The sequence below is a fragment of the Salvia splendens genome, chromosome 3 (genome assembly GCF_004379255.2).
Source record: "Salvia splendens isolate huo1 chromosome 3, SspV2, whole genome shotgun sequence".
Classification (NCBI taxonomy): domain Eukaryota; kingdom Viridiplantae; phylum Streptophyta; class Magnoliopsida; order Lamiales; family Lamiaceae; genus Salvia; species Salvia splendens.
The window spans coordinates 4,307,111-4,426,740 of NC_056034.1; the positions used below are offsets into that span (position 1 = coordinate 4,307,111).

At 36.8% G+C, this 119,630-nt stretch overlaps 13 protein-coding genes, 1 non-coding gene and 1 pseudogene across 19 annotated transcripts in view; 7 read left to right on the forward strand and 8 right to left on the reverse strand.

The window, feature by feature from the left end:
• Window positions 1-316, forward strand: part of LOC121793779 (O-methyltransferase 1, chloroplastic-like) — a 2,553-nt gene extending 2,237 nt beyond the window's left edge. For both annotated transcript variants that reach the window (XM_042191812.1, XM_042191813.1), the window contains exon 7: window positions 1-316. This exon is cut by the window's left edge and continues 37 nt beyond it. In XM_042191812.1, coding sequence (XP_042047746.1) covers window positions 1-35 — 35 coding nt within the window. In that variant the 3' untranslated portion in view covers window positions 36-316.
• Window positions 317-9,656: 9,340 nt separating this feature from the next.
• Window positions 9,657-10,462, forward strand: LOC121797348 (protein SENESCENCE-ASSOCIATED GENE 21, mitochondrial-like). Its single transcript, XM_042196104.1, has 2 exons — window positions 9,657-9,822; window positions 9,952-10,462. Exons 1-2 carry the CDS (start codon window positions 9,761-9,763, stop codon window positions 10,172-10,174), a joined length of 285 nt encoding a protein of 94 aa, XP_042052038.1. The 5' UTR covers window positions 9,657-9,760; the 3' UTR covers window positions 10,175-10,462.
• Window positions 10,463-14,253: 3,791 nt separating this feature from the next.
• On the reverse strand, window positions 14,254-15,089 carry LOC121793658. Its single transcript, XM_042191698.1, has one exon. It carries the CDS (start codon window positions 14,967-14,969, stop codon window positions 14,472-14,474), a length of 498 nt encoding a protein of 165 aa, XP_042047632.1. The 5' UTR covers window positions 14,970-15,089; the 3' UTR covers window positions 14,254-14,471.
• Window positions 15,090-17,104: 2,015 nt separating this feature from the next.
• LOC121794458 lies at window positions 17,105-22,741 on the reverse strand (annotated as a pseudogene).
• A 1,641-nt stretch (window positions 22,742-24,382) lies between these two features.
• LOC121797400 (60S ribosomal protein L18-2) lies at window positions 24,383-26,476 on the forward strand. The gene is made up of 5 exons (XM_042196154.1): window positions 24,383-24,497; window positions 24,575-24,664; window positions 24,736-24,864; window positions 25,398-25,580; window positions 26,180-26,476. Exons 1-5 carry the CDS (start codon window positions 24,495-24,497, stop codon window positions 26,336-26,338), a joined length of 564 nt encoding a protein of 187 aa, XP_042052088.1. The 5' UTR covers window positions 24,383-24,494; the 3' UTR covers window positions 26,339-26,476.
• A 3,187-nt stretch (window positions 26,477-29,663) lies between these two features.
• Window positions 29,664-31,761, forward strand: LOC121794459 (60S ribosomal protein L18-2-like). The gene is made up of 5 exons (XM_042192628.1): window positions 29,664-29,750; window positions 29,837-29,926; window positions 30,064-30,192; window positions 30,662-30,844; window positions 31,431-31,761. The coding sequence occupies exons 1-5, from the start codon at window positions 29,748-29,750 to the stop codon at window positions 31,587-31,589; spliced, it is 564 nt and encodes a 187-aa protein (XP_042048562.1). The 5' UTR covers window positions 29,664-29,747; the 3' UTR covers window positions 31,590-31,761.
• A 6,285-nt stretch (window positions 31,762-38,046) lies between these two features.
• Window positions 38,047-40,745, forward strand: LOC121794460 (endoglucanase 17-like). Its single transcript, XM_042192629.1, has 8 exons — window positions 38,047-38,400; window positions 38,779-38,985; window positions 39,055-39,255; window positions 39,348-39,440; window positions 39,521-39,682; window positions 39,751-39,862; window positions 39,936-40,099; window positions 40,198-40,745. The coding sequence occupies exons 1-8, from the start codon at window positions 38,158-38,160 to the stop codon at window positions 40,528-40,530; spliced, it is 1,515 nt and encodes a 504-aa protein (XP_042048563.1). The 5' UTR covers window positions 38,047-38,157; the 3' UTR covers window positions 40,531-40,745.
• Window positions 40,746-43,721: 2,976 nt separating this feature from the next.
• On the reverse strand, window positions 43,722-45,638 carry LOC121794037 (exopolygalacturonase clone GBGE184-like). Its single transcript, XM_042192046.1, has 4 exons — window positions 45,225-45,638; window positions 44,821-45,110; window positions 44,318-44,537; window positions 43,722-44,195 (listed from the first exon to the last, which is right to left on the reverse strand). The coding sequence occupies exons 1-4, from the start codon at window positions 45,453-45,455 to the stop codon at window positions 43,959-43,961; spliced, it is 978 nt and encodes a 325-aa protein (XP_042047980.1). The 5' UTR covers window positions 45,456-45,638; the 3' UTR covers window positions 43,722-43,958.
• A 968-nt stretch (window positions 45,639-46,606) lies between these two features.
• Window positions 46,607-46,693, reverse strand: TRNAM-CAU. Its single transcript is given in 2 exon segments — window positions 46,607-46,642; window positions 46,656-46,693. It is a non-coding gene; the product is annotated as a tRNA-Met (tRNA).
• A 5,385-nt stretch (window positions 46,694-52,078) lies between these two features.
• On the forward strand, window positions 52,079-60,658 carry LOC121794461 (putative GTP diphosphokinase RSH1, chloroplastic). Of its 4 annotated transcripts, none has more exons than XM_042192630.1 (24): window positions 52,079-52,417; window positions 52,717-52,895; window positions 53,284-53,454; window positions 54,054-54,119; window positions 54,266-54,358; window positions 54,489-54,620; window positions 54,800-54,901; window positions 54,981-55,058; window positions 55,137-55,208; window positions 56,887-56,994; window positions 57,092-57,189; window positions 57,407-57,467; window positions 57,549-57,611; window positions 57,683-57,739; window positions 57,821-57,922; window positions 58,079-58,237; window positions 58,348-58,479; window positions 58,553-58,639; window positions 58,734-58,805; window positions 59,119-59,211; window positions 59,370-59,829; window positions 59,989-60,050; window positions 60,140-60,208; window positions 60,295-60,658. In XM_042192630.1, exons 1-24 carry the CDS (start codon window positions 52,393-52,395, stop codon window positions 60,397-60,399), a joined length of 2,646 nt encoding a protein of 881 aa, XP_042048564.1. In that variant the 5' UTR covers window positions 52,079-52,392; the 3' UTR covers window positions 60,400-60,658. The 4 variants fall into 4 exon arrangements, with proteins under 4 accessions (XP_042048564.1, XP_042048565.1, XP_042048566.1 ...); XM_042192631.1 differs by having other exon boundaries at window positions 59,373-59,829; XM_042192632.1 differs by having other exon boundaries at window positions 59,125-59,211.
• A 2,285-nt stretch (window positions 60,659-62,943) lies between these two features.
• Window positions 62,944-65,099, forward strand: LOC121797236 (60S ribosomal protein L19-1-like). Its single transcript, XM_042195991.1, has 5 exons — window positions 62,944-63,159; window positions 63,840-63,962; window positions 64,258-64,571; window positions 64,710-64,777; window positions 64,866-65,099. Exons 1-5 carry the CDS (start codon window positions 63,048-63,050, stop codon window positions 64,888-64,890), a joined length of 642 nt encoding a protein of 213 aa, XP_042051925.1. The 5' UTR covers window positions 62,944-63,047; the 3' UTR covers window positions 64,891-65,099.
• Window positions 65,100-66,033: 934 nt separating this feature from the next.
• Window positions 66,034-71,751, reverse strand: LOC121794462 (kinesin-like protein KIN-14I). Of its 2 annotated transcripts, none has more exons than XM_042192635.1 (19): window positions 71,322-71,751; window positions 70,696-70,862; window positions 70,478-70,621; window positions 70,146-70,382; window positions 69,984-70,052; window positions 69,678-69,746; window positions 69,481-69,558; window positions 69,270-69,401; window positions 69,108-69,189; window positions 68,913-69,008; window positions 68,656-68,829; window positions 68,450-68,556; window positions 68,193-68,371; window positions 67,940-68,101; window positions 67,613-67,866; window positions 67,372-67,535; window positions 67,132-67,281; window positions 66,554-67,041; window positions 66,034-66,414 (listed from the first exon to the last, which is right to left on the reverse strand). In XM_042192635.1, the coding sequence occupies exons 1-19, from the start codon at window positions 71,440-71,442 to the stop codon at window positions 66,282-66,284; spliced, it is 3,006 nt and encodes a 1,001-aa protein (XP_042048569.1). In that variant the 5' UTR covers window positions 71,443-71,751; the 3' UTR covers window positions 66,034-66,281. The 2 variants fall into 2 exon arrangements, with proteins under 2 accessions (XP_042048569.1, XP_042048568.1); XM_042192634.1 differs by having other exon boundaries at window positions 69,270-69,404.
• An 11,317-nt stretch (window positions 71,752-83,068) lies between these two features.
• LOC121797133 (nicotinamide adenine dinucleotide transporter 1, chloroplastic-like) lies at window positions 83,069-86,795 on the reverse strand. Its single transcript, XM_042195866.1, has 9 exons — window positions 86,361-86,795; window positions 86,050-86,145; window positions 85,727-85,833; window positions 85,567-85,615; window positions 85,355-85,464; window positions 84,516-84,610; window positions 84,321-84,409; window positions 84,112-84,206; window positions 83,069-83,637 (listed from the first exon to the last, which is right to left on the reverse strand). Exons 1-9 carry the CDS (start codon window positions 86,428-86,430, stop codon window positions 83,398-83,400), a joined length of 951 nt encoding a protein of 316 aa, XP_042051800.1. The 5' UTR covers window positions 86,431-86,795; the 3' UTR covers window positions 83,069-83,397.
• A 2,746-nt stretch (window positions 86,796-89,541) lies between these two features.
• LOC121794465 (protein DEHYDRATION-INDUCED 19 homolog 7-like) lies at window positions 89,542-91,865 on the reverse strand. The gene is made up of 5 exons (XM_042192637.1): window positions 91,624-91,865; window positions 91,337-91,512; window positions 91,055-91,132; window positions 90,661-90,914; window positions 89,542-90,064 (listed from the first exon to the last, which is right to left on the reverse strand). The coding sequence occupies exons 1-5, from the start codon at window positions 91,685-91,687 to the stop codon at window positions 89,965-89,967; spliced, it is 672 nt and encodes a 223-aa protein (XP_042048571.1). The 5' UTR covers window positions 91,688-91,865; the 3' UTR covers window positions 89,542-89,964.
• Window positions 91,866-98,323: 6,458 nt separating this feature from the next.
• LOC121794464 (probable galacturonosyltransferase-like 7) lies at window positions 98,324-100,103 on the reverse strand. Its single transcript, XM_042192636.1, has one exon. The coding sequence runs from the start codon at window positions 99,614-99,616 to the stop codon at window positions 98,525-98,527; it is 1,092 nt and encodes a 363-aa protein (XP_042048570.1). The 5' UTR covers window positions 99,617-100,103; the 3' UTR covers window positions 98,324-98,524.
• Window positions 100,104-119,630: the final 19,527 nt, after the last annotated feature.

A 119,630-nucleotide genomic window follows, 5' to 3' on the forward strand; every position in this document is an offset into this window, starting at 1 on the left:
AAGAAGGCGATGAAGATGGTTTTGAAGAGCTTTAAATGGACACCATGTTTTACATATCGAGTCTAGACTCTATAGTGCTATTGTATTTTTCTCATCTTTTGTTTGCATTGGGCCGTAGACCTTGGGCCTAAACCCAGTTCCAGCTCCAACTGCACGGTGTGGCCCAATATATGAATCTAATTTTCCAATATTGTTAGGGAAGTCATGTACTTTTATTGATATATAAAAACAGAAATTTAGAAAAAAGAGAGGATATTTATATCCCAAAAATATATAGGGGTCACTTGAAACACTTAATAAAAATACGATTCGAATCTTTTTTATTCAAAATTAATTTTTATTAAATTTCAATAAAATTTTCTTCATTAACTATCTATTAAATTGTACTATTAACAATTAAAATGATCATAAAAAAATAATCAGAAAACATGAATTTTGTAACTTGAGACTGAAACTATCAAGTTTCAACCATTCTGAGTCCTAAATTTATATTTTCCTCTATCTAACTATGGATTGATGAACTACTCCATATGTCCCGTTATATCATAAGCGAGATGTTTTGTTTGAATACAATATTTAAGAAAATGATGTTTAAACAATTAAGTTGATATAGGATAAAGTAGAGAAGTAATTAAGAAAAAATAATTGCATTATAAAAACTAAGAGCATCCACAATAGCGGATGTCCGACCGGCGAACGGCTCGTCCGTCGGGGACGTCCACTATTGGGGCGGACGAGCGGCTGACGGACATCCGGGATGGACGAGAGGTTGTCCGTGGTCATGCGCGGACGTCCGTCCTCTCATCCGCTATTGTGCTCAGGCGACGGATGAGAGCATTTTTCGATTTTTAAATTTTTTTTCAAAACTCTATATATACAACTCGTTGCACTTCATTTCATTTGTACCACGGACGAGCGACCGGCTAACGCATGTATTATCATGCACAACATGATCGTCGAAAATGAAGACCTAAAGCAAAAACACAGCGAGACCCCTGTTCGGCTAGCGGCAAACTATATAGATTTAAGGCATACTAACATGTACTTATCATTTTTTAATTGTACTACGTTAATTTTTTTTATTTAATGAAATTATTATTGTACTTTCTCCGCCCGTATTCGTGTCGAATTTTTAATTCCGTATTTGTGAATTTGTTTTATTGTTTATTATTGTGCTAGGCTATTGGGATGTCCTAGTGCTAATCCGCTATTATGCAGTGGGATGTCAGTGATGTAACCAAAGGTGTTTTTAGAATGTCCTAGTACTAGGCTATTGGGATGTTCTCTAAGTTTATGTGGGACGTCCCAGAATAGGAACCGAAAGTGAGGAAAGTGACAGTAGCAATATATCTTTCGATTTAAATTGCAAATTGCTAGTTTTCGTTTTTCCAATTCTGAATCTTGAGCGAGTAAGTTATTTTTTGGTTATGCTATTTCCACGAAATCCCAAAGATTATTGACTTGTCCAAGTGGGAGGTTTGTAGTCAAAAGTTGCAATTTCTCAATTGCAAATGACTATTTGATTAACTGATTTGATTGAATCAAAATATATAGATTTGCCTAGCATCTATGTTGTTCAATAATGATTGAGTAGACAAAGTCAATTCGAAGATTAAGAGAACTTTTATTAAATATAGCATGATACATTATGGTTCATGGGCCCACAACAAAATTATTCAATTCCATGTCCCTTTGTAGATAAGAAGGACAAACTTCTCTCCAATTTTGTTACAATTTCTAATCGAATAGATTCATGTATCTATCTTATTATAAGTTCATGAATCTTTTATACTCTATCATGATGTATGTCACATCATATAATATAGTTAGGCTTTCAGACTCTGAATTTTAGCCTCATGGATGGTAATTTTCGTTTAAAATATCCGTAATAAGAACAAACAATTCTTCACCATATTTAGCATTTAATTTTGAATCCTTTTCATCCACAAGTGGGATGATCATGATTCATGAAGAGCCACAAAAGTATTAAAATCTTTGCAACTAGTGATGGTTATAAATAATACTACCCTATTTAGTATTTTCTTCACATTCTTAGTTTGGCATTTTTGGCCTAATTTCATCCACATGGAACATGTCTTTTGGTAGTCTATAAAGCCAAACCACAAAAGGGCTTCTCCATATTCCTTGAGGCCTTGCACTTGAATTTTTTTTGGGTTCACAAATTTTCTATTATTATTTTTACTTAAATCTGAGATAAAAACAGTGTGGAGTATCTATGAAAACCACACTGACAATCAATCGAATTTTATTTTATTGTTATTTTTCCTTAAAAAACTGTGATTAAACAAAAAATCAAAACTTAGGAAATTCTCCATGAAACTAAATAAACACAGTTCTCTTGTAGTAATTGGGAGTAATTTAATGATCAGCACAGTCACAGTTTTTCAAGCATATATGAAAAATAAAATAATTACGGATCAAACGTCAATGTGAAGAAAAGTAAGCTATTTTGTCAACATTAATTATGTAAGTCTATAACTTAGCCACTTGCTAAGTCGAACTTATCCCCTCCACTTTCGTAAAAGGCAAATTAAGAATTTACTTTCATGGAATAAAAAACTCATTTTATTTGCCTTCGTTCATCTTTAGTTTTTTTTTTTGTGTTTTAAGTTTTAACATTCCTCACTAACTACTAAAAAGTGTTTGCCTTCCGCTAAAGAAGAGGTTTTATAATTTAAAAAGATTTACCGGCTCATATTCATTTTCTCATTGAATTTTCATTTAATCTACTCCATAACATTGCTATTTTATCACATCATGTAACATTGCAATGTTACAACTAAAATGCATCATATTGCTCTTTGTTTATATTCCTTCCCTCTCCTAAAATAAAGATTTTGGGTACATAATTTTAATGCCAAATTGATAAGTGTGGGAGATATAAAAATATTATATTTAGAATATTATTAGTGGATAACAAACCTAAATAATGTAATATATGGTTAGAACTCTAAAAAAAAGGAAATAAATTTTGTGAGATGAATCAAAATGATAAAAGTGAACTATATTTTTATTGCAAATAGTAGAATATTATTCATCCATCTTGCAACGAGAATCTGGAGTTCAATTATTGGTATTGTTTCTTGAATTAAGAATTGCAATAACCTATGATAAGATAATGTGTTGTGTTTGTTCATTCCCAAACACGTTGCTGGCTGTTTGCTCACCATAGAGCTTATTAGAAAGATAATCTTATTAACTACTAATTGGACAAATGGACAAATCGGTATTCGGTGGTAACAAAGTGTTGGTTTGTTGCTGATGGAGTACGAACTAAACAAGCCCAATAGCGGGGACAGCTCGGCTAGCCCAAAGCCCAAGAAAGAGTTCAGTTCGGCCAAGAGTTCAGTTCGGCACAATCAAAGAGTTCGGCCCTAGCCTATAGCTCGGTAAAAGCCAACTAATCAAACTCTGCTCTCAGGTCGGCATCAAGCTCTACTCTCAGATCGGCAAAAGCTGCTCGGCAATAGTTCAGCAGTTCGGTCTCAGTATTTGACCGAACTGGGAGGTAGTCAACTCATGTCCGAACCTCCACGATCTCCACTACACCCACGATCTATTTAGTGGTGTCAAGCAGTCATTAACTCATGCAGGATAGTGGGCCCATGCAGGATCGCATGACCTCCACGACATCCACAACCATCATTAGTGGTGACGCAAGCCACGATCTTAGTTCATCATATAAATAGAACTTAGATCAGATAGATGGAGGCTCTCTCAGACTCTCTCGCTCTCTAGAGACAGAGATAAAATATAAAATAGCAAGTTTGTATTTGTAAGCTGTAGAAAAACAGATCAAGCAATACAATCTTGCCCTCTTTTCTCCCCGTGGACGTAGATTTACCTCAGTAAATCGAACCACGTAAATCCACCGTGTCGTGATCTGCTTTCTCTACCAGCATTTTACAAACACCAAAAATTCGCCGCTTCATCACTGGCGCCGTCTGTGGGAAACGAAGAACCAAATTTGTGATAAAGCGAGTTTTTGATCCTCCTCCACCAAAAAAATGCATTCCAGATCACGTAACACCCATAATTCTGTCCGTGACAACCGTGAGGAAGTAAGTCTAGCTCGCAGGTCTGAAAAACGGCCTCGGGAGACATCTACTTCCAGTTCTCACGAAGGAGCAAGCCACTCCAGGAGTCATCGCACAGAATCTTCCCAGCAGCCCGATTTAAATGAGGTTGTCAAGCTGTTTTTGGCCGAGAAGCAGGAGGAGTTCTTAGCCTTCCTGCAAAAAAGCCAGCAGCCGGAGAAGAAAACGGGGGATTCTCCCTCCTCCTTCAGACATGAAAGTCACTACCGCAGTAGTGACGTGTCCTCCAGGAGAGAGAATCCTCACCCCCGACATGTTCTTCCTCGCCGAACTCCTTTTGAAAGAATTCAGAGGGCACCGGTACGAAGTAGATTGGGACCACGTCTCAATCCTGAGACGCCACCCGCTCAGTTCGTACCATTGAACAAGTCAAGAGCGGAAATTTTCGAACTACATTCCGAAATGTTCAAAAAACCAAAACGGATGACGAAATCGGCCACACGCCGAAGTCTTGATGCATATTGCTCCTTCCATCAAACCCACGGTCACGATACCGAGGAGTGCCGAAATTTGGCTGCAGGTATTGATGTTCTTGTGAAAACAGGAACGTTAAAAAAATACCAAAGCAAGCAGCCGAAAAACAAAAAACAAAAAGCAGAGGGGTACGAGCTGCTTTCCTCAGAATCCGAAAAGGCAACAGGATCCCGAAGACGATGACGAGCAACAATATGATGGAGTAATCCTGACCATTGATGCTTTCCCTGCCGGGAAGACTAAATCGTCCCTGAAGCCGTAATTCCGGTTGAGATCGGCATACCCAGTTTCCGAACTCTAAACTTCTTCTCAGCAGATCTTGCCGAAGAAGAGAACTGGCCTGCATATAAACAGCCAAGTACAAGGAGCAAGTAGCCCGGTATTACAACCAAAGGGTGAAGAAGCTGCAACTTCAAGTGGGAGATCTCATCTTGAGAAACAACGAAGTTGGCCGAGCAGAAAAGCTGGGCAAACTCTAACCCACCATCAAAAATTTCCATATCGGGTGTCAGAAGTCCTCGGCAAAGGGTCTTATAAATTGACTCTCAAGTCAGGAGAATAAACGCCCCGAGCATGGCATATTTCCAACCTCAAAAAGTTCCATTTGTAAGAGACAGTTCAGTCAGTCTTATGTGTTTTCTTTGTTTTTTACTTGTTCTTGTCTCTACGTGCGTTGTGTCTGTCTATGTGAGTGTCGTCTCTTGCAAATATAACTGAGGTATCTCGTTCTTCAAAGGCTAATCCCCTTTTTAGAACATAACAAGCCAACGATTGTGCGTCAAAGCTTCTACAGAAGATACAAGACCACAATTCAGCTTAAACAAGCAGTTCGTCCGAAACGAGCTGCAACAAGCCAACGATTGTGCGTCAAAGCTTCTACAGAAGATACAAGACCACAATTCAGCTTAAACAAGCAGTTCGTCCGAAACGAGCTGCAACAAGCCAACGATTGTGCGTCAAAGCTTCTAAAGAGGATACAAGACCACAATTCAGCTTAAACAAGCAGTTCGTCCGAAACGAGCTGCAACAAGCCAACGATTGTGCGTCAAAGCTTCTAAAGAGGATACAAGACCACAATTCAGCTTAATCAAGCACTTCGTCCGAAACGAGCTGCAACAAGCCAAAGATTGTGTGTCAAAGCTTCTAAAGAGGATACAAGACCACAATTCAGCTTAATCAAGCACTTCGTCCGAAACGAGCTGCAACAAGCCAAAGATTGTGTGTCAAAGCTTCTAAAGAGGATACAAGACCACAATTCTGCTTAAAAATCAAGCACTTCGTCTGAAACGAACTGCAACAAAAGTCCGATTCTCGCGATAAAACTTGCCTGAATTAGGACAAGGGAAAGTCCAATCCATGCGATAAAACTCGCCGAATTAGGACGACCAAGTTCGGTCAAAGCAGTTTACCTCATAAGACCGAGGACGACCATGTCTAGTCAAAGAGGTTTACTGCATAAGACCACTTCGGTTAACTGGGAAAGTCCGATCCACGCGATAAAACTCGCCGAATTAGGGCAAGGGAAAGTTCGATCCCGGCGACAAAAATCGCCAAATTAGAACACAGACCAAAGACGAGTCCGGTCAAAGATGTTTATTTCATCAGACCAAAGACGAGTCCGGTCAAAGATGTTTATTTCATCAGACCAAAGACGAGTCCGGTCAAAGATGTTTATTTCATCAGACCAAAGACGAGTCCGGTCAAAGATGTTTATTTCATCAGACCAAAGACGAGTCCGGTCAAAGATGTTTATTTCATCAGACCAAAGACGAGTCCGGTCAAAGATGTTTATTTCATCAGACCAAAGACGAGTCCGATCAAAGATGTTTATTTCATCAGACCAAAGACGAGTCCGGTCAAAGATGTTTATTTCATCAGACCAAAGACGAGTCCGGTCAAAGATGTTTATTTCATCAGACCAAAGACGAGTCCGGTCAAAGATGTTTATTTCATCAGACCAAAGACGAGTCCGGTCAAAGATGTTTATTTCATCAGACCAAAGACGAGTCCGATCAAAGATGTTTATTTCATCCGACCAAAGACGAGTCCGGTCAAAGATGTTTATTTCATCAGACCAAAGACGAGTTCGGTCAAAGATGTTTATTTCATCAGACCAAGGACCTAGTCCGGTCAAAGAAGTTTACTTTAAAGGCCATTTTACATAAAGGAAGAAACCAAACTAAGAGAAAGGAGACGAAATCATACTTCGCCAGCTTCGTCTCCACCTTCTCGGTGAGGTTCAGCTTCCTTCTCCTTATCTGCTTCGGCTTCAGCCTCCCCCGTATCCTTATCCAGAATACCGAAGTGATTCACTTCGCTTTTTCGGGGGGGGTAGTGATGGAGTACGAACTAAACAAGCCCAATAGCGGGGACAGCTCGGCTAGCCCAAAGCCCAAGAAAGAGTTCAGTTCGGCCAAGAGTTCAGTTCGGCACAATCAAAGAGTTCGGCCCTAGCCTATAGCTCGGTAAAAGCCAACTAATCAAACTCTGCTCTCAGGTCGGCATCAAGCTCTACTCTCAGATCGGCAAAAGCTGCTCGGCAATAGTTCAGCAGTTCGGTCTCAGTATTTGACCGAACTGGGAGGTAGTCAACTCATGTCCGAACCTCCACGATCTCCACTACACCCACGATCTATTTAGTGGTGTCAAGCAGTCATTAACTCATGCAGGATAGTGGGCCCATGCAGGATCGCATGACCTCCACGACATCCACAACCATCATTAGTGGTGACGCAAGCCACGATCTTAGTTCATCATATAAATAGAACTTAGATCAGATAGATGGAGGCTCTCTCAGACTCTCTCGCTCTCTAGAGACAGAGATAAAATATAAAATAGCAAGTTTGTATTTGTAAGCTGTAGAAAAACAGATCAAGCAATACAATCTTGCCCTCTTTTCTCCCCGTGGACGTAGATTTACCTCAGTAAATCGAACCACGTAAATCCACCGTGTCGTGATCTGCTTTCTCTACCAGCATTTTACAAACACCAAAAATTCGCGGTCTCATCAGTTGCCAAATTTTAGTGAATCTTTCACCCACTTTTATCATGTCTCTATAATTTTGTGAAAGTTAATAATTTAAAGGATGCGTGTTAGGTCCATTTGCTCTTCAATTTAATGAAAATAGTAAAGTAATGAAAGTTAAAGTAAGATGTGAAATAAAGATTTAATTGAAAGCCATCACCATTAACCACTGTACATAGTCTAATCATTCACTGAATATTATGGCGTACGGAGTATTATAGTAACTCAATTGAGATTTTAGTCCGTCCCACAACAATATAAGAATATGCACTCTTTTCTTTTTAGTCCGTCCCATAAGAATATGCATTTTCTAATTTTGAGAAGTTTTTTTCTATAATGAGTTGGGTCATATTCTCCACTTACAATTCTTTAATTACTTTTTCTCTCTATCTCATTCTTACTTTACTAATTTTACATTAAAATTCATCCCGAACCCAAAGTGTATATTAGTTGGGGAAGGAGGAAATAAAATTTATTTGAATGGTTTTGATTGGAATGATGTAATAATAGAGATTAGAGACACGTGTCGTTCTGAATTCTGGCATCTCATCGATCACCATTAAATTTTCTTCCTCTGACATCAGCATTTTGCCACTCACGAGGAAAGTTCATTGACGCCGAAAAAAAAGTCTACTTTCATTTTCAAAGTCAAGGTTACCAATTCAACTTATAATTTCACATTTCACTTTCTATTTTATCATTAAAAATAATACTACTACTATAGATTTGCTAGCAGTTAAGTTATAGGCCTATGTATGCATGCATCAATTTTCAATCATAGCAATTCAAGGTAAATGAAATATATTTTCCGTGATTTTTAAAGCCTATCAATGCACAATTTATGAACTTGGCAAAATAAAGAGCTCAAAACGACTTTTGTTATAATCACTCAAAACGAATTTATGGTCAATCTTGAATCTCATTAGTAAATTAGTAGTAATAATTAATTTTTTATCCGTCATTTAAAAATAGACCATATTTGTCATTTTGAGATATCACTTAAAATAAACAATTCTATGTAAGGAAAATGTTTTCTCACTTTTTCTTTATCCATCTCTCTTACTTTACCAGCTGTGCATTAAAATCCTTGTCATTTCAAATATTGTCTATTTTTAGGAACGGATGTAGTATTAATAAATTTAATTAATGTCTTAAAAGTAATCATGGAAAAAACATAGCATTATAATCACTTTGATTAATTTAAAAAATATAAATTAAAATACTATACTAGAAGATAACTTTTGAAATAATTAATCCCAAATTTTAGTGAAGTTTGTTCAAATATATTCATAAGGTAGAAATACATAAAAAATGAGTTGAATAAAAACTTGAGTGAGTTGGTGTAATGATCAAGATTCCTCGAATAACTAAACATTTGTAGCTATATTTACTTATAAACATATAATCTCACATAATTTGTAGATTTTTTTTAGTACTACCATCAAAATATGATTTATATGGTGATAGTGTAGTATTTCACACTTTATATGATGATGATTGATATAATGAGACTATATTGAAAGAATAGATTGGTTATTAAATTAATAGTAATAGTAATATATAAATATTTATATGGTGATAGTGTAGTATTTCACACCTTATATGATGATGATTGATATAATGAGACTATATTGATAGAATAGATTGGTTATTAAATTAATAGTAATAGTACAGTAATATATAAATATACTCCCTCTATTTACTAAATATTGTTCAAATTTGACTTGACACGGGGTTTAAGAAATATGAAGAAAAGTGAGTGGAAAAAGTGGAATGTATGTTCCACATTTATATATTGTTTTTATAATAAAATGTGAATGTAATGAGTTAGTTGAAAGTTGGGTGCCTTTACTAGCAATGGAAAAAAAAAGCAAAATGGACGATATTTGACGTGTGATAATAAAGTTAGATAGTTACGAAATATGCCGACTTCAGCCAGCGGGCTCCTCGAAATATCCAGTTTTCAATATTCATCATGAAATTCCAATTCTACCCCAACTTTTTCCTCTATATATTAGCCGTCTCTCCCTCATCTAAACCTCATAAGCTAAACCCAGGAGAAAGAGAGAGCCGCTGCAGAAGATTTTTGAATACGAAAAATTTTCTGCAGCATTTATACCACATTAATTTCCCCCCAACAAAAATGGCTCGCTCTTTCTCCAACGCTAAGACTGTTTCTGCTCTACTCTCAAATATCATCTCCAGGTATTTATTTATAATCTCGTATTTTTATCTCATTTTTTAAATTACTAGTTGGTTAATTATCGTGGAACAAATATTAGTATGAGTGAAATACTATGAAATTTGTTATAAATGGGGAGCTACTTAATGCAGAAGGGGATTCGCACAAGCAGCTGCATCGCAGGGCGGAGTATCCGGCAGCTTGCGGGGCGGGGCTCCGAGCGTCATGCTGAAGAAAGGATCCGAAGAGTCCGGTAAAATCTCGTGGGTGCCCGACCCGAAAACCGGATACTACCGACCCGAAAACCACGCCAAGGAGATGGACGCAGCCGAGCTTCGGGAGATGCTCGTTAAGAACAAGACCCGTCGGAGCTAGATCCGATCCGATTGGATGATGCGGGTTCTTTCACAGAACCTCGGAGGAAATCGGAAAGCAGAGCTCAATCAATCCACTGCTGCTGATGATCTTCTCTGCTCTGTTTTCCTGAGAGACTGAAACGAGTATGTATTGAATTTTCCAAAACTGTGGACCTTATGTGTTTATGTTGAAATGAAATAAACGAAATAGTAGCTAGTGTTTCGTAGTTGTCGATTTTTTCTTGTGATTGGCTTCTTGTTCTATACGAAAAGGGATTTTAGATCCATGTGATTTCCTTACCTAAAACATGGTGCAGAACAATTAAATGAATTTATAATTATCATTTTCGTAAAAGCACTCGTAAATGCTAAAGTATAGAAACATTCCATACTAAATACGGAGTGTATTAAGATTCCATAATTTATTCAATCCATGAATTTCTCTTGATACTAGTACTAATCTTAATATTTACGTGTGGTTGATTACACGATTAGTCACTTCTCAGTTTGTAATAAAAAAAATTTATTGCGGTTTTGATTCTTAATTTTAAATAAATATATTTAATTAAAAGTAAGTAACTTACAGCTAATATTTTATTAAATATTAATATATGTATAGGTCACTTATCATATATAAGTGACGCTTGTATCTAAAATTCACAAACGAAAATTAATATTCTGTCACTTATGTCTAAAATTCACAGGCGAAAATTAATACTCTCTCTCTGTTCTTCCTAATGTGATTCTTTTATAAGACTGTCTCACTATAAATAATAGTAAAATATGTATAAAAAATACTATTATTCTATCTACTTTTACCCTCTCTTTTAATTTATTCATTCTACTCAACTTTTAAAATAACACTACAAAAAATCTCGCATCGAAAAAGAAATGTCTCACTTCTTAGGATGGGACAGAGGAAGTATATAGGCTATGTATATGATCGTTCGAAGTTCCTCCACTGATCGAACTTGTGTATTTCCTAGTAAAACAAATAAATCCCCAAAAAACAACTAGTATAATTCCACTCTTTGATCGAATTTGTAGCGCATTGTGATGTTATTGCCCATATACTATCTCGATCCACTTACTACTTTATCTGCGTGGTCCAAGTTGTATGAGTCAACCTATCTTGACTCACTCATTCACCATATCCTCGTTCAATTGATGCCATGTGTCTACCCTACTTGAATCGTGAGTCTTGATTGTCAATTGGAGTCACGTAAATGACCATTCTCACACACCAATCGTTCCATACACTCTAAGTGAGTTCAACGGTGAATATCCTAGCAAAGGTCATCCTTTGAATTTCCATGCAAGTGTCGACGCTAATTTGGTACTATGTGGTTTCGGTTGACATATCAAATGAGTTTCTGACGTCCCTTGAGTGAATCAAAGTGTACTGAGTATTCTGTAAGGATTTTCCATGGTGAAACCATTCGTGTGTTATGGGTTTACAGCTTTTTTATAGATAAATAAACATAAAATTTTGAACTCTTTCTCATGGTGGATTCAAATTTTAAAATTCTTGGTTTTCTTGTTTCTAAAATATGACAAATAAACAGTTCCTTCTTTTAGAAAATTTGGAGATGCTTTAAGAAAATGAAGAATCCTCAAAAGAAGAAAAATGAGAGGAAGATATAAAGAGAAAGTTGACGGCCCAAAAAGGAGTGAAAATAATTTTCACTCAGCTATGATGGGCCGGTTACTAGTTTTTTCAGTAATAAAAAATATATATGTGCGAGGGTCTGAATTTTATTCAAGATTTGGGCTAGGTTATATTTGCACCAATTAGAAGGTCCGATTTGGATACCTTTTTTTCACTCATAAACCAGGCCTAAAAAAGAGTGTTAATAGGCCCATCAAATCGGGTACCCTTGAATATCCGATCTGAAAATTTTGGGTACCCGATCCCAAATTTCCCAAAATCTAATACCCGATATCCGATCCGAAAATAATTTCGTGTACCCGGATACCCAACTCGGGTATCCATTCCCGAAAAACCGGGTATCTTGTCCCGATTTTGTATATTTATTTATTTTTTATTACTTTTTTAAGAAAATTAACTACAAACTTTTATAAAAAAAAACTTGTAGTTCGAATTTGATACAAATTTGAATTAGTTCGAACAAGAAAAAAAAACTTTTTTAAAATCCTAAAAATTAAAAATTACATAATTAAATTCATAAAATTAAAAAAAACCCACTACCCGTGGCCGAATTTCGCCCAAATGTGTTTGATTAGGTCTTCTTGTAGCTCAATGTGGGATCGGGTATCGCGCATTGTGTTCCTTGTTTCGATCCTCTCGCCCACTATCTTATGCACACCTCGGCGTGGGGGAGACCTCACGGTTGAGCTTCCGGCTTCACCCTCATCGTAAAAGCTAGTCGCCATTGGTCCTTCATCAGCTATAATCATGTTGTGCAAGATAAAACACGTGTACATGATGTCGGCGATATTTTTCACGTACCACAGCCGAGACGGGGCCTTCACAATGTTGAATCGGGCTTGAAGGACCCCAAAAGCTCTTTCGACGTCTTTCCGACGCTGCGCAAAAAGAACCCGTCTCGGGTCTTGCGGGTTGCTGAGCGTCTTCACGAAAGTCGACCACCTTGGGTAGATACCATCAGCGAGATAGTAACCCATGTGGTATGCATTTCCGTTGACGGTGAAGTCGATCGCCGGTGATACACTATTCAAAACATCATTGAAGAGTGGTGAAGAATAGACCACGTTCAAGTCGTTGTTGGATCCGGCAATACAAAAATATGCATGCCAAATCCATAGGCGGTAGTCGGCGACCGCTTCAAGGATAAGTGTTGCCCCCTCCAAGCAGTCGGGCAATTCTTCCACCTCCAATGCATGCAGTCAATGTTGCCAAGCATACCGGGAAAACAATGGACTGTTTCGTGAAGACGAAGCAACCGTTGACAATCATCGGTGGTGGGTGCCCGAAGGAATTCCTCACCAAAAGCTGAACGAACACCGTCGTAAAATTTTTTAAGGCAAAGGATTCCAGTCGACTCACCGACATACAAATACTCGTCGAAGAGGTCAACCGATTGCCCAGTAGCAAGTTGTCGGATGGCACACGTACACTTCCGCAACGCCGAGAGACTTTTCCGACCGGTTGCGTCTGTAATTGTTTGAAAGTATTAAAAACGGGCGGATAATGTGTTGACAATACGCATAAACAAGCGTTTTGACATGCGAAAACGGCGCCGAAAGTAATCTTCCGGAAACCGCAGTTGGTCGGAAAAATAGTCGGCAACTAGCCTTTCGTTGGCTCCCTCCCGGTCACAATGGATGTAGCGGCGAGTTGATCTAGTTGGTCGAGGAGGAGGGGCGGGGGTATTCGCGGTGACATAGGCTTCATGGGCGGCACAATATTGTTCATAGTATTCTTGTTCTTCGCGCTCCGCTTCCGCAATGAGATTGGTGAAATCCATTTGAGAGGGTTTGAGTGAGAGAGGAAGATGTAGATAAGTTGTATGAAAAAATATGAATGAGAGATGAATGGGAGATGATTTGATGTGAAAAATGGATGATAAATGTGTGTATTTATAGATGATTTTGGGAATAAAAAAATCAAAAAAATTCAAGAAAAACGGTAAAAAACGGCCATATTTTTGAGAATCTGAAAATATATATTTTTTAATTTTTGGTATTACTTTTGATTTAAAAAAAATAAAAAATGAATTTCCAACGGAAATGCCGTTGGCCAATCAGAACGTGCCACGTCAGCTGCTAGCTGGCACGGACGTGCTCGATGCACCGAGCAGCGCTGTGCCAGCGCCGAAAGCGCAGCAGCGGACAACGGGTGCCATGCCGCTGGCACGGACGGACGGACGCCGTCTTTCAACCGTTGCGGATGCTCTAAGTCTGGACTTGCTGTTTCTATCCACAAACATAGTAGTACTGTAATTCTCAAAGGTATAATTCCTAAAAGCTAACACCCTCATATTCTTAACCTTATCTGCTAGTCAACAGATTATCCTAAGTACTCCCTAAGAACTCTAACAACCTTACAACCATTCAATAGGTGAATATTTTGATGACTGTGTGCTAAATATCTAACACATTTATCCAAGACAAAACTTTAGAAAAAGATAACATGAATAACGCAAACCAAAACAAACAGTAAGATCAGTTGCATTGGGGCATTTTATAAGAGATACAAATCGTGAATCCTAAAGCGTCTGTTTAATTCTTTGGAATTCAAAAGTGGAAGTTAACATCACCAAGTAGCTAAATGCATCAACTACTCACCAAAAACAAATGAGCTGCTGATCGCCGGAGCTCCGAAATCGCCGCCGCTAATCATACTGAATGATCGGCAGAATCCTACTCAGCAAGCCAAATCCGGCGCCCCTCCTCCCGGAGTTCACACAGTCAAATCCACAGCCACACTGCGGGCACTCGAAGAAATTATCCACCGGGAAACTAGCCGACGCGATTCCGACGGACAGCTGCAATTCATCGCCGTTGCTCGTCACCTCGATTATGTTGATCCAGAAAAACAGAATTTTCACCTGGATCCCGTTCAAATCGGTGATCTTATTCTTCGCGATGGTGCCAGTAATGGTGCTCTTGTAGTTGAGATCATAACCGTTGACTGAGTAGCTGCAGCTGCCGCCTATGAACACCGAGAATTTGCCGGTGGCGGTGTCGAGGTCGTAGCTCGTGACGCCCTGGGGCAGGAGGCCGGCGGGGAATCCATAGGACTGGAGCAGGTCGTAGACAGAGGGGGGATCGGCGGCGGCGGCCGAGAGGAGAGAGAGGATTAAGAGGAGACGTGCAGCGGTGGTAGACATTGATTGCGGCGGCGGTTTGGGGGAGAGGAAATTGAATGGAGGTAAAATTGGGAATTTGATGGATAGGAATATGAAGTTGAATTTCGTTAGGTGCCAGGCGCCTTAGTAGTATAATACTTTGACTAGTAGTTGCATCCTTCATTTTCGCATCCGATAATATAATACTCATATCAATAAAGTTCGAAATCAACGTTTCTACATATGAAATTTAACTAATTATTCAATTTGACATTACATTTCTTCAAATCTGTCATTATAATGTAAATGTGAAATAGTGAAATACTGAAATTTAAAAAAAAATGAGATGTTAAATATCATAAGCACTCTTTGGTAAATCATGTTATAATAATGTGGCATGACCTAGACATTAACTTTATTTAGGAGCATCAGCAGATAATCTCTCCATATAATAATCTAGTTTATTTTATGTTTTATTATTTAGTTACAACACATATTATAAAAATGGGTTGAGTCTTTTATTATTATTAATAAAAATGAAGAATTAAATTCTTAATCTCACACTCTGCTATCTTTTCTCCCTCTTGTAGAAATAACCATTCTCTTCAACTCTCTCAACTCTCTCAAAATTAGGCTATTTCCCCCTTCTTTTATCTTTTTTTACAAGTAATTTTTCATATTTTATCAAATTGGTGCTTACATTAAGTTCTCATCTTCCAATTAATTTACTCTTCAACCACCATTTCTATTGTGCTGTCAAGCTCCCCTCTCACCACCATGTCTGTTGCGCTGTCAAGCTCCCATGTTTTCTGATGCCAATTTGACTAATAGGATTCGAGCTTCGATACTCGTGGAGCAATACGGATGTTGGATGGTAAAAAGGTATCCTCACAAAGAACAGGTGATCGACATCAGAGAACTCGTGATAGTCAAAATATGCTTCAATATCCAAAATTCATCCCACGGGATTAACACCAGAAAATCGAGCGGGAGAGGAGCTTGACACAACATACATGGTGGTTGAAGAGTAAATAAATTGGAGGTTGAGAACTTAATGAAAGCACCAATTTGATAAGATATTAATAAAGAATTAATACATATGTAACAAGAAAGAAAGTCTCTAGTTGAGGTACCATGAGGCATTTCAACGTGAAAGAGAATGAGATTAATTAATTTAATTCTTCATTCTGTTTAATCATAATTATGAAATACTCGATACATGTCACACCCAACCTTATCTGACGTAACTACTTATAATAAATAAATTCAAAGCTTTAAAATAAATAATTCACACGTCAAGTAAATGAAACCCACATATTATATAAGTTCAAAACCAACATTTATCAAGTACACATTTCAAAATATTCTGAAAAGTAGTGGAACCCTCTCACTACTCAATATACTATATATTTATCTACATGCAAAAGTGAGGAGGAGGAGGAGAAGGTTGCCAAAATGTGTCAGCCGCCGAACCTGATAACACGTGCAGTTCCTACGACCCACGTCAACCAAAAACTTCACTAATATCTTATTCCTGAAAAATAATGGTGGGTTATATGAGCCACAACTCAGTGTATATAAACCTTACCTTTAATTTCACACACAAAGATATAAAACACATTCTTTCTTCAAGATATATCACCAGAAGTAATAAACATCATAAACAATTTAATATTCATATGCATATGCCTCTCTGTTCTTTTTATTATTTTGTGACGGATCAAGCCTGGTATCTGCCCGGAATTTCCATTGTATACGACCCGAATGTCCCATTGGCTTTGTCCATATATATATGACCCGAATGTCCATTGCCATTGTATAATATGACTCGGAGGTCCCATTGCCATTATATACATATATATGACCCGAAGGTCCATTGTCATTGTATATATGATCCGTAGGTCCATTGCTATTGTATATGACCCGCAGGTCCAAATCAGATATAGTAATTCCAAATAATAATACTATATGATCGGTCGTTTGTTTTTAAATTTGGTGGAGAGTGTTGCGTGCGTAAAATGAGATTGTTGGTTTGCATGTCAATGAGATGTGTATGAGATGATAAAAGCATGTTTGGCTTAAGATAACTACGTAAGTATTGTCCAACTAAGTTGGAGGGGAAATGGCTTGTTTTATGGTGAACTCTTTTGAATGATACTTATGTAAATAAGTAGATGTTGGATGTGGAGTTTTTATTTCATTAATATATACTCATAAGAAGATCCTCAAATTTTCTTTTTTTCCTCATCTCACAAATGATGCAATATTCTTCTCATTTTACATCTGGGACTTTACCTGCTTGGCCTGCAAAACAAGGAAGTTGGTGGAATGTGAGCGATTCAAGAATCTTTTTGGCTTTTGTATCTTTTTTTATAATAACGTTAACTGAGTGAGAGTCATTACACATTCTAGTTTTATAAAAGCAGTGTTTACCCAAAACGAAACTATAGATATTTGGTTAGTGAGCATTTTAAGTCATTCTATGCTTACACATCATACACTGCCAAATAAAGCCAAGGTTGACAGCTGAATAAAAGTTCCTATTGTATATTGTTCCATGCAGATCACAGTCAGTTTGAAGGTTTGTATACTCACCACAGGTGTGCTCTTCCCAGCTCGCTCTGTTATGTAGTCACACGGCTCGAAAAAACCTCCATATGCCTCCGACCATTTCTTCAATTTTGAATATACATATCCGGAATCGATGTTATTGGCCCAGTAGTGGATGCCCCCCCTGGTTCAGACAATAGATACAGTTATTATATTCTTATTAAAGGAAATGAATAGAAAAAAGAATCCAGATGCATACCTATATGAGGGGAAGCCCATTGCCAATACAGAGGCTACATCAAGATCGGATGGCCTCATTACAACTCCCTCTGAGATTACACGGCATGCTTCATTATAAGCAGGAAAAAGGATCATCTCAGCTATCTCAGTATCAGACAGTTTTGTCAGTTGTTCCTGTCAACAGAAATATACTTACATGATCTATGTGGATTTATGGATAAAAAATATTTAAGCATTCTTTTAAATTGAAAGAGCACTGTAAAAAAACATCTGGAATACTAGCAGGCAGCAAAGATGAATACAACTGCACCAAAGCATATATGAATATGCACCTGCACTTGCATCAATATTCACTCTTGAGAGAGAGAAAGACATCAGAGTTATCAGTTAGATTCCTTACACTTGTAGCTTTTATTGTGTACTTCCTTAACTCCGGATCTGGGATAGCCTTGCCGCAGTCATCATATTTGTAGAAACCCTTACAAGTACTTTCACCTGATATAAACGAGAAAATAAATTAGTTGTTCCATTAGAAAATCTAAACTTCCATAAAACTTCACTACAAGTTACCAAGAAATACAGAAAAGGCTGAGAAGTTACCTTCACGGTTAGCATTCTGCAGAATTGGAATCAGTTTAGGTTTGTAGAACCTATCTGGAAGACGCTCAACAAGTGTCCAGATCTCCGTAAAAACTTTTAAGTCCAACCATGTCAATCATTCTGCGTTGTAAATTCAGAAGCAACACAAACATGTAAAAATATTGTGTGGGCGTAAAGAAGCAGAATTGTGCATATCCAGAATTACAACTAGGTATATAATTTATCTGATAAAGTAAAAGTTTTACAAACACAGCAAATTCTTCCATGTAGTTAACAACTTATTACTTCACTATGCTGTTTCTTACATGAAAAAAGAAGTTATATGGAGTATTTGCTTCTGCTCTCTTTTCTAAGATTTTGGAGATGATTTTGATCAACGACTTATTGACTAAAACACAAGTAAGTGGCAAAGTAGTACAAACCCAACATAGAGTATTCCAGCATACCTAAAGGGACCCAAGTCCATCCCAAAGCTTTTAAGAGCTTGATCAATCTGGCAAACATCCACACCTAATTCAGCAAGCAACATTGATGCGTGCAAATATGTAACAACCATGCTATTGACTCCTTGGCCATTGCAATCACTGACAACAATTGGAGTTGTCCTAAATTTTCTTGCAAAACCTAATACATCAGCCATTGCTTGAGATGACACCCTCTCAGTAAGAACTATTTCCATAAGTGGCATGACAGGGGAAAGGCTGCATCCAGATTGTGAGAAAGGTTTCAAAAACAACTCAGGCAGTCAAAGCAATTCACTAGCATAGTAACATTATACAGTACCAGAAAAAGTGAATCCCAACAATCCGATCTTGGCATTTGGTCCTCTCACCGACCAATCCCAAACTGAATGTTGAGCTAGTACTAGCAAAAATACAATTCGGGGGACAGTGCTTCTCAAGATCAGTAAAAATATCTTGTTTGGTTGATAAAGTCTCGCACTCAGCCTGCCAGAAGTTTAGGAAATGCAAGGAATCAGGGAAGTTTTATTTCCAATTTCACATATTTAGCCACTATTGTCAATATCACAACTTTGCTAGAATTTTATCATTTCCAATAATTTATGAGACAGATAGAAAAGGAGATCAACCTCGAAAGGGATTAGGATGGTCTCTTTCAAGCCAAATTTACTAGTCCAATTGCACACTGTCAACTGTGACCTACCAAAGTCTGACTATATCGTTTTTATTCTCTTCAAGGTTTTTGTCCATTGTATGACTCAGACATCATATACACATTATTTGATTAGAATACTAGACTTTAATGATCAACATTGCTCTTCAAGTAAATGAGTAACAGACCAGATATTGTGAAGTATATTTAAAGGTTACATATGCAGCATTTCATGTGATTTCCAATTAAAAATACAGGTAATTCACTTTTTTCAATCAGCTGTGCGTAGATACAAATCTAAAATGTGAACTGAAAGTTTCTTTAGTTCCAGGACACAAGCTTCTCCTATTTCATGCAGCTCTTGCATAGAGAAGTAGCAAGTGTTACAACAGGAACTTGGAGGTAATGCAGGTAAAAAAGTATTTAGGAAATGTGGTTTACCTCTATCACCAAATCAACATCTTCAACGCTGTCATAATCAAGAACGCCTTTCAATAGAGTCAAAGCCTTTTCAAGCCCCTGTTGAGTTGTCTTTCCATATTTGAAGTGGGTGTACAAATTATCTGCCACAAAAGAATAGCTTCTAAATATTGAGCTTTTTACGCTTTATAAACAGTGAAACTTCTGATTTTGTTCATATCTTCCAACAGATGCTCCCTGTTCTGCTCTTTCAAGATAACTTGGTAATTCTTAAGAAGAAGTAATGCTACAATCTCCGAGCTCATCAATCCACCACCAATAACAGCAACCTTGTCTATAATTTTTGGCAGCAAATTCATCTCATAAATCTGAAACCAGTAAGCATCAAGTAAGCAGGGAGGCAAGAGGGATGATAGAATTAGAGGGATCCTTAAGCACATTGAAAGAAAAACAATGCAGAGATGGACATTTAATGACTATGATCTGTTTATTATATAGATTTTTACCATATTGATAACTAAAAAAGTTCATATCTACCATTAACAAAAATATTAATATCTACATATTCAAAGTACTCTAGTCCTAACCATCTTGTCGTTCAGGCATCTTACGGGGGGACATAAATTTGACAGACTTCTACTATGAGAGGACCAGATTTCTCAACCAGATAGGTTTTTGTGATGTCATTATACTAGAACTTACTAACACAATTATTTAAATCAACATAGGGGAAACTTCCTGCAGAACCTTTGTGGTTTGGCGCTGAGCAAAGAAAAGTGGACTAGGCTCTTGCATGTACTAGATTGCCGAAGTTCATGGAGAGCTATTGTTTCCTGGAAGTAGAAGTCAAATCATCATAAAATTGCTAGTAAGTAGTGCAAAACAAGCAGAAAAACGTAAGGAGTATATTACCGTCCATAGTGCATCACGGGGATCCGAAACAACGCCCTGTTCGATCAAATCGATGCACACTAACGGGTGCTCTACATTTGGATTTTGTCTATGGACTTCCATCCTGGCAGAGTTAAGAATTGCTCTTGCTTCTTCCAGGGTTCCTAATTTGTCGGTTTTATAAAGACTAATCACCCATGGTTTAGTATGCTCCACTATGTCCAAAGCCCAGCGGCGAGCTACTTCAAGAAGTTTATCGGCTGGAGCAATGGCATCCACAAGGGACAAAATCCGAGCCTCCTTCCCATCTACTCGCTTTGACATCTGATACATACCAAAGAATTTAAACCATTTGCAGAGCACCAACTGAAATTCGGGAGGGGACGAGCACCAACTGAGAAGAGAAAAAAAATTCATACCAACATCATTTCCAAAGCCTTTGGAAGGCCCACAAGCCGTGGAAGCCTTTGTGTTCCTAGTATGAAATCACATTTTCAAAATAACACATTATCATGAACAAAGTGGCATATTCGTGAGAAGAAAAATGGTTCTATCATTCACAATTTATCTCCATGGCATGAATGGTTGAATTCCGTGAGAAATCCTAGTATTTCATAGTTCCAACATGAGAGGAACTTTGTTCCCAAATGAGGCATAGGGCAAGGAATCAAACAAAACATGAACTATTAAAACCTGCAGTACCTCAAGTCCTGGGACGACCCCATACTGAAGTTCAGTAAGGCCTAATATTGCAGAAGAAGTTGATATGCGGGTATGACATGCCTGAAAAAAGAAAAGTACTCTTAGCTCCATAATCAACTTTTAAATGGATCACTACATGCATCAATCAATGCTCTTAAATTGGTTCTGAAACTGTTCATCGCATAGCTTTACTGAAAGAAAAGTGGTCCCTTCTACAGAGTTACATACATTTAAACAAAATGCAAATTGCCACCAATTTTGGGAAAAGCCCATCAAAGACTAAACAACTAAGAAAAAACCAAAGAACACTATGTTATCAAAGTGGAGTTAACAACTCCTCATATTTAAATAGAACCATGAAAAAGCTATCAAAGCTTATCATGTTGCTACATACAAGAACGATCTCCATTGCACCGCCAAGAGCAAGGCCATCAATAGCAGCAACGATAGGTTTATTTGCAGCTACAGTGGAAGAAGAATCGGTTAAAAAGAATAGCCAACAGACCTTCCACCCGGTAAAGCAAAATTTGGTAAAAAAGACTACCTTCCAGAGTGTCAGTGATAAAATTGATCGACAGAAATCCAAGCTCCTCTTTTGCTGTTACAGCTTTACATATTAGAAGACATTACAAGAATAACGAAGTTTTAAACAGGAAAAGCACGAACAGAGTCAATCTTACTCTTCTTTTCTTGTTTACCACCAAAAACTGTCACATCAGATCCACCTGAAAACTTTCTGTTTGTGCCTGTTTCAGTTAACTATGGGCTATGGCATTATATTAACAAAAAAAGAAAAGAAAAACCAATTCTATTTGGACGTAACAAAAATCTGCAATTTTACCAGTAATAACAATGGCTTTGACGTCATCTCTCGACAGAACTCGTTCAATACTCTCTTTGATGCTAACCATCACTGTGAAACAACAAACATGTTATGGAGGTCACGTAGCATAGATATAGAATGAAGACAAAAATAATCACTAGTCATAAACGATCGAATTCATTCTCGAATTAACCGGGAAGCACCGGTTATGAACAGCTCATCTACTTAAGTGTAAATCGCAGTGATAGAATCAATCAATTACTGAACTGCAGAATTCGGAAACAAAGAGTAATAAAAGGTCCAAAAGAGTTAGAGATACCTTCGGCGGATAGCAAATTGAGAGGTGGATTGTTGATCGAGACGACGGCGACGCCGTCGGATCCGACCTCCACCAGCGTTTTAGCCAGCATTGTCGTCGCTCCGGCGATGAGTAGAAAAGTAGTAGAGTAATTGACTTGTGTCGTGAAAAGATTCCGAGTTTGGCGCATCCATCGCCTCCCTATTTATCTACAGACTCTAGACCATACACCAAACTCAAACTCAAACTCAAACTCATTTTTTATATTTTCTACAGATTTACACCAATACAGCACCAAATATAGTGCTACGGCAAAAATTTATGAGATACTACAAATCGGTCCATTATTATTAATTATGTGAATTAAAACAAGAAAAAAAATTACAATGATAAATAAAGATGCTCGATTTCAAAAGTATTTGACTTGATATGACGCAAAAGAAATGAAATGCTCCTCTAGACTTGCAATAGTTGATCAATCGTGGGAACAAACTCAAATTTTGAGTCTTGCATTTTTTCAATTTTATGTCCATATTGTGGTAAGTTGTTTTTTTTAATTGTGATATTTTTAAATATATTTTGATTTATGTTTTAATTTTATCATAGCACGTGAAGTGTATGTTAATTTTCAAGATGGTGTATTTTTTTAATATAAAGCATATTTAATACATAATAAGAAAATTTATTTTATTATTATATTTAATTTAACTTTTTTATATAATGTTGTGGGATTAATGTGTAATTTAAATAAGTATGTAGGTGTAATTGAAAAGGTATAAAAAGTAGGTGGATATTGAATATTCTTTTGAATTTAAATTTGGTGTAAACGATTGGAGTAAAATTACTTTTAGTATTAACATATATTAAAAATGAGTTTGAGTTTTGTCTAAATGGTTGGAAATGGCCTCAACACAACTGCATAGCCTTAGTAGAACCCCACCGTCTTCTTAGTTAAATATTCGTATGCACATTTACATTAGAGATGACGATTCAATCAAAATATATAAATTACTACTTCCTCGATAGTAATAGAGTCATTTTGTCATTTTAGTACGTTTCATAGTAGTAGTGAAGTCATTTTTCTTTTTTTTAGTAAGAGTTAATACACCTATTTTACTCTCTCTTACTTTATCCTCTCTTCATCTTTCTACCTTTTTCATTTTCTATTTTATTCCTCATTTACTTAACTCACTTAACACAATTTCTCTTAAATCACGTGACGATAAGAAACGCCATAATTACCGCGAAACGGAGGGAGTAGTATTTTTTTTCAAAAAACAATACTCCCTACTTTTGGTTTCGTATCATTGTTTAATAATAGAACATGTGTTAAATATTAAAACTATTTTATAAGTTTGCAAGCTAGTTCGTGCTTAGTGCTGTAAAATTATGATTACTTATTCAATCAAAAACTGTTTAAAACATTTTCAATGACTCACAAGTTAGTTGATTCGTACACTCAAACGGTGATTATGTTGAAAAATAAGTGTAGCACTCAGTTGAATGGATTAAAGTATATAGGAGTACAATATTAGTTGGGAGATTAGATGTATAATCCATCATATTATGATGAGGTGTGAGGTGAAGTTTGTGATTAGATTGGTGGTGCGTTTTTAATAAGCTGAGCTTAATCAACACAAATACGTGAATGAATTACTACTCCTACAAGATTTGATCAAATAAATGCTTTAGCAAAATTGTTGTTGATAACAGAAGTTGTTGATAATAACAAAAAAATCAAATTTCTTTGGGCCGTCTTTAAAATCTATCAATAAATGGGCCTATTACATTCAAAATTGTTGTTCGATTAAATCTTGACCCATATTCAATCCCAAATAAATACTGGACAATTGCTTCTACAAACCCTAGTTTTCGGTCTCCTCCATAATTATCCCCATTTCCAGCCGGTGTTGCCGAACTAGATCCAACCATGGTGAGTCGTGTTTTGAGCTTCATTCCGTGATTCCGCCTTACCAGCTTTCTCTAACTGTTTGATTGTGTTATGTCTAGGGTATAGATTTGGAAGCCGGAGGCAAGAACAAGAAGACCAAGCGCACCGCGCCTAAATCCAATGACATTTACCTCAAACTTCTCGTCAAGGTTTCTCTCTCTTCTTCTCACCAGATATTTTATGGTACGATGGATCTGATTGGTGAATTTTGGTGTGATAGTTGTACCGGTTTCTTGTGAGGAGGACCGCCAGCCGTTTCAATGCGGTGATATTGAAGCGTTTGATCATGAGCAGGGTCAACAAAGCTCCGCTCTCGCTCTCTCGGCTCGCACAGCTCATGAAGACCAAGGTAGTTGCCTTTTTATTATGTTTATGTCACTGATTAGCCTTTTAAGTTTTGATGTATTTTGTTATTTGTATTGGTGTTTTCAATTTTGGTTTAACATTTGGTACTACAATTAGGAAAAATTTTGGCAATCAATGGGAAATTTGTATTTTTATGCTGTAGTGCAACATGTATAACGGCATTGCCAAATATTTATACTTTATTGTCGATTGGTTGCTTAATCTTACCTTTTGAGTTAATTGTGTTTGTATTATTCAAATGAAACGTTATGCACATTAAAAGTTGAAAATGGGCGTTGCCCAATACTGGGAAATTGTGTTAAATATTTGAAATTCAATTCATTTATCTGTTGGCACATGGTTTGATTATTCTGTTGGTATGAGATGTATTATGTGGGATGATGTATTGGTACTACTCGTTATGTATATTTGGTAATCATAGTGTGATCATATTACGATTTCAATCACATTTGTTATCCTCACTAGTTATATAACAAATGCTAATTAATTTTTTTTCATATTTTTTGTCAATGGCAGGAAGACAAGATTGCTGTTCTTGTAGGACCTGTGACAGATGATATTCGGGTGCATGACATCCCTGCCATGAAGGTTGCTGCCCTAAGGTTTACAGAAAGAGCCAGAGCTAGGATTGAGAAGGCTGGAGGAGAATGCTTGACCTTTGACCAGCTCGCTCTCAGAGCTCCTCTTGGGCAAAATACGGTAATTTATTCTCCTCTTTTGACTCTTATGAATTGCTGGCATACCAATGTAACATGTTGAAAACAGTGTAGCATGTTAACGCATGTAATGTTTTCATTAAGTTGAGAAACTGTTGAATCAAAACTTTGATGTTAGTATCTTGTTGTCTTCTTTTTAAACTAGTTTTGTATGCCTAATTGAAAGAAAAATTTATAAATGTTTGAAAGCTATAGTGAGTTCTGCATGCATTTTGGAAGAATGGCATTTGACATCACATATTTTGCCTCTGAAATGGAAAGAAATGTCATTACCTTATCAGTAGTTCTACCCAAACTACTTTCTAGAAATATCGTTCCAGTGTATCTTTAACATCAAAATGAAAAGAATCTCTGTTATAGAAAGAATGGCATGATTTTTGAGATGAAATCCTAGTAGCAAAAGAAAATATTAATGGCAATGATGAAACAAATCCTAGATTGTACCATAGATATCTATAGTTTTCTTTCAGGGAAAAGGTAGGTCTTGTGTTCTTTATAGATTCATCCCTATTTATAACTTTCATATATATGATCTTTATATCAACTCTGGAATATCAGCTAAACCATGCTTCTGCAATACAGGTACTCCTTAGAGGTTCTCCTAAAGCTCGTGAAGCTGTGAAGCACTTTGGTCCGGCTCCTGGTGTTCCACACAGTCACACTAAGCCTTATGTGCGGGCTAAGGGAAGAAAGTTTGAAAGGGCAAGAGGAAAAAGAAACAGCAGGGGTTTCAGAGTTTGAGTTAATTATTTATGTTGGCAAAACCAAAAAGGGGATTTTGGCCTTCTCTCTTGAGTTCTGTTTTTTTCTTTCAATGTATTATGGATTCAATTATCATCGATTTTACTCTATTTTCTAGGAACATTTTATTGCTTTAAATTAGAGCAAGAAACTGTGTCTCAAAACTTGACCCTGCCCTAAGCAGAGTACAAAAGCTCAGTTTCACCCAGGGAGCATCCGAGGATGCCAAACAAGTAGAGCATGAATTTGTCTGCCCAGTGATAAAAATAAGTGAAACTTGCATTAGCCTATTTGATTGAAAATAATTACAACATTAAATATTAGACATATATCCACATCTTTCAAAACACAATCTAGTGAGTTAATATTTTGACTCGATGGCTGATGCAATGGCTTCATATGCTTTTGAACAGCTTTTGTTATCCACTAAAAACTGTATGGTTGAAAATCTTTTAACAAAGTAAAGAACTGAGCTATTGAAGTTTAGAGAAAAAAAGCATTTACTTAAATGTAATTTTTGAACGGAGTATAACAATTGTGAATAAATAAGAAGTAGCAATAAATGAAATGATAAACAATAAACTGGGAGAATACTCTTTAAGAACAAATTAAAATCTGTTTGCATTTGAAAAATGATAAACTCAAAGAAAAAAAAATTAAGAATTCAAAAGTAAATATGTTGGATTTTGTAAATAATAACTCTTGCAGTCAGAAATGAGTTAAAATAACTCCAAAATGCAACGAATTTTATTTTTTTAATTAATATCCATATTTTTCTAGTTCTGAATTCGTCCTTTGGATAATTCAATCGACGTTTCCCAATGGATATTTATATCATCATTGATATGGTCACTTAAAATATGAATAAGAATAACGGATATGAAAGATATCAATAAACAGAGTGTCGAACATAAAATCTGTCAAAATGCATCTTTATATAATGTTTAATTTCATAAACGGCTACCAAAATAAGGTACTAATATCAAACTGGTTATCAAAAAGTGCATAAATCTAAGCCCTTTGCAATGACAAATTATAATACTAATACCCATCTTGCAGATAAAGTCCATCGGAGAGAAACCGTCGTATCAAAATTCAGAAAATGAGTGTCTACCAAATCACAATGAGATAACTCCGACTATTGAAATACTCTAAGGCTTAGAGCACCCGCAACGCGTGCCGCTGGTGTTCCGCGTGCTGTTCCGCCGGAACGGTTTCGCCGCGGAACGCGTTGCGGCGCACCATTCCGCTCCCATTCCGTTCCCATTCCGTGCCGGGTGCCGACGGCACGTAACGCGGCACGGCTTGTGCCGCCACGCGCTGGGGCGACGTGGCGCTCCCCGCTTCGTGCGGGCTTCCCACTCGCCGGCCCGCGAGTGGGACACGTCAGCGATGACGCAATAATTAAATTTTTTTTTAAAAAATGATTTTAAAAAAAAATTTTAACGGTAATATTACCGTTTTTTAAACTTTTTTTAATTTTTTTTATTTTTATTTTCTTATTCTATAAATACACCTAATTTATTACATTTCACACACAACTACACATCTACTCTTCCTAAATCAACATCAATTCCTCTCCAATTTTCTATTTCAATCTCCTTCACAAAATGTCCGGCGACGGGAATTACGGCGGTGGCGGCTCCGGTGGGTGGGATCTCAACGCGTTCGGCGATTGGGAGACCATGTACAACACACTTGGTGGTTCCGGGTCGTCGACGCCGGGCACCCAGGGGTCGGCGACGCCGGGTGGGTACCAACCACCCACTTTCGATGTGGATGCCTACGCTCGACCACCCGGCTCGCGGCTTTCTCAGGGTTTGTCCCAGATTCGGGAGGATATCCCCGTTGAACCCACCCAGGGAGGAGGCTGAGGCGGTGGAAGCTCTAGGGCTGCGTCTGAGGCACCCGCGGAGGAGGAGGAGGAGGAACTGGAGGATCTGGGCCGGCATCCGTACAACAACGAAGAAACTAAGGCGGTGTACACCGCCTGGCTCACCATCTCGTACGATCCCATCGTCGGGAACCAACAAGCCGCCAAGTGCTTCTGGGAAAAGGTCCATGATGTCTACCACCAGACTAAGCCGAAAGGGGCCCGGAAGCGCAAATATACAATGCTCCGTGCTCACTTTGGCCGAGTCGACGTACAGGTCAAAAAATTTTGCGGCATCTACTCGGCCGAAGCGGCGAACTACCAAAGCGGAGCTTCGGGCGCTGACATTCTGAGGGCGGCTTTGCGCGTCTTCTACCAGGACACCGGTCTACAGTTCAAATATGTTGATATTTGGCAGCTCGTCAAGGACGAGGAAAGGTGGGCCGGCGGTGTCCGCTCGAGCTCGGGCTCAACCTCAAAGCGCACGAAGCACACGGCGGGCGACAACTACTCGTCTGGTGACACCGGTGAGGCCAGCGAGGGTGAACCGCAGGTGTTTGGGGGTACGGGGGATCCAACGCCCGACGAATACGGGGGATCCAGCCGTGGGCGCCGTTGGCCGCAAGGGACGAAGGCGGCGAAGGCGGCTAGAGCGAGGAAGGGCCGAGGCGAATCAAGCCAGTCGGCCTCGGGATCGGGCTCGCGGGGAGGCTCGGACACACTTATGGTGGCGTACATAACCGCCACAATGGCGGACACTTCCCGCTTCTCGTACGCCCAATTCACGGCCTGGTGGAACGGAATTGTGCATATGGCAGGACTACTTGGTCTTCCTCCTCCCCCTAAACCGCGACCGCCTCCGGAGGATGATTCGCCGGCGGAGTAGTTTTTTTATTTTCCCACATTTAATTGTGTGTTTTTTATTTTGTGTTTTTTATTTTTTTAGGATTTTAATTGTGTGCTTTTTTATTTTTTTTAAGTTTAAGTTGAATTTTTTTTAATGTTGTGTGTTTTTTAATAAAGTGTGTTTGTTTTTTATTAAAGTGTGTTTATTTAAATTGAATTGGGTTGGAAACAAAAAAAAAATTAAATTGAATGAATAGTAATTTAAGGAACGGTTAAGGAACGGAGGGTTGCAGGTTCCGTTCCTTAGTTAAGGAATTGAGTAAAAAAGTACAGTGGGGCCCTCAAATAGTGGTTTAAGGAACGGTATAGGAACAACGTTGTGGATGGCCTTAGTGTGACTGTTTTAAGTAATTTGATACAATTAACGATAATCGAAATTTATTACCTCACAAATCGGTTTACACTTGGACCCATAAACAAGTACCACCCCATCAAAATCAAACTACTCTTTCAAATTCACACCAAAAAGTTTGGGCCGTTTCACAAATCTATCAAAACTTGGGCCTACAAAATTTAAAATTGTAGTTCGATTAAATCCCGACCCATATTTAATCTCATATAAATACTGGACTATAAACCCTAGTTTTTTCTGCCTCTTCCATAGTTTATCCCCATTTCCAAGCTCCAGCCATGGTGTGCCGTCGATCTCCGTTTCAAGCCTCATTTACGTGATTACGCCTAACCAGTTTTCTCTAACTGTTTGTTTATGTTATGTCTAGGGTATTGATTTGGAAGCCGGGGGCAAGAACAAGAAGACCAAGCGCACCGCGCCTAAATCCAATGACATTTACCTCAAACTTCTCGTCAAGGTTTCTCTCTCTCTCTCTCTCTCTCTCTCTCTCTCTCTCTCTCTCTCTCTCTCTCTCTCTCTCTCTCTCTCTCTCTCTCTCCTCTTCAGAGTTTTTATTGTAAGATCGATCTGATTGGTGAATTTTGGATATGATAGTTGTACCGGTTTCTTGTGAGGAGGACCGCGAGCCGATTCAATGCGGTGATTTTGAAGCGTTTGATCATGAGCAGGGTCAACAAAGCTCCGCTTTCACTCTCTCGGCTCGCACAGCTCATGAAGACCAAGGTAGTCGCCTTTTTATTATGTTTATCTCACAGATTAGCCTTTTAAGTTTTGTTATTTTATTACTTTTGTTGGTGTTTTTAATTTGGTTTGATATTTACTACAGTTAGGAAAAAAGTGATCTTTGAGAATCAGTGGGGAATTTGTACTGTTGGAAAAATCTAATACTGCAAAGGAAGTGGCTCTGTAAAATATTACTACTCCACATTATAAGCTGAAAATGAATCGTTGCCCAATAGTGTGAAATAGTGTTATGGTCAATTTACTTATCTATTGGCACTAGGTTTCATTATTCTTTATATATGAGGTGTGGGATGATGTACTAGTACTATTCGTAATGTTTATTTGGTTATTGTAGTGTGATCATATTAAAGAATTCAAATGTATATTCGATTGATTATTCACACTTGTTTTCCTTAGTAGTTTTTATATAACTAATGTTAATTGATTTTTATATTTTTGTCTTTGGTAGGAAGGGAAGATTGCTGTTATTGTAGGGCCTGTGACAGATGATATTCGGGTCCATGACATCCCTGCCATCAAGGTTGCTGCACTGAGGTTTACCGAAAGAGCCCGGGCTAGGATTGAGAAGGCTGGAGGAGAATGCTTGACCTTTGACCAGCTCGCTCTTAGGGCTCCTCTTGGGCAAAATACGGTAATTTTTTTCTTCTTTTGACTCTTATGAATTGATGATGTACCAATGTAACATGTTTAAAACAGAGTAGCAAGTTAGCTCATGTGCTGTTTTTCATTAAGTTGAGAAGCTGATGAATCAAGAGGTTGATGTTACTAGCTTGTTGGCTTCTTTTCAAACTACTAGTTTTGTATGCCTAGTTGAATTAATAACTTATAAATGTTTGAAAGCTATAGTGAGTTCTGCATGCATTTTTGGAGTAATGGTTTTTAACATCACATAGTTTGTCTCTGAAATGCCAAAAAAAAGTACTTCTACTCTGTATCAACTTCTCAGTAGTTACAGTAGACAAGCTACTTTCTAGAATCTTTGTTCCATTGTATCTTTAACAAGCAGATGAAAAGAATCTCTGTTATAGGAGAGCAATATGATTTTTGAGATGAACACCTATTAGAAAAAGATTGTACCATAGATATCTAGAGTTTTGTTTTTGCAGGAAAAGCCAGGTGTTGTGTTCTTTGTAGGTTCATCCCTATTTATAACTTTGATATATATGATCTTCATCTCAACTCTGTAATATCAGCTAAACTATGCTTTTGCATTACAGGTACTCCTGAGAGGTTCTCCTAAAGCTCGTGAAGCTGTGAAGCACTTTGGTCCCGCTCCTGGTGTTCCCCACAGCCATACTAAGCCTTATGTTCGAGCTAAGGGAAGAAAGTTTGAAAGAGCAAGAGGAAAAAGAAACAGCAGGGGTTTCAGAGTTTGAGTTAATTATTTTTGTTGGCAAACTGAAAAGGGGGTTTTGGCCTTCAACGTACTATGGATTCTGTTCTCTCTAAGGCCCTGTTCTGTTTCCTTGTTATGAGTTGCACCTTTAAGACTCGAATCAATCTGCAGTTTGTCGCGTGTCTTTCCAACGAATTTCAGTTGAACACAAATTTCCATGGCTTTTTTTTGTTCGACTCCGCAGCAATGTGTTGTCAGTCTGTGGCTTGCCATCCCCGCTGCTGGTAAGCCGTTGACATCTGCGTTGGCTTCAACGTACCATTCTCATCAAATATCCTTAAATTAAATACGACACCCACTCTTAACCTATTATATATGTCACCAATTTTATACGCTCTGTGTTAAACCAGAATCTTACTATAGTATTTGAATTTAAGTGACAATGACGTCTGGTTTCATGAAGATGGATTGTCGTTTCATATACTATAAATTGACAAAGAACAATGGTTGTCACATTTTGCATCGTGATTATGGCAATAATTAAACAAATTTCTCAAAGTTCGAACTATATGAAACATAATTGAAAATTAAGGCTATAAACTAGATTAATTGAAAACTAGGCTAGAAACTAATCTTTGTTATGAATTTCGTGTTATAAACTATAATTAATTAACCCTTAACCAAATAAAATGGAATCAAGTAAGTTTTTAATTGGTGATGGTGAACAACTCAAAATAGACATGTGGTAGCCAAGCATAAATTTGGCTTTAAGCTGCAAACTCAATCACAATAACATGTTCAAGTTAATAAATTTGGTATGAAGTATTTCCTAATTGATAGTATATAAGTAAATAGTAATCCTCAAATCAGTTTATTTGTTCACGATACTCGTTACTCTCATGTTTAATAAAATCAAGTGTACATGTATCCGAATAAAAAAAACACATGAATTTAACTATTTAAGATAGGTGTCATCTCATAATCTATACAGTATAGATGGATAGTTATTTACTATCAATGCGCATGAAAGTTAGAAACCAACGCCAACTCTAAATTCAACAACCCAAAGTTTGTCCCACGTCGTTTCTTGCTAGAAAAAGAAGAGAAGAGAAGGAATATTAGTCTAAAAAATCAAGGCCTAACATTAGATGGTTCGTACCTTTCTCGACCTTATGGGTAAGATTAAGTGTACTATCTGTTCTTATCGGTTTAATACTCCATCCGTCGCATTTAAGATGACCCCTTTCTTTTTTGCACATATATTGGGTAAACGATAATAAATAGTTAAAATGAAGAGAAAGTAAAGTAAGAGAGAGAATAATATAGAGGAGAGTCTATTCTACGTTATTTTAATTTTTACTCATCTCTTATTTTAATTTTTCTTCACTTTAACTATTTATTGCTATTTTTCTAAAATAAGTGCAAAAAAAGGGGTCATCTTAACTGGAATAGAGGAAACATCTGATATATGGGTCATTGGCCCATACGATATTAAATTTATTTTTTAGGGGAAGGCTTACTAAGATAGCTTGGTCTTCTCGTGTACCGCCCTTTTGTGTTACACTACTGCATGGGCTTAACACCCTATCAATTTTAGTTTAAGAATTTTTCATTGATATTACTCTATTAAAATTTTATTTTTTTCATTGATAAAATCTAAATTTTCCATAATATTGATAGCTGATCTCCAAACAACATTATTTTCACTTTTTATTCTATGGCAGGCAAAACGTGGCTCTTATTGTGGATGGAGGAAAGTACTATGAATTTGGTTCAACTAATTAATTTTTAGGTGCTATTTAGATCTTGCCACAATTGTCTATACTTCCAAATTAAGATCACACTTATTTCTATCTTCTATTCCATTAAATATATTATATATATGAAAAAGTCTAAGAGAATATGACAACTAGGAAAAGATAATTCCAATAAGAGCTTCTTGGATAAAAGCTTCAATTATTAGTTTGTTATACACTGTCCACATGAATCCACGATTAATTGCCAATGAGTGTACACATTCATCTCTCCTTATATACACTAGTATTAGTTTTATTTATTTAACTGCAAATACTAAATTAATTAATTGAAAACTCTGGTGTTTCCCATAAACTATAAAGTTGGTATGGAAAATCATGAACTTTGCTTTTGTTTTTCTTCCACGGCTGGTAGGAAGTGGATCCGACTAGGTGACGTGACACATTTATCCTAGTTGTCATAGCTTGTCTTACTTGGCATCTGATGTGTATATATGTGTGAGGTTTTACAAAATTATTCCACAAATTGAGATTATCTAAAATACTACTGCTAATTTACATTTCACATATCTTGTGTCTCATAATAATGGTGAAGATTGATGAATTAAAATAGGAATTGTAACTTGATACTAGCATAAGTTAAAGTATAATGAATACTCATACTTTAGAATAATAGAATGTTGGAATCACCCTTTCTTTCTTATCTTTATACATGTGTCAATCAATTATAGTAGATGTGATCTTATTTCTGAGAAGAAGACTTCAAAATTCTGAGATGGAAATTGGTTGCAGTGTTGTCAGCCAATGAAGTCAAGAAAAAACACAATAATATAATAATAATAGTATTAATAATGGGATGCTTTATTGCATGTGAAAATAAATCAGAAGAGCACATGGAAAAGGCAGCCAGCAAAACATGCTTCTTCTAGCTCTCATTCATTCTATGGTCTTTGCCCAATCCAATCACACACACACACACACACATCAAAAAACAGTGTGACTTTTCGTATTATTTCACATTCTTCAATTGCACACTTTTCAAGGCACATGTTTTCCAAACTCGTTTCATACTACTACTATAAAATTGTGTATGGCTTATAGTTTTGTATGTGTGATGATGGATGCAAGCCTGCAATGGCAGTTGCAAGGATAGTGTAAGAGCTTTACACAATATGTAAACAGCACATGCCCAAGCTGAATATATGATTTAAATTTAAAAAAATCCATCTCTTTTTTTACCGTTAATTCAGTTGTTATGGAGTACGGAATAGTAGTAATATTTTTTTTTTGTATGATCACTTCTACCACAATCTATCTTGTGCATTTTCAGTGTGAAATGAAAATTAACAATTAAACATATACTCCTAGTGGTATGTAGTTGCAAAATGTGGTATGCCTTAAATGTAGGAAAATAAGGTTATACTTTCCGGTATCAAAACATCCACATTACCTTATTTCTGAGTATTTGACATTGCAGCATTTGATTATCGAACGAGAATAGTTTCACTTACACTAAGGTTGATTATGATTATGATTATGATTATGATTTATGATAAAGTTAAAGTACATAAATCACTGGTTGCTGCTTCCCCTTAAGTGCATATGTACTCTTTTTTCAAGCATAAAAACAGAATGGAAACATCAGATCCTTTGAAGAATATTTTCTGAAATGTAGTGCTACTTTACCTCTTTTGTAAAAATATCAAATTATAATTATCGTGCACTTGCATTCGTTTATACTACGTGACACTATTTTATTTGTGATTTTGTTATGATGAAGGAGAGATGAATGTAAGAGAAAAAAAATGGTGAAGTAAGTGATTGGAGAATGGGGGTTGTGATCCAAAATCCAAACAATCCACAAGTTTATTGATTAAAGTGATAGTGCACATAGATGCACATGGAAATGGGCTTCTTTTGATACTTTTTGACTAACTCACTGAACTCAAAGAATTAAACCACATGCATACAACCCCATACTCTCTCTCTCTCTCTCTCCATTCTCCTGAGAATTGGGATGGTTTTTTCTTAATTACTTCATTTTATAATACTAGTACTATGAAATATGAAATATTATACGTAAGTAGGTTTGTCAGTGTCTTGCCCATGTCGATTACCAATAAGAGATATTCGACATTATGATTTATTTCTGGGCTCAATAATACTCCCTCCGTCCCGCACTACTCGCACTTATTTCTTTTTTGGGCGTCCCAAGTTACTTGCACTCTTTCCATTTTTAGTAAAAAATTTCACCTACAGCCGTCATTTTTGACTTTCCTATACACTCATTCCTTAATCTCCGTGCCGAAAAGGAAAGGGGCGAGTAGCCCGGGACGGAGGGAGTAGTATCATGCATCCAAAATTGTGTTCTTCTATTAGAGATGGTCTCATCTAAATTGAATAATTGATTCATTTTCTTTTCTTAGCTAAAAAACAGCATACTATTCTTACACATCTCTAATTTAATCGGTCTATATTTAGTTAGCAAACATCATTACCAAATTCCAATTATTAAAAAGGGACAACAGAATGATTTACGCAATAGTTGCAATCCAATACAATTATAAGAGGTGATGCTTCTCGTGACGTGACCAGTCCTATTCATTCTTGCCGTTGATAATGTCAAATCACCCGCCCTATCCTTTACGGTCCATTCATATTAATTTCGTCACCCCCAATTTATTTGAACAAGATTCAGCCATCCAATTTTTGCAAACCACTTTTGTTTGTTTATCCTTTTTGTTATTTTTATATTTTTATTAACTTTGTATTTATTATTTTTCATTATATTGCACCAAGTTAGTATATATAATTATGTTTAAAAAATTAAAATATCACTTTTATAAGAGAAAAATCGATTTAGGAGTTGATAAATTTAAAAGGAAAGTACTCGATGTAGTAATTTTTTTCAAATAAATAGTACTCCATCATTTATGTCACGATACATTTTATTATTAGTACAAATTACTATGAAATTGGAACACTAAATCTCATTGGTTAGTAGTATTCGATTAATAAGTTAGTTACGTGACACCGTCTTATGAATCTTTTATTTGATTTTTGTTTGATTTTATGAATAGATGATGTTGAAGAGCAATGTTTCAAAAATTAGTTGATTCAGTGCATATGCTCGTAGTACTATTTTCTTTTTTTTTTATATTGGTTTTTTATTACTTCTGTTTATAAGTTGTTTGATTTGTCGATGATCTTCCTTTATGATTGAATTAGTAAATTTTTCACTAACTTTTCTCACTTACGTATCTAATTTGTAGTCGATTGTGTTTATAGTACTATGATGTATCCTTCGAAACTGTATTTTACATGTCGTCGATTTGATAATTTGATCTGGTTTGTAGAGATAGAAGTTAAAGGTTAGACTAAAAAATTGGACACTAGAATTAGAGATTATAGTGTTTAAAAAAGTATACTCCGAAATTGCGGTCAAAGACTCAAAATTATCATTCTATTCTATGTTCCAATTTGGGTAAGTAACATGATTATCAATCATATAAATTAACATTTAGCTAAATTTATCATTCCTATCAAATCCATTATCATCCATAAACAAGATGACATATCTGATTTATATCTTATCTCCAATTATATAAATTCCATGCTCGTAGTATCTTTTTCGTTTGAAAATTATACATACACTAAGTTTGAATACTAAGTCTTAAGCATTAGGCATAATGTGCACTAAGTTCGTCAATGTCGCAAAAAATGCTTTTGGTGGTAAAAGATAGGGACAATACATTATACATATAAAATATTTCATCAATATTTAAAATTAATATAAAATATTTTAAATTTATACAAATTATACAAGAAGTTTAATTAGTATTTCGAGTTACTAATACCTTATTATACAAAGAGTTAATGCAATAAATAAGAAGAAAATGTATTAACTTGAAAGACTATTGAAACTTTATGCATGATCAATATAGACTTAATTTTTTTGTACTCATAGTTTCAAATATTGGTGAAATATTTTATTTGGGATATTAGAAATAAAATGGTTTTCTAGAACTTCAAATTCAACTAGGAGTTCGAGAAGAGACGTCTTTTATGACGAATGAGAATTTGGATTAAAGGATGGTGCCCGGACTTCCCCTTTGCGCCAGGTCTGGTGATGGATAACTTGGATGATATTAGGAGCTGGATGAGTGCACAGAACACACGATAAAGTATGTTCGTGCGTTTACGGTGGCAGGTAGACCTTAGTTTTGGGTTAGTGTCTGTTTTTGGCTTTGAGAGCCTTGATGTCGCTGCTTGTGACCTTTCTTTTCTATTGTTAGCTTTGTTGGGACTATTTCTTGAGAAATGTGTCCCAATGCTCGCCCTTCGGATGGCTTAGAGCATTTTTCTGTTTATAAAAAAATGTACTATAACTATTTACCCTTAAAATTACCCTTGTTTTTTAGAAAAGGGGAGAAAATAAGAAATTTATCACATGGAAAAATACCTGTAATTATAAATGTGATACTTATAAGTTGTATGAACTCGCATTCTTTTTAAGGGAACTCACATTAGTAATGACTGCTTCTTTAATCAGATACTGACAAAATAAAACCAAAGGCAAGACGTGGGCTTTGAATCCCGCAAACCAAAACCAGTGTGCTTTGTTACAATTAAGAAACACAAGGTTGAAATAATCACAGCATTAAACAAAATCAGTAAGTAGAAAAAAAAAAAGATGCAGGCTTTGGCCCTTAGCTTTTTCTGTCTATAAATATCACAGAGAGAAAGAGAGTGAAGAGTGTGTCTGCTCTGCTTCTTCCCTTCCCCTGCGGCTTTGCCGATTAAGTTGCTTGCTTTTCTTGGGGCTTGTTTGGTGTTTGGTGCTTCCTTCCCAAAATGGCCTCTTTTCCCTCCCTTTTCCTTCTCCTCTCTCTAGCCTTTCTTCTCTCCTCTCACTGCAATGCCAAACGCAGCACCTCCACCCACCACCGCCACCCCCGCTCCGCCTCCCACAACTACAGAGACGCCCTCACCAAATCCCTCATCTTTTTCGAGGGCCAGAGATCGGGAAAGCTCCCTCCCAATCAAAGAATCACTTGGAGGAAAGATTCTGGCCTCTCAGATGGCGCTGCAATGCACGTATGTTTTTCTTTCTTGCCTCTCTCTCTGTTTTTTTATTTAAAAATACAGTCCTTGAACTGGATTTTGCTTGCCTTAGGCTCTGCTTATGGTGGAATGCGCCAAGTTTACATTTTTTTCTTGCATTATGTCTTAAATCGAAAGATTTGAAGTTTGATTTGAAAAGCAACATCTAGAAATTTGTTATTTCACTTGCCTGATTTCAAGTAACACACCGTGAGAGTGATTACATCGAAGGTTAAGAGGCTAAATGGGGCAATGTAGGTGGAAATTTTTGTAATAACATGTTTGGAATCTTGCATTTTTTCCTTATTTTGAGGTTTCTAGTAAGTAGTTAGGCTTTGATTCCCAAGTTGAAGGCTTGAAATGGCAATGCAGGTTGATTTGGTGGGAGGATACTACGATGCAGGGGACAATGTTAAGTTCGGATTTCCCATGGCTTTCACTACGACGATGCTGTCATGGAGTGTGATCGAGTTCGGAGGCCTAATGAAGGGGGAGCTGCAGCACGCCAAAGAGGCAATCAAATGGGCAACTGACTATCTCCTCAAAGCCACAGTTCATCCAGACACCATCTATGTGCAGGTCCAACTTTGTTGCCATCAGTGCTTGATTATGTGGAATGGGATTCTGATTTCTTGATTTTTTTCGCAGGTCGGAGATGCCGGAAAGGATCACGCTTGTTGGGAGAGGCCTGAGGATATGGACACACCAAGGAGTGTGATCAAGATTGACAAGAACACCCCTGGCACTGAAGTTGCTGCTGAGACAGCTGCTGCTCTTGCTGCTGCTTCATTGGTTTTCCGGAGGAGTGATCCTAATTACTCCAAGGTTCTTGCACGAAGGGCTATTCGGGTATATGTTAAAAACCATGTAGTAATGCTAAGCGGATTGAGTTTGATCATGAGGATCTTGCTAATGCTGATGCATTTGTGGTTTGTGTTTAGGTTTTTGAGTTTGCTGATAAGCACCGAGGCGCATATAGTAATGGTCTGAGGCATTACGTGTGTCCTTATTACTGCGATTTCTCCGGCTTTCAGGTAGAAAGAAACACTGGTTCTTGAAAGCTCCCTAGTTCTTGGAATCTGTATTTGAGGTTGTGTTTGTTGATTTGTTGAAGGATGAGCTGCTGTGGGGTGCTGCTTGGCTGCACAGAGCCACGAGAAACCCGACTTATCTCAGCTACATTAAGGCGAACGGACAGACGCTTGGGGCGGATGAAACTGACAACACATTTGGTTGGGACAATAAGCATGTTGGAGCTAGAATCCTTATCTCCAAGGTTGTTTTTAAGGTTTAAGTTTAACTTTTTTCCGAGATACAGAGCTTCTGATTGTTGTTTTTTCGCAGGCTTATCTCGTCCAAAATGTCCAGCCTCTCCATGACTACAAAAGCCATGCCGATAACTTCATATGCTCTCTGCTCCCGGGAACGCCCTACTCCTCTGCTCAATACACCCGTGGTTCGTTCCAAAATCCAGCAAAAACACAACGTGCTCGAATTTGTTAGTCTTATTAACCTTGGTTTTGAAACAGGTGGTCTGTTGTTCAAGATGAATGATAGCAATATGCAGTATGTGACATCCACTTCCTTCCTTCTCGTGACGTACGCGAAGTACTTGACCACGTCGCATAGGGTTGTGAACTGCGGTGGCGCCACCATCACTCCGAAGAGGCTCCGTTCATTCGCAAAGAAACAGGCATGAAATTAAATGATCTTTCCATCAGTTCCTCATATTTAGTCTATGCATGTGTTGTTCTAGTGTCTAAAGATGTTGCAATTTTTAAATTTGGGCAGGTGGACTACTTGCTAGGAGATAATCCGATGAAAATGTCGTTCATGGTGGGGTATGGTTCTAGATATCCTGTGCGCATCCACCATAGGGGTTCGTCCCTCCCTTCCGTTAGCGTTCATCCATCGAAGATCCAATGCTCCTCCGGCTTCTCGGTCATGAGCTCACAATCTCCGAACCCTAACATCCTAACTGGGGCAGTCGTTGGAGGGCCGGATCAGAATGATCGCTTCCCGGATCAACGCGACGATTACGAGCAATCGGAACCCGCCACCTACATCAATGCACCCCTAGTTGGAGCATTGGCTTATCTTGCTCACTCATTTGGCCAACTTTAGACAATGCCAAATTCACTAGTCTAAGACTCTTATCATTTTTTCTTTTCAATTTTAAGGTTTCATCTCAAATTAGTACTAACTGTGTAAGTTAAGGTTATAGTGGCCTGCAAGAAATGTTCTGCTATTTGTGCACGGTGGGGCCCATGTCTGAAGTTATTAATGTTTTTATTAAGAGTGTGAATTTAATACTAGCATGGAATGAAGGTTTTGATTAAGAGTGTGAATTAAATGCAAGCATGGAATGAATGTGAGTTTCGTGTCCTAGACGGCGAACTACTTTGATTGGTCAAGAATAGGAGGGATGGCATTGGTCATTGAGCTCTGCATTTTCTTTGGGTATGTTGTGCCTCATTAATTTTTTCTTTCCTTGGAACTGGAACTTTTAATTCGCCCAATAGTAATTTAACTAAATTATCACAAATTGTTGTGTCATGCATATTGTAATTTAAAGACATTACATCTCCCTACAATTCGCTTTGTGTAACAAATAAATTGTGTGAAATAAGATACTGATTTCTTGAGTTGAGTAAAATTCTCTTGAGATTTACTAGATGGACAAGAGGTTGTTTAACGAGAAGATAAAAACATATTTTAGCTCATAAAACGCTTCTTCGTTCACATCAATAAGCATAAGAGCATCCACAACGGTGGCGTCCGTCGCCACGGCGGTCCGCGCTGCTGGCACGGACGCCACCCGCCGTGCCAGCGAGCAGCTGACGTGGCGCGCCATCATTCGTCAACGGCATAGCCGTTGTGTTTAAATTATTTTTTAAAAAAAAATCGGTTTTTAATTAAAAAAACTGATAAAAAATAAAAAAAAATTCACTTCCCAAAAAAATTATATCCGTTTATAACCGTTTTTTCCCACTTTTTAATTTTTTTTAAATTTTTTTTACCCCAAAAATATACACTTTCATCTATAAATACCTCCAATTTCACTCCCAAAAATTCACATCAAACTACACAATTCTCATCATCATTCTCTCATCTCCATTCTCATCTTCAATCTCTCATATCCATTTTTAATTTTTAGTATTTTAATTATATAATTTTTAATTTTTAGGATTTTAATTATGTCTTTTTTATTTTATTTGTAATTTGTAATATTTATTGTGGGTTTTTAATGAATTTTAGTATTATGGGAATGTTTTTGTGTAATTGAATTTTAAATTAATTGTGATCGTCTTTGCGGAAGAGCACAGCTGTGGTTGTTGTGCTCTTGCCAGAGAGCAGACAGAAAAAGTGGGGTCGGGCCCACAACCGTGCCGCTGGCAAGAGCACGGTTGTGGATGCTCTAAGATTCAAATTATCGTGAGATTAATGAGAAACTATGATTACTTTTTTCAATTGAAAAAGAGTGAATTGTATAACGAATTAATTGTGTTCCCAAAGTTTAGCTAGGGTGATTTAATTTTATAAAAATAGTTCATAGTAAAAATAAATACTAGCTCGGAGTATTATCTTAAACTTCGAAGCTATTTTAAGTATATTATGTGTAGTGGACTAGTGGATATTTTATGCGTAAAAAATATTGAAAAAAGACTTATAATTATTTGTAATGGGGAATCTTGTACATATATTTTTTTGGTGAATTATGAAAAAGCCATCCCCATAATTACTACAGATCAAAGAATGAAAATTAGGCAACGATTCAGATTGTATCAAAATCATGAAATACTAGTACTATATCAGAAGTAATGATATGGAGTGTATATATAAACTATTCAACTGGCCCTTTACATACTACCACATTAACTAATTAAAAGTTTGTCCTATTTTTCCATTTTCATCCATCCTTCTCAAAGTTTGTCTCATTTCACTTTCTACCATTTTTTGTAGTTAACCATATATTCCACTAATTTATTCCTACTCACATTTTATTATAAAACTAATATATAAAAGTTGGACTCACAGTCCACTAACTTTTTCAACTCACTTTCCATTACGTTTTTAAAAACCCGTGTAAGGTCAAAGTGAGACAATATTTGGGAGACGGAGGTAGTACAATATTTAGGTTTTAGCAGTATTGCATCTCCTGAAAAAGAATACCCATTTCATCACAAATTCACAATAGCAGCGGTTTGTATTATTTGGCACCCAATTTCAGCACAAAACAGCAGTAGTAGTGTTATTTTAAAAAATTATTTAGGATTATAAAAATGATAATGCGACGATGAAGTTATTAATTTGAACACAATTTTGCGGCCCCACCTAAATTTGGAATGTAATTGTATTGTTACGAAAAAGAAAATAGTGGCGTAACATATTTAATCCTACCGTTAGGTTTATCGGGGCCCAATAATTTGACCGTTGAATAGCAAAAGCGGGAAGAAAATATTTGGCGGGTAAGTGTCACGTGATGTAGTGGGGTCCGCTTATTGATATGTCACATGGTCAAAAGCTGTAACCTTCTGCAATGTTGTCAGAAACTGCCCACATTTGATAAATTGGATACCAAGGTAACTGGGCATCCATTTTTGTTTAGTTAGTCGGGCTTTGGCCCAATATTCGGGCCCACGCTCGGTCTCCCCCATACCCAACCCGATGCACACATCTCTCCTATGTTACCAATGATCTTAGTTACATAATCTTAATTATTAGAATAAAATGATAAATTTGTAAGTAAATTATATTTTTGAGAGGAAATCAATTTTCTTGGGATAAAAATATCAATATTTAAATCATAACTACATCTCAAATAAAAATCTTTAACATTTACTCATTTATGCTTAAGTGTGAATAAAAATTTGACCAAACTTGATGAATGTTTCGACAATTTGCCATTACCTGAAACTTACACTGATATACTCTTCATGTTCCACCGAAAATGACCCACTTTCTATTTAGTATGTCCCAACTAAAATGACTCGTTACTAAAAATGAAAACATTTTTATCTTCACTTTATTCCGTCTCTTTTACTTTATTATATCCACCTAACACACAAAATAAAACTGTATAAAATCACATGTCTGATATTATATTAATTTGTATAGATAATTACGCTTTGTTTATATAGTTAGTTATATCATTTTATTCGAGAGGTGGAGCCAAGTCCCTGGCAATTTATTTACTCCGTACAATTTATTTCGTATATCGTTTCTTGTATACGTACATATGTATTTTTCAAATCCTAATGAATGTCCAATTCTAACAAAAATATGATCAAGTCACAATTTTATACGCACGAGTCTTTTTTTGGGGGAACTATACGGCTAATTTAATTTGAATATATAAATACAGTCATTTTGTCAAACCCATTACAAATTTAACAAACAATTTACAAATTATTTCTGAAACTATGTAAACTTGGGGCAAGGGCAAGTAGTGCACGCACATAGTACACAGTGCTTGTTTTCTTCATTTACAAAGAATCAGAATTAAACGAATATGAAATTAGTGTCGAGATAAAAAGGTATGGAGATGGCATTCAAGTGCATCGGTTAGGCATGGAAGGAATGATTTGGCCTTGAGTGATGATTTGTGCATTTGAACATGCAGAAGTTAGTTGCTGAATAGTTGAATCAAATGGTTTTAAATTAATATCAGCTAATTCAACCTTTTCACATGGGACTAACGAACTGCAGTTCAAATTTATTGATATTGGAGAAATCGACGTGCCGCTTATGTCTCTGAAGTGAATATCGCTCAGCCTCACGCTTGATTCCTACAACACATGAAAAGAAAAGAAAAGAAAAGAAAAGAAAAGAAAAGAAAAGAAAAGAAAAGCGTCACAAAAAATAGCTAGCGTTTTGGAACATATATATGATCACAAGTTTTGATTATTACCTGTGAATTATCCTTGGAGTTGTAATGCTGATCGATCAAAATAGGGTTTTGGACTCCCTCCATCACCAGATGTTCAAAAACAATGTTTGTAGCTTCGATCTTCGGAGAGTCGTGGTAGCTTCTGATTCGTGCTCCGTTTTTCGTTTTAATCAGCGTGCAGTTTGTCACTGTGATTCCGTTCACGTTTGTTTCGTCTACGAGTTTCCCCAAGCTCCCAACGCTGCCATTAAATATGGATCAAGTTTCAATAGCTCAGAATCGATACTACAAAAATAAGGACATATTTAGTCAATTAAGGATGTTCCTTTGTGTTTCTAAATACATCATCTAGCTACACTTTGAAAAACGTGTTCAATCTTGGGTGTCCCAACTAAAATTAAGGGATGCAAACTAAATGTCGTGTTTTTTTGCACCCTCAATTTTGGTCATTTTTAAAATTTTCTAACGCAAGTAATTGTATATAGTGCTATCTTTCTAATAAAATAGTAACAAGTTAGGGTTACCTGAGGCCGTGACCGGGGCCACATGTAACCCCAGCCACCAGAATGCTTTGCGTGCTGTAGCCAATGGAAACACAGTCGTCTCCCGTTCCGATGACGGAGTCAGTTATCTTAATATTAGTAGAATTGGTGAGGTGGATTCCGTGGGTGAAGGGGCTGTCACCAGGTGCAGTGATACCCACCTTGCTTATATCTATGTTTTTGCTATCTGTAACCTCTAAATGGAAACCCATGCTGTTTACGAATTTCAAATCACCAACCTTTGCATTTTCCACTGACTTTACCGACAGAGCCTGTTATTAAAGAATTACGATTAGTAAAGAGTAAAAAAATGATACTCCACTCCATATGCCTAACTTTATGAACAGACTAAAATGGAAAAAAAAACATGACTATTATTGGCTTACGACTGGGAGAAGAGGGAGGTCGCTGTCCGTGCCGTATTTCCAAACGGATTTTCCACGGCCATCGATGGTTCCGGGGCCAGTGAGGAGGAGGCCGTCGACTCTCTCGATCGAGATCCAAGCACCTTGTGAATAGGAGCTGAGATCAGTATTGGCGAGGAGAGTGCCTTGGATTTCAACTATGATGGGCTTTGTAGCGGTGCAAGGGCCAGCAAACAAAACTTCCGACGCCATGAAATTGCCAGGAGGAATCAAAACCTTTGCTGCTGCACCTGACCCACATGCTGCTACCCATGCTCGTATCAAAGCCTTTGATTTTTCAAATTAATGCATGGTTATAAAAACTTATCAATGTCATAGAATGTTATATTTTAGTATAACTCTATTTTATAGGTAAAAAAATGCAAGATTCATCGGTAGGAGTAGGACGATGATAAATACTCCCCTCAATTTCGGGGTAGTGAATTAATTATTTAATCGAGTAATTAAGTGCTCGCCGAGTTATCTAATCATACAAACCAAACATCTGATTAGGCTAAATTATTTTATTAATTAGGTCTTATCACTCAAACTAAACACCTAATTATTCTATCACGGTCCCAATTATACAAACCAAACATTTGATTAAACTTGACCATCTTTAAACTAGGACTTATCACTCAAGCCCAACACCCCAACCAAACATTCCAATTTATTGTCACGGTCCCAATCACTCAAATCAAACATTTGATACCTCTTGTTAGTTAGATCAGAGATGTTGTGTGTGTATACATGAATTGATAGAAAATTAATTTCCCAAGCATAGACAACATATTTTTGTTTAAATATTAGGAGTTGACACATGTAAGCAAAATGCATAAATTAGGTATAAGGATGGAAAGTGACCATTGCATCATCTTCGGTTCCATCAGCAACAGCATTAAAGTTTTTAACATCAAAAACTGTGTGGTCGGTGGGGTGGGGCTGACATCCAACCTCTTGCATTATAACTAGAAGCACGATACATGCACTAATGAAATTCCTGCCTCTGCCATAAGGCATGTTTCGATAGTTTTCTGTTTTAATTATTAAAATTCTCTACAATAATGGCAATTCTTTTTTTTTTTGGACGAGTCGATGGGTATTTGTAGATCAACTCCATATTTCACGCCACATCTATCTCTACTTGCTTTTGATGTTTTTTTATTACATTTTGTGTTTGTGATAAGAATTTGCCTAATTATTAGGGTACTTGATCCACTTATTCAGGACTTATAATTCTCCCATTGTTTATCTTATAAAAATTATACTACTATTTTGCATGTTTTGCTATACATATAATTATCCTGAGGTGTTGTGTACATATGTTGTAGGAAATCTATGTTGTGTAATTAAAAAATGTAAATTGGGGTGAGAGAGGCTCGAACTCTCGACCTCAGGATATCTCTCTATAGCTATGAGACCTACGCGCTAGCCAACTGCGCCACCACCCCAGTGTTGATTTTCATCTAAATACAATGTAAATAGTAAATATCGTGTCAACGAATATCAAATAAAATAAACCTCTTAATATTTTACTGAAGAGATAAGTGATAGCTTCGCGTGGAATATTTTATTAGAACATGGACCTAAATAATTTCTGTGCTGTGCATGAATGATCTTTGAAATTTGTAATATACGTAGTATTATATGGACATGTGTTATGTGTAGTATGATGTCACCGACTTTTAAAAAATACTACGACTAGTTATTATATTCAATTTCAGCTTCGTGTTTAGCGATACATTTGTATCTTATTTGGTGCCGGATCATATTTTGATTTTTGAAAATTGCAATGTATTACATGTACATTTTGACTTTTAACCTTATAAGATAAAATACATAATTATTCACACTTAATTTTTTGCAGCTTGATAATTTCCAATCGAATAAAAAGCATTTAGTTAAATCCCATACTTATATATTGCTTAGATATGCTAATTCAGTTAATTTAAACTTGAGACTTTTGGAGTCAATTAGAAATGGCATGAATAAAGAATAGGGGCAGATTTTGGGTTTTCACGATTCGTTAAAGTAGGGAGTATAAATTTAAACGTGAGACTTTTGGAGTCAATATATCAAAAGTCAATAGAAATGGCGTGGATAAAATATGGGGCAGATTTTGGGTTTTCACTATTCGTAAATTATAATGGCGTGCCGCTATATAAATTATACTCCTCCACAACAAGTGCTTTTACTTTAGTTAAACTCCAATTCGTGTACAATACAATTTTAAGCTGTACACGCTATGTTTAACACCAAAAAACGAGGTAATATAATATTGCTTGTTAAATTTAATTTCGTATACACTTTATAAAACATGCCTTTGTTCAATTAGTATTTGTCAATATCACAATTTGATATAAAAATAGACTTTGGGGTTGTTTGTTAATTTTAATTTAGTATAGTAGTGATCTAGGGAAACCATTACTTAAATACATAACTAGAGAACACGAATTTAGTTAACTATAAAAGCGATTTAGTTCACTATAAGGAGTGAACCAAAAGGCCATTACAGTGAACTAAATCATTCACGGAGTAAATACTTCACTATAATGGTGTTTTAGTTCACTCCTTGTTTTCAAATTCATATTGTGAACTAAAACGCCCATATAGTGAACTAGATCGTTTTGATCTAATAGCTCAGATTAGTTATACTTTGATCATCTTCCTATTCTTTAAACATCATATTAATTATATTTAAAGTATATCTTTTTTTCTAATAAATCAAAAAAGGCTCGAGCCGACATGCAGCGAGCAAAGGTTTAAGACAAACGACCAAATGCCAACCCGCAAAAACTGGAAACAAAAGAGTATAAAGTATACCTAATCAAATAGAAAAGAAATACTAGAATGGAGACAATGCGAGATAGAAAATTTTTCATGAGCATACAGAATGCATTTTCCTACTAGAGGAGGTATATCCTTTGGCGGACTGAAATTGGGAGAATATAATTCAACCTCACTTTGGATTATTCTTAGTAATGCTTTTCAACAAGATATGAAATAAGGAATATACCCTAGTGCTCCATGTTGAACGCACACTTTTTGTTTTTTTCTCTTCCACTTTTTAAGCCCATAATTAAATGTTAGTAGTAGATAATTATATATAGTTCGGGGGTATTGTTTTTGTGCATAGAAAATCAGAGGTATAAGAATGAATATTTATCGCATGTAAGAGTAATTTGTCACGCGTACATGACTACATTAATTTCGTACATTTAATCTAATCACTGTGGTTGTGACTATACTAAGTATATATACACAGTGGGCGGACGCAGGATTTTGATACTGGATCGTTCAAATTAACGTTAACATTTGTTGCTTATTTTTAGTATCATACGCCAGAAACAATCACGAAATAAACAGTACAAGATGATGTGAGATAACTAATTTGAAAATGAGCAATATACAACGATAGTGTCAACGTCGAAATAATTGAAGAATATATTTTTAAATAAAAAGCATAACTTTAAAATTAAATTTTCTAATATGATATATATGCTTATTAATGTAACTAAATAATTATTTTTATTCTTAGATTATACAAATACTACTTATGTGATGTTACAATAACAAATTTTACACAAATAAAATAATAAGCAAAAATTATATAGAATTACTAGTGAAAAAATATAAATGAATTAACTATAAGAGGCGGGACAAATAAATTAATTATTTGACAAATGAATTAATCTAGCTATAAGAAAATAAAAAATCATGAATTAATTTATGGATAAATAAATTTATTTAGCTGTCTTGCTTTTAAAAATTCCGAAAAACAACACAGGATCCCCCGCCACTAGGGTTCAAGAACCTGTGACATCTTGGTCAATACCGACCAACTGAGCTATGGATTAATGTGACAATTGTTGTATGAATATATATGGAGTATATAAAAACACGAAAATCAACGGGTATTCCAAGCCCCTTAGCCTCTGCATATACATATAAGTATATTAACAGTTAAATGTGAGTTTATACGTTGTTTTGAGTTTAATTTTAAGGATCTCTCTATAGCAGCATTAGTTTTCATGACACTCAAAACAGTAACTTTTTTACATGCTTTTTCATCACACTTCTCTTCAACTAATCCTCACTCAGCAAAACAAACAACACATTTGACCATAACACGAATTTATTATCAACCAACAAAACCTACCAACTACTTGGATTTGGAGCCCCTTACACAGCGGAAGACTTGTACAAAACAAATAAATCAGACGTAGGATCTATTTGACAGATTATGGGATTAATCTATTCACATGTTAACACAGAATTGCATGCATGTTAGAACGCAAATAATTCATGCTCAAAGAATATAAATCCTAAAACATGAATTCTACAGTTTAGAGTTACCGATTTGATTCTCCAAAGAATCGTCGATTGCTCGCGCCTTCTCCACGATGATCTTCAATACTAGACCACAGATTTTCTGTCTGGTTCCCGAACCGTATCTCGATATCAGGGTGGGCTGATCTTATCAAAATATTAGAACTCGAATAAAGAAGACACAAATTCCTCACGGAGGAGGAGAGAGAAAATTTCGTCCACTTCAGAGAGAAGAGGGGGCGAAAATTTCTTATAAAATTAATTGTATTTTCTGTCTCATTTATTCTCCTATTTATATTAAGTTCATATTGTGCCTAGTCAGAGATCCATGGAAGGTTTTAGATATGGACTCACCCCAATTAACTTTTTACTAATTAAATTGAACCCACAATTTAATACAAGCTTATATTGGAATATTACGAGCAGCCTACAGAAGTAATATTGACCTCCCCATCCAAATCCGAAATTACAAGTAATCCGGGTTTCCGTTTTGGTTATTATTTATTTCTCGCGCTTAAGATATAAATGTCCATTAATTAATTAAAGTCTGCTATGAACTTAATTAACTAACATCTTATTAATTCCAGGAGTGGACTTAGAAAGAACTTATAATTTATTATTCATGGAATAATTAAATTCCAACTGGCCAGTTTTCCAATAATAAAAACCTTGTTCAAGCTCCTCTTGAGGACATTATCAAACGAGACTCACCCCGCGCACGATTCAACATAATAGCAATCCTAGCACCGCTAGATATCAATCACCACTATCCAATATATCAGGATTATTGGGTTGCGAAAAACCCGCATCTTTTGATAAGTCAAAGTAGCGCATAATCAATATCGTATGCTCAATGCTAACGTATGTAGATTAATAAATAGTATTTTATCAAGACCTAGTCTTTTAGTAGATAGCATAAAGACACGTCTTGCTGTTAGATCCATTAAGTGTTATACCACACCAACGTTATCTTATTTCAGAAAGGCTTAATTGGACTGACATTGCAACCTTTCACGATAGGTAGTCTAATAAGCTTATCTGGGTTGTGAAATTCGTCTTTTTATTTTGCAGAGCATTGCATAGAACCGACTGTGTTACCTTAAAGTGGACGACGCCCACAACCAATCTACTAAGCAAAAGACTTAGACTTTGTTTGCTTCTTATACATTTAAATGTTTATAAAACATCTTATAAATGCACAGGCAAACACAATGTGATAATATAGTGATCCTATTCGTGCGATACTGCTCAAATAATACTAAATCGGGTTAAAAGTGGATTGTAGAGTTTTCCGTATGCAAGCAAGATTATATTAGCGCGAACTTGCTCAAAACATGTTTTTCAGTATACCAAACCTAACACCAACCACAACAAATCAATCAAACTTCGAACATAAATATCATCCATAGCTTAATCAAAAGTCAAAATTAATCAAGCTCACAAGAACAAGAAACGCCTTCATCCATCTAAGCATGTGAAACCGAATTAAAAGAAAACAAAACACAATTTGAGTTTGTTTTTTTTAATATCATGAAAATGTCCGAATTCCACGAAGGTGATGGGCAGAATATCCATACAAAAACCCAACAACCTATTTAAATGTAGTAATAAAGAATGTTTGTTAAAAGAGATATTGGTTGGCCTTTTAATTGAAACGCACATCATCAGAGAAGAAGAAGATGGTCACTATAAATCTGTCATTTCAACAATATTTAATTTTGACTCTACATGTCCACTCTAACAAACACACAACGCACCAAATGTTGCTGCTTTCTTTAAGAGACACCTCCACTAAAGTCACCATAGTACTATATCTCAACACTACCACTATATCGGAATACAATCTTAAACTCAATAATTGACCCCAAATTTGAAAGGCAAAACATGAAAATACAAGAGTAAAAAAACATCATTGATTAGTCAATTGTAAAGACATGAAAAAAAAACAAATTAATAGAAGAAAATCTAAATTAAATATAATATGAAATGATAAGAATACGGAGCATAAATATTACCCTCTCCGTTCTTGAAAAGTATGAACATTAAGTTCGACACGAGTTTTAATTTATAATTGGTAAAGTAAGAGAGATCAAGATAAATGAGGAGCGTAAGTAGTGCCCGTGGAGAGTGGACTCCACATCACTAATAGTGTAGTGTAATAATATAAAATATAAATAAAATTATATATAATAATAATGTACTGTATTATTTAACAATTTCAAAATTAGAAAGTACATAATTTTCATGAATAAATTAATAAGAAAATAGTTTATATTTTTGTCAAAGTTCTATAAACATTAAAGTGGCTTAAATATAGCTAAAACTACATTAATAAAGATTGACTGAATCTTAGCGGATCTTGATCTCCTTTTGATATACGGAGTACATAGGGTTATTATTTGGTTTGCGGAATTAAATTTTGTTTGAAATTTAATTAGAAAGGGAAATGATAAATAAATGACGAGAAAAATCCAACTGGAGAAAATAAATTGAAGCCAAATATCTTAATGAAACGGCATTTGTGTGGCCTCGACTAAATCTCCATTCTATCCCTCTCTCTCCCCTTCGCAATTTTTCTCGCTTGATTATCTCACTATTTGTTATACTACTACCTTATTTCCATCTAATTCCTCTCAAACTCTATCTTAAATTCGATAATTTGCTAGGTTTTTGGAAGGGAAATACTATTTGTTTTTTTGGTGTGCTGATGAAAACTCAGTTTTTGTGTTCTATTAATTCAGCTTTCATGGTTTCTGTCAAGGAATTGTGGTCGAGTTTCTGTTTCAATGCCTAGTTTCATCGTCGATGCTTCGGATTAGATATGATGTCGCCTTCGTCAATGTCAGGTATTTTCTCGATTATTGGTTTATTTTTATGCTGGTTTTGGTGAAAGGTGGTGTTGTTTAACTGTATTATTTTAGGTGACTGAGTTATGGTTTGTTTAGTGGTGGATTGTGTGTTTTCTGCTTTAATTGGATGTTTTTGTATCGTTTCTTTTGAGTTGGAAGGTGCGCTGTGTGGAAAGATTGTTCTTCACTTGAGTTGCTTAGTAGTTTAGGGAGTGGATTTTATTGCAAGTATGGATGATATGTTCGGAATTTAATTTGGTTGAATGAAGTTATGTGATTATTCTGCTTTTGGGCAGTTTCTATCGAATGTGTGAATATATGCAAGTTGTGGAAGGGGGACGTGGCTGGAAGATTTGATTGCAGCATGCTATCGTGTGCTTCTAAAGCTCCCAGGGTGCTGACTGGATTTCTTGCAAGCACTGCACATTCTCCTCAGGCGTGTGGCAGAATTGTGAGCAGAAGTAGTATCCGATGTGTGAGTAAATTTTGAGATTGTTCTTTTAATGGGATTTTCTGTGATATTCATAATTACGTATAGGTAATGCAGGGATGCATTGAGTTAGCCGAGTGCTTTATGTATACTCTTTAACTTCCTCGATTTTTGTCAGTTATAGCTGTAAGAACACGTATGCTAAAAATGCTAAGATTGTATCAGGAAAGTGTAATGGGGATTTATAGTAGCTAACGGTTTTCACCACGGGTCATTTTTGGGTAGATATAATTATCGGAATTAGGAATCAGCAATTGTGTGTTCCATGAATTAAATAAAGCGTGATTATAATGTTCTATACTTGTTTGGATACTTAATTTTACACTACTTTCATCATTTACTAATGGACATACACTCGTTATTATTTTTCCAGAGATGCGAAGTTCATAATTGGGGAGAATGTTGCTTGTATGAGACCTCCAATCTTGCCAGTTTGCAGAAACTTGAGATAGCAAGTACTTCTGTTCGCAACAAATGGAAGTTATATTGTTCTCCTTCTTCTTCTTCAGAATGTTACAATGTTTCTCCAGACAGCTTATGGGAGGTAACTGAAATAAGATTTTCTTTTCTTTAAGTTGGTTTATTGTAATTTACAGAGTTCACTTAGTAGTAGAGCTTATGAGGTCAACTTCATTGATCCATAAATCTATGACGCAGAGATACGATAGACTGAAATATGACTTGCAGTTTGAACGATCTGCAATTAGAACTTCTGGAAAATTAATGAGTAAAAAATGGATTACATCTATTAAAGTTTAAACCATTCTCAGGCTACACTTCAGTGGGAGTACTTAAGGTGGGTTTTGGAGATTGATCTCTGATCTCTGATCTCTCAACCTTATAAAGGTGGGACCAATATGCTAAAATGTTGTGGTTGTAGTGTGACAACATAACTTATAATCAAGAAATTATTCTGAACCGTATAATGAGCTAAATTGATGTAGATGATTACCAAAATCTGGAGCAGTTAGAAAAATAGAAGTGATTGATTGAACAAGTTAAGGCGAGGTGTGATTGTCTCCCATTATGGACCTTTCACAGATGTTTAGGCTTGAAAGTGTCATTTAATGTAGATGAAGTCACATAGCTACGCATTCTAAGTTTACTCTCTGGACAGAGTTGTTTATTGTTTTTTATTCCCAGGGTCTTAAACCTGGCATCTCATATCTATCCCCAAAGGAATTGGATTTGGTTCGCAAGGCCTTGAATGTGAGTTTTCATCAATCATTCTCAAGTTATTCTGTTCTCCTTAGGCCTACGTGCTATTTGATTTTATTTCAATATACCATTTGACTTATCTCATGCCTTTTCTTTTTAGTAGTAATATTCTTTTTGGATTTATCTTGTTTTTATAGTTGGCTTTTGAGGCACATGATGGTCAAAGAAGGCGCAGTGGGGAACCCTTTATTATACACCCAGTCGCAGTTGCTCAAATTCTGGGTGAACTAGTGAGTTGTGTTATATATTTTATTCTTAGTATTGCTGACTTAATGATTTAATTTATCTTGTTGGGTTTATTTCAGATTTCAAGAGTTTCTCTAAATGGAATATATCTCTGACTTGCAATTGTTAATCCAGGAACTGGATTGGGAGTCTATTGCGGCTGGACTTTTGCATGATACAGTGGAAGACACAAATGTCGTTACTTTTGAAAGTATAGAGAAAGAATTTGGAGCAGCTGTTCGTCACATTGTGGAAGGGGAAACAAAGGTAGCTCTATTCAATACAATTTTATCATTCTTTACTTGCCTTTAAGATCTAATCTTTCTCATTATGTCACTTTATTATGGTAGATGGCCAAAAAGTAAAGTGAAAAAGTCCAACTAAGTCTGTTTTAAGCTGACAGCCACAGTCGGGGATTTCTTACTGGTGAATGATTGATGTTCCAGGTATCTAAACTTGGGAAACTCAAGTCAAAGAATGAGAATCATTCTGTTCAAGATGTGAAAGCAGATGATCTCCGTCAGATGTTTCTGGCCATGACTGAAGAGGTAAGTTATGTATGTAAGACAATATCTATGGTGATTATATTCATGATGCCATTCATTGACTGAAGTAGTGGTGTATCAGGTCCGTGTTATAATTGTCAAATTGGCTGACAGATTGCACAACATGCGGACTCTTGCACATATGCCTCCACATAAGCAGGTTTGCATGTTTCAGTTAGGTTATCTTTCAGCAAAATTACATTTGATCCAAAAAATTTTATATCAAATATTTTTGCAGTCCAGTATTGCTATGGAAACGCTGCAGGTTTTTGCTCCTCTGGCAAAACTGCTTGGAATTTACCAGATAAAGGTACCCAGTTTGCTCCTCTTTTGGCCATAGTGTCATCATACATGTGCAATATATTTGTATATATATATATATACACATATATATTATTTTATGTTCAACAACAAATTAAAGTCAGCATTTGTCTCTTCAGAGCCATAATTGAGTAGGTTGTGTTCTAATTTTTTATCATTAAAGAGGGATTAGAGACATATTCGAGATTACCACTGAACTAATAGGTAGTGTTATGCTTGGAATCATCTTTGGCCTGTATAGTTTAATTTGCTTATCACTATTCCAATTCATTGTATGCTTTGGTGTTTAATGAGTTTTGCCTATAGTTGTTTGCTAAGATGTCATGTGATACGGGTGGGACTTGGAAGGTGTACAACCGTGGCAATAGGGAAGTAGTTTGGCCCTCAAATCGTGGATGAAGAAGTCAGGAAGAGAGAAGATGGGAGAAGAGAATACTCGGCAGATTTAGTTAGAGCAGTTCCTATTTCTTTGCTATTTTGTTATTGCAGTTCCTATTTCTTTTGCTTTAGCATCTATAATCATGAGGACCCGTAGGGATGAAGATCATCTTGGGAAATCACTAGTCTTGGGCGATTTTATACCGTTGGCCTCCTGCGTGGGTATTATTCTTTCGGTTCTTATTTACTCGTTTATTTCGAGATATTGAATTCAACCTTCTATTTCCACTCTATGTTACTTATATTGAAGTTTGCTATAGCACATCTCGATCTCGTGCTAGTTTACTGTTCGACAAGTAAAACTTCAATAAGTAACAGAGAGTGGAAATAGAAGGTTGAATTCAATATCTCGAAATAAACGTGTAAATAAGAACCGAAAGAACAATCCCCAAGCAGGAGACCAACGATATAAAATCGCCCAAGACTAGTGATTTCCCAAGATGATCTTCATCCCTACGGGTCCTCATTATTATAGATGCTAAAGCAAAAGAAATAGGAACTGCAATAACAAAATAGCAAAGAAATAGGAACTGCTCTAACTAAATCTGCCGAGTCTTCTCTTCTCCCATCTTCTCTCTTCCTGACTTCTTCATCCATGATTTGAGGGCCAAACTACTTCCCTATTGCCACGCTTGTACACCTTCCAAGTCCCACCCGTATCATCATGTCTGCTTCCGAAAGGTCAACTATGTATTTAGTATTGAATCTATCAATTTGCACTTAAATGTTTGAAGGCCGAATATAGTAAAACTTGTTCACTGAGCATTCACAAGTACGTGCAAACGAAGCACCTCATTGTCATATAAGTATCTTCTTTTAGTGACTTCCACACAACTCGTACCACTTGTAGTCTTACCATTTTTAAGCATCACATGTTTGCACCAGCTTGAAATTTGTATAAGATGCACAAGTACTTGATTGTTGGTTGATAATTTGTACCACTTTTTGTTTGAATGTTTTTGGTAGCATATACATAATTGAGTGATTGGACTATAAGTCAGCTTTAAAGCAAAACTGAATGCAATTATATGCCTATACTCTAGAATCATTATGAAGGATTGTTCTTGCTACATTGTCGATCTTCTCCCTCTTTTTGGATTCTGTAATTACTTCTTTGAGTCTTTCCATCCTTCATATACTATTCCTCAGTACTAAAATTATTCTGTCTTTTATGCATAACTTGTCATTTGTTTGGGAAAGTGTACTTATTTTCAATTTCCTTCTTGCAGACCGAACTTGAAAATCTGGCATTTATGTACACAAACCCTGAAGATTATCCAAAGGTCAAGAGAAGAGTTGCAGAACTTTATCGAGAACACGAAAAAGATCTCAAAGAGGTGGTTGTTCTGTGGTTTAAATCGACTATGTTTTGTACTCGTATAACTGTTCATAATTAGTTAGTCACCTACTCATGCTTTTTCCTCATTCCATTAGGCAAACCAAATTTTGATGAAAAGGATTGAAGACGATCAATTCTTAGATCTTCTCACTGTGAAAACTGAGGTTCAGCCTGTGTGCAAGGAACCTTACAGGTAATTTATAGTTTTTTTCTGTTCATATTAGATTCAATAGTTATATTTACTCCTAGTTCTGTATAATTACTGTTCAGAATAATCAGTCCCATCTATTATGTGTATCCTGGGTAGAGTTACAAATTGCTTAGTGATCATACTAATTAAACAGAAACTAATAAGGCAGTTGGACTTGGGTTGTCTTACTTTGTCCTAAATTGCCTTCTATGATATGCAGCATTTATAAGGCCGTTCTTAAATCTAAAAGCTCAATAAATGAAGTTAATCAGATCGCTCAGGTATATGTTCGTAGAATTTTATCACCATGTCAAGTTGTCAATTTATTGCTGTTTCTTACATGTATGTTTCTTGAACTCCAGCTTCGAATTATTATAAAACCAAAGCCGTGCGCGGGAGTTGGGCCCTTGTGTAATGCACAACAGGTGTGGCTATCTATATTCTTCTATTTATGTTGAATTACTAATATTCTTACTGACTTTAGCATATGCTACAGATATGCTACCATGTGCTTGGACTCGTCCATGGAATTTGGACACCTATCCCTCGAGCTGTATGTAATATGAATCTGCTATTAAAGAACTTAGTTTATAATTTCAGATGGATATGTATTTAATCTCTCCTTTTATAACAGATGAAGGATTATATTGCCACCCCGAAGCCTAATGGCTATCAGAGTCTTCATACTACAGTGATTCCCTTTCTTTATGAAAGCATGTTCAGACTGGAAGTTCAGGTTTGTCATCATAAGTTGATGATATTTCTTTCATCACTTTACTTGTGTTCTATCTTGAAACATTAAGCTTTATGCAACATTGATATTGGCCATGGAATAACAATGTATATGTATCTTCATATTCTAGTTAATATCGTTCTTACTTTTGGTTGGCAGATTAGGACGGAAGAGATGGATTTGATTGCTGAAAGAGGCATCGCTGCGCATTATAGTGGCAAAGTTTTTGTGAATGGGCTGGTTGGACATGCTATGCCAAGTGGCAGAACGTCCAGAGGGAAAACAGTTGGCCTTAACAATGCTAATATTGCTCTCAGGGTATATTACTTTACTTTTACTTCTTACATGTAAATCCATATATGAATTTCTGGGTTATCATTGGTTAAGTAACTAATTTTATCAACGATTTGTTTTTATTTTTCACTTAGATAAGCTGGCTAAATGCAATCCGGGAGTGGCAGGAGGAATTTGTTGGAAATATGAGCTCTAGGGAATTTGTTGACACAGTCACCAGGGATCTTCTTGGTAGTCGCGTCTTTGTATTTACACCCAGGGGAGAGGCAAGAACATTCAAATTAGCTTCTTTTGTAATATATTATGTTATCAGTGCTTATAAAGTTTTACTGTCAACAGATTAAGAATCTGCCTAAAGGGGCAACAGTAATTGATTATGCGTATATGATCCACACTGAAATTGGAAACAAAATGGTTGCTGCAAAGGTATTTTTTGAATTGATGATTATGAGCTGTATGGATTCTCCAATTGAGACTCCTCTTTAATCTTGTCTCATTGTCAGAAGTTCTCTGTTTCCAGGTTAATGGCAATCTTGTCTCCCCAACACATATGCTTGTGAACGCTGAAGTAGTCGAGATTATAACATATAATGTCAGTTCATTTGTTCTTACCCCTATCCATACCTGGCTATTCTTCCTATATTAAATGTCACTGCATGATATCATGCACATCATTAATGAGGAGCTATGATATTAGTATCAGTTAAGAGAAGTGCGATTGTCGAGTATGATTCTTCCCCTAAAATTCCTGTGCATATTTTGGTATCGTTAAGTTGTGTGTTGTGCCTGTCCCTCAGATACTTATCATTTTCATTCTGGAACCACCTTTCTATGTTATTGCATAATCCACAACAGGAATATAGACTATAGTGCAAGCTCTATTTTGCATATTGATGCAAGTTTAGTTTCAGGGGCTCTCAAATAAATCTGCCTTTCAGCGACACAAGCAGTGGCTCCAATACGCAAAAACACGAAGTGCTCGACACAAGATTATGAAAGTAGGTTACTTTTTGGAGCTTCTCTTATTTTGAATTATAATTGTTCTACCCCCTCTGCTATATGCCTCTCTCTCTCTCTCTCTGACTCACAGTTGCACACACACACACACATAATTAGACCCCCTCAAATTTATTAACTCTATTACATAACTCTGTAGCAGTTTCTGAGAGAGCAGGCTGCACTATCAGCAACTGAAATAACTGCTGATTCTGTGGAGGAATTTGTTGCTGAATCTGAAGAGGAAAGCAAAGAGGAACCAGCTGTAAATTACTCTGGGGGGCCTAAGCATACATGGCAGAAATTATTGAGGAATGTCATGCAAATTGCATCCTCAAAAGCAAATAGTGAAGATATATTCCAATTTGACAAGGGGAACATTCAGATTCCAACTGTTAACGGGAAGCACAACAAGAATATGCAGCACGTGAGTTTGAAGGCAAAGGGAGAAGTGCTATCTCAGGGAAATGGTGTTGCAAAGATGATTCGTGCCAATATTCCTCTGTACAGAGAAGTGTTACCGGGACTTGAGGTGTGGCAAGCCAGCAAGATTATGTCTTGGCACAACCTCGAGGGTAACTCTATCCAGTGGCTGTCCATAGTCTGCATAGACCGTAAAGGTAATTTTCAATGGTTGGTTATGCAACTCGTCTTTTCTTGTGAACCACTTGTGTTGGAACGTAATGGTTTTTGAATTGCTTTCATGCACTCGCCATTGAACATATTACATGATTGCTCTTCTAAGTGTTGTTTGAATTCTGATGCGCATTAAAACTCAGGGATGATGGCAGATGTCACATCAGCACTTGCAGCTGTAGGAATTACCATATGTTCTTGTGCTGTGAGTATAAATTTAAGAATAACTTGTCACATTCTTTTTCCTCTATATTACAAAATCCATCTCTTCTGACATGTTATATATGATGGCAGGCTGAAATTGATAGAAGGAAGGGAATGGGTGTCATGTTGTTTCAGGTCGAAGCAAGCTTGGACGATTTGGTACGCATTCCTAAATCCAAATATGCATGTGTTGTTTCCACACTTGATCCTAAAATTAACATTCTGTATACTTTTTGTCGTCCCAGTCCAATGCTTGCTCGAAGGTGGATCTGATACTCGGTGTTTTGGGGTGGTCAACCGGCTGCAGCTGGCTGAGCTCATCAGAGAATTGTCAGTTTCTAGAGTGTTAAGTGTCTGGTATGGTTCACTCAGCTGCTAATAGTTGGGGATTAAGTTTTGTATCAAGAGAAATGGTTTCACCTTTTGGATATGGGATTATTCAGCTTCTAGTTGTCAAATTCTTTTGAACCCTACAGTCAAACAAAAACCGGTATAAATGCTAGCGAAATCTGTATATAGAAAGAAGAGAGTTAGTATAGTAGTGAAAGTATACCTGTAAAGGGAATGGTAGATGAGCTTGTAATGTTTCAGTAACGTATTTTCTTTTAAGGCACTGGTTCCACCAACGTCACCTAGACGGTTGAGGTAGTCTAGATCATGATAACTTATACTCAACTCTTAAAGGTCCTATTGTTCCCTAAAATCATTAACTTTTGCCTGAATTTGTATTTCCATCAAACTTAAATTTGTTTGCATATATTACAAATTTATAAATGTAGTGAGTTTCCCTCTATATGAAATTTTGGGGAAAATTGGAAGAAAATTTAAATCAATTACTCCCTCTGTGAATATGAGTTTTATTTTTTCATTTTAATCCTTCCGCGAATAGGAGTCCCGGTTCATTTTTACGGTTAATGGTAATAAGGTCATATATTCCCCTAACTCATTTCACTCACAATTTATTTAAAACTAATATATACAAGTGGTATTTATACACCACTAACTTTTTTTCACTAATTTTTCTTAACATTACTTAAAACTCGTGCTGTCAAAAAATGAGATTCCTAATGGCGGGAATAATGCATAAAATGACGCGGTTTACACTTGGTAAAAGCATGGTCGTTTGTATACTATTAACCTGTCCACTTATATTATCTAATGTACCACGTTGAATTGAGTTTAGGGAAAAATCAAAATTTATGGGAAATTCGCTGCATAAGTATGAAGTTTTAAGTTATAAATTTTGGCCAAAGGTTGTAATGTTAGGGACCGACTCCCAACTTAAAAGAGCTTTCTTTTTCAAGTTGCTGCTGTGAGTGTTGCTGATAACTGATAAGAGGGAAAAACATGTGTGTGTGAAGAAAAAACGTTTGAAACTCAAATGAGAACATCCTTTAGAAATATGGTGTGATAATTACACTTATACTATATTTTACTCCCTTCGTTTCCTTATAGTTGAAGTGGAACTTTTCGGCACAAAGTTTAAATAATGGGTGTTTAGTGTGTTAAGTATATAGATAAAAAAGTAAGAAAGAGATAAAAAAAATAGAGAGAATAAAGTAGAAAATGAATAAAATAGAGAGAATAAAGTAAGACCAAGGCAAAATCTTAATTATTACTCCCTATATTTGGAAATGACTCAACTACGAGAGAACTTTTCAAAATAAAAAAAATGACTAACTATGAGGGAACGAAGGGAGTAGTATTTTATTAGACCCGTCTATAATAAAAGGCATTAGTACAAGGACTTGATGAAACAAAACTTTCTAAAAGGAATTAATAAAACAAAATGTATTAGTACAAAGATCTAATAAATCAAAAAATTTTAAAATGGTATAATGATATTACAATGATCTCTAGATGTGTTTTGTAATCTCAACTAATTGTCGTTCCTAAGTACAAAATAATACTCCCTCCGTCCCACTATTCTCTACATTACTCTCTCTCTTACTTTACCATTTCTCTACTTTAACTATTTATTACCATTTTTATAAAACGAGTGGGTAAAAGTGACCAAGACTCCTAAAGTGGGACAGAGGGAGTAATTCGTACTACCTAGCATTGTTGGCGTGTCGATGGTTACGGGCAATTTCGTGATCTCAACCATTGTCGTTCCTCAGTACACAAGGTGGATGACGTCCTTTAAGATTTTGACTCAGTTGTGGTTCGGCATGTGCATAAAGGAGGTAACTTTTGGTGTAAATAGTTAGTTGATCCATGATAGAATAGATGTTTTTATGATTAGTTGTGCTAGTTTCGGGCTTTGCCTTAACAAAAAAAAAATCAACTAAGTTTTGTATATATGCATCTATGATTATGCCCAGTAGTTGCTGGCTAGCTACGCTCTTTTAAAATTGGGATATTGGACTCTAATATCATAAAACTTTTAAAAAGTTGAATTTTTCCCATGAACTTTCAAATTGACAAATAATATCATAAACTTTACCCGAGTTTGTTATTTCTCACCAGTTAATAAATTTTGGCTATATTAATGAATTTAAGAACAATTTTGGAGGGTGTGCTTCAAGAAAAACTATATTCAAAGATTGAAAAAACTTGAATCTTTCGAAGTTGTTGTCGAGAAATTACAAAAAAAAATCCGTATCATCATATTATTTGCCGAAATTTTTCACCGGTAAACTCGGGTACAGTTTGTGATATTATTTGCCAATTTAAAAGTTCATAAAAAAACCCCAAAATTTTAAAAGTTTGATGATATTAGCAGCCAATATCCCTTTAAAATTTAATACTACTAATAGTACTATTATTACACATTTTTCACCACATAACTAATTCAGTGATAATATAGGCCCGCCCAATATTGCTTTGTTAGCCGTGAAGCCCATCTCGTTGAGTCCAACAAATTTGATAAATGGAAGCTCCATCACAACTCATAAACCCTAGCTCAAAATCGAGTGGATTATAAAACATCATCTTCTGTTCTACATTCCTCCATTTGCTCATCTAGGGAGACAGCTGAGACACAGAGCGTGAAAAAATGGTGACGCTGAAGCTACAGAAGCGGCTCTCCGCCAGCGTGCTCAAGTGCGGCAAGGGCAAGGTCTGGCTTGACCCAAATGAAGTTAACGAGATCTCCATGGCTAACTCTCGTACGCTCTCAAACCTTTTCTTGCCCCTGCTCTTTGTAGATTGTGTATTTCTTGCTAGAGATCTATGCTATATGTTTCTGTTGGCGATTTATGTTCTTTGTAATTTGGATTTGATATTCACAGCTGTAGGGGTTTCATTCGGTTAGGGCTGTTTTGGATGGAAACGAGCTATTAATCTAATTGATGTTGTATAAGAAGCTTTTATTGTTTATTGCTATGAAATTTCAAATTAAAAGGAATTATGTTGCTGCGGAAAGAAATTTCGGATTGATGATAATTAGTTTAAATTTATTAGTGTATAGTAATATACATGTATTTCAATTGTACCCCGTATTTTTATTAGAGTTGTTTATTTGTTTATCAGCTTGTTTCTGGATGCGATTATGGAAATGCTATAGCCTGTTCGAATTAGGAAAACAAATTAGGGAATGCTCTACTGCTGCGTCTAGGTGCCTTGCCACATGATATTTGTTGTCTATATTATATGACTAAATATCATCAGAATTATATTTTATGAAAAGAACCGTTTTAAGTTATATCTACTGCTGTAATACTTTCAAGTTATCTGTTTTTTTGCACATATTACTACTGCATTTGATTTCCTAGCTTCTAAAATGAATTTCTATGTTGGTTATATTAATAGTTTGTTTAACAATTGATGTTCTCCCTTTCTTATTTAGGACAAAACATTAGGAAACTGGTCAAGGATGGTTTCATTATCAGGAAGCCTACCAAGATTCATTCACGATCCCGTGCTCGTCGAATGAAGGAGGCCAAGAGGAAGGGTCGTCACTCTGGATATGGTACTACAGTCAATGGCTCTGTGTCTATTTTAGTGATTGTGTTCAACTTTTTGATTCAGATTACCATGCAGTTGATTAAGGATCTGGATGTTTGCTTGACTTATCTTTGTTAACTCATCATTCTAAAAATAAAAAGTTTTCCTTTTTGTTTCCAATGTCAATCTGTATTGGCAATAGTGTATGTGAGTTGATTCTATATCTAAGATGGATATCTTAGAATCTATTCGTTTGGTTTAGTCCACTTAAACATTATTGTTTAGCTTTGCGTTTTATAGTTATTTGTGAATGATAACAGGTAAAAGAAAGGGTACCAGGGAGGCAAGGCTGCCCACTAAAATTCTTTGGATGAGAAGAATGAGAGTTTTGAGACGTTTGCTGAGGAAATATAGGGAGGCTAAGAAGATTGACAAGCATATGTATCATGACATGTATATGAGAGTTAAGGGTAATGTTTTCAAGAACAAGCGCGTTCTCATGGAAAGCATCCACAAGTCTAAGGCTGAGAAGGCTAGAGAAAAGACCTTGTCTGATCAGTTTGAGGCTAAGAGAGCTAAGAACAAGGCTAGCAGGGAAAGAAAGTTTGCAAGAAGAGAGGAACGACTAGCCCAGGTATAACTTGGTTGAATATACATTCCCTGCCTTGCTACCTCCCACAGACAGGAACATGTGGGTATATTTTTTAAATGTGTCTATGTGTGTTGGGAAAATTTCTAACCCATTTTCTTATTATTTCTTGTATGAGTTCAGGGACCAGGGGAGAAAGTAGCACCTCCACCAGCTGCGGCTGCCCCTACACCGGCATCTCAGCCAGCTCAGTAAGTGACTTGTTCATACTCTCCACTGCAATTGGTTTATTGGCTACGTAATCTATTTTGACCATCTGCAATATTATCTGCTATGCAGGGTTACTAAGAAGGCTAAGAAGTGAAATCGCAGATGACTGCCTTTTTGGTGCGAGATGAACTTGTGTGCCATCTTGATGTTTTTGTTAGAGTATCACAGACTAGTGTTTTTATGATATCCATTTCTCTTGTTATCACATAAGTATGCTATTAAATGCGAGGATTATTGATACACAACTTTTATGTTTGGATTATCGTCAGTGTAATTTTACATCTCAGAAAAAGTGTTGTCTTATTGTGCTTCGTGCTATTCACTTCAATTAAATTAAAGTAATGTGTGAAGTTACGAATTTTTCGTAATTTACACTACATAAAAGTATAACTCTTTTTTGGCTGAATTTAATTTAGTTTTGGATTGTCGTGCTAGGGGTATGAATTTATTATGCCACACGTTGAACCATGAAATCAATTTATTTTCTCAAGAAATAACATATCTATTACTCTATCAATAATCGACTTGATTTTTTTACAATAGAATGCACAATCTTTGGGTGGATTTGATTTTGTATATAACGTCCGGTTCACGTTTTGTATACTCCTCTCTTCTCTGATAATGTGGGACCAATTCTCTATAATAATACTTTAAAATCTTTTTCTTTGTATATAACATTTAGACCGTGCCGAATCAAACTTTTCAGGAACGTGGAGTATTAATTAAAATCTAGATAAACCAAGATTGCATATGAACATTCCTCCCCCCTCTTTCAATTAGTCAAGCGTGAAAAGGACAATTTATAAGAATAAACGAGCAATTTTTAAGTAATTTGTATAATCAATGATACTAATAATCGTTTTGTATTAGAATTAAAATATGTACTCTTGTATAAAATAAAATTAATAATTCTAAACATGGATTAAAAACTATGGTAGAGTTCACAAATAATCTCAAAACTATTTGTATTTGTTGTCTCCAAACATGTAGTAAGTGATAAAATATTACAGAAGCGAGTAAAAGAATTGTATTAGTAGTAGGTAGATTTATAGCGATATGGAGTCAATATAACTTCAATAATTCAAACTATTTGTTTCACTGTGTTCTTCAGCTGCAATTTTTGTGCTTTAGATAAAGTCTGAATCTTCCGGCTCGTTTTAGACAGCTCTTATCTAAATGTAATTTGTCATATGAAAAAGATAATATTAGTGCTTATAAAAGAGTTACAGGGACATAATTCACAGGAAAATTAATGAAATATTTAATAAATTTAAATCATACACATCATTGTTGAAAGCAAAATATCAACCAAACCAAAAAACCAAAAAACCAAAAAAATCTTCCAATCCAAGCAACTAAAATTATTGCTGTGTTGGCCTATGTGTGAGAAGGAAAAAATGATAAAAATGATAAAAAAAAACGGAAACTCTACACATTCTCCGCCCCAACTCAAAGTAAAAAAACCCCCAAAACTCAAAAAAACTTCTATTTTCTACTGCCTGTTTTCCGCTTCGTTTCAGTAGTAGCCTGCCTTCCCATCCGCAGGGGTGTCTGTCCATGTCCACCTTCATTAACAGATTTCCGCAATGGCGACTGCCCCAGTCTCGGAATCATGCTCCTGATGCACGTAAAAGTTATAAATTTAAGAAAAGATTATTAAGTAGATAAAATAAGATTAACTTGAAATTTAATGCATATCTAATGAGGAAAGTGGACTATAAAATAAGGATCTAGGCAATGCCTGCATGCTACTGTACCTGAATTCTTGGCTTTTTGTGTGTTTGTGATTAGGCTTATGCTCATTTGTACTCCCACCATTTCCAAAGCTCCCAAGCTTGGAATGGTTAATCTGCCACAGTAAATCTGGCTCAGATGAGTCGCTGGTCCCGGCATCATGCTCGTCCACGTCGTCATTTGCACATGCATCAAACTGGCTGTTTGTTTGAAATAGGCTAAATGACTTGTCAGGGTAGAATTTTGATGAATCAGGCAGGTATTTCTGATATATGGCATCGGACGCGTTGCTGTTGCTCGGATCCCAGCTAGTCATGAGATTGTCTACTCCACAAAAAGGATCTTGCTTGTTCACCATGAGCTTGTCCACCCACTCACCAGAGCAGAACTCTCTATCATCATCTACATTGCATAGGCCGGGGCTGCTTGAAGGCGGCCAGCTAGGCGAATTCCCAAGTAGCTCGTCTAGATCTAAGCTCTGTCGTTTTTGCCGCGATCCTCTGCGGTGAACCTGTGTATTTGGTGAAGATCAAACATACGCTTTAAGGTTTGCATCTGGATTTTGCATAGCAATGTTGCTTAGACGGTATTATTCAAATACCTCTGTGTTGGCTACACCTTCCATTGATTTCCGGAGCCCTTGTGGCGACGGCAGGCTCAAATCTCTAGTGTTTAAAGTAGGTTGATAAGGAGATTGCTGCATGCCACCACCAGATGTCTTTTGCAGCAAGGCGGCCTTCAAACTGACAATCTATCACACAAACGAGAGCAAATTGAGCATGCATACAAATCAAAGGTCAAACTATATTGATCTAGTGTTGGAAGTGAATAGATGAAAGACCTGTTCCTTGAGTTCCTTCACATCTGCAGGATCCTTGTTCACTCGTGCAGCGCCAAGTTCAACAGAAGCAACACGCTCAGCAAATTTAAGCGTGCTGATGGTCTCTCCAACGGCATCAGGCTCCGGACTTATATGGACGAACATCAGTGTTTTGGCTTGCCCTCCTGAGAAACAAGATATGTGGCATCAAATCATGCAGATAATGGAGACAACAGGTTACTTACGCAGCTGTTAGTCTTACCCAGTGAGTCTTGGAGCAGTTGAGTGAGTTTGCTATTTCTGTAGGGGATATGTGTGCTCTTTTGGGCAAGGGAGGAGATCACATCACCCAATGCAGAAAGTGATCTGTTAATATGCTGAGCCTCTTTGAGTCTGTCTCCGGTTACTTCTGATTTATCGACTCTCTCACTTCCAGCCAGATCGACTAGATGCATACAACCTCGGAGGAAGCTACCGGTGGTCAAGTCTCTTCCTTGGACGTGAACTGTTAAACAACTGCAACGAAAGGATATATGGTAGTTAGGTGACACAAGACTTTGTGAGAGTAACTCGAGCTCTGATTGCTTGCCTGTGTGAACGACTACTACGGTCATTGAGTGCTGTTGCACCCACGGCTCGGTTCCTGTGTCCAAGATTCATTAGATCGATAATGTCAGATGTTGAGGCAACGCGAACCAAACTTGCATCTGGTACGCTAAGTCCTGTCTGGGAACTGTTTCGGATTTCTAATGTACACTCTTAGTAAAGGAATCCAAACAGCGTAAATGCAACCATAAATTGATTATTCTGATTAAAAGTTAAGTAACATTGAAAAAGGATATCTTCTGTTTAAACCATCTGAATTCAGTAGATCTCTGACTTGTTCATTGTAAATCTCTATCATTTGAACGGAGACTTCATAGTAGAAAGTATCCTTTCTTTTCTCGGCAAGCATGAACAGATCACGTAAAGCTCTGTAGTTCACTCCTTGACTATCCTCTGTGAGATCCCTCGGTCCAGTCTGGATAAAAGAAAGAAGTTAACATGAATGCTTGATTCATCTTCCAATAGAAACAGGTAAGTTCCAGTTGTATCCTACCATGGTGAAAGTCTTTCCTGAACCAGTTTGGCCATAAGCAAAAATGCAGACGTTGTAACCATCAAGGACCGATCTTATTAGTGGCTGGGTGTCCGAAAATACCTCCTCTACAAAAAGGTAAAAATAAAATCACAGAATTTTTTTTAGAGTCATCAACTAGTAAGAAAATGAAGAAAACAAGTTACTGTATTGATTTGAAGGCTAACCTTGAGTTGCAGAAGGTCCAAATACTTTGTTAAAGTTGAAAGATTTGCGCCCTTTCCCATTCTTTGCCAGAGTGTTTATGCATATGGTTCCTTCTTCAATATGATCAATGGTAATCAAATGATCATATTGTCCGGGCAAGAATGGCCTGACTCGGCAATAAACCCTAATGCTTCCTGGTCAATATAAACTACCAAAAATTAATTTACCGCAAAGGAAGTAGGATGAAATGGAAACATATACAATGATCAAATTTTACCCTTTAGGTCCTGCACTTGATTATAAAGCTTCCGGTTTTCCTCAAGAACTCTATGATAACTAGAAGCAGCATGAGCTAGTCCATGAATATGGAGGCCTGTTGAGAGTAGACATATGTTAAGATGGTATTAATAAGCAATAATATAGTATACTTAAATACAACCAAACAAAGAACTGAAAATTTTCAAATTCTTACCAAGATTGTGAATTTCTTCATGGAATTTCATTTGCATGGACTGCATGCCTGCTTTTGTAGTTGAAAGAGTTTGCTTGAGCACCTAGACCAGGTTACTCAAAGATGAGCAGTTTTTAGCATACATAAAAATGGAGAGAGTGCATCTATTTTCATATTTCTTACGGTAATGTCCTTATGTTGCTGATTAACAATCAAGTGCTGGTTCATTAATCTACGTTCTGATTCTTCATCGACCTTGTTCTTCTGTAACATGTCGTTTTTCTTCAGTATTGCAGCTGGTTTCTTCTGTTCGGCCTTCTTTCATGAAAGAGGAAAAAAGTACAATTTTACCAATAACTGACGACTAATAAACACTCTGCAGCAGGTAGACTACCTTTACATGGGGCGTAGAGAGATTCACAGAGGATTTGTTGCCATGAGAAACTGTTGAGTCCCTAAAGCAAGCTTTCTTCTGTGAAATGATTAAACACAATTAATGAGAATCCAAACATATTTCTATAGCGTTTTGAAATACCAGTTCACAAATGATCAATAGGTATGCATAGCAGCAACAAAGAAAAAAAACTATACCGGTTCAATTTGGCTTCCAATGCGACTCTCAAACTCCTCCACAACCCTACATAATACAGACTCAACAAGCTGCAAAACACCAGAAGCTACCAGTTTAGGTATCAACAATATTATATTTCAAGCCTTCTAAGTTGAGATATATATAAGCTACATACGAAGCAAGTTTCCTCACATACACTCACAATGTCACATTTCAAGTATACATTGTCAACTTTCTACTAAAATTTTAATTAACGGAGAGTGGTTTAAAGACTACATACTTTCAAGTGTTTCTTGAGAAATTTACATCTAACACTTTACACTTACATTTGGCACTTCCTCAGGCTTCTTGTCCAATAAAACCGACCGAACAAGCATACTTAAGGATGAACTAGACTGCCAAAACAGAGAATATAGATAACATGAATGTCAGTCACATGTGCTAAAGTAGACAGAGTGTCAACTTTGAACCAAGAGCTTCCTACTCACAGTTCTGTTAGAATCTTGCTCATTGCATGCGCCATTCAGAGATTTCTCATTCATAGACGAGCTCCTTGATATGGAACCCGTGAAAGGCTCAGAGTTTTTTCGTGCAAATTGCTTCCCTGATGTACTTGTTCTAAGATTTCCACCAAATTTCCAAACCCCATTCCCTCCCGTCTGTTTCCATTCGCTGTAGGATTTAAGTGCCAAAACACAATTCACCACCCTCGAAGATTTTCCTCCCTAACGAACAATTGATGATCATCTATCCACCGTTTGTTTCAAGACTAGCAAATATAGAAAAAACAAAAAAATTCATTAATTTTTATTATGAATACCTGCTCCAAATCAGAAGCCTCAAAAGTAGGCATTCCCATCTCTTCCACGGCAACAAGAAAGTTCCTCACATTCTCAAAGTACTGAAATGCAGACAACGCAGCGCCATCAGGGACAAGCACCGGATCAGATGGACTTTCGACTACCTGAAAATGCATCGATAAGCACATAAGACCTAAAATCTCAAAATAATATGAACACAATCATTCAATTAACGAACCTTTTGCACAGCTCCAGCTTGAACTTTATTGAGTATATTGCAGAGAATTATTCCACTTCTTAATCCAAGCCTGAACTCTTCCTCAGAAGGCTCGGCTGGCAGATCTTTTGCCGCCACTACTCCGATCAGTTTCCTCATCCACGCCGCAGCTTCATATCTCCTTATCGCTGCATTTACGGACTTGTTATTCCCCAAAACTATGTATCACACTACAAAATCCAGAGATATGGTCTTGGGGAAATAGAATTCCTCAATTAACTATCCAAATTCGAACCAAAATACAATCAATCTCAATTCTACAGCTCAAAATGTGTTTTGAATAAAAAAGTCACGTGTACTCTACCAAGCCAAACAACAACCGCAACTTTATCATCCTCATTTCTAAACCGAATTAGTAAAAGCGCAGATATCCTAACACAAGAAATCAAGCACTCACTCCTTTTCGAAAATCATAACTCAAATTTCGACACAACTCAAAAATCAAGTGATCATTCTTCACGTATTGAAATTTCGACAGTCAGAATCCTAACATCATCAAACCCAAAAAAAAAAAACTGAGCGGCGGTTGGAGTCCATTTTAAGCATCAAAATAACCAAAATGCGAGCAAAATTCCCCCAAATTTTACCGTCTTCTTCGGCGCGGCGAGCATCCAAATCGAGGCCACGCGATCGGCTGCCGTGCTGCTGCAGCACATCCTCGACGACCGACGCCACGGAAAACGGCAATGCGCCTTCAATCGCCGCCATTCCGAAGTCGCTCTATGAAGTTTTCAGGCAATATGTCCAATTGTCAATCGCAAAACAGAATCATTCAACAAGAATTATCAAATAATTTATTATTCTTTGTAATATAAGAAGACAGGAAGATGAGTGATGAGAGCTCCAACGTCAGTTCAGGTACATCATACACTCATATATAGAAAGAATAGTTAGCTTTTGTTCTCATTCTACAACACTACAGTTAAGCATTGGCGATGCTACTACGCCTTTTTCCCCTTCTCTCTCTCTCTCTCTCTCTGAACTGGAAAAGCTTGGAGTTGTGACGATGTGAGTATGAGTGTCTGCCACTTTTGAATTTATATAATTGCTTAAAGGTCCCCCAATCCCAAGCCCATTTCTCCCGACCCTCTTCACCTCCCAACCGCTAGCCTCGGGTTTTTCACAAACCTACATATCAACTCTAATTCACCGTATATTAGCAGTAGTAATATCTAAAATGGAGTATCCAATTTGTCAATAATAATTAGTATAAATGTTTAGATTAGTGTGTGACATTTTTCATGTAATATTTCCTTATCATGACTTGTGTTTATAAGTAGTATCACATGTTTGCTACATGCTATAGCGTTTTGATTCGGCACTTTATTAAATTCGTACACCTGCATTTTGTGATTGTTTATTATATTGTGAATTCATGGTGTGTGGAAAAATTTCTCAACTTTTACATAATAATTTGTACCCATTTGATTAATCTATAATACTTTTACATATTACGTCTGGCAGATTACATTATAACATCATGTGATTATTTGGAATGAAATATCATACTAATAACTATTGACGAGCATAGGCGATAATAAGATAATACTAAATGTAGCACAAAATCTCGTTCATTTTAAAACCGTAAATCCTTTAGTTCGTAATATACTAATTTGGTATTTTATTGTATTAGTACATTTATTTTTTTTAAGAAGTATAAAAACATGAGAGTTGAACATTAAAACCCAAGATTTCAGTTACAAATATTGTGGTTTAATTGTTCCCTTTTCGCTTTATTCCAAATAGGAATGAAATTTGTTCGTATCTGTGATTAAAATCCATTTTATTTGCTCGATTTTCTTCTCTTATATTCTAGAAATTTCTGCTCACTTTATGCATAGTAGTAATAATTGGCGTGTGTAACTTAGGTAGACGCAAAATTGGTCTGGTTTGGTCGATCCGAATCCTAAAAATAAGATAATATAATAAAAAAAAATATGATTGAACTATTCGGTTTGCTAGATTATAACTCAGGATTAAATATGTAGGGTGTCTAGTTCATGAGATTGAATCTCATATCTTAATCTTAGATGATAATCATATGATAATTAGTCATAACCACATCTTTTCAAATCAATTAATCTACAACTTAATTATAAATAGATTATCATATGATAATTAATCATGCCAATCGAACAACACTCTATCTACTAATACTACTACTTCAGCTACTTCTCCTTCGCCATATTTGTTCATCCTTCTCCTCCCATTTTTCGAAATAAATAAATGTCTTATGCCAACCTAAAAGGTGAATATATTATGTTAGCTATCCAATGAAACGTCAACATTGGACATAAAAAAAGTACTCCATCTGTTTCTAAAAATTTATTACTAATTTCTATTTTTTAAAAAAATTTATCACCTTTCACTTTTACCAATTTTTGATAGTGGATCTCATATTTCACTAACTCATTTCACTCACATTTATTATAAAACTAATAGTACAATATATAAAAATAGGATTCACTTGCCACTAACTTTTTCAACAAACTTTCTACTCTTATTTTATTTCTTAAAACTCACCGCCAAGTTAATTGGTGACAAATTATTAGGGACGGAGGAAATAGTTACAATCAATTGAATATGGTTTTACTTTGGTAACAAATATATATGGAGTATTTGTTAATGAAAGTGTTATACGTATATCTGTTAAAGTATTTATTAATTTTATATACCTACACATTGATTGTCGATTGATATTCTAGAGTCGCTGAATTATTTGTTCGTAACCTAAGTCGTGAAGGTATCATATTCTGTGGCGCTTTATTTGAACAATGAGATAGATTATTAGAATAATTCAAATTAACCATTAGCTATTTCGACGGATTGAATTTTATCTTGTTTGATAATTTCATCATCTTATATTCAATTTTATGTTTACCCATCCATCTTTTCATTCAAAATAAGTCCGTAATAGTAGTTTATAATTCAAACAAATTGAATTCATTTGCGCTTTTCAGGCTTACTATATAGTACTACCTCCGTCCCTGAAAATTCGTCACAGTTTTCCATTTTCGTCCGTCCCCCAAAATTTGTCTCATTTCACTTTTACCATTTTTGGTTGTGGGTCTCATATTCCACTAACTCATTCCTACTCACATTTTATTATAAAACTAATATATAAAAGTAGGTCTCACAATCCACTAACTTTTTCAACTCACTTTCCATTATATTTCTTAAAACCCGTGCCCGATCAAATTGGGACGAATTTTGGAGGACGGAGGTAGTATAATCCAAGTTACCCTGTCACTTCTAACAAAGTTGTGCTTGTTATTAATATAAAATCTAGTAACGACTCTAACGATCATAAGTAGTCTTAATAGTGGATGACGCAATTTTAACTTAAAACTAGTAAAGTAAGATGATTTTTTAAAATTCAATAAATATGTGATAGAAATTAAAGGGATGGCTACATTACCAATTTTTTTTTAAAAAAAGGGACTAATTTTATTGGATAATACACTATTATTTATTTACGGGAGACTATTTTTTTTTTTACCTTGGGAGAGTCGACGTGATTAAGTGCAACGATTGTCACCAGCTAGGTAGGCAATTTGTCATTTTCAGGAAATGTTGGTTGGAAAATGGTTAACTCCAAGATTGAAGTTTAAAAAAAATTAGATTCGACGTCTGTAAACATTCACTTTTATACTAAAACCTTTTGCTTTCTTTGATATTAAGCATATATTGATTGGCCACATCTGGAAGAGATTGTTTAGAAGTAAGGTGATGAACTGATGATAATTTGATTTTAGAACCTTGTTTATTTATATTTTATTTGAATTGCTTGTTTGGGTTTATTGAGGTGGTCGTCGTACACAATAATATCAAGAAAATTAAACTGAGATAGCTATTTAATTGAATTTCAAAAATAGCCAAGAGTATAAATAATAGATTGGGTTCAACAATCAACTTGTTATTCAAACACCAACCTTCAGCTTTATTTGAGGTCTCTTTGTATCTCATTTTTATTGTGTTGACCATGTTATTTAGTTTACCTATATTTTTTAGTTTTATTTTGCCAGAATATAGCAATTTTGGATTTTTCTTTCAATATTTAGGAAGAATACCATCAGTGATGATTAATACTACTACTAATAATAATGATGATGATGAGTTAGAATATTAATTTTGCATTTATTATTGTTACTATTATTTTTTATATATTTATATGATGGAGTTAGAATATTAATTTGGCATAAGGTCGTGAATTTTGATTTCATAAGTAGGGAGTACACTTTATATATACATAATATCTTAATGTGAAAAAAAGGGAGATTAACCAAAGTGCAATATGCAAATAGCGAACCAAATAATAGTCATAATTTAGTAGTATAATTTTTTAAAAAAAGTAGATATAACTTAGTTCGGAATTAATGTTGTGATTCACACTATCGAGTCTACAACTAACGTTGGATTTTTTAAATCGGCGGATATCTCTTAACTAGCTAGTGCATTTCCCAAAATTTAATCCTCTTACATGTCAGTTTTCTAACTGGTGTTTTTCAGCTTATGCAAATAATTTAGTGTAGATACATTTGAGTTTGTAGCCTGACATCCAATATTTCCAATAATTTATTTTTCCAAAGATCTTCACCAGCAAATCCTAAAAAGATGAAAACAGTCTGCTTTGCCCGCAGGGGCGTAGCGTAGTTGGCAACGGAGGGGCAGATCTTGCTGCAATGAGTCTGGGTTCGAATCTCACTGATGTCGTGTAGTTGCTTCCATCTCTCAGGCACAAGTGCGAGGCCTTGGGAGATGGGTTTCTGGCAGCCAGTGGGTTAAGGCCTCTCCCTTAACGGGCTACTGCGTACCCTGATTGAACCCCCTCACATGATATCGGGCCGGAGTGTGGGGGCCGCCAAGGCGACGGAATCGCCTTTATTGCTGCAATGAAAACAGTCTGCTAGTTCCTACGAAAAAATAAGTTGCTAGTACATTAATTGATTATTGGTCACCTTGACCACTCGAATAGTACAGAGTAACATTAATACATAAATAGACTAAATAACACTAAATTGTAAATTATAGTAGTATAAATTTTATGAACAAATCCACTATCATAACTAAAGCCAAATTAGAGTCATATTAGAATGATTAACCATCTTAAAAAATTAATCTTTTTAAATATTATCTTAGATGTCAGGATTGAATTGAATTTCGGAAAGCTAGCAAGTAAAAGTAATAGAAAATTAGTTATATGTTCAATATTATACAAATTAATTTAGAAATAAAAATTTTAAGTTCTCGTCTTTCACCAACTAGTACTAGTCAGAACGACTTGTTTCGTTGGCCCAATCTACGATATGTTCTACTCACTTACCTAATCTCTCGTTTCACAATTAACTGACACCAATTTCATTTTTATCTGTCTGCAATTAATTGACATTCGTACTATTTACTATTTTTGGTAATGGATAGTACATTCCACTAATTTATCTCACTTATATTTTATTACAAAACTAATATATAAAAATAGGTCTCATATCTCATTAACTTTTTCAATCCACTTTCCACTATATTTCTTAACACTTGTGTCGAGTCAAACAACTTCAATTAATAGGGGACGGAGGGAGTATACGTTTCGGGGTTTTGCAATGGAAACAACAATCTATACCTTGATGACTTACCCTCAAAGTCTATAACGTCAACATGATGTGTGTTGCGGATTGGTCGTACAATTAGTCTACGATATCTCAAAATGTGAGGTTTTCTACTCATGTATTGGAGAATGATCTAAATAACTTATTTGGGTATCCAAATAAGTTGAAACCTAAGGCTAATATGTGTCTAACAAAGTCCATCAGTAATCTATAGATAGCAGAAGAAGAATCAAATCGCATCATTAGTTTTGGCTGATAATTTTTGACATGACATGCAATGGCGGATCCAAAAACTAAATATCGTGGGGTCGAATAAGATAGTAAATATTTAAAATAATTGTACTTTTTGGTAAACATATATTTTAATTTAAATAATTCATGCGAGGTATCTTAAAACAACTTTCCCCACTTTCTTCATCCCGTTACAAGCGAGACGTTTCTTTTGAATACAAAATTTAAGAAAAAGATGTTTATGTGGAGAAAGAATAAAGTTAGGTAAGATAAATATGAAAGTGGAAATAGATAATAAAGTAAGAGAGAACAATCGTGTCTTGACAAAAAAATAACATACCTTTGTTGGGACGTACTAAAAAAAGAATATGAGTCGCTTATGGTAGGATTGAAGTAGTACTCCCTCCGTCCTATTCCATGTGAGACATTTCTTTTGAACACAAGGTTTTGGGAGTGAAAAAAAAAGTAGAGAAAAACAATAGGAGAGAGAATAAAGTACAAAAGAGAGGTGGGGGCGGAGTCACGGATGCCGTAGGGTCGGAGGCGGAAGAAAGTAGCTTTCCGGTGGCACTCCATGACCGGTGGTGGGGTCGGCCGACCCCACCTGGATCTGCCACTGACGACATGAACACACACGAAGTTAATAGTTTCAGTCAAGCCTTATGGGGTTTGGTTCATATCAGGTCGACATAATAAGAACTCGATGATTTCATGTTGTGTTCGGGTTACATGTTAATAAATAAAATTATTATTTTTATATTTGAAAAATATTATACTAATTTTATTATTTAGATTTAAATCGTGATACAATTTTAATCATGTTATAACATGTTTTTATTGTGTAAGTATCAGATTTTATCATGTACTATTATCATATTTTAATCGTGTAATATCATGTCCAAGTCATTATCGTATGTTAAGCTAAACGAATTCCACAAAACCAAAATCTCACCCTACCCTTTGAGTGAGATTTTCAAAGCATCTCTTTGTTCCATCTGCAGTTATAATTTTCTCCTTCCTAAATTAATGGTTTGATAGCTTATAATATATTCAAACTTGGAGTAAGATAGTAATTGATTAGAAGATTCATCTGTGGAGTGACGAGAATTTCAAGCTCCCATCGACGAGAGCTAAGATATGCTATTAATTAAGAGGTAATCTCTATGAACGTGCCCATATATCTCTTATTTTAGATCTGAGGTCTGTCAATATGCATTTAGTGTAGATTTATATTTCGTGAATTAATATGTAAATAATCTAAAATCATCCTCAGAAATTATCGGGAGTCATGCAAGACCATGAATTAAGGTGAAAGCTTAAATTACTAATTATACATATATAATGATATGGACAAAGTTGGTAATCACATGTAGAGGCAGATCCATAATATAATTTCAGAGGGGGCATAATAAATAGTAGAAGTGAACGAACAATGGATGAAATCATTTTTTTTACTTTAATTAGTGGTAAAATTGTAAATTCAACAAATAAGTTTAATATGTATAAAAACTGACATCGTTTGACGGTCTTAGACCATCCACAACGGGTCTCGCCGGCGTCTCGCGTCTCGTCTCAGCGAGACGAGACCCCGGCGAGACGCGTTGCAGCCTCCATCTCGTCCCGTCTCGTCGCGCGTCTCGACTCGGCGAGCCACGAGACGAGCTGTCTCGCCACGCGCCTAGGCGACGTGGCGCAGCCCGGCGTCGTGCGTGACGCCCACTCGCCGGCCCGCGAGTGGGCGTCGTCACGTGCTGACGCAATAAATATTTTTTTTAAAAAAAAATTCAAATTAAAAAAAAAAAATTTGTAACGGTATTATTACCGTTTTTTGTTTTTTTTAATATTTTTTTGTTTTTTATTAAATTTTTTACTCTATAAATACTCCTAAACCCATCCTCATTTACACACAACTACACATCTATTCTTCCTATCATCTAAATTTTCTCTCAAATTTTCGCTGAAATTTTCATAACCCAACTCAAGATGTCCGGCGACGGCGAGGGCAACTATGGCGGCTCCGGCTCCGGCGGGTGGGATCTCAACTCATTCGGCGATTGGGAGAACATGATCAACACATTGGGCGGTGGAGGTTCGTCAACGCCGGGGACCCAGGGTTCGGCGACGCCGGGGGGGTACCAACCACCCAATTTTGACCTTGATGCATATGTTCGTCCCAACATCCCGCGGTTTTCGCAGGGATTATCCCAGATCCGGGAGGATTTTCCAGTTGATCCCACGCCGGGAGTAGGCCGAGGCGGTGGAGGTGGGCGAGGCGGTGGAGGTGGCCGAGGCAGTGTACAACCCCAGACGGGCGAGGACGAGGAGGAAGAAGAGGAAGAGGATCTTGGCCGACATCCGTACAACAACCTCGAAACGATGGCGGTGTACAACGCCTGGATCACGGTATCGTACGATCCCATCGTCGGGAATCAACAAACCCGGAAGTGTTTCTGGGAAAAGGTTGTCGAGGTCTACCACCAAATAAAGCCGAACCGCTCCCGCAAGCGCACAGTTAAAATGATCCGCTGTCACTTTGACCGAGTCGACCGACAGGTCAAAAAATTCTGCGGCATCTACTCGGCGGAAGAGGCGCGCTACCAAAGCGGTTCCACGGCCACCGACATTTTGACGTCCGCTTTGCGCGCCTACTACCAGGACGAGGGACATCAATTCAGATTTGTTGATGTTTGGCGCGCCGTCAAGGACGAGGAACGATGGGCCGGCGGTTTCCGCTCCAGCTCGGGCTCAAACTCGAAGCGCACGAAGCATACGGCGAGTGGCCAATACTCGTCTAGTGCTGGTGCGTCTGGTGGTGACACTACTGAAGGCATCAGCCAACATGATGCTGAATCCCAGGAGTTTGCGGGTACGGTCGGCGATGCAGGAGGATCCGCGAGTAGGCGCCGTCGGCCGCAAGGGACGAAGGCGGCGAAAGCGGCTAGAGCAAGGAAGGGCCGAGGCGAATCAAGCCAGCCGGCCTCAGGATCGGGCTCGCGAGGAGGCTCGGACACACTTATGGTGGCGTACATGACCGCCACAATGGCGGACACTTCCCGCTTCTCGCACTCCCAATACGCGGCCTGGTGGAACGGAATTGTGCATATGGCAGCACAACTTGGCCTTCCGACTCCCCCTCAACCTCGACCGCCTCCGGAGGATGATTAGCCCTTCCGATTATTTTTTTTTTTATTTTGTGTGTTTTTTTATTTTGTGTGTTTTTTTATTTTGTTTTAATTTTAATAAAGTGTGTTTGTTTAAATTGAATTGGGTTTTAAAAAAAAATTATAAATTAAATTGAATGAATAGTAATTAAGAGACGGTATAGAGACGGTTAAGAGACGGAGCGTTGCAGGTTCCGTCTCTTAGTTAAGAGATGGAGGCAAAAAGGACAGTGGGGCCCTCAAATAGTGCTCAAATAGTAGTTAAGAGACGGTTTAAGAGACGGTATAGAGACAGCGTTGTGGATGGCCTTAGTGTTTCTATCGATATTAAGAAAATATTAGGCAGTTCTGTTGGTCTTAAATGATTAGATCTATTTATAAGAGTACGCTTTCATAAAAACTACATAGATTTTTTAGATTGCATACCGAGCTTCATTTTACTCGGGAACGTGCACATATGATCTACTCCTTTCATTCCATAGTAATGGAGGCGTTTCTTTTCGGCACACAGATTAAGAAAAATTGTGTTAGGTGAGTTAAGTAAAGAGAGAGTAAAGTAAAAAATGAAAAAGGTAGAGAGATGAAGAGAGAATAAAGTAAGAGAGAGTACAGTAGGTGTGGAAAAATGTGTTGGCTTTTACTAAAAAAAGGAAATGACTCTATTACTATGGAACATACCAAAATGACAAAATGACTCTACTACTATGAAACAGAAGGAGTATTTGCTAACAAGTGGATAACCTAGCACCATCAGAATTAATGACCCATGTTTTAAAAAGTGCAAAATGATAAACAAAGGCACAAAGCCACTAATACATGCCATAGTAGCTATTGAGTATTGTCATGATTATTTTTATTTTGGAGAAGGCATTGATATAACTATCTATTAGCTTCATAAAATTTGCAAATGGAGGTTCATTCCCATATTCCCCACTTTTGTGGTCCACCACAACTCATGCAAAATGTTTTTATTGCATTCATCAAAGGTTTTTATCTATTTTTCATTTTTATCAACCCTTGAGAATCCTATGTAAAATACTTATATACTACTTCTAGGTTGGCTTAGAATTGTGCTTATGCAGTTCTTCTATGGGCAAAAATCTATTATCTTATCTCTCTATATCACTCTATTAATGAACTGTGAGCACACTATTTGGATGAATTTTACAAATCTCAAAATTAAAAGGGATAATAGTTTATTTTTAGCTTAATAAAACTAGTATATATCTATATACCTATTGACCTAGCTTCCAGATTTATACTTTTTCCTATAAACAACTATCCAGAAGGCTCTTTTTTAAAACTAGAATATCTTAATTAGCATACTAATGAATACCTAGAGGCTAGATTCATAACTTGCATTTCTTTTTGTCACACTTTATCCTACAACCACACTACATACTTTTGTGTGAAACTTGTGAATCCAATAAAATGAGTATTAAATACTAATGTTAAACTCGTAAATAGGCAACATCTTATGGGTTTCAACTCGTGATATAATTTTCACACCATTTTTTGCAATTATATGAAGATTCTACACATGCTAGATAATGATAATAATAATCTAAAAGACTTTCCATGTGGGAAAAAACCCACAAATTCCATCCAAACCATGTTTATCAACTATTTCTTGATAAATATCCCACATATGTGACAACCACACAAAATTGTTCAAGATTTAAATAACCACCTAAACTAACCCAACTTTTGCTTGCAATAATAAAGTACACATCTCTCTGAAATATCAAAAAGAAGATTAAATAACAAAGAAAATAATCATATCTTTGCTGTTTTTGCTATTTATTTATTTTTTCGGTTTCTATTGTTAGGGCAGTAGGGGTCCATATGAAGCATCCCCATAAATCATGATAGCAATGGCACTCCTCAAGAACTTTTTCACTTTTACAGCCCATCAAGATATGATGAAGACAAGGTCATTCATTTCTTTATTAGGGGCCGGATAATTAACTTTATTTTTCATGTTTTAATTTTAATACTAAATCATTGATTATAGATGGGTTTGTTGATAATGATATTATAACCATGTTGTTAATCCCATTTGATATAATTGAATTCATTGCATTCGTGCTGTTTACCACATGTGTGCAATGATGAGTGTTTAGATGAATATGATAAAATAAAATAAAAATAGTGCTTTCAATCCATTATTCATCCATGCCACTCACATTCAGCATTATAATTTTGTGGTATTACACAAAAATAAGGTTTACTCGTAATATATCTAAAATGATAATCATAAATTCTTAGTTATCGTTGCAAAAGGAAAAGAAACCATGTGCCATGGTTGTCCCTAACCTCAAGTTATAGGTGAAGAATTTACAGAAGTGTTTTTAAGTCAAATGAGCTGTTGTCCCCTTTCTGAATCTTACCTTTAAACTCAATTAGTGTGATTAATTAGGTCACATTAATGTGCTACTATAATTTAGAACGACAGAATCAATATCACATAGTATATAAATTAAAAATCTTTTTAAGTGGGACATAGTCCTCGTAAATATTCTTAAAGTGATTAATTTATGACTTGTCACTAATTCTCTATGTCGTCATGTGTAATACAACTAGATTGACTTTTACATTAGTACTAGGATAATGACAATTAGTGGAACTAAATACTTTGATTAGGTCAAATGGGGCCAACAGCCTAGTTTTCTTTTTCTCAAGTCTTGTTATTCTCTTGGGAAAGCCGAAAGAGTCATTGCCACGGTTGTTAGATGCTCAAGGAATTTCATTTTCAAGAATCCAATATATCCTTGAATAAAGAGAATTAAAGGGATGAAAAAGAAGAAGGGGAAAATGTGTGGTTTTTAAGACATAGTGCCCTGCATATTTCCAACCAAATCACATGCACTTTGGGAAAAAAAAAATTCAGAGGATTGCTGCATAAGTGATGCCATTCTATGCCACCCATGATTGTATAGTGTATTGCACTGTGTCCAACGAGTAGTTTCTATTTACAAAATTTATGTCATAATTTCGAATAGTAATTCTTTGTTAAGAGAATAATTTGGTCTCCAAGATAAAATTATAAGACATGTGTATGAACAAGGTAGATTCACCCTATCCAGATAAGGTGATTTTAACATTACTAAGATAAAAGAAAATAAGAAAATTGGTCAAAAACGTTCATTTGTTAAGCAATTTTTTCATCCATCTGAATCAAATATATATACTTCATATTGATGCTTCATGCAGATTAAGTTACTTTGAATGAAAGTAATTTTCTTATAGTTCACTCATTTAAATGACAATTGGGACATTTATCTGAAAAATGGCTACTTGGGCTCACAATAGTTTACTAACATACTTTCAAGACTAAGATTGACAAAGCTATAAATAACTGATGATGAAAAACAACACTGAATACAATAATTGGACTCTAAGGAATCAAAGACCACAAATATCCATCAAGGCCATTTGGTAAATATCACTAAACTTCTATGTATACAGCAAACAGTAACGAAAGAACAGCAAACGTCGTCGTATTGATGTTCTGTACAAGTAATTATCGTCAATGTCATTCTAAGAAAAAACTGTCTTCCTAAGTATAAGAATACAGAAACAATCACTAATGAGGGCTCCTAGGCACAGCATATATAGGACTGCTGCTAAGAAACAATGTGTCTGTTGAAGCAGGCGACGTACCCTGATCATCTCAATGGTTGGGGGTGTTGATCAGGAGGAAACAATGTAACAAGAAATCTGTGAATCATCTCAAAACTGGTAAATGTGATTACAGCAGCTGGGGTCGTCCTCAGCAGGTTGATGGCACAACCCCGGTAGAAACCAGGGATGCCGTCTTGCTTGAAAACCTTCTTGATGCAGTCGACAACGCCAGAATATTGCTTCTCGGAATGGTAACCTTGTTCTTGAAGTCTTGAACGGACAACCTGCAGGAGCATGAAGTTACAGTCTGTTCATCCAAGAACACTTTTTTAGTCTAAATGGGTGGAGTCGAGAGCCATGATATGCCAACAAGTGTAAGGAATGGTGAAACTGGAAGAGTGTTTAGCAATCCCAGTTTGATAAAATCCCAGCAAAGAATAATTTTAACTAAAATACTGTTTTCGGATATTATGGAACTTTCATGTTTGACACTTTTGACTTTTGAGTAATGTATATATCACCTAGTCATGACTCATAAATAAATGAACTCAGTTAGCATTATAAAAAGTTTCTTCAGAATTATTCTACAATTAATAATCCAATAAGAATATGTTGAACTAAGTTATCTGTATGTCTCCATATATTTTAGCAGATGCATCTTTTTTCTTGTGTTTTGAGTTTTGGTCAATGCTATGAATTGTTTTGCACAAAGAAATAAGACAAAAAAAAAGAAGAAGATTGACATCTTTTCCACAAACCTCATGAGGATATGTCAAGGTCGAAGCAAATATTTTTGAAACGGACGAAGCTAAAGCAACATCACTTGCACTGAGTTTATCGGTCGATGTGTTACCTACCATCATCAACAAATATTCAAGATGGGATTATTTCAGTGAGGTAACAAAAATGTCATTGGAAAGAATAAGGAAGGTGTCATTTTTTCAAGTAAAATATTGGAGCTACATACCTTGTTTAGCTAGATAACTCTTTATCTTTTCATATGTTGGAAACTGAATAGCAGCATGACTAATACCAGCCAAAGCTGGCACTAGTCCACTGCATAGCACAAATAACAAAACAGAAAATTAAAAATTGATTCCTCTGGTGTAAAATATTAATCCAACGTAGTTTTCCGGCATGCTTCATGAAAGAGATAACCAACCTATACAATCCACGAATGCCCTCTTCACGTGCAATTCTTTTTAAGGCAGATAATGTACCCCTATACGGCACCACACCTGTTCTCATCCCTTGTGTCTGCATAAAACAGAAAATCATTGTACCACTAAAATAAATAAAAATTAAAATTCATCAATGTCTTTCAATAGGTTGTAAGCAAGACTTTGTACACTAAAGTCCACTGGGCAAGTTTCTGAGGCTATACAAATTTGAAATAAAACATTTATTATGTATCAATGCATGTGCTTTACTGTAGATAGTGGAAAGTACAATATTTTATGCTGATGCCAGAGAGATTCAAATCTTTGATGATTTTGAATGTCAACTTGCAATATGTTTATAGTTTGTATGGAAAATGCGCCATCATACCATATCCCCACACCTACAATCAAAGAGGCAAATTTCTCACGTCTCATTCACCAGTTCCAATTGCCCAACCCTCCACCGATATCGTACACAAACTGCTCTCTTAAAGGTTTGGTAGTAAAAAAAACAATCTCTTTCATAACCGTTTCTAATATCAGTATCTAACTATATGAGGACATGAGAGAATTAGAATATAAAGATACACAAATATGTATCCAATGAACACAAATGCCCCCATCCTTCATACAAACACCTGCAGCACAATTTCATGAATTTAAGTTTTATATATGCACTTATCATTAATTCGAAAAGGGAGTTTCAGTTTACAAACATATTTAAATACTTTAGATTCAGAAAGTAACATATTAGCTTAGCTACACTTTTAGCAGCAATAAAAAGCATAATAATCAAGATTTACCAAAAAGAACATGTGCCATAGTGACCAGAAAGAAATACCTGAAACCTTGTTTTGACAACCCAAAGAGGATTTGTCGTGATTGCTGTTGCAGCTCCAGCACCAGAAGCAGCCGCCATACTTGCACCAACAGAGAGCTGCTGATTTACATCTAAAAATTTCAGAAGCATCAATAACACCCATTTAGACTGTTCAAAGAAACAGCTTTCGACAAATATATATATAGAATGATAAAAGCAGGTAAAGAACTGACCATCGGAACCAAGTAAACTCTTTAATTGTTCATAAATAGTGAAATACACCTGTAAGAAAAGTCAATAACAAGTTAATTGTCTCCCTGTTTCCATTTACAAAACCAGTAAATTTGCACATTTATAAGCATCAGTTCAGGATAACTGAAACCTCCAACTTACTGCCCAATTTGGAAACATGGCAAGCATCGTAGGGGAGAGTCCTCGGTACATACCACGTAATCCCTCCTTCTGAAATATCTGTTCTAAACTTTGAATTATAACACTACCTGGAAAATTTTTGAACAAACAACCATCCATCATATGGTACCACATCCCACACAACAAAATTGGTAATTGCTACAGCATCAGATTAAACCTCTCTCACAAAAATGTAACCACTGATTGAAACAGCCAAAGAGGAAGCACCGGAAAATGAACCTTCTAAATCTCATCTAGAATGCACTAAACTACTAAGTTTAGCCCCAAAAGAAAACTTTTGTTACCTCTGATATTAGCATTTGCAAGCCGGGGAAGCCCATGGACCTGTAACCTAGTCTTGATAACATCTAAAGGGCATACAAAAGTAGCTGCAATCGCACCTGCACCAAATCAAGTTATTCCTCATCAAAGTGGATTCATATTTGAAAGGGGGAAAAAGAGGTATGAATCTATCCTCCAAATTTGTTTCTAAATTCATTAAAAAATAGAGAATTTGCAGTGATCAATAACTTAATTGAAACATCCAATCGCATTGAGGTAAGGAATCGATTAAAGGAGAAAGGAAAAGGTAGAGAACTCGAGAGGAGATATTTACCAGCCGCAGCGCCGGCGCCAGCATTGCAGAGAAGGCCCCTAGGACTAACGCCGTGACTCTGAGCAGCCATCGATAAATTGAGTACAATCAACCAGCGAAACTAGAGCGAATTCGGAAACAGCAACGGTAGAAATGAGTTGAGAGAAGCGATAATTGTCTGCGACGGAGTTGGAGGAGTCCTCTGTGGAGAGGCAGATCACCGCCGAAAACAACCGCAGCATGGCCAACACTAATGAGAATCAATTAAACTCAACCAAATCTCCATAGCTGTTGAGCAAGCCGTCTCAGATCAGTTATGAAAAATTAAAGACGTTGGGGAGAATTTGTGTCAACAAATCGTAGCTGGTTGTTGAAGGCGATTAAATCGAGAATGCGAAGTAGCGATAAGATTGTGTGGAGTGAGAGAGAAAAATTGAACATTGACTAGAATTGTTAACCATAGATATTTAATGCACATTTAAGATTTATTTGGATAAAATCCAAATTCGGACCACAAAATATTTGCCTCAATTGAACACGCATTCTTTGCTTAGAAAAGAAATTAATTTATTGTGCTTCGGTTTGAGTTTTTGAATTCAGCCTAATGTGGAAATGTACTTGTATCAGTATTTATCTTCGTGTAGGTGTAGCAACTGGAATTTTAATCTTACCCAATTAATAAATAGGTTTATTCAATATTCCGGTTTGATGCAAAAATTATTTATATTCCAAATTCGAACAATTGTTAGCCACTACTAATATGGGTGCATTTACGTATGTGACGGACGGTTCGCCGCAATGGGTCCCGCACACTTTTTGGGCATGTGCATTTAAAAAATGAAAGTAATGCTATTACAGATCTGTTTATTAGTAATTTTTAATAATTTGTATCTAAATCATAGTGACATAAACACATTAAAAATTTTGTGTGACACGATGGATCCTCGTTCTTGTTTTGGCGTTTATTGAAAAATTGTTTACTCTCGCCTTGAAAAGAATATGTAGCTACCGAAAAAATATTAAATTATGTGTTGCATGTTGCATAACTATTAATCATTTTGATTGGCCCTAATTCAGTTATTTCTGTTGTCGGATATTGTTGAAGGCTTCAGATTGAATGACGTTATTGGCCCTATTTATAAATTCAGTTATTTTTATTGTCGGAATTTGTTGAAAGCTTTTGGTTGAATAAACGTCATTTTGTCGATCAAAGTGAGATGCATCAAATTGGTGGAATTTAAATTATTAAAATTAGAATATAAATCAATGTGAAGTAAATTTACATATATCAAGAGAAGAAACTAAGACAAGATATTACCCTTTGCAATTCTCTCTTACCAATAAATTTATAATGTTATGAATGACAAATATTTTAATATTAGTTGAGAAAAAACAATATTACTAGATTCACTACCTTATCGAATTTTTCAGGATAGACAATATTAAATTATTAATATGATACCATATCAAAAATTGATGTATCATAATACACGGTCTATCGAATATTGATGAACATATCACTTTTATTCCAATATTTATTAATCTTGCGTATTACTACTACATAATTTTACATTCATAAGCTAATGTTAAAATAGACTATGCATGGCAACTAGAATAAATGCATACATAAAACACATAACATAAGCCCAAAACAAATATCTTTGTTTAAGTAATAAAAAACGAAACACAATTTACCTGACAAACGTCTTCAGCTGAGGCCCACATAAATAGCAAGCACTAAAAATAAGCCTTTTCACCTTTGCCCTATTCACAAGTAATAATGTAGTGGCCTAACAAAAATCATTTAAATTTCGGGTCATATTGCAATATTCATCATGTTTTATTGATAAAAGGAAAATTCTCAGCCAGAGTAAAGGGGTAAATCTCATTCCTATGCAACATTATACAAACTACACACAAGAAATAAATCAGGTTAGGCCAGATTGGTAGAAAGTGTGATGCGAAGCATTTTTCCATTTTATTCCCCTTTGTTCTACGCATTTTTATGATCTTGTGAGCCAGCAGATTTGCTGTTTTATAATCATCAATTTTCTTGATTTCATCTCAGGAAGCCTTTGGACGGTACCTTGATTTACATGAACTATATAATGAGTACATCAACTCCAAGTATGGGCAGCAAATTGAGTACGATGTGTTTTCAGATACAAGGAAGATATCGAGCAAATTGAAGTTAACTAGGAGGTGAAAAACTGTGCAGAGAGCTCTAAAAATTGGCCCCCCCGGGTCAATTTCATGCCCAATAATTCACCCGGCCGGGTGATTTTCGCGAGGCATGGGAAGTCAGGAGGGGTCGATTTCACGTCACCCGGCCGGGTTGTTCACTCTTAACTGCAAAGTGGCAATTTTCGGCAGTTTGGCTAGAAGAAAAAGGGGAGTTGCTGGCATGTGGAGCGAGGTTTTTTTGACAGAGAAGAAAGAAGAGAAAAGGGAGAAGAGAAGAGGAAGAAGAGAGGAGGAAGTTCCGGCCAACTTTCCGACAATCCGACTCCAAATCCCAACTCCACTCATTGAGGGCAACACACCTATGGTTTTGTTTCTACATTCTACCATGTGTATAGGCTAGACTCTCTTTGTTGCTCCAAGTTGTAATCTAGGCTTGTATATTTGTTTTAACACCTTGAATCGTACGTTTGATACCAACAATGTGTTTGATAATTAAAATGCTACGTTTTTGGCTAATGATGTAGTGTTGTTAAATCTTAACTATCGTCTCTTTAACATAGCTTAGGATTGATCGTTTGTTGGTATGCTATCGAATTAGAACTGTTCAGGGGATAAATTGATAGTGGATTAGGTAAGTAATTATAGTAGACGACGTTTGTTCCCATGCATCCGCAGGAATTAAATGTCGTTGAAAGTTGGTTCACGGAACAAGTGTTCAGCTGACTGTGAACTATACGTCGTAGACATGTTCAGTGCACGCGATTAGGTTGATAATTATAATCCCGTCGTATGTTTCGTTGTAAATGGTGTAAAACAACGCAAGCTTAGAGAGCAACTTGGAGTGACTTGTCTTCCTCGTGTTAAAAATCTCATTTTAGTAGCTTAAGTTAGTTAACCATTTCAAAATCAAAACAAAACCTTTATATGCTTTGTGTAGTCATATTAAGTGTAAGCAATCTCGCCTCCCTGTGGATCGACACTTGAAATACTACTACGATACTGTATTCTTGCAGTAGTGTAGTATTATTAGAGTTAAAATAATTGAACTTGATAATCTTTATACATTGATTAAGAACTCTAAAATATCGCATCAAAGTGTAAGCTCCCAACTGCTATTCACCACTCACTGGCCATTTGTCAGATAAGTTCAGCTCCAAGATCCCCATGTCTAGGGTTAGAAGATGAATCCAGCAAAACCTAACCTAACCTACCCAGATTAAAAACTGAAACAACTAAGGAGAATGAAAAAACAGTGTCCAGCCAGCCAGCTGCAGTAGGAAAGGATTTAATCTCATCAATGGCTCACAATACACAAGCACAAACCATAGTATGGTTGAGAAACTGATTGTGCTTAGACATGTTGATGAACTACCACCAGGAACAGCAACTGATGTCTGAAAGTTCCCTTCACTCGAACAAAGCTTCGGGCAGATCCAGGTGTTCATAAATCGTCCAAAATGGTCGATAATACTAATCCCTGTAGAAAGTTGCACCTGCTGGCCCTCTCTTTATGCCAGTCTTTCGACGGGGTTGGTTGTATTCTGCAATAGGGATGACACTACATAAGGCTTGCTATAGCTGCGAGAATGTCAAATAACAGCTGTAGCAAAACTTGTACTATAGGCTAAACATGATAGTAGTCCAACAAGCAAATGTTAGCACTTTCTTATGTGACACCAAGAAAGAATAATGAGGGTATCTCTACAAAAAACCTTAACCAAGAATCAAACCTAATCAAGCGATGTCAATATAATGTGTGCATCTATGATTTCCTACAATGCAGTTTTCACACCTTTTGCATGAGATTTGTTGTTCATTGATAATCAGTTCAATGCATCAATTTAGTCGGTGTTTGGTTGAGCTTATAAACTCATTCGAACAATTTATAAGCTGTGTAGGAGCTTATATTTTCTCAATGATGAGAAAATAACAAAAATGTTATCTCAATCTCTAGGTTGTATAATCAAAGTACATCTTTCTAGTTTATGATGTCTTTCCAAACAAAAACACATCCTATGCAATCTAGAGTAAAGGCAGTAGGACACAAGTCTAATGCACTAAAAAACTTTGAACACTGACATTTCAAAAGTGTTGTGAAATATCCAAAAGCCTGTGAGAAGAGCCATGTGGTGCATACCTGTCTATGGTAACATCTTTTGAAATGTCCAACAATGTTACTCTGGCTTTAGTTGAAGAAGCATCTTTTGTGGTGCTAGCACGGCGTGGACTATTGACGAATGAAAGTAGCTTGGAATCAGTTTCTGCATTAGATGAAGATCCTACACAAGAAGACTCCTTTATAGACTGCAAATGTTTCTTCTGCAACTCTTTTCTGAACAGAAATAATGCTGAACGAGACTGAGTATTCCAATACTTCTTGATGCATAGTGCGTTTGTCGAGTTAAGGTCACAACAATGTATAATACAGGCAGTAACCATCCTCAAGTTTAAGCTTCAGAAAGTTAACATAAAATGCATATAGTTCTCAATCACAAAACAACCCATTCACCTAAAATGCCTTCAAAGGATATCTTCAATACATTTTCGTGCTCTGTGATTAGATGTGGAGCCATGTTTATCCGCACTTTTATCATACAATAAGGACATATCTGTGAAATAAAGAACTCGGTTAAACAAAGTAAACTCAAACCATTATTGTTTTTAATAATCGGTAGAAAGATACTTAGCACATCAGTCATTACTCACTAGCAATAGTAAACACACATTTCTATAAATACGTTTGAAGCCAAGTCTGATCAAACTATTGGGAGCTAATATTCTAAATAACACCAACAGGCGATCAAAATCATTACCCCGGGTTTAACCTCCCTCCGGTGATCGGCATCAATGTGGCAGCACAATCCAAGAACATCAAAATCCCCAGAGCAAAACGGGCACGCCAACTCTTCCGATTTCTCGTCGCTCTCAAAATCATTCAGTTCATCCTCCTTGACCCCTCCCATCTCCTCATCCTCCTCCTCGTAATCATCTACTATGTCAACCACAAATTTAGAAACGGAACCGAAACAACAAGATCGCAGGATGAAAATTCATAAGATTTCAAAGAATCGATAAGAAAAAAATTGTATTGAACACTAACCGATAGTGTTTCGGGAAAAAGAAGACTTCTCAAAATCCACATACTTGTCAAACCGATCCGCCATTATCAATTATATTAATTGTGGATTCGATAAGTGGATTCGATAACCAAAGTGAAGAAGAGGTTGAAAGGAATTCAAATAAGAAATTGATAGGTTTTTCTCCTGCTTCTTCCCTCAAACAGTGATTTTGTGGAGAGAGAGAGTGAGAGGGGAATACCGAGAACAGAAAATGGCAGTTGGATCCGAATTAAATTCGAGTCGGATTTCGGGTCGGAAATTGGACTCATTTAAAGTCATGCAACACGTCAGCCGCCAAATTATTCCCATGAATGTGTGGAGGGAGCATCTCCAGTGGGCGGATGTCCCACTCGGACATCCACTAGGACATCCCGAAAACACCTCCCGCCAAGTCACTAGGACTTCACATCTCACTGCCACGTCAGTAGGACATCCCATTCACAATCCGCCCTTCCCATCGCCCTTTCCACTAGGACTTCCCGCAATAAAAAAAATCACAAATTCACAAATAAAACAATTTACATTCTCGCTATCACTGTCACTAGACATTCTAGATATACTTGAAATTAGAGGTGTAGAGAGAGAAACTTGTTAACACAAGTGGTGTGAATGAAATAAAATTCAACGAGCCGTATATATAGAGTTTAAAAAAACTAAAAAAAATTTAAAAATCGGACGTCCGCCCGCCCATCGCACCGACGTCCGAGGACACCCGACGTCCTCACGGGACGTCCGTATCCGACCTCCCCTGCCATAATGGCGGACGTCCCGGTCGCCCGTCGCGCACGTCCGACCGGACGTCCGCCATTGGAGATGCTCTTAGTGTGGAGAGAGTTTATTGTTTACACTTAATTTAGGAATATTGGCCCCTAAAATCACAAAATTTTCAAAAAGTTTGTTTTTTCCAACCAATTTTTAATTTGGCAAATAATATTACGAACTTTTATTCGAATATGTTATTTCTCACTTGCTAAAAAATTCCAGTTATATTAATAAATTGAAGAACAATTTGAAGGGTGTGCTTCAAGAAAAACTATCCTCAAAGATTGAAGATAGTTGTCGAGAAATTACGAAAAAAAATCCTTATCATGATATTATTTGTCGGAATTTTTTCGCCGGTGGGAAATAACAAACTCGGGTAAAAGTTCGTGATATTATTTGCCAAATTAAAAGTTCGTGGGAAAAAACAAACTTTTTGAAAGTTCCGTGATATTAGGGTCCAACATCCCTTTAAATTAAATTGAACTATTTAAAGTGTGATTTTCATTAATAATTCTAATTTATGTTATTTTAACGTAATGCCGGAATATTATTATAGCAAAATCGAATGACTAATTATTTTATTAAGACTGAATGTATATAGTAAATTATTTTATTTTGACTAAATTGCTATGATGGCTACAATGCAGTTGTGAGCACCGTCGAATGGCCGACAATTAGAGCATCCACAACCGTGCTCTTGCCAGCGGCACGGTTGTGGGCCCGGGCGGTACTATTCATGCCTGCTCTCTGGCAAGAGCACAACACCCACAACTGTGCTCTTCCGCAAGGACGAGCACAATTAATATAAAATTCAATTACACAAAAACATTTCCATAATATTAAAATTCATTTAAAACCCACAATAAATATTACAAATGACAAATAAAATTAAACATTGCATAATTAAAATCCTAAAAATTAAAAATTACATAATTAAAATCCTAAAAATTAAAAATTACATAATTAAAATCCTAAAAATTAAAAATGACACTACTCGTTGCCGAATTTCGCCCACATGTGGTTGATTAGGTCTTCTTGTAGTTGATTGTGGATTCGAGTATCGCGCATTGTGTGTCTTGTCTCGATCCTCTGGCCAACCGTCGTATGCTCGCCTCGGCGTAGGGGAGACCTCGCTGTTGAGCTTCCGGCTTCGTCCTCGTCGTAGAAGCTAGCCGCCCTCGGCCCTTCGTCGGCTATAATCATCCCCAAAAGCAGAACGAACGCCCTCGCAAAAATTCTTTAAACATAGGATTCCAGTGGACTCACCGATATGCAAATACTCGTCGAACATGTCGGCCGTTTGCCTAGTAGCGAGTTGTCGGATGGCACACGTACACTTCTGCAACGCCGTGATACTTTGCCGGCCGGCTGCATCTACACCTGTTTGAAAGTATTCAACACGTGCGGACAATGTGTTGACAATTCGCATGAACAAGCGCTTTGACATGAGAAAACGGCGCCTGAAGTAATCTGCCGGAAACCGCGGCTGGTCGGCAAAGTAGTCGGCAACGAGCCTTTCGTGGGCTCCCTCCCGGTCACGATGGATGTACCGTCGATTTGATCTGGTTCGTTGAGGAGGAGGAGCAGGGGTATTCGCCGCGACATATGCTTCGTAAGCGGCACGATGTTGTTCGTAGTATTCTTGTTCTTCGCGTTCCGCTTCCACCATAATATGGGTGAAATCCATTTGAGATTTTGAGTGGGGGATGAATGTGTTGATAGTTTGTATGAGAATTATGAATGAGAGATGAATGAGAGATGATTTGATGTGATAAATGGATGATGAATGTGTGTATTTATAGATGATTTTGGGGAAAAAAAAAATCAAAAAAAATCAAAAAAATTCAGAAAAAACGGGAAAAAAACGGCCATATTTTTGGGATTTGGAAAATATTTTTTTTTTATTTTTTAGCATTATTTATAATTAAATACCGATTTTTAAAAAAAAAATAAAAAAAGTTTAAACACAACGGCTATGCCGTTGACGAATGGGAGCGCGCCACGTGTGCGTCCGCTGGCACGGACGTGCTCGATACATCGAGCAGCGCCGTGCCAGCGGCGCGGCTGCAGCGGCGGCGGTCCTGCGCCTTGCCAACGGCGCGGACGGCGGTGGCGTCTTTCGCCACCGCTGCGGATGCTCTTAAGCTGGGAGGAGGGAAGTTTGCCGAGCGACCGTGTGGGGAAGGAGAGATGCAATGTTGCCCCACCGGACATTCACAATGCAGCCTCAATCGACCAGGGGTGCATTATGAATACACTAATGTATATTTTCTCCGTCCTACTAAAGATGACTCACTTTCATTTTTTTATTTGTCCCAATCAAAATGATCATTTACTATGAAAAAATATGTGTAATAGTATTATGCACGTGAAATGCGTTTCATCCGCAAATGTTAGGGCATCATTAACGCTTGGGGTCGGGCCGCAAAAAGCGAGTCCCGGCCCGGGCGTTGCGTTGGATGAGCGGAAGTTGCGGCTTGGGCCTGTCCTGGGGCCGCAGTTGAAGCCTGAGGACGCTCCCAGGGTCCGGCCCGGCCTAGGGTAAATTGCTTTGGGACGGGCAGCAAACCCCCAAAAAATTTATTTTTCTTTTTTTTAATATTTTTTGGCCTATTTTTACTCATTTCTTCAACATTCTTCCACCAATTTCTCCATTTCTATCCTCTAAATTATTTCAATATTTTTTCTAGGAATTGTAATTTTTATTTTCTAGGGCTTAATAAAAAATTTTTCCTAGGATTTGTAATTTTCTTTTTTAGACTGAACAATGTATTTTTCCGGCTTGAATTGTTCAACGTATTGCATTTACGAGTAAAATATGTTGAAGTTGTGAAAAGTGTCATTTATTAGTTGCGGCCCGGGTTGGGGCTGCAGGGTTAGAGCAGTTGTAGTCTGGGACTCAAATTTAGGAGAATGATGACGTGAAGGGGACTTGTGGCCTGATTCCGGGCAAGGATTAATGATGCTCTTAGCGTCCCCAATTTACTTCTTCTGTTTGACATTATTGTCTTGATCCATGATTCTATAACCCGAGTTCCAGCCTATAGTGAGAGTTGTCAACTAGGATAATCTATGATCTATATGGTCCGACCCAACCTATATTTATCCTAAATTTTATATATTAGTTTAGATTTTTAAAAAAATATTGTATTTGAGTTTTCTCAAAAATAATTGTGATAAGATGGATTTGAATAATAATGCAATATTTCATGTAATTTTTTAATCTCATTTCCATGAAAAAATTACAATAAAAGTAATACGGTATTAGCCATAATTTTCCATGATAAATAAACATGGGCCATAAAATTGGTAATGGGCCCCATAAACATGGATGCTGCTCTCAACTGGAAAATTGGTGGTTCTTAGCTGTAAAGTGTAAAGTCTCATGTATTTCAATCAAGTAATATAAAAGTAATATTAATAAATAAAAATGAATAAAATGGATAGTAGATGGCAGTAAGAAATTGGCATGAAACAAAATGGACATAAGAAGTTAATAAGATTGGAACTCGTTTTCTCACCCACTCCACATTAAGCCCATACAAATCTATTTTATGTTTCTGTCCAAGTGGGGCGTCTGCATTCAATTTTAGTTACTTGCATCATCAAATTGATTGTACAACACACACACTCACCTTAATCAGTTCAATCACCAACCCAGTTCATTCAAATATTGAATTTTGAAAGAAAATTCATCTTAGATACCGCCAAAAACGGATTAAAAAAGTTCTACCAATTTGTATAAGTTTCAGATCAATAAAATATAGTAGTAGAAGGTATTAACTAGATTCGATAAGCCTATAAATTTATTGTAATGCCCACCCTACCTATTTACTCGTTATTTAACTCATTCATATGGACTATGGAGTATAAGAATGGCCTAAATCTTACGAGGCAGAAGCATTAATTTAAGGCCCCAAACTAAATAGCTAACTCCTCTTAGTAAATAAAAAAAATACAATAAATGCCAAGCCTAATACTCACTAAGTTCACTTTTTTATAGAATAGAAAATTTAATAGCTGAAAAAGAATTAATTCAATCTTGATTCGATTGATAAATAATTAAATACAACAACTAGGCTTCCCTATTCTTAAAATAAACAATGATAAATGAGTATATTTAATTGCTCCATTCGATGCCTCCAATAACGGTACTATGCAGCAGACCTAAACAATGACACAATTTTGTTTTATTTCAAGCCTTTGAAATCATTTATCCAAAGACAATAGCATATTTGGTTTTTGCATTGTTTAGAATCGTTTTCTTCAAAATATGAAATATTTTTCGTAATATTGAGACAAGCTCTACCACCCTTTTTCGATTCGGCACGCTAAAAAAAGAAATATCTGAGTCAAAAATCATTTTTTATTTCGAAAACGTGCTACGAGGTTTCCATCCACAAGTATTATTTCACATGTTGTTTTAATCCCTATTATCGAAATTCATACTCCAAAAGTGCAGCAAAATATATTCAATGTATCGAATTGAGTTTCTATTTTTTTTTATATATGTATAGTTAAAAACTTCTTAATATGAATTGAAGCCTACACGAGTTATCTATGGAGAATTAATCTTTTACCCCCTAAATCTTTTTTTAAAAAATTGGAATTTTAATTAACTCTTTTAAAACAACACTCCCATCAAGAATATGCGAATGGTAACACGGAGTATAACAAAATGCTAATGGAAAACGTATCCCATTAAAGACAAATAATAGATCAAGATTGTAGGTTGTTTAGTTGTTATTTGGTAAATACTAGGAAGTATTGTAAGAATAAATTATAAAAATCTTTTAAAAAAGTAATTGCACTTTCTTAGTGGACCCATATAAAAGTGAGAAAATAAAACCAATAGACTTTGGTTAAATTAATTGTTTTATCTTGTTAGCACTACACTACATGCCATCCAACTCCCCACAACATCCTGAAACAGTCTAACAGTCCTAAAAATACTTTTTTCATTTTCAAATTTGGTCGGTAAAATGTTAGTAATTTAATTTGGAAGTCTCCTATAAATAAGCAATAAAAAAGGTTAGGAAGTGGAGAGAGCAAATATTTCATTTCTCACCAACAACCCATACAATGTGTGCCGCATACCTCTTCTCGCATAATGGCCTACCTCTATTTCGCATCTTACACTACTTTTTCTTCTTACCATTTCCAAATACTTCAACAACATCCACTTCTCATAACACACAATCTTTCCCACTATCCTTTTTTTATACTCCATATTTTATTACATGTCCAAAACAAAAGCAATAAAGCTTCTAGAGACCAACTTACAACATACTGTATTTTAATATAACTACAAGCCCAGATGAAAGATGAAACCAACAATATACCAAAATAACAACTTATTGTTCCCTTATTCTCCTCTTTTTTTCACTTTTCATTCATGTCTTGTTAGTATCAACGAATCAAGAAAGAAAAAGGAAGACCCTTTTTTACCATGGCCCCTTTATGCTATGTTTAGAAAGGAGAATTAAAAATGCACAGAAGATAAAAAGGAGAGCACCAAACACAAACTTGCTGTCTCAATTATATTCTTCACAAATGCTTAACATATGCATGGAATGATATAATTTAATAAAGTTAATTAGTAAAACTAACATTGGGAAAATAAGTACAGCTACGAAGTAGAGATGGAACAAGAAAACTATAGAGCAAGTAGGCCGACAACATCGAGTCTTCTTCATAATTTATTTGTATCAACATATCTGTATATCCTAGGCAATCTCGTACCTTTTAAACCACTCCAAAACTTCTAAATCTCACCACAGTAAACATTATTAGGAATATAACCACCCTTCAAATGGAAGGGGAGTAAACACTACCAAACAACTGTAACATCGCTACGAATAAAATCCGAGTAGATAAATATACAACAAAGCACAAATCGATCAGATTCAGCAGAGTTAATCATCTAACAAAAACACGTTTAAGAAATTAATGGTTGAATTGAAGCCAAGATTATAATTGAATAAGGAAATAAGATGGGAAAATGTAGCAAAAGAAGATTAAGAAACGAGAAAAATATTTTTTAAAAAAAGGTGTCGCTCAAGGAATTTACCGGCGGAGAAAGAGCTCTGTTACAATGGCGGAGGCAACGAAAAAAATTTCTCATGTCGAATGGCCGTACAGATCGTAGGGCGCCCACAAGGAGTCGAGAGGGCATGGCTGCTTCGAGTCGAGCCGAAGCCACGGCTTACCGCTGCCGCTCCAGTGCAGCAGGCTGACTGGGCCGGGGTGAAGGTCCCTGCAGCTGCCGCGCACGTTGTCGCCGCCCAATCCGTGCTGATTCCACCTGTGCTCGATCGGCGCTACGTGTCCGGCGAACACCAGCAGGAAAGGCGGCAGTGAGCCGAGCTCGTAAATGCGGCTCTCGCTCGTCTTCTGCACCTCCATCCACCGCTCTATGCGGCGCGTGTAGCCGAACCGCCTCCACTTCCCCAGATCCATCACCATCACGCCGGTGTTGAAGTAGCACGGGCTGCGGCCGGAGAAAACGCCGGGGAAGCGACTATTCGACCAGAAATGCGAGGTGAAGTATTTTGTGAAATTGGCGTGGCAGTATTCCGGCGCGCCGATCGTTTTCCGCCCCAATTTCGTGCTCCAGAGCTTCGATATGTCGTCGACGACGACGAGATCCGAATCCAGGTAGATCACTCGTGTGACGCATGTTTCGAGCAGATCTGCAAGGTAATTTCGGGCGTAATTGAGCGGCTGTTCGAGCGCTTGCCTGACGGAGCTGGAGATGAGATTCCGCACTCTCTCCGGATCGAAGTAATACACCTTGAACTTCAATTCCGGGAACGTGGATCGGACGAGGCTCTGGAAACCGATTTCCGGCACTAGGAAATGGAAAAACACACTCTCCGGGCACTTGGTATGCTGAAGAACCGAATGAACGGCGGCGACGGAACCCCGCAGATACTCGACGTCGAGAGTGATCGCCACGTGAACAAGCGACGGATCGCAGACGCTATAATTCTCCACCTTCGGCGAACGGCACTCCCCTGCATTGCGGAAAGCCGGTGCGCGGCGGAAGGAGAATTTGTCGCCGGAATGCGTCGGCGTGGAGAATCTGAGCACCGAATCGGCGTGCGAGGAACGAATCGCCTCCGCCGGCGGGAAGGACTGGAAGGAGGGGGAGAGCACAATCATCACCATCGCCGCCGAAAAGAATCCGGAAAACCTCATTATCCACAGCATTTTCGCGCCGCTCTGGAAGAATCTGTGCTTTCTCCTCTTCGATTTGAAATTGCAACGGCCGGAGGGAATCGGCGACAGCAGGAACGCTAGAGTTCCTCTGAGGTCTGCCAGAGTGAGAAACACAAGCACAAAAATCCAATCCAAAATCACTCGAATTCTAGGGCACAATCGAATTGCATAGACTCCAAATCAGAATGTGGCTTCACTATCTGCAATTCGTTGACCCCAATTTTTTGTACTCACCACCCATGGATAATAAGAGAAGAAGAATCAGTCCATGAAGGAGGTTGAAAAAGGAGAGATAACCGCGAAAATAAGCGCCGACGTGCCGCGCAGTCACTCTCCCTCTCTCCTCCTTTGGGGAAGGTGAAGCAGTAAAAGAGAGGTATAGAGTGTGAGTGTGTGAATTTTGGGATGGGGTTTTCGCTTTTTGTTTTGGTTTTCTTCAGGCTTTTTTGCTGAGTTTTCCACCATAGGAATAAAAGGCCAAAATCATGGAGCTTTTATAATCTGTTATTAATATTATAGGAGTACTATTTGGCAAACCAAATAACTAAATATAGTAATAACATAAACTTTTTACCCTTCTCAAATTAAATTCAGAATCCATTTATTAAAAATGGAGTAACATACTACCAGAGAGAGAGGCCAGCTGTGTATACTCTGTCAAAATATAAATGTACTAACAAGAAATTAGAATAATTAATATACTATACTCCTACTTAGTAAATTAACACACATCCTATCTGGGCACATGGCCTTTCTAATTGCTAACCCATCCAATATCGTCAACTTTTATATTTGGATAAAATCGAAATTCCAGAGAAAATGTTGCTATCATCGCTATCATCTAGTATTCGGGTATTCTTCATACTAGATCAATTTAATATCGATAATATTTTTATTTTATTTTTAGTACAGATATATCCTAAATTCATAATGCACTTGAATCTTCATAATATTCAATTTTCAAATTAAATTTTATTTTTGGCTTAGTGTCTTCTAGTGTTAAAATAAAATTTTATTTTTGACTCAGTGTCTTCTAATGCACTTAGAATCTTCATAATATGCGGTTAAATTGTAAATTTGCAACATCAAAATTATATCTTTCCGCACATAAAAATACCTCATTTTCTAATTTATAGTGTTCCATAAAAAATAGTTATATATTTTCATTTCAGGTGTCCATATAAAATAGTCACATCCAACAATAAAAAAAATTCTCTCAACTTATTAATACTACTATTTTATCCACCTTTATTTTTATCTCATATACTTTATCTATTTTTTATTCTTGTCTCTTTTATTTTACTCGTTTTTTTCTTTATCTTTTACACTTTATTAATTTTTGGTAGACGAGGAATTATATATTTATTGATCTGTCTACTAAAAAAGTACACTTTTGGGGACATTATGTATTTTAATAGGAAATTGATTAGATAAAAAAAGAGTGAAAAATAGTTGAAGTTGTATTATTAGATAAATAGATGAGTATATATAATGTAACATGTGATAGAAATAGTTTTTACAAATAAAATTGGATTAATTTTGGTGGATTAATTGAAATAGTAAAAATAAGATTATTTTAAGAGCATCTCCATCATGCTCTGAGGCAAGAGCATGGAAGTGGGCCCAGACCTTCTTTTATTTATTTTTTACTCCATGCTCTTTCTTAAGAGCACAACACTCACATCCATGTTCTTCCGCAAGGACATGTTCAATGGTCCCACCATTCTATTATTCAATTTAAATACAAATATTTCCACAATATTAAAATGCATTAACAATACCCGAAATACTATTACATATTACAAAAAAATTAAAAAAGTACATAATTAAAATCCTAAAAATTAAAAATTACAAAATTAAAGTCCTAATAATTAAAAATTACATAATTAAAATCCTAAAAAATAAAAATTACTTAATTAAAATCCTACAAATTAAAAATTACATAATTAAAATACCCCCGTGGAAAACTAGTCATCTGGCCTTATCCCCAATGTTTTTCGGACACCCCGTATCATTGTCAAATGTGAATCAAGTTGCTCGAGAGTCATCCGAGACCTATCGGCCATATTGAGTTGAGCCAAAAGGATCCACAACGAGTTGGTGAGGGGTTGAGGTGACACAAAGGGAGCGGGGGCGGATGGAGTCTCGGCGCGACGGCGGTTGGCCGTCGCCTTCTTCCTTCCTTGCGGCCGGCTTTGGGAACTGCTCGTGCCAGCGTCGGGGCTACCCAAGTTAGCTCCGACAAGTTGGCTAGCCACCTCATCGGAGCCGCCGTCGGATAGGGATAACGACCTCGACCGTTTGCTGGAGGAGGATGATAAGATTTAGTTATCTAAGATTTAATCTAGTAAACCAAACAACAATCTTTAATCCAATATTAGTTTTATCCTAGATAAGGCCCATCCTAACCTATTTCATACTATATCTTAGGATTATTTAGTGTCGACAACCGAACAGGCACTTAATATAATGGTCCATAGACGCCAATCGATTCGATATTGATTGGAATATCTATAATCGTTGTAAAGTAACTCCGCAATTCAATTCAATATGGATCAATGTACGCTTCCATTATACTTCCTCCATCCCACAAAGGTATACACTTTTTAATTTATTAAACTTTTCCCTCTCTAATGAGGTGTGACCTATTATCTAGTAACAATGATGAATCCTTTCGTCCCGTAATAAGAGTCACATTTTGATATGGACACGGATTTTAAGAAATGTAAATAATGAGTTGGAAAAGTTAGTAGAATATGAGGCCCATTTTTTATATTGGTTTTATAATAGAATGTAAGTGAAGTGAGTTAGTGAAATGTGAGACCTACTTAACATTTATGGTAAAAATGAAATGCAACTCTTATTGTGGACGAAGGGAGTAATAATTTAATTACTTTTTTCTTTCCTCATCTCTCTTATTTTATTAATTGTTCATTAAAACCCTTACCCAACCAAGGGAATAGTATGATTTATGTTCCTTATGTGAATAGTATGATTTATGTTCCTTATGTGTTGTTATTGATTGATCATCATAGAGAGTTTTGTAATTATTCATTCAATTATTCCAACACAAAGACCATAGCGCAAGATTGGGAACCAGGGACACATACCTCGTATAAATCTTCACACTAAAATGATATTGTTCACTTGATCTATCGATAGCTCCGTTGTGGGGAGGTTTGAACACCTACTTATGTTCCCAACGTAATTTGCCAAAACCTTTGTAAAGTCATTTTTATTCCTGTATGTTTCAGATTGTCCAAGATATGATATTAAACAAAGAGATTCATACATTCTTAATAGACTTTTGGAGAAGGGTGCCCAACCAAGAAAGGAAACACGCTATCGGGTCCTTGGGCAGACACATGGATATGTTTCGTCTATCATAACAAATTAACAATGTTTCGTCTATAATATGTTCAAGAGACTCAGATTCCTAGTTACAAAAGATGCATTGATGACCCTCTATTGCTATGCCATGTCTAATCAATATGTCCTTGGTATATTCCCGTAACAAATACATTTCCATAGTCCTACGGTGATCAGGGTGTCCACTATAGGACCGCCACGCCTATAGCCCCGGTGGGGGCGATCCCGGGGCGACTTATAGTGCAGGCGACGTCCGCCCCGAGGCGGACGTGCGAAAGGGGGCGGATGGTCATGCGGCGAAACCGGGGCGAGGACGCGCCGGTTGGCCTTTCGCCGCGCCTATAGGTGCGCCGGCCTATAGTGCGCCGACGATAGGTGCGCCGACGCCCCTCGAATTTTTTATTTTTATTTTATTTATTTTTTAAATTAACTCTATAAATACCACTCCTCCACCACCCATTTTTTCACCATTTTCACACACTCTCCCTTCATTCACTATCTACACTTTCACTCTCTAAAAATGTACGGTGGAGACGACGAATCACCCAGCTCGCAGGAATCGGGCTACGGCGGCAATCCTTCACAGCCGTCGGGCGCCTATCCTTCACAGCCGTCGGGATATGGCGGCTATCCTTCTCAGCCGTCTGGATATGGCGGCTATCCTTCTCGGCCTTCGGGATATGGAGGGTCTCCGTCCCAGCCGTGGATTTGGAGTCAATCTCCCCCGCCGTGGGCATCGTCGAGTCCAAACCTTCCTCCATCTCAGTCGTGGAGGTCTTCTCCAACGCCCCAACCTTTTCAGCGGAATCTAAGTCGCTCGGCGTTTGGAGATTACAGACCCAACCTCAATACGCTTAACCAGCCGCGTCCGGAGTCCCCTTTCCTATCCAGTCAATCTCCTTACACCGAAGTAGATCAAGACGCTCTGGATACCATGATGGGTCTGTTCAGTTTCGGCATCCCGGATACGCCTGGAGCACGGGTGGAAACGCCCATTCTGACCCGAAGCAGTGCCGGGGGCGGCGGCCGCGGTGGCGGTGGCGATGGCTCGGGCAGTGCCGGTGGCGGCTCGGGCAGCGGCGTAGGCAGTGGCGGTGGCTCGGGCTCCAAACAGGGAAAGCTCTACACCAAAGCGGAATCCATTGCCGTGGCGAGAGCGTGGGATGCCATCACATCGGACCCCATTGTGGGCACCGATCAGACCGAGGGGAGCTTTTGGAGGTGCGTCCTGATGGCATACAACGAGTTCAAACCTGCCAGCGCCCGAGAGCGCGACCCAGAACAGATCTGCAAAAAGTGGTCTAGGATTCTGCCGGCTACCAAGCAGTTCGCGAGCATATACTAGAACAACCTTCTCCACGATGAGAGTGGCCGAAGCGAAGCAAACGTGAAGGCCCTGTCGATGGGCCAATACAACACGGAGGGCTGGCCGAAGTTTACAATATGGGAGGAGTATCTAGTCGTCACGGATTGTCCGAAATTCAAGGACATCTGCGCGCAAGAGGTCACTGGAACTCCGGGACTGAAGCGTACAAGACACAACCTTGTCGGGGACTATAGTAGCGGAAGCGGCTCGCACTCGTTCGAGCATGACGACGAGCAAGTCGAAGAGCCCGCCGCTACACACACTAGGCGAAGACGGCCCCCGGGACAACATGCCTCTATCTGCAGCGCCGGAGGGGCTAGAAGTGCCTCCCGCCTATAGGCCGCGTCTGGATCCCGCATCCCGCAGCCCTCCCCATTCCTATAGCCCATGGTTCCTGGTCCCCACGAGGTCTTGAGGGAGAACCTAGATATGCAGTTGATTCAACAACTGCATGACGTCTGCAGCAAATACCTAACCACCGATGACCCGTACATCAGGAATATATACCAGAAGCTCATCATTCAGATTGAGCGTAGTCTAGGGTTGGCTGATGATGCTCCTGGGGCAACCGCGGCCGGCAACAGCGGGGGAGGAGGAGGAGGTGAAGAAGAAGAAGACGAGGAAGCCGACTCCGACACCGAGTAGACGGTGGCGGAGTTTTTATTTATATTTTATTTTAAATATTCGTTGTATAATTTTACCATTTTCAATACAATGAATATTCGGTCCCAATTACCCCGTTTTCTAATGGGAAAAGCTACGTGGCCACATTATGGCTGGCCATAAATTAGGTTAATAGAGAAAAACCAGTTTATTTCCACTATCCGGTTCACTGCCTCTAACTTTTCTTCCCTCTAATTTTAATATACTTTCATCTTTTCCCTCTTGTTATAGAGTTCGCGCCTCTTGTAAGAATTGAGTTGCACATCAAATATAGCAATTAAATGTTGAGCAGGATACATTTTAATATTTTTAAACTTTATTGGGATAGAAATGACATATATATTATATTCAAGAGTTCATGTAATGATTTCATATTTGTTCGAAAAATTCGTGTATGACATAATACCTAGTAATTTTAAATTCTAAGCTATTAAATGTATATATTCTGAACTATATTATGATAAAATATAAATGAATCTAAGTTTTTTTAAAATTTATATAATATTATATTAATTTAACTTTTAGAGTAGTTAGAGCTTCTAACTTAAAATATATTACTCCTTTCGTTCCAATATAGTTCAGTCGTTTCTTTTTTGCTCTCGATTTGAAAAAATACTACTACTAAATAAATAGTTAAAGTGAATAAATGGTAAAGCAAGAAAGAAAATAACGTAGATAATATTCATCTACGTATTATTCTCTCACCTATTTTACTGTATCTTCACTTTAACATCATTTTAAACAAATGCAAAAAAAAAAACGACTCAATTATCTTTAGACGGATGAAGTATTAAATTATAAACTGAAATGTTATATTTTACTTTATAGTATTAAATTTGTTGAGTCAAAACTGAAAATAAGATTATAGATAGTTAATCGAATAATATCTTAAATTCTTATTGGTATGCAAATTAAGAGGGGTTCGTTCCTAATAAGTAATAACAAATCCTAATGATGTTTGTTTGAATAACTTTTTAATGTGCTTAAGTCTAATATCATAAATTAGATAGATTATTTAGTAAATTATTCTCATCAATGGTTTTATTTGTAAAAATAATTTTAATTACATTAGTGTTTGATCAAAGATTTTTTTAATAAGCTTAAGATCTAATATCACAAAAATAGATGATCAAATAATGACTTATTTTCATCCAAATTGTCTGGTTTATGAAAGAATCCTAATGGTTAAGATCTGATATACAAAATAGATAGATCAACTAGTGAATTAATCTCATTCAACTACTTAATTTGTAAAAGAAATCCTAATGACATCAGTATTTTATTAAATTAACTAGATGTAATGCGTGTAAGATTTAACAATAGACAGATCAAGCAATGAATTATTTTCATCTATCTATTTGATTTGTAAAAAAAATTATGATGACATTAATATTTGATTCATTAAATTTTCAATATTGTCAAGATCTAATAGTACATACAGAAATATATACATCAATTAGTAAATTGTTTTCATTCGATTATTTATTACCAAAATAAATCTTAATGATATTAAGTGTTTGATTAATTATTTTTTAATGTTATTAAGATGTAATTGTTATTACTGGTAACTTGCACGTGGTTAAGTTGAATTGTTTAATTGACATGTCATTGTATTTCTTAGATAACATTTGAACAGTGTTAAATTGAATTGTTTAATTGATCATAATTTCCAACTTAGATTTTGAATGTTAATTATAGTACTAAATTTAAAAGTAAACTCAAGGCTCAAAAGAATATTATATCCATTTGAATGTATATGAGTTAAATCATAACCAATATATCTCAATATTTTAAGTGGATTTCAGATTAATTGAACTAAGAATAATCTAAACTAAATTGAATTGTTAAATTGAATCTAAATTCAACTTAATTGTTCAATTAAATTTTAGTTATATTGAATTTAATTATACTCGTTGTTTAACTGAGTCCAATATTCAATAAATAGTTCAATTCAAATTAAATATCAGAATCCTTCGGTTGGATCTATGATAATTTGAATATAAAATGAGTATAGATATAACTGAATTATTTAATAGATATAAAATTCAACTTAATTGTCAAACCGAATCTAGTAACTAATCAACTTATTTATTTAATTAAATTTAAAATTAAATTTAATTATTACTGTTGAAACCAATATTCATTTGAGTAGTTAAACTGAATCAACTATAAAAATATTCCCAATCATTCGATTGGATCTAAAATCAATTGAATTTAAAATGAATACAAGTTTGACTGGATTGTTAAATCAAATTAAATTGTTCAAATGAATATAAGATTAACTGAAAGCATAAATACTCGTTTGGATCTAATTAAAATTCAATTAAACTGTTCAATTATGATTCAGTTTAATATAAGAACAATTGAAATCTCGGATGATTCAATTGAATATAAGTATCAATCAAACTGTTAAATTAAATCATTTTTTTAAATTCTTGATAATAATTAAGATCCTAAATTTAGTACCTAAATTAAATTGTAAGACTCAATTTCCTTTATGCGAATCAAGATAAAGGCGTTGTCTATTTTGATTCAATTTTCAATGTTTTGCAATTAAATTGGGTAGTAATTAATGTTGGTTTGAGTTCAAAAGTTAGAGCATCCGCAGCGGTGGCGAAAGACGCCACCGCCGTCCGCGCCGTTGGCAAGGCGCAGGACCGCCGCCGCTGCAGCCGCGCCGCTGGCACGGCGCTGCTCGATGTATCGAGCACGTCCGTGCCAGCGGACGCACACGTGGCGCGCTCCCATTCGTCAACGGCATAGCCGTTGTGTTTAAACTTTTTTTTTATTATTTTTTTTAAAATCGGTATTTAATTATAAATAATGCTAAAAAATAAAAAAAATATATTTTCCAAATCCCAAAAATATGGCCGTTTTTTCCCGTTTTTTCTGAATTTTTTTGATTTTTTTTTATTTTTTTTCCCCAAAATCATCTATAAATACACACATTCATCATCCATTTATCACATCAAATCATCTCTCATTCATCTCTCATTCATAATTCTCATACAAACTATCAACACATTCATCCCCCACTCAAAATCTCAAATGGATTTCACCCATATTATGGCGGAAGCGGAACGCGAAGAACAAGAATACTACGAACAACATCGTGCCGCTTACGAAGCATATGTCACGGCGAATACCCCTGCTCCTCCTCCTCAACGAACCAGATCAAATCGACGGTACATCCATCGTGACCGGGAGGGAGCCCACGAAAGGCTCGTTGCCGACTACTTTGCCGACCAGCCGCGGTTTCCGGCAGATTACTTCAGGCGTCGTTTTCGCATGTCAAAGCGCTTGTTCATGCGAATTGTCAACACATTGTCCGCACGTTGTCCGCACATTGTCAACCCGCACGACCCGAGACGGGTTCTTTTTGCGCAGCGTCAAGAGTCAGCGCGGAAAGATGTCGAAAGAGCCTTCGGGGTCCTTCAAGCTCGATTCAACATTGTGAAGGCCCCGGCTCGGCTGTGGTACGTGAATAATATCGCCGACATCATGTTCACGTGTATTATATTACACAACATGATTATAGCCGACGAAGGGCCGAGGGCGGCTAGCTTCTACGACGAGGACGAAGCCGGAAGCTCAACAGCGAGGTCTCCCCTACGCCGAGGCGAGCATACGACGGTTGGCCAGAGGATCGAGACAAGACACACAATGCGCGATACTCGAATCCACAATCAACTACAAGAAGACCTAATCAACCACATGTGGGCAAAATTCGGCAACGAGTAGTGTCATTTTTAATTTTTAGGATTTTAATTATGTAATTTTTAATTTTTAGGATTTTAATTATGCAATGTTTAATTTTATTTGTCATTTGTAATATTTATTGTGGGTTTTAAATGAATTTTAATATTATGGAAATGTTTTTGTGTAATTGAATTTTATATTAATTGTGCTCGTCCTTGCGGAAGAGCACAGTTGTGGGTGTTGTGCTCTTGCCAGAGAGCAGGCATGAATAGTACCGCCCGGGCCCACAACCGTGCCGCTGGCAAGAGCACGGTTGTGGATGCTCTTAAATACGCGTTCTCTCTCTTTGACAAACTAAAATGGAGGGAGTTCTAAAATAGAAAATAAAGAAAAGGCTATATAAGTAATTTCAACTTATCCACTAACTATAATTAATATTTTATCTATTAATTGACATACAAAATTTACTAATTTATCCCCGTGGTTGCCCACATTATGGCTGTTTAGCATCACTATTTTCTAATTATTTACACTGCGATGATTTTAATTATACTTGATTGAAACTAAAAACATTTTAAAATGAAAATTGATTATAAAATTTGGGGCTATTGGAAGTGTCCACCATAGCGGCGGAACAAATTTTTGAGGCTGTGGATAAAAAAGGGGCGTGGCTATTAAGTGGACACTCTAATATCATCGTGATAACAACTAGTCAGAAGATCTAAAAAGCAACGGTATTGGTTTAATTTTTTTGAATGTCAGTGCATTGATAAAAATATCAAAAGAAAATTATTTTTGCCACAACACATATTTAAGAGGATATAAGTATAGAAGGTTGGAAAATTGGAGGGATTTCAGCCCACTCCTCGCGATTGATATTTTTTGACCAAGTTTTCATAAATATTTTTTGCTATTATAAAAAAAGATACGACTCAATTGTAATGAGTTTGAGGAAGTATTAAATGTAAATTCTTTAAAATAAGTTGAAGCATCCAGAACACATTATTGGCACAAATGATTTCAAAATACAAGAATCTAAAATCACATGTACCCTAATCCAGAAACCTTGGCTTCAGCATTTGTAGCAAATTCACAGACCACGCCTGTTGTATTCCCATCAAAATATCAAGTATGCGCGGTACACAACATTGACTGGCGGTAGGCTGCACACGCCAACTAGAAACGCACACGTGGCGGATCCAATGCATTTCTGGTTTCTTGTGACATGTCACGAGTGGGTCAGGTGATGCAGGCGTACGTACGCCAGCCCCAATAGATTCTTGGACCGTACAACTCGCCTCAGCAGTGCCAGCCTGGACTCCACCGCATAAATATGAGTGCTTCTCTTTATTCTGACTTGGAAACTTGAATATGTGGCTTTTATTCGGTGCTTCGCAGCTCCATCAAATGAGTACTGCACTGGTACTAATAATAAAATTTATAAGAGGAACTAGGGGCGTGTTCACTTTATTAGATATGTCAAGAATTAAGCTCAAATCTGATCAATAATGCGTGTTCACTGTCTTAGACACATTTCTGGCGGGCCCTATAAATAAGTGTAGCCCGCACTGTTGCAACCAGAAATGTGCAGTTTTCATTTCTTACGAAAGGGCTAAGAATTGTACCTGCATGTCAAGAATTGAGGCGAAGATACCATATTTGCCCCTGAAAATTTGGCTTTCACACCCAACCGGTGCACGCAATTTATTTTGGGGAAAAGGACAAATTTGGCATTCTACATCAAACAAAAATAACATAAAAAATAAAATCCCCAAATCTTGGTCTATTTCTTGGACAGTGAACAGCCGTGTAAATATTCAATTATATGGGACCTATACAATCAATTCTAACCAGAATTATTTCCGGTGAATCCATATCTAATATAGTGAACACTAGGGCTGGCAAATCGTGCGGATTGGGTCATTATCGGGTCAACCTGATAATGACCCAACCCAATAAGGTCTAACCTGAACCCGACCTGTTAAGGAAACTGTAAATCCGAACACGAACCCGACCTGCTACCTTCAAATCCGAACACGACTCGCACCCGACACGAACCCGTTATCGACACGATATAATATGGGTTGACACGACACGATAACAACACGAACCTGATATTACACGATTAAAACCTAATATTACACGATTAAACCTTAATTTTTAACCTAATTTACACAATTAAAATTCATTTTATACTATTTAAACCTAATTTATAAAAAAATAAAAAATTAAAGTAATATATATTTTTTTAAATAATAATATTATTTCTTAATGGGTTACCCGTATCCGACCCGCATCCGACCCGAACCCAACCCGAAATTATCGGGTTCTTAATGGGTCAACTCGATAAGGACACGGATCCAATAAGACTTTACCCCAACCCAATAATTTCGTGTGGATTCGTGTCGGATTATCGTGTCGTGTCGAAAATTGCCAGCCCTAGTGAACACGCCCTTAAGTTGCGCATCCACACCAATTCCATACTACATGATATCATTAATAAATTACTATTTCACTTAATAAAAGATAGAGCACTCAAATTTTTAAAAAGGACATGAAATCAATCAACAAATAATGACGCATTTTGTAAATTCTCCCTTCCTCCCCAAAGAATATACACTTTGAGTTCAACACGGATTTTAATATAAAATTGATAAAGTAAGAGAGAAATTAAGAGAAAAAATAATTAAAGTATTATTAGTGAAGAATGTGTCACACCTCAATAGAGAGATAAAAGTTTCCAAAATTAGAAAGTGCATATTCTTGTGGGACGGATTAAAAAGGAAAGAGTGCATATTCTTGTAGGACGGAGGGAGTAAGATGAAATCGGAGTACTAAGAGCATCATTAACGCCACGGCCTGCAGCGTTGGAGGGGAAGGAGTTGCGGCTCAAGCCGAACCTAAGGACGGGGGAGAGTCCCGGGTCCCCACCCGGTTGCTTCCCTGCCCGGCGTTGGAGGCTTCCGCCGTCTAGTTGCGGCCCGGCCTAGGGTTATGGGGTGTTTGGGCCAGACCCGGAACCCCTATCCAATTTTTCTTTTAAAAAAAAATTTAATTTTGTTTGCCTATTTATATACCATTTCTTCGACATTTTTCCGACAATTTCTAGCTCTCTATTCCCTCTGTTTATTTGATTTTTTGGGGGGAGATTTGTAATTTTTTTTAGGGTTTGTAATTTTTTATAAACACTCTGAACAATGAATTTTTCATATTTTAATTGTTCGATGTTTTCTATTTTACGAGTAAAATAAGTTGTAATCGTAAATAGTGTAATGTAATAGTTGGGCTGGGATGGGGCCTACTTAGGAGTTGTGGTCTGGCGCAAAAAATTAGGGGAATGATGACGTGAAGGGGATTTGAGGCCTGAATGCGGGCCGGGGTTAGGAATGCTCTAACTAGGCAAAAGCAAGTCTAATTTTTCGGCAAACATGTGAAATAAATGGAAAGATTAGAGCCTAAGTCATTATCACTACAAAACTTATACTATCTCTGTCCCGTATTAACTGTTACATTTACTTTTTTTACTCGTTTTGTAAAAATGATAATAAATAGTTAAAGTCGAGAAATAGTAAAATAAAGAAAGAGGCCTAGCGGTAAAGGGTGCTGGATACCGCGTCTATCCTGGAGGTCTCGAGTTCGAACCCAGGGTGGCGTAATTTGTCTTTCCTCCTTGTTATAGGAGTTTATTTGTAATTTCCTCCTTCATATATATGATATAAATATATGAAGTTAATTTAAAAAAAAAAAAAAAAAATAATGTTGAGAAAAGTCTTCTTTACATGATTCTCTATCTTATTTTACTATTTATCCGCTTTAACTATTTACTACTATCATTTTTACAAAACGAGTGCAGAAAAGTAAATGTAACAGTTAATGCGGGACGGAGGTAGTATTTTGAATGACACAAAAATTGAGACGAAATTACTATCATCTGAACTTTTTAAAAAATAACCATAATTTAGGATGCAAAAGGAAGCGTCTCTAAGTTGATGACAAATTATCTTAATATTTTGCTTTTCAGGACGCTTCTATTTTTGTCTCCTAATTTCAGTTGGGATACCAACAAGGCAACAATAAGGTTATTTTATAAAGCATTGGTATAATTAGACACATAAATTAGTCTACTTAATAGCATTAAAAAGTATCCTTACCCTTTTTTTTTGTTGTAGTGTATTATGCTTACGTTATGATAAAATGTAAATTATAAACTAAATGAGTTTTTATTCTAGATTAAATAAGAAAGGGAGAAAGTCTACTTTTAAAAAAAAAATGGGAAATGTGTTATGATTTAGTTTGAATGGTTTAATGAAATCACTAAATTTGACCCGATTTGATTTTAACTTGGAAAATAATACACGTACTATAATTTTTTATATTTGTACTGCTAGTAAAATTTGTAATCCTATGCTATGAAAGGATCCAACAAAAGACGTGCATGATTTTGTTTGCATATTGGCAATGCAATATGTGCATATATCACGTGAGAAACGATGTCGGTTGACATGCAACCATTTAAATGCATCGACGAATTTGAAGTGTCAAATTGGCAGTGGTACTACGTAAATTTTTTTTTAAAAATAGTGCTATTATTGGAGTAGTAACTTCTCAAATTTGGTGAAAAATTAAACTATGCTACACAATTTGGTGAAAAATTAACCTATGCTAAAAGTTCGTTACTTTTTAGCAATTATCCTTATACATCACTTGGAGATTAATCTATTTTAAAGTTGATGAATCTCATCAATATCATGTTTGAATTTTTTATGTTTATGAATCTCTATAAATTTATTTTTTGAATAATAAATTGAATCACAAAAGTTCGCTAATAATTCAAGTATAGATTGCAATTGCCAATTGTTAGCAGAGATTTTTCATAGTGAGAGCTATTGCGACTTTGCATAATTGCATTGTACTACGATTCATTGTAGCATGTAGGACTTTCATTAATATGACATGATTTACAATGCAGTACGTTTGAAATTAATGTTTTTAATGAGTAGGACTTACATGTTACTGAATTCTATTCACCCACCAAATCTGACATCTATGTCGTGCAAGGATTCTAAATCTCCATTATGTAGACATTTCGAGAAGGTTATTCATCAAAGCAAATAATTCAGTATTATAGATAAATTTTTTTTACTTAACTGTTGAAATTCATTCCAAATTTGGAGGCAATTCAGGTACCAATGAATAAAATAAAGTAATTCATTCCAAGTTTTGTAGTATTACCAAACTGATGAATATTTTGGTTGGAATACCTCATGCTCCATTATTATTATGGTTAGCTACACCTTAGACTGGACTGGTAAGTGGTAATTGAAGTTATGATATTTTAATGTTAGGACCCAATATTTATTAGTACTATTATTTAGATCCAAGACCATCGAAAGGCAGGATCTAAATATACTCCATTATTGAAGTACAATTTTAGGGCCCAATATTTATAATCATAGTACTAGAAGTATAGATTTAAATTCATATTTACTGACATATTTGTAGTTATAAATGCATAAAAAATTGTGCATGAGTTACTTAAATAAGAGTTTGATATCTGAATATTAACCGATTTTATGGTGAAACGATTTCAAAAGTTTTTTTCTTGTTTTTTTGTTTTTCTTTTCCATTTTCACATTATGCTAAATTAAGTAGATACTCTAACCATTACTCATAGTGTGTATAATTAAAGCTGGCTACTCTACAAATTACTTTATTATATTCAATTTCAATTATTGAAAATAACTTCGATTTTGTAACGTACTTTTCAAGAAATGAATCGGAGAAAATAAGGTACCAGCCTATGTTATAGAGTAAATAAAATATTACGTTCTGATCATATATTTCAAATGTTTTATATTTATATGTTACAAATGTTCTATAACTACAAGGAACGATAATCTTTTAAGTCCAATAAAATCCAGTTGATTTTAAATGAGCCTCATTGTTCTGTCAAATAGAAGAATTTCAACATTTTAAATTTAGTACTATAGATGAAAATAAAGATGCAATTGAGCCAATTGCCGAGAAGATCAGATCGAGCAAAAGCGTTACCGTCGCTTTCAAGTTAAATGGATCGAACTACTCACTGTGGGCACGCCTAATGAAGGTGGCCATTGGCGGTAGGGGAGTCTACCGTCACATCACAGGAACCCCGACTCCACCAAGACCGGGAGAGAAGGGATACACCGATTGGGAGGAGATAGACTTGATAGTCTTCTCATGGATCATCGACAACATGGAGACACACATCATCGCCGACTTCGCGCATCATCAGACGGCGAAGTCCCTATGGGATACGCTCGCCGTAACGTTCGCAAGTTCAGCCGACTCGTATCTCATCTATGATCTGCGAGAGAAAGCAAGTAGAATCGTTCAGGGAGATACAAGCTTGGAAGCATATTGGAGCAAACTTCATGGATTATGGATGGACATTGACCGATGCCCACACAAAACCGTCGACTGCTGCGATAAAGGGGTGTCTCAATACCGAAGCATCAAATCTGAGTTAAGGTTATTCAAATTTCTCACCGGATTAAACGAGAAGTACGATTGGATCAGGCGTGAAATCCTCAAGGAAGATCCGTATCCCTCAGTCGATGAGCCGTACGGATGGGTGAAGCGGGAGGCAGCTCGATTGAAAATTATGTCACCGGCGTCCGAATCACCCACTGCCGCCGCTGGAAACGATTCATCATCGGGAATTGGATTCGGCTTTGGAGCCAGAGAGCACCGCCAGCCACAACAGCAGTACCGCGGCCAACCACCGCCACCACGTCAGAACCCAAACCGTCGGGGAAACTCCAAACCAGACAAATCGAAACTTTGGTGCTCCCACTGTGGAATGCACAAGCATACGAAGGATACCTGCTTTCAATTGATCGGATATCCCGATTGGTGGGAAGAGGAGAAGGCAGCAAAGGCAAAAATGGCGATTGGGACAGATGGGGGGCGAATTCGCGATGGAGCAGGGAAGCCGAGATACGGCGCAACCCCAGGAGCGAAAGCCCGAAGCCGGAGGTCTCCAGACCGGCGGAGGGCGACGCGGCGACGGTGGCGGAGGGAGAACGGCTGAGGCGATGGTGGCTTCGTTGAGAATGGACAGCAGCGACGCGGAGGAAGGAGGTAAAGGATTGGGGGAAATTAACCTCAATCCTAATTCTAAACCCTTGCTATTAAACCCTCCTTTTTTCCCGAACTTGCAATTAAGTCCCCAAAGTATGCCTGTCCATGAAATTAATCCCCAGACTAGGAGAATCCTCGATTTTGACCCCATTATATGTAAAAATTCATTTGCCCCCCTAGAAAAGCTGTCATATGCCTTTGAGACCCGAGATTATGATGAGTTTAATGATACTGGGTGGATTTTTGATTGCGGTGCCACTGATACCATGACCTTTGATAAAAGAGATTTTGTGAAATTTTATGAAACCCATAAATCACATATCCAGACAGCTAATGGGGGGTTGACTCCAGTTGAGGGGGCAGGGACTATAGAAATATTCCCAAATGTGCAGATTACGAATTGTCTCTATGTGCCGAACTTATCTAAAAAATTGATGTCCATTAGTCACGTGACTAAGGAGCTAAACTGTACCTTACTGATGCAACCGAACTTTTGTCTCTTACATGATATCCGGACGGGGAAGATTATTGGACGTGGCACTGAACGCCGTGGACCCTATTTTGTAGATGAGATCGCTCGACACGATGGTACGGCGATGCTTGCTCACGGACCTACCCATCAGGAGACTTGGCTCTGGCACCGAAGAATGGGTCATACATCTCCGGGTTATTTGAAATCTTTATTTCCCAAACTTTTTGTTCCGAAAGATTTTTCTTGTGAATCGTGTGTTTTGGCCAAGAGCCACCGTAACTCTTTTAAACCCAATGATACACGTGTTGAGACTGTTTTCTCTTTAATACATTCTGATGTGTGGGGACGGACACCTATTGGTACCGGATTTAAATACTTTGTGATATTTGTTGATGATTGCAGTAGGGCTACATGGGTATATTTTATGAAACATAAGTCGGAGGTTGTTGAAAAATTTATTATGTTTTATAAAATGATCCAAACCCAATTTCGAACAAACATTAGGATCCTACGGTCAGACAACGGGGGGGAATTTGTGAACAATTCTATGTCTCAGTTTTTTAGGGATAACGGGTTGATCCACCAAACTTCGTGTCCTCACACACCGGAACAAAATGGGGTAGCAGAGAGGAAAAATAGGATTATCCTCGAAATGACTAGAGCTCTCCTTTTTGATTCCAAGGTTCCACCAATTTTTTGGCCTGAAGCAGTAGCTACTTCTGTTTACCTTCTCAACCGCCTCCCTACAAAAACACTACATCGAAAAACACCCTTGGATCATCTGGCTACCCTGACACAAATCCCTGCAGCCTTATCCCTTCCCCCCAAAATTTTTGGTTGCACCGTCTGCGTACACATCTCAAAACAAGAAAGAACCAAATTTTCTCCGTGTGCAATTAAGTGTGTATTTATGGGGTATGGGATCACTCAGAAAGGATATCGGTGCTATGACCCTAAAACAAAAAAAAAATTATCGTTACCATGAATTGCAACTTCCTCGAAACAAAATTATTTTACCACCTTGGGACTCAGGGGGAGAGTGAGAGACAGGGGGAGACCCAAGAAAGCGACTCCCTTCGGTGGCATGTGCCAAGTCACTTTGATATGGGCCCACCCGAGCAAGTTGGTACCATCCATGAGTCGAATTTGTCTACAGAAACAAGCCCTTCAGTGCTTCTGTCGCGTTCCTCTGATCCAACCGTACCGGAATCCGAGGTAATCTCTGGCACACCTTCTGAAGATACGATCGTTATTTCTAACCCCCCTGATACAGAGGAAGATACCACTATTGATCAAGACACAGGACAGTATGTACTTCCGCCGCGCAGTACAAGGGGAATTCCTCCCAAGAGATATTCACCAGAGAGGATAGAAAGGAGAAATAGATACTCAATAGCAAGCTTTACTGAAGCTAATATCTCCAAAATGGCGAGGGCATTCCAGGCTGCACTGTACGAGGAGGAGATACCTCGAACGTTTGAAGAAGCCATAAAAATCAGGCACTGGAAGGAAGCAATGCTAGTTGAGATGAAAGCCTTGCAAAGAAACCACACATGGGAGATCAGTCCACTACCAGAAGGGAAGCACACTGTAGGGTGCAGATGGGTCTTCACCATCAAGAGGAGACCAGATGGAAGTATTGAACGGTATAAAGCTCGATTGGTGGCGAAAGGATACACTCAAGGTATTGACTATTCTGAGACCTTCTCTCCAGTTGCCAAAATGAACACTGTAAGAGTACTTCTATCTATAGCGGCAAATAAAGATTGGCCTCTCCATCAGTATGATGTCACTAATGCTTTCCTTCATGGAGAATTGAAAGACCCAATTTACATGGAGGCCCCACCAGGTTTTTCAGAGGAGTTCGGGAGAGAGAAGGTATGTAAGTTGAAGAAAACTCTATACGGGTTAAAACAATCACCAAGAGCATGGTTCGGCAGATTCACCGAAGTAATGAAGAAGTATGGGTATCGACAAAGCAGCTTCGACCGCACACTCTTCATCAAACGAGAAGATGAGAAAATCACTTGCTTGATAATTTATGTGGATGATATGATTATCACAGGGGATAATGAAGTCGAGATAGAACGACTAAAGAACATCTGGCAGCGGAATTCAAAATGAAGAATCTGGATGACCTCAAGTACTTTCTCGGGATTGAAGTACTTAGATCTGGAAAAGGAATCTTTATCAGCCAACGCAAGTACATTCTGGATCTCTTGGCAGAAATAGGAATGTTGGACTGTAGGCCCGCAGATACTCCTTTAGTTCAGAATCATGGGCTTCAAATCAGAAAATGTGCGAACTCTACGGATCCAGGAAGATACCAGAGACTCGTTGGGAAACTCATCTACTTGTCCCATACGAGACCAGACATTGTCTATGCTGTGGGAGTCCTCAGTCAATTCATGCACAATCCTCAAGAAGAACATTGGGAGGCAGCACTTAGGGTGGTACGATACTTGAAAGGAACGACCGGACATGGAGTGCTATTCCGGAAAAATGGGTACCTAGACATCCACGGATAACTGATGCAGACTGGGCAGGGAACCTGATGGACAGACCGTCCACTGGAGGATACTTCACATTTGTTGGAGGGAACTTGGTGACTTGGAGATGTAAAAAGCAAAAGGTAGTTGCACTCTCAAGCGCCGAAGCTGAATTTAGAGGTATTCGAAGTGGCTTAACCGAAATACTGTGGCTTAGAAGATTGATGAGAGAGTTGGAATTGGAGTCATCGAAGACTTGTAAGCTACTATGCGATAACAAAGCTGCAATCAGCATTTCAGAGAATCCAGTGCAGCACGACAGAACGAAGCACGTCGAAATTGATCGACATTTCATAAAGGAAAACATTGAAGAGAAGATAGTGGAGATCTCATATGTGAAATCTGAAGACCAGTTAGCCGACATCTTGACTAAGGCCGTCTCCGCAAAGAATTTCCAAGAAGTACTGGGCAAGTTAAGTTTTGGAGATCCCGTCACTTAACTTGAGGGGGAGTGTTGGAAAGAGATCCAGAACCATCTACACAATCAAAGGAGAATATTATGCATTGAATGAGAAGATCACGGGATATCTCTGCCGCTAATTAGGAAGATTTGATTAGGGCAAGATCTTACCTTGTATAGACATAATTCTAGCCTATATATCTTGTAATACACTCTTGTGAATAATTAAGAAATACAATTACCGATTTCTACATTGCACACCGGTTCTCGTTGGCGTAGAGACGCGAGTGCATGCAATGCGTGCGTGGTGGAGCCGCGTGCACATCTTGAAGCATTGGCCATTCCTCCTAGAACGACGGACATGA

Excerpts from the sequence above, each read along its gene's own strand:
- LOC121797348 (XM_042196104.1), top strand. The coding sequence starts at position 9,761 with ATGGCTCGCTCTTTCTCCAACGCTAAGACTGTTTCTGCTCTACTCTCA. Across the intron at positions 9,823-9,951 it reads CTCTCAAATATCATCTCCAG|AAGGGGATTCGCACAAGCAG; the intron begins GTATTTATTTAT and ends TACTTAATGCAG.
- LOC121793658 (XM_042191698.1), bottom strand. The coding sequence starts at position 14,969 with ATGTCTACCACCGCTGCACGTCTCCTCTTAATCCTCTCTCTCCTCTCG.
- LOC121797400 (XM_042196154.1), top strand. Across the intron at positions 24,665-24,735 it reads ACCTCAAACTTCTCGTCAAG|TTGTACCGGTTTCTTGTGAG; the intron begins GTTTCTCTCTCT and ends TTGGTGTGATAG. Across the intron at positions 24,865-25,397 it reads CACAGCTCATGAAGACCAAG|GAAGACAAGATTGCTGTTCT; the intron begins GTAGTTGCCTTT and ends TGTCAATGGCAG.
- LOC121794459 (XM_042192628.1), top strand. Across the intron at positions 29,927-30,063 it reads ACCTCAAACTTCTCGTCAAG|TTGTACCGGTTTCTTGTGAG; the intron begins GTTTCTCTCTCT and ends TGGATATGATAG. Across the intron at positions 30,193-30,661 it reads CACAGCTCATGAAGACCAAG|GAAGGGAAGATTGCTGTTAT; the intron begins GTAGTCGCCTTT and ends TGTCTTTGGTAG.
- LOC121794460 (XM_042192629.1), top strand. The coding sequence starts at position 38,158 with ATGGCCTCTTTTCCCTCCCTTTTCCTTCTCCTCTCTCTAGCCTTTCTT. Across the intron at positions 39,256-39,347 it reads TTGCACGAAGGGCTATTCGG|GTTTTTGAGTTTGCTGATAA; the intron begins GTATATGTTAAA and ends GTTTGTGTTTAG. Across the intron at positions 39,683-39,750 it reads CTAGAATCCTTATCTCCAAG|GCTTATCTCGTCCAAAATGT; the intron begins GTTGTTTTTAAG and ends GTTTTTTCGCAG.
- LOC121794037 (XM_042192046.1), bottom strand. The coding sequence starts at position 45,455 with ATGGCGTCGGAAGTTTTGTTTGCTGGCCCTTGCACCGCTACAAAGCCC. Across the intron at positions 45,111-45,224 it reads ACCTCCCTCTTCTCCCAGTC|GCTCTGTCGGTAAAGTCAGT; the intron begins GTAAGCCAATAA and ends CTTTAATAACAG. Across the intron at positions 44,196-44,317 it reads ACTCCAAGGATAATTCACAG|GAATCAAGCGTGAGGCTGAG; the intron begins GTAATAATCAAA and ends CATGTGTTGTAG.
- LOC121794461 (XM_042192630.1), top strand. The coding sequence starts at position 52,393 with ATGATGTCGCCTTCGTCAATGTCAG. Across the intron at positions 52,896-53,283 it reads GCAGAAGTAGTATCCGATGT|AGATGCGAAGTTCATAATTG; the intron begins GTGAGTAAATTT and ends TTATTTTTCCAG. Across the intron at positions 59,830-59,988 it reads AGTCTGCATAGACCGTAAAG|GGATGATGGCAGATGTCACA; the intron begins GTAATTTTCAAT and ends ATTAAAACTCAG.
- LOC121797236 (XM_042195991.1), top strand. The coding sequence starts at position 63,048 with ATGGTGACGCTGAAGCTACAGAAGCGGCTCTCCGCCAGCGTGCTCAAG. Across the intron at positions 63,160-63,839 it reads GATCTCCATGGCTAACTCTC|GACAAAACATTAGGAAACTG; the intron begins GTACGCTCTCAA and ends TTTCTTATTTAG. Across the intron at positions 64,778-64,865 it reads CCGGCATCTCAGCCAGCTCA|GGTTACTAAGAAGGCTAAGA; the intron begins GTAAGTGACTTG and ends TCTGCTATGCAG.
- LOC121794462 (XM_042192634.1), bottom strand. The coding sequence starts at position 71,442 with ATGGCGGCGATTGAAGGCGCATTGCCGTTTTCCGTGGCGTCGGTCGTC. Across the intron at positions 69,747-69,983 it reads AGCCTGAGGAAGTGCCAAAT|CTTGTTGAGTCTGTATTATG; the intron begins GTAAGTGTAAAG and ends GGTGTTTTGCAG. Across the intron at positions 67,042-67,131 it reads AAGGTGTAGCCAACACAGAG|GTTCACCGCAGAGGATCGCG; the intron begins GTATTTGAATAA and ends CCAAATACACAG.
- LOC121797133 (XM_042195866.1), bottom strand. The coding sequence starts at position 86,430 with ATGGCTGCTCAGAGTCACGGCGTTAGTCCTAGGGGCCTTCTCTGCAAT. Across the intron at positions 85,834-86,049 it reads TGCAAATGCTAATATCAGAG|GTAGTGTTATAATTCAAAGT; the intron begins GTAACAAAAGTT and ends AAAATTTTCCAG. Across the intron at positions 84,207-84,320 it reads GAGTTATCTAGCTAAACAAG|GTAACACATCGACCGATAAA; the intron begins GTATGTAGCTCC and ends TGATGATGGTAG.
- LOC121794465 (XM_042192637.1), bottom strand. The coding sequence starts at position 91,687 with ATGGCGGATCGGTTTGACAAGTATGTGGATTTTGAGAAGTCTTCTTTT. Across the intron at positions 91,513-91,623 it reads TTTTTCCCGAAACACTATCG|ATGATTACGAGGAGGAGGAT; the intron begins GTTAGTGTTCAA and ends TTGACATAGTAG. Across the intron at positions 91,133-91,336 it reads GGAGGGAGGTTAAACCCGGG|ATATGTCCTTATTGTATGAT; the intron begins GTAATGATTTTG and ends TTTATTTCACAG.
- LOC121794464 (XM_042192636.1), bottom strand. The coding sequence starts at position 99,616 with ATGCTGTGGATAATGAGGTTTTCCGGATTCTTTTCGGCGGCGATGGTG.